Here is a 117,490-nt window from a genome sequence, read left to right as displayed (position 1 = left end):
GAATCCTTGATAGTGCCTCCCGAGTGAAGTTATCCTTCCGGTAAGGATCTGAGTCATGTCCTCGAAAATTTTATTATGCGTTGTCCCCAAAACCCTTTTCGATTTTTTGGTACAGGCCCATCACTGTTATGTTTTGAGGATTGGTTGCCCAATCCACTAACCCTTGCATACCCTTCCAGAAGCTGTCCCGTTGGGAAAACATAGCATTCTGGAGGGCCGCGATGGTCCTCTCCGTCAGATGTTTAGCTGATGACGAGTGGTCGCACCGACGCAACTTGTCATTTAGACCTAACTCTACGATCGTAGGGGCGGCCAAGAATTGTTTTTTGGGCGTTGTGCCACTCTTTGCCGGTCCCCCCTGCTGAAATAAGGTACGTGACGAGGATACCTCAAACATCAGCATCTTAATCGACGCTCGTACGTTGAACTTTTCCTCCTGTAGCAGTTCTGCTTTACCGTCTGGTGTCCATTGCTTTTAGAATATCCTCCTCACGGTCATTCAGATGTTGCACCATTATCACTGATCACTTAACGTTCACTTAACTATCACTTAATGTTCGTCCAAGATAATTTTTTTGATAGTTATAATGAACTGTCAGACGCAACATGTAAACAATAAGAAAGTCAAATCCAGAATGAAGACAAAGGGGTCCCAAACTCCCTACATAAAAAATAGACGCGCGGGTATGACCAGTAAATAAAAAGGCAGGAATGACCAACGACAAGAAAAAGGAAAATAAATTAGTAGAATATAACCTCACGCGAAGAAGAAAGAGCAAACCCTATCTCAAGGACTTAAGGACTTCAAAGTCAAATTCGAATAATATAAGATATTATCTTCCGTAGAGGGTAATATTCTTTGACGTATATACTTTTTAAGAAAGTCATTTCCTTAAATGTCCCATTACTATAGCATTCACCCTAGGTACTTGGAAAATTACATTATTTTAAAGGTTTTTATTTTTTTTAATGCCGTATCAAAACATAATAAAATTGGTGAGGAGGCTCAATTTTTTCAATATCTACCTATCAGTATCATAATGATTATTATCTATGATTATGATCTCATTATTTGAGTAATATCTATGCGTAATGCAACAGGATGAGCTAAGATAGTCCAGAATAATCTATGGTCAGGTGGAAACGTCAGACTGTCAGACTTCAGTGGATTCTCGCGCTAATTATTGTGTATTTATCTACGTATTCTGCAAAGGTATGTGTACTTATTAAATTCCTCTTGTAATTAGCTTTAACAAGTTCATATATCTATTCATGTTATACCGAGAATTAGAATATTCACAATACATTCAAACCACTCCCCTTTCATTGAACTATTTTCAGCGATGATAATGTTATCGTAATATTATCGTCGTGAAAGCGATAAATATGCCGCAATATTGATGTCCGACGAATTATATAGAGTATATTAATATTTTCCGATCATAATATTGCATTTTCGATTTTGCTTGATTACAAATATTAGGTAGAATCACTTGAACATTTCAATTCCTATTATATTTGATACTCATTTTTATGTAGGTGGTTATAATATATAAAATGCAAGGCACACCAAAAATTTATTAATTTGTCAATTTATATTATTTCAACAACCAGTTTCGCATTATTTGGAAATTGTATCATTAAAATAAATTGGAATCATATCTCAATACACGGTAACTATACGTTGATAACTCAAATGTGATGTTGTCGTAATTTATATAGTATTACAGTGCAAAATAAATGCATCTAGTTAATAATAACCTAACACATCCTACTTATTTTTGGGTTACAGTATGTTGTTATAGGTTTTGGTTTAGTTTTTGGTCGCAAACAGTGTTGCCATCTTTTTCTATGCTGATTATAGTATAAAGGCATAAAAAATATAGTATTTCTGATAAATGTATAGTACAGGAACATTTTTCGTCTTGAATCCTTTAAAATTATAGTATTTTGGTCAAGGCCTGAACAAAAACGATGCATAAGTGCGAGTGAGAAAGTATTCGGTACCCTTATAATCTCTGCGACACGCGCTAGAGTAAGATAAAAGGTTTACAGATCTGGGAGATGGTTTGCTACGGTGTAACCGGCAAATCTACGCTTATTGCATAACTAAGCGTCGATAACCGTTAAACATAAAGTCAGTGGTAAATATTTTTAGTTAATTAAGTAGAAAAGATGGTTCTGTGTGTTGTATTAAAATATGGTAGCCGTACTGATAAGCAAGAAGATGGTATTACGTTTCATAGGTAAGTTGATACATGCTCGTGATAATTTATTTGTATATTATTATATATTTTAATATCAGTGATGATACACCCCTGTTACAGGCGGGCTTCTCCCGGTGTAAAATAATCATTTAGTAGCTTAAGTCGAAACGTAACCCTGACCTCTAGAAACGGCTTCATAAAACATCTAATCTGATTCCTTGCTCAACCACGTAAGTATTTCTTTTAATTTAAAAAGTAAAAATGATGATGGATGAAAGAGATAATTTTAAGACTAAATATAAGGATTTAAATATAATAAATTTTGCCGCGCATTGTGCGTGAAATCCTCGCGCGCCGGCGCCAGGGTCAGGCTCGTGATTCGCCGAATCAAAGATCACGCGATAAAATTTGGCCAATCACGAGAGTCCTTTTTTTTGCTGGATGGCGTCGGTACGAGGAATTTGAAAGAAAGAAAAAAGGATAGGAGTAAGCGTCCCCTTTCCGATAGGTACGGACCTGACGACTACAACTGTAAAAATCCCAAATATAATTTGTAAAACTAAAAATTAAAAAAATGTAAAATATAAACAATATCACGTTACGAGCACGAAGGACTGTGTTTTATTTACACTCCAAACGTTTATATACTCTTTTTTTTTGTGAATCCGGGGTTCGATGGACACCTGAGCTAGCCGCTGGAACCCCGGGGATCTCAATGGCGCCCTTGGCAACGTGAAGCTCGAAGAATCGCATGGATTCTTCCGAAACCGCGAAATAAAATTTACGCCCGCGAACGCTAAATAAAAGTTTACGATCCAGGAGCCGGAACAACCAAGAAATGGTTAACTAAAAAGCGGACTCCGACGTAACCCTTATCGAAGAAGAAGTGCTGTCTCCAACATCAAACCGGGAGGGCCCTCTGGTGTTCGAAGACAGTCCACATACGGAGCTGACCGCGCCTAGCGTCGTGCTGGAGACCGTAGCACCAGCGCGTCTCCAGTACGACGAATGGCTGCACAAATCCCACCTATGGAGACCAGACACATCATCGACGGTATCCAGCGAGGAGGGTTCGTAGAGGCCACGGCCCACTCGCGACGAAAAACGGCGAGCAAAATGCCGATTTTCCTAGGGTATCACTAACATGTTGTGTACCCTATTCGACCACGGGATGTTCGGTGAGGAGAGAAAAAGGAAACGCGAGGCTAGGGAGCCTCACAAGAGGGCTGAGAAGGCGCGCAAGCTGAGATGAATCGAAGAAGCTGTACGGGCGCAGGCTCGACCACGAGGAGATGAAGCAGGACCAGTCGCCAACCCTCTAGTCAAGGGTGAACGCCGAGTTGCTGTTGGAAGTTTCAGTGTAAACAGTGTAGTTAAAAGTGAAGATAATAATCGTAAATATCCGGAAATTCTTCTAATTACGGATAAAAAGTTAATTAAGGACCCACTTTCTGAGCCCTATAATCTTAAGTTCGTTAGTACGAAAAATGTACATTCTAGTTTTAAAAATAACGCTTCGCAAAGTGACGCCAATTCTTTCCGTTCAAATAAAGTAAATATGAATGAATTCGAAAACATTAACATTGAAAATCGCAAACAATTTTATAAACGGGAAAGAGGATATTCTACAGTAGCGCGAAACCTGTTTCAAAGTTACGCCGTGTTAATAATTTGAATCCAAAGAGAAACGAGGAAAATAGTACACTACCGTCCCTATTATTTCTTTACAAATTACCAATCGTAAATTTAACACAGCGAAAACGGAACGGGAATAATAAGGCGTCACTCGACAAAGTGTTAGTTGTTATGTTAAATTTTAATAATAAGTTAAAATTAGGTATAAAAGGATGAAAGTAGAGATTGTATGCTTGTGATAAAAAAAAAAAAAAAATGAGTCAATAAGCCGTAAATTTCTCAACGGGGTTTCAATAATAAAAAAAAAAAATAATAATAATAAAACGTGAGAGGCACCGTAAATCGGCGCGGCGCGCCTTTGGAATAGGATGTCGGGCGCGTAAAACGAAACAACAATTTTTTTTAAAATAAAATGGGTTTCACTAAAAATAAAGTTAACTACACAGTTTTAAGTGTACTGATTCAGAAATAAATATAATGAGAGGGTGGAATATTTCAATTTTTAATATCAATGTGATTTATACAGTCAATACAATGTTGCAAAATAATTATGGGTATTAGGGTAAAATATTAAATGTGATAGTAAGTACCATAAGTACAATGGGAAGATTTTATATAAAATTAGTAGCTATTTAATGTATGGGGTAGGAGCAATTAATAAAGTAAACTCGAATAAATTTAAAGTACAGGAAGTCTAATGAACGAATAAATTACTAAAGAAAGAGAAAGAATAAATACAGATGAAGACAATTTGGAAGCACAAAGGGAGCCACCTCTCGAAGTAAGCGCATCCAAAGGCAGCGTAGCCGAAAATTCATGATACCAAAGCTTGATGGTGTGGAGAGTGCGCACTCTCCTTTCTCGCGCAGGTTCATGGAGAGACTAGGGACGTGACGCCTGAAAGATATCGTGAAACAACAAGAGGTACTTCCGAAGTGTAACCATCTATAAAAAAAAAAGAAAGGGAAAAGGATACTTATTGTAAACATCCATCCTATTACCTGTGGGAGAGCCGTGCCGCCGTCAACGAGCCTGGCCGTTGTACCGCTATACGATGCCTGGCCCGCAGTAATAGGAACAGATGGAGACACAGTACCTGTCCATCTATGAGGTGATACTCCAGAGACCAGCAGATCAGTGGAAAACTTTCCACAGGAAGATATCCGCTGCTCGGAACGAGCCTGGCTCAATAGTAACGCCACTACCACGCCCTGGTTGCAAAGGCAGACGACGCCAAACGAGGTACGCTCCTATTGCACCAGAAGAAGTAAAACGTAACACGAAATAATAATTCCGAACGAGGGCCAAACGTCTACAAATGTAGCCCCTAGGAATGCAAAAGAAAGATTGGAAAGCGCGAGAGTCAAAGACTGCAGCTTCGCGACCCCTCCGCTGACTAATAAAAACGAATAAAATAACAAGAAAACCTAATTAAAACAAAGTAACACAAAATAAATGTACTACACTGAAATTAAATCAAACTCTGACCTATTCAAAAGTATCGCGAAAGCATTGCTTTGAGCTGAAAATAATAATCCAAAATAAATTTAGAAAATAATAAAAATAGAGCTAAAGTATAGAGTTTTATGTTAGAATAGTTAGATTGTAGTTGAATTCTTTTATAAACTGTTTATCATGCCATGTACTTAACGGATGAACAAGGAATTGGATGGGTGGCCGATGAGATCAGGGCGTACCTTTCGACTTTAATCCAGATGGGGCGAATTGATACACCCCTGTTACAGGCGGGCTTCTCCCGGTGTAAAATAATCATTTAGTAGCTTAAGTCGAAACGTAACCCTGACCTCTAGAAACGGCTTCATAAAACATCTAATCTGATTCCTTGCTCAACCACGTAAGTATTTCTTTTAATTTAAAAAGTAAAAATGATGATGGATGAAAGAGATAATTTTAAGACTAAATATAAGGATTTAAATATAATAAATTTTGCCGCGCATTGTGCGTGAAATCCTCGCGCGCCGGCGCCAGGGTCAGGCTCGTGATTCGCCGAATCAAAGATCACGCGATAAAATTTGGCCAATCACGAGAGTCCTTTTTTTTGCTGGATGGCGTCGGTACGAGGAATTTGAAAGAAAGAAAAAAGGATAGGAGTAAGCGTCCCCTTTCCGATAGGTACGGACCTGACGACTACAACTGTAAAAATCCCAAATATAATTTGTAAAACTAAAAATTAAAAAAATGTAAAATATAAACAATATCACGTTACGAGCACGAAGGACTGTGTTTTATTTACACTCCAAACGTTTATATACTCTTTTTTTTTGTGAATCCGGGGTTCGATGGACACCTGAGCTAGCCGCTGGAACCCCGGGGATCTCAGTGACCTAGTGTTTCTTTAAAATAACTTAAATTATGGATATCTTTACCTAGTGGTTGCATTTTGACCGCTTAAAAATACTATATAACATAAAAAATAGAAAATTATATTTTAATTCTGAGCGTCTAGTGCGAGTACTTTGGGCGAGCTCTAGCTAAATGGCCTATGGTCTCGAACATTTGTAGACGGATGCGTTCGCTCGCCCACAAACCAAACGCACGGCACGCTGCTTCATTTAGCAATGCAACGGGTGGCGTCTAGATGTATCTATAGTCAATGATTTTGGTATATTTGGCGTATATTATAGTATTTTACATTTTTCGCGGAATTAAAATTATAGTATTGTACTATAATTATAGTATTGTACTATAATTATAGTACGGTTGGCATCACTAGTCTCAAAGAACCTCAATCACAAAATGATGTGAAGTACTGTATCTCTGCCAAAATTGAGATAGGTAACTGTGAATATAGATACATCCTAGAGGTGGCTAAGATCCTCATCAGATGGTCAATGATGATGCTTTTCAAAAATGAGCCTTTAAACGTGCTTACGTACCACTAATAAGCATATGTCGAATATGGTAAAATAAATTACCGCGTACTACTTGATGTTATTAAATACTGCAGGTATATTGACACATGTCAATGTCATAAGTGTGTATTGTAATAATTCTTTTATTGTGTTAACTGTCAATTGAAGAGTGACATTCCAACCCATTTTTTGATAAAAAGGTAAACATTGTAACTTTTACAGCATAATAATATATTATAATAATACTATAATGTTGGATCATTTTCAATAAAAAAAATAGTTTACTGATGTGCACATGAACTTATAAAACACAAATTCTCTAATATTTCGTCTGACATTTCTAATCTGACGTGTTACAATATTATATCGTCACCGTTCAGGCAAAAGTCACCAACCCTGAAAATGGCAGTTTTGAGTTGAGTATGTCACCCGAAGCGTAAAATTATGTTCTTTAAGATGCAAAACTCACCACGGTACATTAGTTAGTAAAATTTTGCTTAAATCCGAATTATTTGTTTTTCACTAAATGACTTTCGATAAAATCTTAACAAGCAAAAGTCATTATAGGTGAATAGACATTATTCACTATATAAAAAAAATAAATCCTTCGTTATAAATATACAAGCAAAAGTCACTATACTATGGATGGTGAGTTTTACTGATGCTTCTTTTGGTTAACATTGTTCAGATTATTAACAAGCAAAAGTCACTAAACCATAATTGAGCTACCTTGCCTCCTTTAAAACCTTGCAGATGTTTTAATTAGCATCAAAAAGTAAAATTACCTTAAAGAAATTATTAAGAAGACATGAGAAAATAATTTAATGTAGATAAAACCTTAAAAACATTAAAATCTGATTTTTCCTGCATTTTCAAACTTTCAAATTGCGATATCTCAAAACTATGTTTTTAGGGTTGGTGACTTTTGCCTGAACGGTGACGATATTATGACCGCTTGGAGCGTAAATGTAGCAAAAAACTATCAATCATCAATCAATCAATCTTTACCTTAGTGCTGTTTTGAAATAAAAAGCCACATTTCGACATCAAATTGAAGAGACTTAGGATTTTTTGTAAAATATAAGTTTAAGTGAGAATATAGATCTCAGCACACTTTATCGGATTCCATCAAAACATGAAAATTTGTAATTTTGGACTAAGGCCGGTTTGGAATGTCACTCTTCAATTCATGGTGGAACTGCATTGTATTGTTGATTAATTTAATAAAACGCAAATTTTTTTAGTACTTATTTCACTTGAAATTTTCATGCATTTTGATGCATCATTATCACACACTAAGATTATATTAGGTTGGGGTAGATTAGGATAGGTTGGGTTGGGTTTGGTTTGGTCTAAAAAAAAAGTTAAAAAAACTCATGCGGACTTCTGCGGCACATTTACCCAAACTTTATAATCATAGGTTCAAGATGGCAGATCAGGGATTCCCAGCTCAACACACCACCACCACATCGACGAGTGCTTCAATGGCGACCACTATACGCTTCGATCCGAGTTACATTAGAACTCGCCCTGGAATATTGAAAATAGTCGAGATTGTGAGTAAATTTTTGGTGTCATTGTTTCATTGTATGTATAATGACTTCTGAACATGCATTTTTCTTTGTTGATGGCGGCCGTGGACAATGGCAGACGTTATTTGAGGCACGTTTCTGTAGTATCACACATGAAAAAAAAGCTCGCAGATCTAAACTCGTCTCGACTGCAATGCGTCGAATATGTCAATGTGATTTTGTTGGTATTCACAAAACACATGTAACTAAGTCTCCAGCTGCATACCGCATGATTGCAACCTTTTAGTTTGAAAAAAAAAAGAGCTGGAGTCACATGCAGCTATTTTCATCCGACATGCAGCGCGCAGGTATAGTCCTGAAATGTCACACTTCGTCATTCATTTTGGTTTCCTGTGTCACATCACTGTCCTTGCACGGCCTTGCCTATACGCACATGAGAAAGTTGCATGTTGCACTCAGTTTTGATTTATGACTATATCCCAGTCGAGACGATTTCCGATGTGCGACTTGGGCTTATGATGGCTTTTTTTATATACATAAGTAAAAAAAGTACATATAATACGTTGAATTAGTTACATAATATACCAAAGTAAAGTCGAATGGTATTATTTTGAAAATTCTTAAGAGGAAATTTAATGTATCGCTTTGAACAGGTTTCACTATTTTTTTTTAGTAATTTCCACTATCTCATTTTGATGATTTTTTTGCCAATCCATAGGTCAGGACCTAATCTGGGCATACCTTGTTTTCGAAAAATGTCGTTCATCGAAAACAGGGCCATTTTGAAACATGAAAAATAGATACCTGTAAAACTTGCTGCCGACATAACAATTGGCGGTTGCGTTTTTTTCCTGTATGCCCCCCGCGCAGACGTACCCTGTCAATTGGCTTCTATATTTCCGACAGTGGAAGGGTCGACAAGTGTACAGCGGGGTACGACACAATGACCGGTGGTTTTTATCAGCGGACAGTTTAAATTATATAGTTTCTTATACCTACTATATAATAATACTATTGAATTATTTATGAAACAATTAGGTTTTTTGATTTACCTAGGAATTAATTAGTCGAAGCATTAATAATTAAGTTCAATTAGAATATTTCTTTTTTATGAATTTTGTCAGATACATATCTCAATTATACCGTATTCAGCTTAGCCTTAGACTCTGTGGTGAAATTTTTCACGCATCTATAAATAAAATAGTAAAATTACAAAAACATTACTTAACAAACTCTATTCACTTGAAAAAGAAAGCTTTTCAATGAATATTATTTTGTCCCAGCACGAAAATAACAATAAGAAACTGTTGGTTTGGATTTAGTACATGAAAAATAATTTAACACCATGACGTGATATTGTGCATTCATAGATTGGTGTTGCTGGGGAATTATGGTTCATTTTTCAATGATAATCTTTTTTATGTATTAGTTTCATTTGGTCTTTTGTAATAAAGTTGTAATATGAATCTTTGTTACTTTTTAGGTTTTGAACCTTTTGGGTTTTATCTGTATTGAAGTGTCCGGCTTAAGTTTCATGAGCCGCGGCCAATTCTTCAACACGGCCGCCATGACTGGATTTTGGTTCTCCGGCATCATGCTGGCGCTGTATTTGTTCCATGCCGTGGAGAAGTTTTACAAGATTCCTTGGCTCAAAATAGAATTCGTGTTCTATGTAATTTTGACTCTGTTCTACTTGATCGCTTCGTCATTGGCGGCATCCTACGGAGTTGAGGCCTATTCAGCAGCTGCTGTGAGTATTACTTGATAAACATACCCCATAACCATTTTTTGACACGAAACATGACACAATTGGTGAGGCACTGAATGAGAGAAAACTATGCAATAGGATTGATATAAGTACAATCGACTATAACCACTGTAACAATAATCACGTTAACCTTGCCCGATTCCTGTGCATAAGAAGCAATCTGTTGAATTTTTTGATAAATTTCTTTATCAGTTAATGTAATATATTAATTTTTGTCCAGTACCATAAATAATTCAAAATTGCGAAAAGCTTTGGTCCTAAGGCGTTGAAATGTTCCACTATAATAAAGTAAAATGTCAACTAAATAAATTATATAATCACTAATCCTGTGAACGCTGTCAATTCTTGGTGGAAAGATGCTGTTTATATTAATTAAATTCATCCACATAAACAACATAATAAATAAATTTGAAAAGCCTCATAAACTGCAATATAAGTTCTAGAAAATATTTTGGATCAAGCAGATTTCGAACAAAGTGCTCTTAAACTAGTTGAGCTACCAATCCTAGTGTCCTAATAACTATACGAAGAGGAGTTTCAAATTCCATTATAATATTGCTACCATTAGTTAATTAATATCCATGTACCTAATTAGTAATTTTAACAGGGGGTACATAATGCCATTTGACACCCACGGTAGCCGCACGGCTTAAGCGTCGGCCTATAGCGTTGTGGGTCCCAGGTTGTGTTAATACAAACCTCCACTCTGTGGAGGCCCATATGATCTGATTAGGATCGGACATGGTCAAAAAAAATGGCATTTGCTAACTTGAATTATGGAAGGCATCAGGAGTAATTCAAATTTTAAATTGATGTCTTTGCATTAGATCAGTGCTCCACAACCGGTGTGCCGTGAGACGATGCTAGGTGTGCTGCGGTGCATTGCTCCCAAAAAAAACACAAACAATTTTGTAAATTATACAATACTTACATAAAAGCCAAATTTGCGTACATGGCTGGTAATATATTTGAGCACCTGCATGAACTTAATAAAGCAATGCAAGTTCAGAATGAAAATATATTGACGTGCTCTGATAAATTAGAAGAAGTTAAGACAAGGATCTCTACAAATGTACCAAAGGACCTGCCAGACCACCATTGAAAGTAAACAATTAATTTTGAATCCGTCTGAAAAACATTTTACTTTGCTGCAAAAGAAATTTTATCATTACTTTTATACAATCAATTCCACTGGATTCGAAACCCTTTTGCAACCAATACCGAAAATTCTATAGAAGCGCTTTCCCTTTATAAATTCGATAGGAATTGGTTAAAACTGAACTTCGCAGATGTTCCATTAGCTATTTTCTGGATTTCGGTCAATAAAGAATATCTTCGGATTTCCGACAAGGCTGCAGTTGAGCTCCCATTTTCTACGACATATCATCTAGGACCTAGATGAGCAAAGTTTTTCAACTCAAGTTATCATTAAAAATAATAAGCAGTCTTGTTTGAAGGGTCTTCATCGAGAACTTCGGGTTGCTCTTTCAAATATCAAGTCAAAATATATAAAAGTTTTACGTTGATTGGAACAAGCTCAGTTATCACATTAATTAGTTATTATTGAATAAAAATCAAATAATTATCAAATAAAAAAACATAAATTATTATTGTAATTTTGGTTTATGGTCCCCACAATGAGGGAGCTGACAGGGCTGTAGCCTGAGGGCCCAGGCTCAAGGGGGGGGCGGCGTGTCAGGTCAACCAGATAAGTGAGATAAATACAAATTACAAATTTGTTCTAATAGTAAAAAAAATCGCCTGCGGCGCTATTTTACTACCCTGGTAATAATATTTTAAAACATGCTGTTGTAGGATACAATTTCTTATTATTATGTCAATACTTGACAAATAGTTATTCTTAACTCGACAACTAACCATAATTCAAGTGGATGAAATAACACAAAAAATCTCTAAACATACAATCAAAACCATTAATTTTACCTCGAACACCATTTGAAAAATGCTATTTTAGGATATCACACTGTCTGACCTTATCGATAGGTAGAGGGGCCTGCCAAAGATCCTGGCCTGGGGTCCCCCTTCAGGATGTGGGGTCCATGTTTTAGTGTATGGATTGTTTTACGTGTTGTGTGCCGCGGAATTCTGGGAAGACCTTTGGTGTGCCGTGGGTGAGAAAAGGTTGCGGAGCACTGCATTAGATAATAATTTTTCATTAAACTAGTCGTGAAAACTAATCAAATACAATATTCTGACAATTCTAAGTATAAGTTATTTTTATTGCCCCAACTATAAATAGATTTTATAAGTATTAATTATTGAATGGTTTGTTAATTTTTCAGTTCTTTGGATTTTGTGCCATGATCGCCTACGGCTTTGACGCGTTTTTGAAATTTGGTGGCATCCGAATGGGAAGACTGGAACAGGGAGTGAAGGTGGTCAGCCGAGAGACCACCAGCCCTGCAGACGTGCAGACCTATTAATTGTTTAAAATCTCTTTTAGAAACTTAGTAATTATTAACAATTATCACCGACATATGGTATTAATAATTATTATTAAAGCACTATCACTCTTCGAAGGAAGTTACATAAACAGTCATCGGTAACACTTGCCTTCTAAAACAATGATTTTAATGCGTGTCGTTTTTTAATAATGCTTACATTTTTTACAATGACCTTATTATATTATTATTATACAAAATATATTTAAATAATTGACTTTTAATTTAAGAAAATATATGAAAATCTTTTACACCGATGAATATATTTTTTACAGAACTACTTATCTCTATTGAAAATTTTATCATTATTATAAGATGTAAAAGTAGCATTTTAGCGATTGCTTCAAAAAGTATAAAATTCATTTTCATTATTTATTTTTTACAAGTATTAAAAAAAATATTATACTGCCTTCCGCCCTCTGAGATACTCAAAGAAGACACGGTTGGTTGGTAATTAAGTTCCAAACTGGATAGTAACTGATGTTTTGCACACGGCGATTCTCTAGATTGATTGAAATCACAAACTCGAGTATTCTGCCCGAATATTCGGATTTTATACAGGCAGAAAAATACCCCCCTAACTTATCCTAACAATTTCCTAAAAATTGTTCACATATTTTCAGTTATATTTCGAGTTTGAGTGGTTTCCAGTTTATAACTAGTAACCCTGGCAACTAGCATGTCTCTAGTGATGAATCACAGATGCGTTGCGAACTGTTAAGAAACTAGTCACGCCGTGACCGAACCCCCATTGAGATAATATAAGTCGTGCACGCAAGCTACTGATTGGTAATTTATTCACATCTTTGAGTATCTCCATCTATAATATTATATCTCAATTTCAGAAACTTTTCAGTAAGTCTATTCCAACATAACATATAACTCCAAAATCATGCAAAATTGCGAAATAAATGCTATCGAAAATAACACTTATAAAGGCGATTCAGCTGGATAAGTTAATTAGGGACCTCCTTGAGAGTTGATGTATTAAGTAGTGGTGTTAAACAGCACCACTAGTTCGAATGAAGGTTGAACCACGGGTACCAGCGCAAAGATACACCTTTTAAATAATCGCAGATAACCGTTTTGTAGAAAATACATCCGTAACATATTATGTTGAGTTATCATGGATGTCGGAAATATAACAAAACACTGCTATTGGGTGTTATAGAGTAATGTAGTTGGAATAGACCTACAGTAGATTGAAAAACATGTTATGTAGTGTTAATGCTCTTCTTGCAAAAATGGAATTTTCAGACAAGTTATGACATGTCTTTTAGTATACATAACACATTCTCTTCTGAAAAGTTGCTGTACGTACATGGTGTTTTACGTTAAGTGATTATGCCTTACTGTATATATGAAAAATGTTAGTCTAGCAATGATTCATTTTAATATTTCAGATGAATAATAATCGCATTTCTGTTTTATAATAATTAAACTGACCAAAGTATAAATGAAACCTGAAGTATAAACAAAGCCAGCATGGTTATTCTAACATATCACTCCAAAATCAATAAAAGAAAGTGATAAAAATGTCGTATTTAGGCAGTTAATTATCCCAGGAAGTAGACTGTCAGGCATGATATTTTTTAACACGACTACATTAACCGCACACTGTCAAATGTTGTTGGGTTCAGTTAACACGTCTTATTTGATTCCAAATGCATCCCATTAGAATCTCCAATTGAGGCATTTGGAATTAAGTAAGACGCAGTGACGTGTGTTAACAAATTATTGTAGATAATAGCCTTATTTATGAAATTGCTCTGAGTGATATCCGTGTTATTTTGGACCGATAAAAATAACAGAAACGTGTTACCTATTTAGAATACCCCTCCCCTGCTGATGAAATGGTAATAATCTAATATTGTTGTTGAAGCTGAATGGTGTTTGTAAATATTTTACCTTTATGTACAAGTTATCACGTATTGTACTTCTATACATAATGTACAAGTTATTTCTTACACAAGTTGCAGTATGTGTAGTCTGAAGAATCCATTCTAAATCATTATATTGTTATATCTTGCTGTTACAATTCATATCCTAAAATTATTCATAGTTTTGAAATACCATTTTTAAATTGATGACTGAAAAAATAAACTATAATATAACTAGTTGACATATTTCTAGTTGGAACATTTTTTTTTCACTAGTTTCCAATTTTAATTGCTTAGTCGAATCATTTTAGGAGATATTTGTGTGAGGTTACTGGAATATCACTCCCATTAAAAACATGAGCTTGCTTAATGAAAATTCTCACTTTATAATAAATCAAACAATTGTATTTGTTTGCATTTTTCAAGCTTATTTGTTATACTTACTATTACCATGTAATCCATAATATTATTTAATTACCTAAATTGTAAAGAGCCAGTACCTAATTATAACAATTTGAAATTACATATTTTCGATAATGTCAAAGTATACAACAGAATTATATTTGAGTCTCAATTTTATTTAATTTTCAGAAATCACTATTAAGTAACACTATCTTTTATACCTGCAATGATAAACGTTAAGTATTTTTATTGTAAGTTAAATATCAAATAATTGTTACATAATATTTTACTGATTTACATGTTAAGCCTTAAACAATTTTTGTCTTATTTTTAATTTAGGATTATTGCACTGTAAAAAAATACTCCGTACGCTTTATTATACAAATGTTATATTCATTCTAACTATTCCACAAAGTTTATCCACAGGCTTAGTAATTTTTATTAATTTTGACAAATTTGTCATTGATTTGATCACATCAATGCATTAACATCATTAACAAAATCGTAACAAGTGATATATTTGACTTTTCTTTCATTACAATATAATAATATGTAAAAATCGAAATATCAATCATTGTATAAATAAACTAATTAATTTTAAACTAGAATCTACCAAGCCCGAGATGCATAGACTAAAATAGAATGACAGCTTCGAAACTCTTAAACTAATGATGCAATATCGCTTTTTGCAATAATCATTGTTGCCAGTCTGATTATACCTTTCCCTATTAACTATTAGGTAAATCATTATTTTTTAATTGCTATAAAATGCAATGTAGAAACATTTCTCAATATAAATTCAATAATCATAAATTAATAATATTAATACTATTGACCGAAGGTACTTGATGGAATTTGAATTTAAATTCTAGATTCAATTCATTAGAACATAAATTAATAATTAACCCAATGCTTACGGGCCCTTTCAATTAATTTTTTAATTAACGTGTTAATTTGCATTTGAAAAGCAATTAGCAAAAACACAATTTTGTACGGCCCGTAAGCATTGGGTTAATATAAACTATAACAATTGAATTGTTGCTTAATCAATGGTTAACTGAATTAATTTACATCATCATTTATGGCACTAACAACCCTTGGTGGGTTTTGGTCTCCTTCAAAAACTTCCTCCATCCTGGATGATCCAGCGCCGAATCTCTCCAATTGCTTTGACCGAGCATTTTTAAGTCTCCCATGGCACAGTCCAGCCATCTCAATTTCGGCTGTCCAGGTGTTCTCTTGCCATCGAAGGTTGTGTACATATCCTGCCTCGCCGGTATATATCCTCCATGCACGTGGCCGATTTAATTTACCTATTGCGGGTATAGTAAACTTCATAAGACAGTAGTTTTTATTAACATGGCAATTTTAATAATATGGCGCCTGTTTACGTTAAGATGTTACAGGCTAGTCTTTCACAACATTCAATTTTTTTTATCTAATTTCTGGTTAAAAATTTTAGATTATCAGATTAAATGTTGGGCGCATACGTCATTAGTATCAATGCGCAGGTTTTTTTACGTATGTTACGTCGTAGCATCAGTCATAGTGAATGTTAATTAGCCGATAAATGGTAATATAGCATATAGCGATTTGTGACATACTATGCATCTCAGCCTAAGTAAATTCGTATATATCTTGATCAATTTTTGATTCTTAAAGATATGACTTGTGGACAATCAATAACACCATTTATATCTTATTATAATCATTACTGAATCTACCCTTACGCCTTGTTCTTGTGACAAATTGTGTTGTTGGAGAAAATATAATCATTTGCATAATACAGTTAATGCATTTTATATTATTGTATTATTTGCTTATTTTAATCATTTATTATTAAATTGTATAGAAATAATATTTTCTCACTTGATTATGAATTTTAAATTTTGATTTTTTATGGAATTTTGAATGAATTGATTATGTTTTCGACAAATTACTGTACAAAGTGTGCAGCAAATATATATTATATACTTAACAGTATTTAGAAGGTGCATGAGAATCTTTAAATGCTACCGTCCAATCAAGACTTAACTGTTTATTAATAAATGCATTTTTAGTAGATTGCATACTAATCTCACTGCAAGCACTGATTTCATTACACTTTTATGCGTTATATTATATTACTGTATGTATAGGGATCCCTTTCAGAATAAAATCTGTGACAGGGTTGGGGGTTTACTTTAGTATAACCTGAAGGACATATCAATTCAATTGTTATTTTAAAATTTGCCTGAATAAAACTTATTTTAAGATAGGTACTTATTATTATCATCATCTGTTAAAATACTTTCATAATATCAGACAAAAATTATTATTATGTTCTTAAAAAGTCCTAGACATTGGAATTAGGAAAGTCTATTAAAATATTCAAAGGAAGGAGAGGTACCTTCAATTAGATTCAAACTTTTACTGTCTATGGAACGGTTTCAATGTATCTTTAAATGTCACCTCATTTTTGTGGAATAAATGTATTGGACATCTGGGATCCCTATATATGTATCACTATTGTATTATGTTATCTTTAAAGATATTATCATCACTGATTTTTATATAGAGCTAGTGTTTACATGAATATAGACAGCTATGTTGGGTATACACAGACACATTTGAGTCAGTGTATCGCATTTTCATTATGAAAAAGAAAATTTATAGAAAATCAATTTAATTATGCAACTATGAAAATAAATTGAAATTTATTCAGTTTAAAAAAACGTATGGGTTTTTGTTAAAATTGTGTATAAATTTGGCAAGTAATATAAAGACAAGTATTAATACTGAATGGTATGTATGACTGGCCCAGATAGGGAGGTGTTCTATAAGTTGGTTTCTAACCTTTTATATAAGATGACACCAATAGCAAAAGTGGTATGTATAGATTGCCCATACAGCTAAACACAGTTTAGTATTAAAATTATCCATGTAATATATATTTATTCTGGTATTGAAAAAACATTTTAATCATAATTTATATTGCTTGTATTGTCACCAACCCAACATGAAACTTGGTAGCAGAAGGGTTCATGCAAAAGTGACAATAATATTTTTGTTGATGTGACACGATATTTTAATTGGCAACTAATTGTTATAAAAAACATTATTTTATTATATTAGTAAGTGTACAATAGGTATGCATGATTCTAAAATTCTTGTAACTGCTGTGTTGTGTTGAATTTGAATTATATTGGTTGCTTGTGTATTAGATTCATACATACCAATTATTATTTAATACTTGCCATTTCATGATTAACGTAACTATTGGTTTTGCCATTTAGTCACTATTTGAAAACAATATAAATAAATTATTGATAGAGGAAAGAGTAAATAACCAATGTACAAGATGATTCAATATTATGAATGTCGGTGTTGCCCAACATTATATTATTGATATTGTATTACGTCATATACTTAAGTATTTTTGTATAACACATTTACAATATTACATATTGTTTATTTTTTAAAAAACCACGATGAAAGTGTCGGCACAACCAAATTATGTAATTCTATTAATGGAAATCTTTTTAAAATGTTAAGTCTTTAAAATTAAAACATTATATTTAAATATCAAACACTATGGGGCATTAATATTAGCCCTATAAATCGAACATGCTCACCGTGTTTATCTGTTACCAAACGGAGATAATCTACTAATTTGTAGCTACGTCAATCACAATGTGGTTGAAAATCATTGATATTCTAAAAGCACATGTAAGAGAGATGAACTAGTTGAACTTCTGTACTGAAATACTCAATCAAACATAGATGTGTGGGTTGGTTTCATGTGGATGAATTGAGCTATTTTACGTTATAACTGCATCAATGAATGGAGGACCAATTTTTTCAATTAGATGTGTATTGTTTAGTCTTGTACGGCCCCACAAGGGGGGCTGACAAGGGCTATAGCCCGGGGCCTGTGCATAGAGGGGTCCCGGTGTGGCAAGTTGGCCAGTTAAGTGAGACACACTAGAAATTTTCTGATTAGTAAAACTATTATACTTAAAAAAATGTTGCAATTCAATGCGATATGATGATTGATATACTTAAATGATATTTCAAGTGTAGAAATTTAGGTACAAGTCTGTTATCCTGGACACAGCGGCAAACACATTTTGAAAATAGCTGATATACTGGATTATTTGTTACTGGCCTGGGTGCCCATTTCAGGATGTGGGGGCCATGAAACCCGGCCTTAATCATTATTAAATCATTTGGAATGGGTTTTATTTTAATTAATATTGACTGATGTTACATATTCAAAGTTAATGATAATATTCGGAAATTATGCCAAAGGCTCCCTCCGAGAAATTTTGGCGAAAATTAGTTAGAATTTAATTTTTAGCATCTTGAAGTCGGAAGAAGTTAGCAAATTATTCTGTGATAAAGTTATGACTATTTTTTTGGTAAAGCGTTGGTCAAAAATATTACCATGAAACCAATTAATAGGTATCTATTCATTATTTCAATTTGCTCTCATGTAAAGTTTCATATTGTTGATATGGGTTAGCATCCTTGATGTACTACAATTTCACGTTCAATAATAATTGGTGAATGACAATTTATTGATTTATTCCAACTCATAACCTAAGGAACTAGGCCAATATATAGTTTCACTAAAGATACATTTTATTAAACCCTCTTTTTTATGCTTTTAAGTATATTTTAATAACAAATAACTGAGTCATCTTCATGATATTATTTTACAATTATGTATTGTTGGGAAGATTGGAATTTTTATAATTCTTATGTATTATTTTTAATGGCTATTATTTGAATTGTGTATTATTATTTCTAATATTATTTTTCTGACCTTTTTTACTGTACTAACCTAGTCTTGTATCTCATATTTCTTATATTTAATTGCACTCTTGAGAATAAAAAATATTAAAAAGTCTTTTTCCCTGTCATTCTTGCCATTGTTTTATTAAATTCAACTTCTCCAGTTTATTTTTAGTCCATGGTATATTAGCATTATTTCTCTTTAAAATTCATATAGTTGCCGCATTAAATAGGTAGATTAAAAAAATAAAAATTATTGTATTTTTTGTAAGCAAGATGATCAGAGAATGAAAATATCTAAAAACTCTTCAACTATTATTATCTGTACGTAATTTAAATGTTATTTCTTCTGAATGGTTTATCACTTAAAAAGTTTTATGTATGTTTCAATTTTACTTCTGAATAATATATTAAGCTATAAACAAAACAGTTTTACTTTATTATATCTGTCACCCCAATAGTGTATTAATTAGCTCTTCTTCATTGTGCCGGGTCTTTGATTGCGGCAATGTGTTATATTCCAACCTACAGTGAGGTTGTGACCCATAATACAATTCATGATATATGACATCACCGAACAAGATCCTCACATATTATGGTTGCATGCCGCGAATAATTGCTCATTTTCAGCTGTCACAAAGTTGCCAAAACTTACTTTAAAATGACTGTCTCAACTCAACTTTAATTGTACATACATTATTGTAATTCGCCGATCACAGTTCACTGTCAGCCGTCATACCGGAAAGAGATGGCCATATAGTATTGCATACTCAATAACATTAATTTCGTGTTTGTAACTTGATCGTGTTGACTGTTGACGCTTGATTCGATCGGTTCATTATAAACGCTTTGTTGCTAGTGTTATGTAACAATAATTATAAACAAACCAAAAAATATCTATACAGTCTTCCCTCATGAGGAGTAGCTTGGTATCAGCCGGACAAATGCCACGTCCCACTAAATTTCATATAGATTTTTGAGGTTGAAGTTTGTATATAATATTAAAAACAAAACATGTTAGCGAAGATAGCGGATTGAGCTAGAATCTATTTAAAATATGGCTGCCGGCCTTATGGCAGTGTGCTACTGTCATTCTAAAATAGAGGGTTTGTCAGTTTTTTTCAAAAAAGTATTTTCCAATTATTAATTTTAATTGACTGAAATGGACTAGTAATGTTCGAAAGCGTGTAGCTAATCCCAGCGAGTAGAAAAGACATTAAAGTCTCCATAAACATAATTATTCATTTTTAAACATTCTATGTTTTCTTATTTGTTCATAAAAAGAATTTTTGAACTACCCTGAAATTTTAATAAATAAAAAACTTACATGCTTGTCCGTATCACAAACGGACGAACGCCATAATCTCTATCAAAAGCAGGTAAGTATTTTTGATATTTACAAAATTGATATCTTGTATATACATATTTAATTTGATTCTGTACCTCCAAACATTATTCACGTTTTTTCTCATATACTATATGAAATGCAGAACTACCTCTTCTATAAATTTTCGTAGATGGCTCATGTCCCACTTTGATACTCGTGTACTTATATAATGTTACTTTAATTAAAGGCCAATGGAAACTACTGGAGATGACATTTTTTAGACAAGTTGCTGATTGTATGTAATAGGGTATTATTTTTGTTTTGTATTATTATAATTAAGTCAGACAGCCTTCATCTTCATCATGTACTTATCAAATTTATGTTATCAAACGGAAAACAGGACACACCACGTGTAGTCATACGCGGATGCAAGGTTAATTTGAATATAATTTCATATACATATTGTCGCTATAGGATTTGTTTCCCGAATATCCATTTTTGTCGAAATCGACATTTTAATGCAGTTCAATTTCTTTTATCGAACTCTACCGAAATCATTTATAAAAACAATATATTTTTATCTACGAACAGATATTTTTTTAAAAAACCCGAATACGCCATGTTAAGTTACAATTACTCGGTGGTGTTCTCCCGAATGTCAAACTATTCGTACCTGAATATCCAAGTTAATTTCGGTCGAAATAAATCTCTGGCTCAGTTTTTATTTCCCGAATATGACTTTTAGCCAATCAAACCGCGCTGACGCCGTGCATCTCGCTCCCACATTCACGCTGTCTAGCTCTAAAACAATCACGCCCACTTTCATATTTTTCGGCCGTCCGGAGGCCTCTTTCAAATTTCGTCTTATTGATATTGTTTTTAAAGTTACTATTGTTTTAATAGTGAATTCATCAAATTTGAAGAGATCATTAATAGCTGATACATCACCAGTTCGCCCTGAACTTATAGTAAAGTTATGGAAGTGAGTATTTTAACCTAAATAACTGCATTTTGTTTTGATAAATGACACAGAATCCCAACGGTTATATGAATTCTACAGTATGACCCGGCAACTACTATGACGTTAAAAATAATTATTATTTCAAATTATTATTAATCAAACATTGTTTGTCTTTATTTTACTTTTAATCTAGGTATTTCTATGAAAATAAAGGCGATGCTATTATTTATTTTTGAATGCGCTGATAGTTAATTTAATTTTATATGTATGTTAGTAACTATTTATTTGGTGAATATTATATACTTAGGATATTGGTACCTACCTAATATTAGCAGCCAATGGTAATTAATTTATAGATGCTATTATTTTGTGTTGTCATTCCAATAGTAAATATATAATATTTATTTGGTGGTTTGTAATAAGTTTAATTGTTAATTATAGAAATATATAGATATAATATATACATAGATTTTTTTTTTGGAAAAAGTATTAATATAAAATTGTTAGCGAGTACGAGTAAGTACCATCATAAAATATTGGAGAAATCCGTGACGTCGGTTAGTAATTGAAGTAGTAAATACCTACTTTTATTTAATAAACAAAAAACGATCGCCGATAGTCGCTTGATTTTGAAGAATACTGATGGGCAGGTATTAAAAGGCCAATAGTTAAAGTTTGTCGTCATAAGTATGTCACCTCGTAGCATAGTGGATAATTCGTGGACTGGGTCGTAAACCCAGGAGATGCAGGGACGATTCCTGCTGGGTGTCTTACTTTTTTCCAAAAAGATTTTTTCTATTGGTTATAATATATTTTCTCAGAAGTGATTTTAAAAATGATGTATGTTCAATTATTAGAATGGTACATTCTTAAATCTTGTGAATTATTCGTTCAATAAAAAAATAGTTAATTACTTAAAAACTATTTTATTAGGTACTTAATCCGAAAAAGCGATTCTTCGGTGATTACGATCATTAAGTATTTAAATAGTAGAAGTAATTATTAACAATTATCGTGTAAATAAATATAACATTTGAGGCGCGTACTTTTTGACCACTCAGTAATCTGTAGGCCCTGCAGGAATACGCTACGGTCATAAATCCCGAACGTCCTTGTTTAGTCCCGAATATCCATTATTCTGAGAGAACGCTAAAAATTTCCCGAATATCCACAGTAAGTACTTGTAAATAAAACGTATTTTCTGTGCATTTAATGATTTATACCAGTATATTATTCTTGGAATCTATTCTTAGATAATGTTGCAATCATACAGTGTAGAAAGAATGATTGATACATCTACTGATATTTAAATATACGACAATGAAATTTGTTTTTCGTCTCCTGTAAAATTGACATTTGGTCTATTCGGGAAACAAATCCTATAGCGACGATATGTACCTCAACACGATTTTGGGTGAATCTTCTCAAAAATAGGAATTGTCGGTCGTGACTCCAGGAATGACTCAAAAGAAAAGTGACACGATCGAGGGGCAATTTTATTGTGGCAGACTGTCGGCCTGAGAATCTCCCAATGTAATTTGGGCTTTAGACCTTCTTACTATAATCACCAGTCACCATTGAAAAAGATGGCAAGACGGCTTCATGGATTCAGAAATCATCAACACATTGTCAGGAAGCGCATAAAAAAAACTAACTCTTAATCATAACACTGTTATTTATTAGTATTCAATATTGAAAAAATCATTTACACGTGATACGTCATTTATTTCAAATGAATAACAAACATTCTTATCTTTTATAATGAACAAGCACTCATATTTAACAAGATTCTTAAAATTATTTGTGTTTGGCCGCCGGTCCGTCCCCCCCGCCGCCCGCCTTTCGCTTTCTGTTGTAGTGTTGCTTGTGGTTGCCTTTGTGGTGGTGCTGCTGCTTCTGTCGTCTCTTCACCAATTCGCTGGCCATCTCGTCCAGGAACTGCTTCTCTTCATCGCCCTCCAACACCACGCAGGTCAGTTCTGACTCTTCAATTTTCACTTTTCCATCGGTGCACTTTTCAAAGACTCCTTTGGCAGTGTTCTCCTTCTGCAGTCGAATCCAAGCTTTTCCATCTTCCATTTTGACAAACGCCACTTCGCCTCCTGCAACCATAGTTATAATTATACCAACATCACATACAGATCATGCTAGTTGAAATAAGTGAGTTATATGAAACAACTTTGTTTCTTCCATTAACATTTCACGATGCATCCAAGACCTCTCACTCACTGTCGACTGGTCTCTGGTAACAGGAAAATGTGGCTAGTTATCACATGCTGATTTTCTTTCTTCTGTCTATCGGTTGCTGTCAATCTGGTTGTCAGAGACTGGTCGACAGTGTATTGGGAGGTCTTATTTAAAAACTGATTAGTCAGACATATGGTCAAAATCTAACAAAACTTACGTAGATATTCTATGTGCAGTTTTACTCAATTATACATTACATAATTTATTTAGGCAAATCGCTTTAAATAATCATTTTTTAACAATTTTTTGTAAGCTTTTGGGTCATTTTAGAAGTTATAGATTATTAAATGTGAAATTACACAAAAAATATGTAGGTATATATTTTTTGTTAGGTTTGCCGATATCGGGTTTTGTTATTAGATACATCATTCATAAATGTTATCATTTTAAAGGGATCCTTAGAAAGTGGCATGTACTTTACATTGAAAATGAGTACATAAAAATTACCGACTTCAAAGGATTCATTTTTAACCGTCAGCGGTCAATGAGTTAACAATCATCAATAGTAGATATATGAACAAGTGTTTCAAGTGTGACTGATAATAAGTCCTGCATACCTAAACCAGTGAACGTCTCCTTAATGTGATCGCGGGTCATACTTTCAGGTACTTCAGACAGAACTAGTACAGTTCCTGTGGGTAAAGTGAATGCAGGTTTCTTGTCCTAATGAAAAAAAAATAGAAAAAATCAGTACACATAAATCATTACACAGCAGCAAACGGTAGGCATCAATTTCTTTATAGTCTAATCAAGTAGTTACGTTAAATCAAAATTACATACACAAACGACAGCTATGAAAGTATCAAGAGGGAAACATAGCATCCGCAGTCAGAATTATTACCATCCTTTAACACAATCACTGCTGACCTTTTAATTACCACATTTAAATAACATGTTAATTATATCTAATGGGCAATTGCTCCAAACGCGCCAGTTGCGTTGTTAGCACTAAATGAGTCAAATTTAAATTTCCCAATAATTATTCAAATATTTTTTAATTATTGTAATAAATGGTAAAAGTCAAGAGTAAAAATGACTCATAAATTAATAAGTTTTTTAATTTTTTGTTAAAAATATCAGATGTCAGCTTGTCCTTATGTTACTAGTGTCCAGTTAAATAGCATAATATAGCGAGTTGTGAGATTTCATATATGAGGTGTCTAATTACAAAAAGCGACAAGTCCACAGTTCAATATTTTCGGGAAACAACGTTTTTATGTTTCAAGCTTCAATTATTTGTATTAACGTGAGATTATTTTTTCCCGTTGTATTCTATGTCGAAATTAGAACCAAATGGCAATTTGTTTCAGCCGATAAACTCTTAAATGTAATAAATATAGGCAAAATAAAATTGGACGTAGCGCTACTTGTACCTCACTTTTAAATTTATTCCGCATAAGGCACATATTTCCGTGGCACTGTCATGAGTTTACCAGATGCTATAGCATGGGAGACGCCCTTTTCAATATTGAACGTTCCCTTATTGGTTGACTTGAGCGCGAAATCAACGAAGCTTTTTAAATATTATGAAACACGGACTTGGCGCTTTTTGTAATAAATCGAGACTTGAAACTATTTTTTTTCGTAGGGTTATGTCGTGTTTTGGAATTTATAGATCAATACATATTGTGTAAAATTACACAAAGAATACATGCCTATTTTTTTCTCGATTTTGAACAAATGTGGACTTTTATCGAACTCAAAAGTTTATTCATTACAAATTTTATAATATATTATTTCATAATGTTTGTTTGTGATCAGTAAGCTAGGAGTAAAGTGAAAATTCGTATTATCATCACCGTGTGTTCTTGCACAACGTTTCCGAGTAACATTCAATGTCACCTAAGCCAAACATTATTTTGACATACTCTTCTTTGTTTAGGGTTCGCATTCATACGCCCAACAGTATATTCAAACATAATAATTATCTCTTGGAAAGCTTCTGCACCTGGTCCAAAATGTCGTAAGAGAAAGAACAAAACAGCGAAAACTCAAATACGGCCCTTTACTTAACACCTCACTTTGAAGAAGATATTCAACTTTTAACTGCATCATTTGTCATCGTAGTAGTAGTGCTAATATGCCATGTGTGGTTAGAAATATAATGTGTGTGTTAGTTTATAAAAAAACATTTACCTCTTGCTTTTGTTTCTGCTTTTTGGCATTTTTGCTCTGAGACTCTTCATATGATGCTTTCTTCTCCTCCAAATACTTTGACTGCCACTCCCTCCGCAGTTCGGTTTCGCCGAATTTAACTGATTCCTGATTCATAAAACTCTCTGCGTTCTCTTTCGTCTTGAACGTCACAAATACTGATCCTTTGAAAAGCCACTTTTTCTTAATTTTATCTTGATAACGCCGTAAAATAACATTTTCCGGATTGTTATAGTTTTTGAAAAAGTCCAAGCATGTGTCGACTGTGGTATTTTCGAGCGGAAAACCTTTGGCATATATGGTGCGTGACTGGAGTTCCTTCCGCCTTTCCTCGTTCAGCTCTGGAAGAGGAATTTCTGGTGACCTCCGAATTTTGTTTTTATCCTCACTGATCTGAAAACCAATCAAAAGCATTGGTGTAAGATAAAAGAATAAATAACATGATATGCATAAATTTCATGAAATATCATATGATTACAAATTTGAACAAAAATTGAGGTGAATGGAGATTGAAGACTCTACCCAAATTATTTTCCCATAGTTAAAGTTTACATTGGTTGAGCAAGTGACCAACATCCATTTCTCTTAAAAAACAGACCAAAAACCTCCACTCTGTGGATGATCATGGATTCTCTTGCGATTGAACATGCTCATATAATGTAATGTAATTCTACATTGGAATATACACACAAATTTGTATTTTAAAATTAATAAGTTTTAATTGAATGTATTAATTAATGCCTTACCTCGACCAATTGGTTTTCTGACTTAGCAAGGGCTGCAATGATGACGTCCACATCTGTGGAAAGATTCGAAAGCCTCTTGAATTTGAGCATAGTGGTGAATGGAACCCATCCTTCATCCAACAGAATCTGCTCATTCAAAAACTTATCTCTCGGAAGATTCATATCACCTGCAATAAAATATAATTTGTTCCGGTGATAAGGCAGTCAAAAGGTATTTATACCGGACAATAGCGCCAAACAATAATTAAAAATCCAACCTTTAAATCAAAATTAAAAAAAACAGTAACAAAGCAAAAATATTCCATACAATTTCAATAGAAGTCATAAAAACATCCTAATTCCTCTGCGGCAGTCAAATTCACTACCATCAAATATATGACAGTATGGTTTCTTCAATCTTAATTTTTGCGTAGTAAATTCAATGAGATTTTTTTCCATTATTTTCATGCTGGAAAAAGCACTCATTGCTATACTTTTTTTAGACATGACTCGTCACTGTTCTGGCAGAATAAAATAAGTCGAAAAAATGACATATCGAGTTAGTTATACCAAAATGCTCCTTATTTCAAACTTTACCGTCTGGAAACCTTAATAAATAAACAGTCTTTATTTTAAAGTCATCTTTTTTACGATTACTTAATAAACTCACATGATAGACCATTTCAAACATTTTAACAACTTCAAAGTCAAATTACTCATAACTAGTATTCTCCAGTTAGTGTGTTCTGCAATAACAGAGATGATGACATAATTTTATAATTATTACAATTGCCACTAAATGTGTGAAAAAATTGCTTTGCAAGAAGCCCTGATTAAAACTATGAATCATGGGAAATACAAAACACAAAATAGTATAATTCTCTCTAATTTACAGGAAATCATAATGTGTATTATAGATCTTTTCTACATATTATTCACTCAGCTCACGAAGATACATTCTTCATTATGGGTTTTCTGTCAAATTAAATAGGATTATGAGATAGTATGATGGAGGTAATAAAATAATCTGCAGTGGAAAGAATAACGGGACAGCATGAGGGATGTGACTACACAGCTTTTCCAATGCCAGAGGAGCTATCACCCGGGAATTTGCAGGACTTGAGCATGAGCATGAGCAAATCAATTATGGATCGGAGTAACTAGCACCAAAGATAGAGGAAGCGCGGTTACTATGTAATCGAACAACACACAATGGTCTATCCGCTTGCTGCGTCCAGTTATACCATTGATGAGTTGTTGAAAGCCAATGGCACGGTCATAACATTGGCCAACGGATGGACCGGAAAAGGTTTAGGCACATCTCCCGGACACAACAAAGTAAGAATAAGTAATGTTAACCTTACCAAAATAGTATTCAATCTGGCGAATGATGCTTTCTTCCAGGGATGACACATCTTTGGGCTCAACTTCCTTGCCGTTTTTTGACTCCTCAACTTTCGCTGGAGGCTCTTCAGTAGCAGTTTCCCCACTCATATTGAATGATATAAATTAGTCTGAAAGAAAAGTAAACAAAAAAATATGGATTTTGTCATGATTTTTTGAAAATACATAGTTTTTATTTTTGGTAAATGTGCCGCAGATGCCGTCATGAGATTTCATAACTTTCTTTTGAGACCAAACCAAACCTAACCTACCCCAACCTAATATAATCTTAGTTTGTCATAATGATGCATCAAAATGTATGAAAATTTTAAATTAACAATTAGGATTGGATTGAAAAGCCTATGCGCCGACAGAAAGAGGTAATTATTATAATTGTCTGCATGGAATAAACTGTTTTCGTAAAAAAATAATTATAAAAGCTTATGATGGCATCTGCACCACAATTGCCTTATTTTGGTAATTATGCCGGAGATGTTGTCATGAGTTTTATAATTTTTTTTTAAGAAAACATTTTATTCCATGTAAGTAGACAATTATAATAAATGCCCCTTTCTGTCAGCGCATAGGCTTTTCATTCCGATAATTGTTAATTTAAATTGGTAGAAGACGTGTGTGGGCGAATTGAACATTGTGTTCTGTATGTGACGGCCATGTAATGGGTATAATCGAAACAAGACGTAAAATGTTGTTAAACGATTTAGCTGTATGCTAATATGTCATCAGTGTTATCACTCTCGGAGAAGGCGGTTAATGCATTTAACCAAAAAGTCCATCAATGGTGTATAAAAAAAAACAGCGTGTGCATGATTGAAGTAGCAAACGCCGGTTGATTTTGGGTAATAAATAAGAACGGGGGGTCACGCCAAATTGCAAAATGCGCTTACAACATTGTAGAGACGCAATCAACTTAAAATATCAATAATCATAGGATATCCTTTCGGCAAAGTAAATTTATTAGGATTGCAAAATGACAGATCGACATGACACCGGCAGTATAGGATTTGGTAAAAGTATTTTACAGCATTAACTGACGATTTATTTGTACATACATTCTACAGGTCTATAATGGTATAATTTCTTATTAACCGTTAAAAATATTAAAATTACCTCGACAAAATTATTAAACACGTGTTTCGGGCGGCGAGAACGGTCGTGACAAATATATTGTTTATGTTAAACTAGTTTAATCTTAATCTATGGTTAAATTGTCTTTGATCAATGCATAGATATATCAATGTTTTGTTGAAGTACAAAAAATCTAGAGCGCATTTTTAAAAAAAAATATAAAACGAGGTGATTTGGAATAAAAGTGTGGTCAATAAACCTTCACCTAATATTGTGATAATACTGTAGGAATATTTTTATCATTGACTTATCACATTGTGAGATGAATCAATGAGCCAGTTTGTTTTTCCTATTTTTGAATACCTAATTTATTTGTCTTGTGCCATCTGTGTTCACGAGTGATGGCCGAGCGTTTTAATAAGCTACACTTTTTATTCGAAGCACGTATATTTTATAGAATGTTATTAAATTTGTGCGTACAAAAACCAATCGAATAAAAGTTCTTCTACCATGCTGAAAAAATATATTTGCTCCTTCCGTGCCTATGAATAGTCTATTACCAAATATGATTGTTTTTGGTAAACTTCACAACATTTTTTTTAAAGTATCTATGACCAAATTCACACACGCTGTCATCAATAATATAACCTCAATTCCAAATCATAATAAGCTGTCAAATTAAAATATTGTTTATGTGTCATAGTTTATTAGAACAATAAATAGATGCATACATATAATTTCCAAAAATTTGATTCAAGTTCAAAATGGGAGTTCTAGGGTTAACCACATTTATTAACAACAATAGCAAACGATTGCTTGATGATCATCTGTTGTGTGACAGTTCACTTGTCATTGATGGGAATAGTTTGGCTGTCCAACTTTATCAGTCCGTATCACAGTGTAATTCTGCATTCGGCGGCGACTATGATGAATATGCTAAAACAATCAAATCTTTTTTTAAATACATGTCGAAATGCAAAATAAATACATACGTTGTTATGGATGGTGGTTATGAAGACAGAAGAATGAAGACTGTTCTTAAACGTCTACGTTGCAGAATAGTTGATGCTTCTCGTCTGAACCCAAAGAATCAGTCGCAATATTTAGTCATGCCGCTTATGATGAAGGATGTGTTTATCGAAGTCCTCGTTTCCTTGGGTGTCAAGTATACTGTGTGCGAATATGAAGCCGATCATGAAATTGCCGCAGTTGCCAGGTACCTTAAATGTCCTGTTCTCAGTTACGATTCAGATTTTTTCATCTATAATGTTATATATATACCCTTTCCATCGTTAAGCTTAAAACCGGTGCCATTGGAAAATAGAGATAAAAAAGCATTTGGTCTAAAATGCAAAGTTTTCAGATTCGATAATTTTCTGAAAAGATTTGGCTTAAATGAAGATCTTGTGCCATTAATTGGAACTTTATTGGGCAATGATTATGTTCAACGCAGTGTTTTCTCGAAGTTCTATCATAACCTAAGATTACCAAAATTAAAGTCGAGAAACGAAGGTCAATGCAGAATCACTGGTGTCATCGAATGGTTAAAAAATGAAACATTTGAAACAGCAAATGAGAAAATTCTAAGCCGATTTAAAATAACTGAAAGGAATCGAATAAAGAAACTTTTATCCATATCGTGTACTAGCTACACAAGAACAAATTGTATGGCTTTGAATGATTTAGGATTAGCAAAAACTCCTATATCACCTTTGGATGATTTACATCAATTGTCTGAAGTACTCGATACGGAAGAAGATATCGAAGCTTCAGTTGATGATAGCATATCAGATTCAAGTATAAGATCGGAAGACAGTGAAAATCCTGAAAATGAAGTAGTAATAAATGAAAACAAGCCACCATGGCTTATGGAAATATTGAAGAGAGGAGAAATATCAGCCAGATATTTTGATTTATTACACATGTCACTTTATATTGGATCTTCACAAATTCAAGACATTTCTAAAGTTGATGCCGACGTATGTGCATGGCCTATAATAAGATTTTCGTTTGACATAATGTTTGGTTTCGATAAACGAAAAATGTTTTTTGAGGGCCGTAAAAACTCTTCTACTAAACGAAGTACAGTCAACTTTTCTGGCTATATTCCTGAAGGGTTTGATATCAATGAGTCATCTCCACGTCAGTCATTATTTTTTAGTTTTTTACAACAAACACTTGACAAAACCACAATAAGAGAAATTTCTAACGTTCCGAATAAATGTCAATTATTTGCGTTGACTGTTATATGGTTGAAAAAATCCACTGTCAACGAAACCAATCCATCTGATGCTCATATCTATTCACTTCTTATGTGTTTTATCATGATGTCTATAATCAGAGCGAAAATTGGTCTCAATGAAACCTATTTTCGTTTTAATTCCAAATATTCTGAAAAATTAAAAGAATGGAGCGAATTAAGTAAGGAATGTACTGTGATTGAAACCCAAGGGCTTCTCGAAAAGAAAGTTTTGTATCATGATTGTATGTTGGCAGCCAGTAAATTGCTGAAGTACTTTGATGTCGATAAAAAACTATTAAATAGTCCAAGGATGTTTAAACATCAATATTTACATTTCTTTGCACAATTTCAAAGTTGCCTTCAACAGTTTGGTTATTTGAATATTATAACATCCAAGCCGCTGACTCCTTGTAGTATAAGTAACGCCTATAATGGCACATTTATTTATAATTTTTATGTTAATTTAAGGTCACGTGATAATCCTGGAGCATATATTTATCAATTATTAAAGTGTTCACCAACTGTACTAAATTATTTTATAAGCTTGGCTAATTGTGTTGGTTGTGGAATTGTTTTACCTGAAAATCAAACTAACTAGATAGAAAATAGCAACTACCATATTATTGCATCAATTATAAGACATTACAAGGAGTAGATTTACTCGTCTGTCCCTTATTTATATTAAAAAGTCATAAGACGTTTTTGAAGTTAGTATGGTTTATTAAAGTTTACTATGACAATACAGTGAGTGTGAGTCAGGGTATGGACCTAATAGGTTGAGCAAGTGGCTGACATCCATTTCTCATAAAAACAAAAATCTGTTAATACAAACCTCTACTCTGTGGAGGCCCATATGATCCTATTAGGATCGGACATGGTCGTAAAAAAAAACAGCATATCCATTTTTATTGATCAAGCAAGGCTAATATAATGAACTAGGCAAGCTAGATACTAGATTGAGTTGAACTTAATGATAACTGAAAGTCAAATACTTCTTTATATAGGTGAACAGGCAAACCCTTCTTTGCCTCTCGCGTGATAATGATGCTGTGCCATATAATGGGGGCACGACAGCCGAGTGAGTGAATCCATTGTCATTTTATGGATTTTATCTTTGTTATGAAGTTTTTGATTTGTTTTGATGATTTATTTTAATTTTATTGTTGGTAGGTATTGAAAAATAAGATGTCTCATAATCGAAGCGATATGGTATTTAAAAAAAATGTAAATAGAAAAGCAGGTTACAGTATCCCATGAATGTAGAACATATTATATAATAACTACAAATGTAGAATAAATAAATGCAAAGATTTGATTATTATTTTTTATCTAACATAATAATGGTCTTCTGACATATTACGTAACTCAAAAAGGTAAATATTATATTTTTTTAGATATAGTTGTAATGTTAATTTTGTAACATAAATTGTTTATTATATTATCTATGTAACAAATATATTACTATAATATAAACCTTTACTGACAATTATTTGTAATAATTTATTTTTGCGTAAAGCCTGCAAACCCATGTGGTACAAAGAGAACTTGTAGACTGGTGATGGCTGATAATAACGGGAGTGTAATATTAATGAACATCATTGATTCTACAATCCGGTGCAGTTCTTGGCTACCTCTAGGATGTCCTTTTAGTATTCATGATAGGGGGGACAAATGAAGCAGAGAGAGTTATAGTTAATATTTATTTTGCTAATTGGAATTGTGTAGATACGGCTTAAATCAAGAACTGGTAATGAAAGGATCCTCATTGTGCTCTTAATCCAGTGACGTCCTGTGGGCGTAGGCGGGTAATTCATTGCATAGAGGGTGGCGAATGAAGGAACGAATGTAAATATCACAACTTTTGAAAGCAGCGGCTTTCAATGAAGAAGACAATGTTGATCGCTTCATTAAAAAGTAGATATCGACGTCTAAGTTTCAAAAATAATATAAGCATAAAAAAGCCTGACATGACTATTCTAATGGATTTAAAATCCAATGCAATGCTTGTTACAACACATATTGTAATAACAGTTTATTGCCCAGACAAAAGTTTCAAAATAGTGATTAAATTATCATTTTTTGAGAGTAGGTTTCGTGGAAATGCTCTAATTATGTATATGATGATATTTGATGATAAATTTGAAGATGTGTAGATAGCCAAAAATAAATAGTGAATTTTCAGACTACATACTTGAAACTAAAAATAAAAAGAGCCAGCATTTTAAGTTTGCCTAGGGACTTCACTGCTTTAATCGACTCGTCTCTACAATCTAGATAACTATTAACTCGTAAGTTTCATCTTATTATCTAGTGTAATTGTGTAAATTTAAATAAATTATGATTTCTTTTAACGTTTTATATAAAATATGAGTAGGTATGCAATTCATTAAAAAGTCGTTTTTGGCACAGTTTTTTTACATCCTGCTGACAGGTTGATTTGAATTTTAAATTTAGTTTATGGATGTTTCAGCAGTATTTTTCATATAATCATTTTTTAATTTGAAAATTCACAAGTGAATTATGGGAATGTGTCTGTGAAATGGGAAATTTTAGGCGTTGAGAAGGAAATTAGAAATTGTATTTGGCAACAGATACGTGAGGGGTAAATGTCTTAGGTATAACTATATATTTTTTTGATGAAATAACTTAATATTGGATCAGTGGTGCCACGCAGTCCAAGAAATTACAGTACATGTTGTCATCTGTTGAAAATGTTTAGGTTTTTGTTTCTCACAAAACAAATAACGTAGATTTTGAGAAATTCCAAGACCTTTCTTTATTCAGGTAGGTACCTCTTCTGCCTAAAAATGCTTTCCGGCAAATTCAATAAATTTCATTTAAATCAAAGCATAGATAAGAAATCAAAGTCATGGGCTTTTTTTAGGTACATCTTTCGAACAACTTTTTTTTATTGGCTTACCAAATTTTATTCTATTACAAAATCATAGTAGGTACTTAGCACCAATTTTTAGTAGGGAGATATTGATATTTTAATAAGTACTTTCAGCGTATTTTTAATGTCGAAATTAATTTTCTAAGATAAATAATACTATAATATATAATACTATAATATTTTTAACGATTTTCTAAATTACTTATAGTATTTTGGACGAACTGTACCTTTTTAATATCGTACATAGTACGGGGACCAAATTTGAAAAAGTAGTGATGATATCGTTGGACGGTAAGAATTTAATGTTAAAAAAAGAATAATCGAAAAATCTTGAAAACTGCCAAAATGGTGGCCATCTCAAAATTGACTATCTTTATTTTTTTACCCTTCAATCAGTTAAAAAGTTCACCAGCATTCTATTCAACTTGTCAGCATGATTTTTACGTAAAATTGCAGTAGGTACAGCTTGGACCCCAGCGTTTATTTTTCATATATCATGGTTGTACGTTGTAATACGGATTGGGATAACTATACCTACATTACAGTTAATCAGGTAAAAGATCAATAGTGATGTAAGTATTTTTTCCTATCCCGGAATCCTGCAATCAAGAAAAGATCTAATATAATATTATTATCTCTCCCTCCTTTCGTTCCTTCAGTAATAAAACGAAAAGGCCTTGCCGCCTCATTTAAAATATTGTCACTATGATGGCGAAATGGAATGAATTCGGTGCGGTTGAAGGAACGCGTTGGTCCGAGGCGCTGACAGGTTTGGAGCCCCACTTAGGAAAATCTTGCTTGTACGATAAACCGACATTAGTCATGTCGCCAAGGTTTATATTAATCTTTCATTGATATTTTACATTTTAATAACACGGTTGTGGAAAATGCGAATTTATAAGATGTTCATACTTTATGCGAAGCAACCAATCCGTCTGCTTTATGTGAAACTAGAAACACCTTAGAATAAAATCTATAATATTTAATAAATAAAAATATAATGTTGTTTACTAAATAACTTACCGACAAGTAAAAATTTTGAAAAATAAAGTAATTTTCCATAAATTTAATGTTGAGAAAATGAATGTTGAATAATAAGTGGGTAGTCAGATATCACCATACAGCAGGGTTGGTGAACCTTTTTACGTACGCGTGTCAACATTTCTCAAATATTATTTTTCAACTGTCTGACGTGCCGAACAGTTTTTCATTGAGAAAAATGAAAATAGTTTTAAGAATTCTATAAATAAGTTTAAAAATTACAATTTAGTTCTTGAGATTCTATCTTTCACCATGTTTCTAGCCGAATGCATATCTTTTTTTCTTTGAATAATTTTTCCTTGTTTTCAATATTTGATTTGAAGAGATCGTGGGAGCATTTTAACAAAGCTTCTTTCATTATATGAAATAAATTATAATATTCCCATTCACTGAACGGTTTTCCATTTTTAGCGATTATGTTAGAGGGAATAAAGCAGCTGTTATATTTGAATAACTGCGGATAAATTTCATTAGATTTATTGATTTTTGAACATTTTTATTAATAAAACCTAAAAAAATACGAATTGCTATGTCTCATTATTTTTTAATATGCATATTAAATTAGTATATTATCCATTTGTATTTTTTTAAAATTCTTATTTAAGTAATTTAAATGTTTTTGTCTTCAAATTAAAACATTCGCGTGCCATGCTAAATCATAGCCATAGGTTCGCCATCACTGCCATACAGTACTTATATAATATTATCTATAGGTACCTGCGTATTGAAATAGCAATTTAGTTGGATATATTTAAATATTTCACAAAATAGGCAATTTTGGAAGAAAATCATGCGAAAGTTAATCCTGTGATTTTACAATTTTCAACTAATCAAAAGGATTATGGGTTCGCGAACCGTAGATAAAAGTAATGTAATATGGCGAATGAGTGTCAATACTTTAATATTATTTTGATTGGTTGGATTCTGTATTGTCATAATGGTCCTAAAGTATTTTTTTAAATGTAGTAGGTACCTGTCTAATTTATGACAGACATTTGTATACAGTGGCGTCCCGCGGGGGTAGGTCACGTGTTGATTAGAGGCTACACATTATAAAGGACGTTGAATGAAGGAACAAATACAAATATTAGAATAGAATTAAAAATAAAAGTGCTACTAAACTAATGCTATTAATTTACTTCACTTCCACAGACTTCTGGCCATTGACCGTCAATAAATTTCGTAGATATTTATTTTGATATATATTTTAAGTCGTATAATTTTTTTGTAATGAGCGCACGTAAATGCGTTCGTGGACACGTTGTTGACATTCCCTGGTATACAACGTCGGCGTTTTCCAAACGTAATACGCCCCCCTTGATGATAATATCATAATTTAAAAAAAATATTGACCCCTGGTTTAAGCACTTAAAAGCAAACGACATGATATGTAATACATATTATTTAATTTATTGTGATGAGAGTGAATAAGGCACAGCCTGGAATAAATGCTGGTTTGCATTTACTATATGAGTAAAATGGTTATAGCCGGGATTTGAGATTATTGCCAATGGATATAATTTATTCATTTTTCACATTATCACGACATAAAACATAATATCAGTATTGGCCAATATCGATTAGGTTTACTTGTACTAATGAAATAGGTAGTCTAAAATGTAAAAAAAATATATCTATGTTTTGATCAGATAAGTAGGTACCTAATGTGGATTGCGAAAAAAAATTTTTTTTTAGATAGAGTTTTCATGAGATGTTGTTTTGGGACTGTATCGATTACCTGAAAGCATTAAATAAGCTACTTTGGCATAACTATTACTACATCTGGCACTGAATAAATAAATGTATTAAAAAAAATCCATTTTCATAATAAGACAGCTACATACAAACGTAATAAGCGCGTAATTGATTTTTAATGATTATAATCCACATTTTTTTATAAACCGAGAGCGCATTTTCGTCCGGTACCTAAGTTGTTTTTTATCAACTACAACTACATAGTGAAAGTAAAATTTTTATTCAATGAATGCGGTAAGCAATATAGCCGACAGCCGTACGTCTTATTTGGTCAATAGTTTGTGTTTTACTGCTGAGCAGACAGCACATTATTATCGTTATCACGAACAATTTCATCGCAGCGACTGTTTTAAATGAAAAAATAAAAACAAAACATTTACATTATTTTTTAAATAATTATTGTGAATACGTTCAATAGAATGTCTAAAAAAAGCCGATAGTACAATCGGTTAGTGGAAAAACAAACAAAATGTTTTGGTTTATCGTTGTGGTGTTAGCTGTGTTTGGAGTTTTGGGAATTTTGTGGAAATTGGGAGATTCAATTTGGTCGATTAGCCAATTGGCGGTCTCTTATCTGAGGCCGTTTTTCCAGCCGGGAGAAGAGCAATCCTTGCAGAATAAATTCGGCTCATGGGCAGGTAAAATATCGATTCAATTCTTACTAAGCCTACTATACATACAGAGTAGGGTACGAATGGGGCGAAGTATAAGGGGTGACATGAGTTATCAATGCAACTTTATTACCTATTATAGTCCCCTATTTATGGTTACAATACATGTTTTTAATATAACCATGTAATACTAATTATTTATATTATTTTGAGTAACTGCCAATTCGTTGTTTATTAGAGAATAATATAATTGTGAGCGTATTGGTACGTTTATCAAAAAAAAAACAACATAATCTTACTAATTCAAGATGGGTACAAAGTTTGAAAATGATTCTTTGAATAAATATTTACGATTCAATTATCGTGAGTTTGGTACTTTATTCACATGTAATAAATACATTTTTTTATTTTATAACGAAGGTATAACGTCATGTAAGATAACACTAGTTAAAAAATGTGTCAATGTCACAATAATAATATTATACCTACTAATCGGTCCTGGATTTAATTTTAATAATTATATAAGGTTATTTCCTTAATAACGCACGTTGCCAAAGTGTCGCCCCTAGGCAAACGTAAAAAGTCATCCCCTTTTATTTTTAATCTAAAATTGTATACGAAGTTGTACCTATCTACTTATTTTATACTTAATCTTAAATAGATAAATGCAACAGAAATCTTGGAAAATCACATAAGTACATACCAATTACTGGGGATTGGAACATTTCTAAGAAATCTACTCTCAAACAGCAGTAGTTTGAGGTAAATGGAGGTTTGCGACGCTTACACGTTTGGAGGCCCCCTTGTGATTTTCTTAAAAGCAAGATTCGGTACTTTCTAACAAAGTGTCCGTATCGTCTATCACTGCTTTCAAACGTTGTAATGATGCTTTCGTTCCTTATTTTGCCGCCCCTATGCAACGCATGGACTGCCTGCTCTCATATGACGTCAATGTGCAGCCCAGTGTTACCAAACGGCGGTCCTAAGAAATAACTCTAATATTACAACTAATTAAAAACACGAAACAAGGTTACTGTTCACATTCTCGAAAGTCTAAATCCTAAATGTCAATAATACAGTCTGACTCTGAGGTCAATAGTATTATTTTAAAAGCGTATATTATTATTTTCTTAATTATACACGTTTTAATATTTTTTGGGTATACCTACTCCGCCCCTGATAATGTCTACTCATTTTTACAACGCTACAATACTGCCCTTCCAAGGAAGAAGGCAGTAACTCACAAAATTTGTGAAATTGAGTTATGAATGCCATCCGTTAGGTAATTTTAAAAGCTATATATTCTGCTCACTTTAAAATCAGAATTGTCACTAAAATAACATTAAAATCCTTAGTGAAAAAATGGACATCTGCTAAAATAATACAAATTTCTTAGCTAAAAGCCAGTAATTGCACCTATTTATTGCAGTTACTGCTTGTTTATTATTACATTATTTGTATTTTAACATCCTACTTATAAAAATTATCACCGTTTTTTTATTAATTCACAGTACTAAAGTTAGAAAAAAACCACATTATGTCATTTATCTCGAAAGTGTGTGAGACTCAGTTATTGCCTTCTTCCTAAGAAGGGCAGAATATCCTGGATATTGTATGCACGTACGGAGAAAAGACCTAGTAGCTACATATTATTATAAACTGAAGGGGCGAATCGTATTACAGTTGCGACATAGTACTGTACATTTGTACTCGATTTTCTTTAACTCTCAATTTTCATAAAACGAGAAGCCGTTTATAATGAGGCATTCGTGAAATATAATATCCAGTTTATTCTTACAATCATTCATACACATCACTGGACATCAGTTTTAAAATTCTAAAACGTATTGTTTTAACAGTTGATTATTTTTAAACTTTTACAGCTAGACTCAAATCGCAATGTATTGATTAATAAATTTTACACACGCACCGGTTAAAATGATTCGTTACATTAAAAAACTAAAAGTTTGATGTTGGCATCAAAAGTTTTGAAAATAGAACACACATTTCGCGTGACGATAGAATTGTCTGTTGGCAAAGAACGTTCTCTAAAATTTCACTCGCAATTTAATTTACCTCTCAAAAATAATAGTTTTGTTTCAGAATTGAAAACTCGGAAGCATTGTGTGTTATTATTACTACGTTAGCATTTTTTTAAAATTAAACACAATGCCTGGTTTTGTTGATTACTCGTAGGCAATGTGAACTCATTAGTAATTATTATCCTGATTCGAAAGTGAAAGAGAACATGTCTAAAATCGCTGCTTTTCAGTAGAGCCAAAAGAAAATTGAGATTTAGACGGCTCACCTACAGTGTATAGATTGTCACAGTGTGTTCTTCCTTTACTCTCCCCGACATTTCGGGCTCTTTGCAGAGGCAATTATTATCAAGAAATAATTCGCATCACCTTACAGTGAATTTCAATCTTATAGCGCCTGTACAAGTGCGTGGATTTACTGGCAGCAATAGTGTGTATTTTAAACTATCATAACAATACTTAACTGTTTACAAGTAAAAGTGCTGACTGTCTCTCCAATATCATTCTTCAAGAGAAAGCAAGTCGTGATGTTGTCAATTTATGGTACTATTTATCAGGTCGTAAAAATCGGCCGCGGTATAGTTCGTTTTTTTTTCCGGCAGGTTCGCCACTATCGTTCTACTGCACAGGCGCAGGTCGAAAAAATCCCAACTGTCGCATGAACATTCAGAAGCTACCGAACTTTTTTTATTCATGCATGCAATCTTGCAACTGCAGGATAATACATGTTTACACGTATATTTTCTTGTTACGGCCGCGAGATAATACGTACTGTCACCAGTGAATCCATGCACGTGTAAACGGGGTATTATACCCGATTAATCCGGTTAAGCCGCGTTGACACGGTCCAAGTACACTTGGACCGAGTGCCATCCAACTGACAGCTTCATAAAAATTATTCCTATCCAAGCTACTCGGACCGCGTCCTACTCATCCTAGTTAGCTTGGATAGGAGTAATTTGTATGAAGCTGTCCCATGCGAGTGCGCTTGGATGGCACTCGGTCCAGGTGTACTTGGATCGTACTTGGACCGTGTCAACGCGGCTTTAACCGATTTTTACGACGTATCAAATAGTACCGTAAAATGACAACATCGCGTCTCGCTTACTCTTGAAGAATGAGATTGGAGAGACAGTCAGCACTTTTACGTGTAAACAGTTATTGTCACGATATTTTAAAATACACACTATTGCTGCTAGTAAATCCCATGCACGTGTACAGGCGCTATTAGACTATAGATACTTTCAATACATTATCACTTCCGAATGGCTTTGAAACGAACCAAACTGTCGAAGAAAGAAGAAGGTATGACACACAGTTACAACCCAAAAACCTACCACGATCACGTATTTTCTATAGGTAGGTACCTAAATATTTTATGAAATTTCTATTGAGATACTGAGGATTGGAAATTGAATTAATTTATGTAGGTGCACCAGTGACTATGCTGAGTAAATCGATTTCAAAAATAAAATATTCGATTATAAATTCTATATGGAATGTTAAAACATTCTATAAATTAGGTTTCGTTTTCAAATCATTCTTTATTCATCTTCTCCGAAAACATATTGATATTGTCTTAATGTTTAATAATGTTTTTAGTGTTTGAAGGTTGGCAAGTCAAGCTGAAACATTCCAATTATTTACGGTTGCTTTGAAAATAATATATTACCCCATGTACATGGGATAATATACTATCTAATTCAATGTTGAGAATAAAATTCGCATATCTTTTGATACAAAGCAGTTATACGTATAAATCCTGTTTCACGCATAAATAAGTATAGGTGCGTAATGAATTGAAATCTGCTCTTATTTTTTTTTCTTTTTGTATGTTTAATCCTCGGTACCTACCCTAATGTGAATAAACAAATCCAGATCGTTATAAAGAGATCAAACATGTAGACATGACCGGCGCCCTTTTCAAAAATATAGTTGTATAACAAACTGTAAAAGGGCATAAAAAGGATTTGTCGGCTAGGTAGTATCATATTATTGGTAAACGGAAAAACAGAACACGGCAAAACAGAAAATGACAAAACAGAACAGCCAGAGGAAAAATGAAACATTAATTTTTGCGAAATCTATTTAGGTTAGGTTAGGTCATTATTTCGTTGTAACTAGTCACCCAATCATTATATTATATTGATTAAGATGAGATAATATCCTAAGCTTGCCGGCAAAGTCCCGTTTATTTGAGGCTTTCTAGCGATTAGGTATGCAAAAATTAGGTAAGTATATACTTTGATTTATTATGGCGTATTGAAAATCTGTGCTGTTAAAAATCTATCAACATAATAGAGATAGGACAATTTCAATATTAAATTTATATTTTTCCTGAAAAGGCCACTGTTATATTTATCGTTGTTCTATTTTGTCACTATTCTGTTTTGTCATTTTCTGTTTTGTCATGTTCTGTTTTGTCATGGAACCCATATTATTTTAATTTATCATTATCGAAAAATCAATGTGGAATTATTTTGCCGGAAACATTCTCACTGAGAAAAAAATGTGTAAACAATTACATGACTGCAAGGAACAAGTTAAAAAGTATGTATATCTACATGTATATAGTTAAGACTAGAGACGATGCGTTATGTATTTTAGTATATTAATCTAGGGCTTCGAAACCTTTTTAGTATAGTGAAACGATTTTAAAAACGTCTCACTGACTAATACTTACGGAAGTACCTACCTACACAATTTTCAAAATATTTAAAAAAACAATTTATTTATATAATATGTACATATTTCTGATTCCATATTGACGGCAAATAACAAGCGATAAATCTGTGGTGGATGGGTAATAGTGCTTATAAACAGTTTATTTTAGACGTAAAGAAATAATTATTCAGGTCCATACCTTATTTACAAAGGAGATTTTTTTTATTGGACCACAATAAAAATAATTACATACCATGCTTAATTTAGATAATCAATTCATTCAATGATTTTACTTGCGCTCTTTTAAAATTTAAAAGAATCATGGCCCCCACATCCTGAAGCGGGCCCCAATGCTAGGATATTTGACTCCCCCTACCTATCGCTAAGGGTTAAAGGCAGTGTGACGCTCCACACTGGCATTTTTTAAATGATGTTCACGGTAAAATTAAGGGTATATAGTGTATGTTTAATACTTACATCCACTTGAATTATGGGTTTATCGAGTAATGACACATAAGTAAAAATTGCATCGCACAACCGCATATTTTAAAATATAACTATTATTGAAAGAAAATAGCGCCACAGGCGACTTTTTTTACTATTAGAGCAAATTTGTGATATATGTAGATCTCGTCGACTCGCCACGCTGGGCCCCCCACGTTAAAGATCTTCATGCTTGAAAGAGTTCGTTAGTCGAGGAATACATGTACCGGTACAAGTCGGTTATCCTGGATACAGCGGCTAACACATTTTGAAAATAGTCGATATACTGAATTATTTGTTAGGTAACCTAGCTTAACCTAATCGAAACTAACCTAAACTAACAAATAATCCAGCAGCGCTCGAAATGGAAAATTTTATGAACCGGAGCGCTCGATAATATTACGAAAATATTAACATAGTTAAGTATCTAATTTTATGTGTATTTTCAAAAAAAAAAGTGCTAGATTTTTTGTTTTAATATGGCATATCTATCTCAAACGGTCAAATTATTTTTTCCACGAGACGGAACGATAATTTGGGGTTATGAACCGGAACGGCGCTCCGGTGCGCTCTGGTTCATTTCGAGCCCTGTAATACAGTATATCGGCTATTTTCAAAATGTGTTTGCCGCTGTATGCATTATAAACGTATAGAACCCCTGTACCTACTCGTGCGTCGTGGGTAATAATATCTTGCCCCATTCCACTCTCAGCACACTGTGCCGAACCATTTGGGAAGCTCTGGACTGACTGAACAGTGATGTCCACAAAGTACCTACATAAACAATAATAATAATATTATGAAAGAAGCATTTATTTCTCAATACTCGTTTTCTCAACACTCATGTCTACATATAATATTACAAGTTTATAGTACTTACTAATTTTATTGGACAACGGATTGTTAAATATAAATGACTATTATTAAATGCATACCATATAATATTCAATACTATCAATACGGAAACAATTTAAAAGCAAATACGTATTATTAAGTCAAGGGAAAGCGTTCAATTTAATTTTACCTGTCAAAGAAAGCTCGAGATGAAAACAAGAATCAGAACTGCAGGGGGTAATGACGTCATACTTGCAGAAACCAACGGGATTCATTATATTATGTATATGTATGTACTAGCATTTGTCTCTGTGGTGGATACACTCGCGGCATCACACCTGTATAAATCACTTCAATCGCTAGGTTCAGCATCTCTTTTGGCTGAGTCTAATAAAGCAAAAAATACGACTGTCTGTCACCTAGGTTTCGAGATATTTGGACCGTGGGGTCCGTCTTCTTTGAAGACGGTGGCTGAGATCGGTTGTCGCTTGACTGATGTAACAGGTAGACTCAGTACATATTATTATAAGACGGTTTTGTGTAGCTTTTTGTGCTCAAAAATAATAGTTTAAACTAAAAGATTAAATACAATAAAATTTAATTAAAATAACTGATGATACTGACTATTTATATCGGCCAATGGGTAGCCATATACAGCAAATTCTATCGGATAACAAATATTATATAATGTTTGAGGCTTTCACGGTTGTTTTTTTATCGTAGTAGATTTTTGGGTTTCCACCGTGTGTCCTTCCTTCTTTACTCGACGTTTCAGGCTCGTTGCAGAGGCCATTCTCAAGAGATGATATGTTTTATGATGAAAATGTAGTGTTACATTTTCATCATAAAACATATCATCTCTTGATAATGGCCTCTGCAACGAGCCCGAAACGTCGAGTAAAGAAGGACACACGGTGGAAAACCCAAAAATCTACCGATTGACCGTCTTACAAATTAAATTCACCTCTAAGTGCCGTTCAACTGAGTATCTGAGACAGCTAATAAGCATAGGTAATGCAGTCGCTGTTGTATGTACTCTTGAGGTATGCAGGGGACTGGGGAGGTATTTTATATACTTACCTGGGAAATCTAGTATATCAACAGTTATATAATTTTTATTTTATTCAGGGCTCAAAATGGACGGAGCGCCGTTCCGGTTCATAAAATTTACAAAACTATCGCTCCGTCTCGTAGAACAAATTATTTGACCGTCTGAGCTAGATAGGTCATATAAAAAAAAATCCAACACATTTATTTTTATAAAATACATATAAAATTAAATAATTACCTATGTTAATATTTTCGCAAAATTATCAAACGCTCAGGTTCGTAAAATTTTCCATTTCGAAGGCTGATTTTTCTGGTTATATAATAATAGGAATATCCGTGGTATTTGTCACAAAAGTGTTATTTTGCAGGAGAATTATTTTTAACTTAAAAGTTGAATATCAAATCAGATATTTATAATTTTAATGGAATATTTGTTTTATCAGTATTATATAAAAATAACAAAGTAAATATTAAATAAATAAAGTATTACACAATAAAATAATACAGTAAAAATAAAGTGTATGAGTCCGAGTATGTACCTAATAGGTTGAGCAAGTGGCTAACAGCGATTTCTCATAAAAACAAAAATATGTTACATATTATGATCTTATTAAGATCGGATATGGTCAAAAATTATATAAGTAATTATTTTTGTTCTATCGTATTTGGATTATGGACCTTGTGTTATCCAATTCCCAAACCAGTTGTGTTCACTATAGGTACCTATGAGTATATTTGGGCACAATCTCAGTGTCCGGAATCTTTATAATCTATATTATAATATAATATAATTATTATTACCTGCCATCGAATGATCATGGAATTTTGTTAATAAGTTCACAAGAATCTGCTTATATAAGTATATACGTACATAGGAACAATTAATTTAATCACTCTTAATAATAGTGCGGTCAAATCATATGAAAATAAAAAAAATATTATTATCTACGTAGGTAATAGTAATAAATAACGAGTAATTCAAAGCTACAATAAAAATATTATTTCATGATAATGCGACCTGTTACTTATCTACATTTTTTTACACACGGCTTATTTACAAATAGTCATTAGTGTAATATACAGAAAAAAATGTAAATAATATTTAAAATTTAGTAATAAGTAGTAATTATCTTTATGCATTATTTATATTATAAGTTTATAAGTAACCTGTTTTCGTCATTATGATACTAATTCGTTATAACTTCTCGAAATTAAAAGTATTTGCGTTCGTGAGAATTTGATAGTTTTTTGGTTGATTTCTCAAGAATTCTTGAGATTCATTAATCATTATTACAACATTATATAGATTTCTCGAGAAATTGACATTATTACGAAATTACATATTCTTGCTGATTTGCTTTATAATTTTTCCGGCAAAAAATTCGAAAAATTAATTTCCCGAGATTTGAGATTGGCCTTTTCAGATCATTTCTGGAGAATTCTCGCAAATCACAACCTTTACTCTTCGGTAAGTATTTAGAGCTGCGAAAAGTTGTCATACACGGATGAAAGTATACCAACTAAATTAACCTGCTTATTTACAATACATAATTTGTATTCAGTGATTGTAAATTTGTTTTCATGAGAACTTATGTTATACCTAACTGATTTAAAATAATATGATTGAGAATACCTACAAAAATATTTATCATGAAAATTTTATCGATAAATATTGTTCATAAAAGAACTTCTGGAATTTTGAGAAAGAAATATTTACTTAAAAATATGCGAAATCTGCTGCTGCATTTTTGCTTAAATTGTTGGCAACCTTGGCTTCAGTGTTGTTTAGGAGAGACAAGTCCTGCATTGACATCCATTTGGTTTCTCTGTTTCGTTTTTTTATTGAAATGGCTAAAAAAGTCTTCTCACATTAATTGGCAAAAATGGTGACAATTATTGAATGACTTTGTAACTAGTAAATAATGCATATTCTTCTTCAATTGGTATCCAAGACTGCGACAATATTTCTTCTTTATGACAGGACACTGAGGCGTGGCAAGCTGGGGTGTTAAAGATGCGAAACACCCGGGTGGCAAAAGTCTCAAAAACCCGTCACATGAAAATGAACTGAGTCACAAAAATACAATATTTCAAGAAAAAATAATTTGTCTGATAATTTTGTTTCACTGATAGTAAAAAGTCGCATGCGGCACAATTTTCATTCAAATTTCAGTTAAAGATTATTTTATAAATTTAGGTTTCCGTGATCAATCGACACATATCGATCGTTTCAAGTCGCTTTGCATTATAATTCAGAATGCAGTATTAATTTAATACCTTAGATAAAATGTCATAATTTTTGTTATGAATATTTTGATGACAATAAAATATTTTTTCAATTTTTCTTTGACTCCCTTGGTGCAGTGGGTAAGGCGCTGGCCTTCCACCCGAGAGTTCTGGGTTCGACTCCCGGTCGTGACAAAAACATTAATGTGTTTTTCTCAAAGCCTGGGTGTTTGTGATTGTTCAAAATTACTAACAACCACCTTGTACGAAAAAGCAAGGACATGGTTATTAATAATTTAAAAAAAAACACTCCCTTGGTGCGTCCTCGATTAGGTTTAGGTTAGTAAGTGCATAATATGAATTGATGTCTTACTTAATCCTTAGATTGCATTTTTCGGGATAGGTAATAGTGATTAAATTTTTGAACTGACGCCTTTAAATGTTCACTCATTATATTTAAAATAACTTTCCGGTTAACGTTGGCGTCGATTAAAAATTCTTAAAACTATTTGCGGACCATCGGTTGGGAAACACTGCTCTATATTATCTCTAAACGTCTTAAATGTATAAGAGAAGCTACCGAACCATAAAATAATACGTTTTCGATGGTTTGCTTAAGTTATGCGCAGGCGCCGAGTTGATTTCGATTTTTTTTCAAATACTATTTATATTGTACATAATATTGAGATTTACAATCTAAATTCTGTCGTATTTAATTTACTTGCGTAACCAATTTGACGTACCTATGTCCAAACGTATTTGTTTCATGCATTATTATGACGAATAGATTCATTTTGTATGACAGATTTCGAGTTTTCTTTGAATAATTTAGCCTGTGCGATAGACTACTGAATGTCAAAAATATAGCAATAAATTTGTGTTAAGTATACGAAATATTTACATGTAAAGATGAAAAATATTCATCTACGCTGCGAGCGCCTCCTGCACTTTATTCATGTTAACGTTTCCAAATTAAATTTCCATCGATGCTGAGTCGATAAGTTTTAATTTCCAATTCATTGATATTAAACGTACATACTCATATAACAGGTGACTGAACAATAATAATTGACGGACAATTAGACAAATTAATAAACTACAATGTTATTACTACTATCAATTTTGAAGATATTATTAATTCAGGACAGACTATCAAATAATTCATATTATTATGCTTTATTTTGATAATTATTAATCTTCGTCAAATTAAAAGGTAAACTATCTACATCTACACTATTCTACACTACTCTAAGAAGGTATGTCGGTTATGTCATCACTTCAGGAAATACATATGGTTTTGCAATTACCTACCGGATAAGTGCCTACATACAGATTAATTATTATTGATTAAACTTGGGTGAAATACGATATCAGTAAACTACAGCCAAACCGTGAGGTAATTCTAAAACACGTATTGTATTTAAACTATTTTTTATAGTATGTAGTAACAAACCGCCACCAATACTGGGGTTGAGGGAAGAAATATTTTTACATGGAGCTGATTTTATTCGGATGAACACAGAACAATAATATAAATATTATAATAAATAATGGCATTAGTTTATGACAGCGCGTTGATAAAAATGTTTTATAAATGCTAACCACTGTGTTAACACACGTATTCTTATTGTGAAAGGTCCAGATGATGTCTTAACTCTTCAGCAGAAGGCTAATACCAATCAACATGGCATAAACATGCTTTGTTTATTCGTAGACATGAATTTTCCATAGATTTGCGTTATGCATCGTAAATTATACATTCCGGCTTCACTTAATATATTTGTGATATTCCCTTGACTAATGAGGAAGTTCTTAAGGTCCGACGCGAGAATGCCCAATGCTTTCATTTCCTTGTTACCACAGATAACACAATATTTCCAAAATCATTAGTTGGCAGTACTTATATATTGCTACTTTTATGTAAATGCCTTAGATACTTACATTTTTTTTCAAAAGCATTACGTCAATCCAATGTCACCGCACACCACTGGTAGCCACAGTACCAAAATATGTTCAGGTGCTTATTATTTATTTTATTATTATTAATTGTATTATTTAATTCTAAAATTTGGTTACCATTATGTTATTTATTTATTTTAATTTACGGTTGCAGCGTTATTCAGGAATGAATAAAAGGAAGAATCTTCTATTGCAGGGATGGGCATATATGAGGTTAACGAGAGCCATATTTTGGATTTTCATAATATAATTAGCCACACCATAGTCATGTTCTTATGTACCTAGTATCAAGTACACAAATTCAATTAATTTAATTACATTTCTACACACATCTTAATTAGCTACTTATTGCTATATAAAGTATAAAAAATACATACCTACTTATAATATAATAAAATAAAAAAATGAGAAAGAAAACACAAAATAATAAGTCCAAAATTTATAATAAAATATAATAAAAAAAATCGGTGTGTGTACTTATGTGCGCGCGTTAGAAGTTATACTTCTTTGGCGTAACAAAACAAAAACACAACTTGTGATAACCTAGATTCTTCGACTAGCTCTCGACACACTCAAGAAGAAGGACCGCTTATTGGAACGCCGTTGGTTTATTTCTACACACTTTAACTTTATATTACTAAATTATATAATTATTTATCGTTGTTTTTATTTTTAAAGTAAGAACTGCCACTATGACGTTTAATATATTGTTTACGTAAGGAATTGCAAATGACCGACAATAATAAATTCGCTGCCTAGGCAACGGAACAATTCTAAACTATAATATTATACTGAATAATCGTCACGATTGCAGTATCATAATGTGGCGTAAAGGCAGTGCGTTCGGCTGATAACCGAACAATCGGTGGTTCGAATCCAATCGAGTGCGTTTATTTTTGTGTGAAAAAATAAATTATATGTTACATGTCACACGCCAAAAATACACTCTGATCTGATTTTACAAACGCGCCTAAAGAAGTATAACTTCATAAATATTTATCATTTTTAGCTAAATCTCTAAAATTTGTTACAGCCAAGGCCTGAACAAAAACGATGCATGAGTGCGAGTGAGAAAGTATTCGGCACCCTTACAATTTCTGCGACACGCGCTAGAGTAAGATAAAAGGTCTACTAGCTACAAGCCAGTTTCCAAAAGTATCGCCATCAAATCGGGGCGAAACGCTTCACATGGCGTCGATAACTTACGAGCTCGTGTTGCTAAAATTGATATTTTCTGTGTTAAACATAAAGTCAGTGGTAAATATTTTTGGTTAATTAAGTAGAAAAGATGGTTCTGTATGTTGTCTTAAAATGTGGTAGCCGTACTGATAAGCCAGAATATGGTATTACGTTTCATAAGTAAGTTGATACATGTTCGTGATAATTTATTTGTATTTTATTATATATTTTAATATCAGTGACCTAGTGTTTCTTTAAAATAACTTAAATTATGGATATCTTTATCTAATGGTTGCATTTTGACCGCTTAAAAATACTATATAACGTAAAAAAATAGAAAATTATATTTTAATTCTGAGCGTCTAGTGCGAGCACTTTGGGCGAGCACTAGCGAAATGGTCTATGGTCTCGAACATTTGTAGACGAATGCGTTCGATCGCTCACAAACCAAACGCAAGGCACGCGGCTTCATTTAGCAATGCAACGGGTGGCGTCTATATGTATCTATAGTCTAAGGTTACAGCCATTCGAAGCAAATCTGTCAAATGCTCATTTGTTAGCTGTGAACGATGTTTTGATTTGACAAACTTCATAGAGGAGTAGGTATAACGATTCACAATTTTACTATAAGTTGTACCGAAAATGGAAAATAATCGGCAAGCAGGTTTCTTTAAATTACCCAACCTACACATTGAAAGCACATCACACACGCATACACGAATACGTGTGTCTTTGACAGTTGCATTCATATACGAGTACGCGTATCTTGTCACTTAAATCATTTAGAAAGTAAAACTCGCGAACATACGAGTATAATGGGGAAAGAAAATACCTACATTTTTATCAAGAGATATTGGGAGCCGCACTTAGCCTAACGAAGAGCCGCATTTGCCGACGTCTGCTCTATTCACTATTGTATGTAACTTATTTAATTGGTTGTAAGAAAAGGATATTTAAAATTCCAAAGAAGCTATGTGCTTCAATCCCACTATTTAATGTTATGGTTCTATAATGTCAGGGAAGTAATTAATTTTCTTCAGTATTGCAGTCAGTTAGTAATAATAAAATCTATTTGCGCGTGCAATTGTCCGCGCGGCCAATTATTCGGGAACGATGGTTTAATGTTTAATAGTGTCCATATTGTTAATTCAGTAATTTTCACTATCACGTGAGTAATTTTAAGTTCTAGTTCATTTTGTGTTACATAAAATACACCATGCTTAACTTGATTATGCATAGGTTCGTTGAGTAAAATTGTTCCAAGTTCGCCGTTTCGCTGGGTTACTGTTCATTCTTCATATTATACGTTATATTATATTCACTTAGTACGATGTGAACGATTGCAGATGGTTGCATAATTGCAAGGTACAGCACCGTGCCGGCGACCGACTCTGTTTTGCTTTCTCTTATTTTGACCCACTAAAGCAGTGATCTTACACTATTGGCCCTACAGCTCGCAAAAGAAGATAACCCTAGTTAATTTAGTTTGAAAGTGATTACTCATTATTACATACTAGCAAATATTACCAGGTGGCAGTATGTCTCTCTCTCTCCCATACGTTTACGTGTAGGTATGTTCTATCTATCTTACTGTCTTTGTTCTGGGGTTTCAGACTCAATTATTTGTATGTGAGCTGGTGCACCAGCTTGGCGGAGTCTTTGTAGAATGTAAGTAGAGTATCTTGAATTTGCCGAGCAAGCCATCGCTGGACTCGTTAATTTGTCAAACGGCGACGCAAACACCGCTCTTCCTCACCCATAATGTTTCTATATTTTTTTTATTGATTGTGTATGTTGCCTATGGTTACAATAGGTTACAGTATACTATCACTATTATAATAACCCTTACATCTCTTGGATTACATACCATTTTCTCAACACTCTTATGACTCGATACGCTATTACCGTACTGTTAAGCATCATTCTGTCAAGTTTTTATGAGAATATCATTTGTTTACTTCCACGACACATTTAAAATAAACGATTCCTTCGATTTAATTATAATCAGCGCTCGAAATGGAAAAGTTTATGAACCGGAGCGCTCGACAAATTTTCTGAAGATATTTACATAGTTATCAAATCGTATGTGTATTTTATAAAAATAAGTGTATCAGATTTTCTATTCTATGGCCTATCTGCCTCAGACGGTCAACATATTTTTTACACGAAGCGGAGCGATAATTTTACAAATTTCAAGAGCCAGAACGGCGCTCCGGTGCGTTCCGTTCCATTTTGTGCCCTGATTATAATGTGTGTTTATAAGTTTATGTTTAATACGTTTTCTCCCTGTCTCGCCCCTTTTACACCTTTTCATATGTTTTCTCTCATGCGTTACAGATAATTCTAGACACATATAATATTTTATAAGGTAATTGATTACTTATGGATTTATCACCCATCGCCATCTGAATAATATGCCGATAAATGCCGCTAATCTTACTGAACGACGTTTTGACTAATTTTATTGACTGATTAATATACTCGGTAGATCAAACAAAACGGTTATATTAGTATTATAATATAATATAATATATTGCCACAGTTAAAAAAAACAGTTTTCATTTCCCAATGAATACGAAAAAATATTCACCAGAATTGCCAGGGGGTTTTGCACCATAGACCCTGGCTGAATAAATCAGCAATACCCGATACAGGTAGACAAACCTCGTGAATTCTCGAATTTCGAGAAATGAAATGAAAATCACAAGCTCCACCGGTTCGAACCCGTAGCCCCCCAATGAAAAGTCAGTGTTCTGCGCATTGATCTACGATACAGAGTAGGTAATTATTATTATGATACAATTAACATTATATCTCCTTATGAGGAATCTCCTCTCCTATATCCTATTGTGATCGTTGGTCCGCAGGTTATATAAGCCACCATAAGACAATATGCAGGCGTGATTCAGTGTTGCTAGACGAAAGTGTTAAAATTCACTAAGAAGGTTCTTTTGTATTTTTACCTAAAAAATAAGTTCTTCCCAGACTGAAAAAAAATGTTGAAAATACTATATTAGGCACATGATGATAATATCATACATCGTGCGCCAGGTTCAATCCACTGCTAGATGAAGGCCTGCCCAAGCTCCCCTCTCTCTCTTCGCTCCTTGTGGTTAACATATTGTAGGTATTTTTGCCGATGTTAATGAGTTCGTCGTGGGTGCTTTAGATATGATTTGCGACTGGGCTCGGAATGCAGCTCCGGTTCGTAAAATCTTCGTTATGAGGAAAAAATATAAATCGTGTTCTAGTTCGTGAATTATAAAGAAAAATAATTAAATCCTTCTACTTTATAATAGGTATATTTTTTCTTAAAGTTTAACATAAAATGCGTGGTAGATTTATATTAAAACACTAACACATTTAAATACTTAGGAAAATTATCGAACGCTCCGGTTTGTAAAATTTTCCATTTCAAGCGCTGCTTTGTGGTCACTTGGGCACCATTTTATGACTGCATTATTTGTGCAGTATTATCCACTCGGTGACCGATATTCCGGCCCATTGCTGTTTAATTATGTATCACATCCCGTACATACACTTAAGTCTGTCTCGTCTACCCGCGTTATATCCAACAGCACATTTCTATACGAAGCAGCGCTCAAAGCATGTGTTTTATTATAATACTATCATACATGCTTGAATAAGACTATGTTAAACGTGACCTTTTAACCGATATGAATAGCCATATTTTCAGTTTAAATATCAGTATATTAATATACTAAACATTCAGTAAACATGGCAACACCGGGCGTAAAGAATAATTATTATTCGTGATTACATTTCAGTTGCAGCGAAATTGCATTCTGGTCGTCATCCGCACGTCCAATGTGGCAGCTTCGAATATTGCGCAAACTGGTACCGATTTGCAATAACTGAACCAAGAAAATGCATTATTGTCGACCTTACCCTCAAATAAATCTACGTTTTTGTAATAGATTAATAATTGCCAATAGCCGTTTTTTTTATTCACACCTGATTGCTACGCAGTGTTACCAACTGTCGTTGATAAATATTACAGTTACGGTAAAAAATATACGGCTATAAACATGCCACTTGAAGTTTGATAGTTTTTACAGAAAATTTTATGACGTAGTTGAAGCGAAGCCGAGCAAAAGAAAACGATGCAACAGGCTTCACGTAAGAAGTCGGGAATATTATCGGTATAGTATATAGATCCACCCAGGGCTCGAAATGGACCGGAGCGCCGTTCCGGTTCGTGAAATCGGTAAAGTTATCGTGCCGTCTCGTGGAAAAAATATTTTGACCGTCTGAGGCCATATAATAGAAAATCTAAAACATGTATTTATATAAAATACACATACAATTTAATAACTACTTATTTAAATATCTTCAGAAAATTGTCAAGCGCTCCGATTCGTAAACTTTTCCATTTCGTGCGCTGGATCCACCAGTGTGGTTGAGTAAAAACCTCCATGATTAGTACTAGTGTAAAGAAACGATGGTCTTGATGATAGCCGACGTCCGTTATGGGGTGGCACGATTAAAATAATGTAAAAAATCTTTTGGCACTAAGCTTGACTAGACAGTATGATCTTGTATCAGCGGAGTGAAGGCGCCACATGCTGAAATTTGACATATCATTCAATACTTTGTATACCGTGATGAGCTTAGTTATAAATTCGAACACCGGACGATTTATGGTGGTAGGAATTATAACTATAATTAAATTCACCTTATGTAGAACAAATCGCAATCTGCGCAAATTCGAGATTAAATTATTGTTCCCTATAGTTGGCAGAAAAATCGTGATTTTTTTTCAAAATAAATATAATGTAAGTAAGTATAGAAACCAGCATTTTAAAACAAATTTTCCTAATAATAAATACTGTTTTAAGTAAATTAAATTAAATAAATTAAAATTTAATGCACGTACGAAATTTGGTATTCATTTAAATAAATATCGTATGTTAAAGATATTGTATTGTAAGTACAAGAGGTCAGCATGTTGATTTTCAAGCATATTATCTGATGTAATATAAAAAAATGATAAATTTGAAGCTGTTAACGGTGTCAAAAAATATTAGATTTAATGTAATATACCTATTACGCCAGATTAAAAAATGCTGACAAAAAATAATGTGCTATGTTGGCAACGCTGATTCTACATCTTTGCTGCACCCACAGGGCAATATCATGTATGGCAAAACTCGTTGATTAACATACCAATCATTTTCTTAGTCAAAAGGGAATTATGGCACAATCTTGTATAAAAAATGTCATAAGCGATTTGGGAAAATATGACGAAGAATTGAAACATCGCTCGAATTTATTAATACAAGTCCGAATGTTACGAGAGAATATTAAATCTATTGCCAACTTGAAATAAATAACACAACTATTAATAATATGGTAATATTGAAACATACATTCTTAAGAGATTATATGTTTTTATGGTGAAACTGAGAGAAAATATTAATATAATACAATACCTACGTCTTTATATACTTCCAGCACAATAATTCAATGTCACATGTCGTAGTTATGTTCAGTATGCTGTATGACTTAGATTAAGAATGTGTTGATTAATAAGTAGGTAGCTTCCTTTTGTGAAAATTTGATCGTAAAGCGTACAGCTCTAAGAATTAACACTATTTTTTAAAAAAAATCAAATAAGATTCTATTGGACAGTATAAGAGAAATAATCGAAAATCTTCATTTATTTCGATCAGGTTACCGCATTTCATTCGAAGATAATCAATAACTGGCATTACCATGACAATTCGTAATTCAGTGCGACGCCCTGATTATAGTCGGCATTTCCTTTCACATACATTCTTCCAAAAATATAGTAAAACATTTTGTAAGTAGAATGTAAGTAGGTTGTGTTGTCATAGAATGCCATGCTGGCCCTGGGTTGGCGATTTTCCTGGTTTGTCAATTTGGAGCTGTAGCCATCGAACATGTAAAATTGTAAAATGTACCAGTGTAACAAGGCAGCGTAAAAATAAATGAAGATATCATTCGGTGAACAAAATGTACCCCCCTCCCCCCGCAAACTGTTCTTCTGTGTGCGCGCCTGTTTACGAATGTAGCGAAGTCGCTGCATCTGATCTGATCCCATGCTTACAGATCAGAAAAAATATCATCAGACACACAAATATAATATGTAACTTCTGGGAATCACTGATGATTATAATTATTAATGTCCACGGCCGCGAGCCGTAACATAATACTGGTACATATCAAACATGTTTGATATAAGTATAACGATTATCTAGATACCTCAGCGACTAAAAAATAATTCCATCCGTTTCAAAATATTACACCATTTTACAATTACAACACAATGCAGTGTCATATGAAGGTTCTTACTTATACGTAAGTACGAAAATAATATATTTTTATCCGTATGCAAGAAAGTAAATTGAATTTGTGAGTATGTATGTGTATCTACTGTATGCATGATATTGGTGTATTTTATAAGACAGCTGTTGCGGCCAGTGACGTCCCTACACTAAATGCCGTCACATTTTTTAATAAAGTATTTTTTATCATCCTTTCATGACTCCAATATCTGAGAAATGTGTTGTATGGAAAAATTACTAACAAGATAATATCTTATATATTATATACTACTAAATTTAATTTATATGCCATCGATATTTGACGACTCGCGAGTGACTGGCAAATACTTGACACAAAATTAAGTAAGTATGTATCTACCTATAAATTCAAATATGATTCGCAAATCTGCACGTGTCATTGCTGTTCACCAAGGACATGACGTCCAAGGACAACGGAAGTAAACTAGACATCGCGAACCCGACAAAAATTATAGTCTTATTAAAACTTTTATAGTAATTAATACATCTTGTTTCCAATCAGTGAGTTGAATTTTTTAATGGAAAGTTTCCGTTATTACTAAGTTTAGGTACCCATCCTCGTACCCCTCTAAGTGGTCCTCGATTTCCCACCCTTCGTGTAACTGCCGCCCCCAAGCGAGCTCAATCTACCTACCCCCACGGACGTCACTGGTTGCGGTACCCATTCATTGAATATAAATGAGTATATTATTGACCTTAACTCTTGTAATATGGAATAAATAAACGTCAATATTGACATGAAATCGATTTGAATTAAGTCACTTTGATATTGCAAAACATTATTATACTCACATAATACGCGTTACGATTCGTAAATCCACAAGATGTGTAGAAAAGTTTGGGATCGCTACTAAACCAAATGGCTGTCTGTAGGTATGTACATATGGATTCATGGGTCCCAGACTTCAGTGCTTGATGATGATGACTGATAAATGATAATATGTACTATCACTTCAAAAACATTATTGCTCATCTATTTAATTGTAGTTTATTTTAACGATCAACGAGTCCAAATAATATAAGCGCGAAAGGAGGCTTCCATAACGTTTAAATAAAGACAGGACGTGACGTGACGTCATATCGTAATAGTTTTTCATACTATAATAGTTACATACATATTTAATTAGATATTGCGAAATTAAGCAAGTTTTTTTGTGTTATGTTATGAGTAAAATATGTATCTAGTTAATTACGGTAAAAAAACAAAAAGAGGCGAAGCTGAGGACTCGAGGGGTACACGTGATATCTAAGTAAAAATATATAGGTATTTACTTTGCGCTACCGACCGTTCAGGTCTAGGGACCGAGTTCCTAACTGCATACGGAGGTTACTCCATATACCTTATGAAGAGCTCTATATCCATCGCATCTATAATTATTGTGACCGGGGTCCATCTGAAGTTTCGCTTAAATTGTTCACAGAGCTCGGCATTCGTGCAAATGTGACACCTTCAGTTTTTTAAGCCGTCTAAGTTTTCCTTGGAAAATTTAATTTTCGAATACTTTCTCATCTAATAGCATTCTCTTGTTTCTCAGTTAGGTTCCAGGTTTCACATCCTTAAGCCGCGTTGCCACGATCCAAGTACACTCGGACCGAGTGCCATCCAAGCGCACTCGTATGAGACAGTTTCATACAAATTACTCCCATCCAAGCTACTCGGACCGCGTCCTACTCATCCAAGCTAGCTTGGATAGGAGTAGGGAATCCAATCCCGAGCCAAAATTCTGATCCCGGGACTGGTCCCGGGATTGGCATTTTTGTCCATTATTATTATAAATTTTTTATATTTACAAATAACATTGATAAAATCGGTCAAAAATAAATCTATTATAATTTGTACTATTTGAGACATTTATTGTTAATATTGTATACGTTCAATCTTGGAAATACATAAGTTTAATGGAGAAAATAATATTTTAATATAAACAATAATGTGAGTTTAATATAAGATTGCTGTTTCTGATAGTAAAGACTTAATGAATGAGTTAGCGAGATTTAAAATAGTAAAGCAAATCATGGTGTTATTATGGCCTTTCCGCTTCATAAATCTAATTAGTCAGCCAAATATGAAACTGCGTAAAACGTATGAGATCATGGTGGAATTACTTTGTTTATAGTGCGAAGCATTGTTTCTTTCCAATCTTTATCATTTTTATTAATTTATGTGAAAAAATAAAATGAATCGGCAACATAACATGGGTATAAATCAAACTTCATTCAAACTCAGTTTATTTCTAATGTAGTTATTTGTTATTAAAAGTATTTTTTTTTCTGTTATATTTTCGTTTTTATTTTATTTTCCATAAAAATTGATAAAAAAAATCAATCCCGAAAGTTTCGGGATTATGTTTATCAATCCCGGGATTCATAGGTATCGAAAATAGCTCGGGATCCCGAGATTGGAATCCCTAGATAGGAGTAATTAGCATGAAGATGTCTCGTACGAGTGAGCTCGGTCCAAGTCAACTTGGATCGTGTCAACGCTGCTTTACAGAGCTATTAGTGTCATGGTAACGTTGTATACCAGGAATTTTGTATTTTTTGACTCTTCGAATTGACTCTTCAGTGCGAAGAACGCTGATACCGATACTCACTTTACCATTGACCCATCTGCTGGTCAGTTCGCGGCTAATATCGTTCTTTTGGGAGATGGTTCCTAAATATGAAAGTATATACCTATACGCAGTTTTTTTATCACCCTAAATAATTAATATGCGAGAAAAAAATGTGTCACTGATTTGAAGACTTGGAATAAGATAAAATAATAACAACTAAATAGATGATAGTATTTATTTAAATGTTCTCAATACACTCGAATTTTGTCATTTCGTACCAAACTAGAATGCTAGTATCTAGAATCCTAAAAATCTTATCAGAGGGAAAGACGCTATTTTTACCAACAAAGAACCACTAATAAACAAAAGAAATATCATTCATTTTTTGGATATACCTATTGTTTATTTTTATAACAGTATCTCATTTGAAAATGTAAAGAAATATTAAGTTTATATGGAGTTTACAGTCACGTGATTACTAAATTTGAAATTAGTTTACTCAATGTTGTCATTATCCACTTGGATTCGTTTTCCTCTCAGAACCCTAATTAAACTATTGTTTAATTAATTTCACAATGATAATCTATGATTTAATGGTTATACTACGAATTATACTGGTAAATTCAATAGTTATCACTTCGATAACATTTATATATTACACTTACGATATTACAGGAGGAATCGCCGGATAATAAATAACCATTTTTGCTGACATATTATGCAATCGTAACAAAATCATAAAAAAAATAATTAAACCAGTTAGACGCCACTAAAGTGCTGGCACGTGAACGGCGTCTAACCACCAGTGCCACGGACGTGCAAGCATGCACTTGTTTATACGCGGAATTTTATGAATGTATGTTTTAATTTTCCCATCGAATTTAATGCAGACACATCCACAAATGAATAGAAATTCTTAGAATCTCGGAATGTTTGTGAATTTTATTAATGTACTTATTGTATTTATTGTCAACACAATAATATGTATTTTTTTTTATTTTAATTGAATTTGTAGGTATTTATATTTTGTTATCTTTTCTTAAATAAATAAATAAAACTACTGTATAATTTCACATTATGTATATTACCTACAATATTATTAAATCCATCTATGTATTTCAAAGATTGAACGTACACAATATTAACAATAAATGTCTTAAAATAGTATAAATTACACTAGACATTTTTGACCGATTTTATCAATGCTATTTGTATATATACTTAAATAAATAATATTATGAAGTATGAAAAAAATGCAAATCCCGGGATCGTCAAATTGTAATGCCAAAATCCTGGGATCAAAATTTTGGCTCGGGATTGGATTCCTTAATCATAAAGTACTCACATTTATATATTATTAAATTTTATGTTAGTTGTCATCTAAGTAACGTAGGTAAGTGAACGTTTTTTTGACGCTGAGGGCTGTCAAGGTTGACGATGGTGGTACATACTATAATCAAAATTTAACGTCATCTATGATCGACTTGTTTTAAAAGTTTATTGATCGACCTTGTATTTGTAGGTGTTATTTCATTTATTTCAAAACGTGTACGATGTAATGTATTATTATAGTTCTTATATTATTTTATTATACTATGCAGGTACATGTCAGAGGCAATGCCAGAAAACAAAGCAATCGAATAAATAACAAAAAAATACTGGTCGCTGGTCATTATAAAATTTAATGTTATTGTCAGTACTAGAGGTAGCAAAATGCTAATGCTGCGTTCTTGCGTGCCGATGTTGAAAGTGAATTGATAAGTGGGAACAATATTTCCACAAAGTTGATCAACTTGTAAGTTGAATTGAATGAATTTGAGGTCCTTTCCACTTTTGACGATTCAACAGTGTACCATCATTCTAGTCAACTGGTAGCCAAGCAATTTGCCCAGGGCAGAGTTTCCTAACATTTTTATTCCTGCGGACCGGTGAAAATAGGAAAAACATGGATAATCGATTTTAGTGATATCCAAAACTAAAGCAATGTTTGTATTTTATGTCTGAACACCACAATGGCATTAGAATAATAATGATACCTGTTTATTATGTAACTTTTTAAATGACGATTTGTTTGGAATTTTTGGCATACTATGCATTTTAAAATGGGTGACAGTACTATTAGTAGGGACCGGCAGAAATTGTCCGCGGACCGGCGGTGGAAAACACTGGACTAAAGTAACAAATCGCATCGGCATGTCAAAATAATTGCTTGTTTCATTTGACGCCATCTTGATTACGACTATCAATTTAAATTAAATCGATGCGTGGGAATCCTTTCGATTTCTTGTTCAACATTCAACAAACAGTTGAACGAAGAAAATCGTCACGTGACAACACGACATTAGTGTGATTATGGGGGTTTCAAAACCATTTGAAAGTATTCCAGTGCTACGTATAAAAAATGTTGTCCGGAATCGGTTGTGTTCGCCTCATTTTTTATTGAAACAAAATGTGACTTATCATTTATTTAACAGATCGTTTTATATTGATCAAAATCTTTTTGAAGTAATTTTTCTCTAATTCTACAAATAGCTCGTTCTACAAATTAATATGTTTAAGGATGCTAATACCATGTCGTAACTCGTAACTATGTAAGCCAATAAATAGTATGTACAATTATTAGGTAGGCGTTTTGTGAAATGAAATAAGTGCATACCTACTTTTCTTCTTGTAAAAGGACGTAATTCAATTGTAGGCATGGCCCCCACAAGGGGAGGGGGGGGGCTTAAAGGGCCCTAGTCTGGGGGATGGATTCAGGTGGGCCCGGCGTGGCGGGTCGACTAATTAAGTGAAATAAACAAATATCACAAATTTGCTACCTATGTGGTTGTGCGGAGCAATTTGGTGTATTAACATAAGGATGATTGCTTGTAGAATTTTATTTTCAAATTATTTTTATTAAAATAGGGGGGCGGGTCGCATCCTTAACCTTAGAGATAAGTTGTGGGAGACATAATTAGATGTATTCTTTGGTTTCGTAGTTACCCCGATAGTATATATTAAACATGTTACTCAATTAAAACATTAATTGTCTAATAAATTCATGTAAGTAAACGTTAATTTAGATTTAGGATATAGGTACACAAATTTTTACCTACATACCTAATAGATATTTTTAATTTTTAGTTATTTAATCATTTACGCACACGTATAGGTAAATCATTCTACAGTGGCACCATGGGTACGGAAAAGCGACTTGCAGTTGTAGTGGTATTGATTGTTAGCATTAAACCAGGCATTGCAGCAAGCAATTCCGATACATACGCTCAATGCCTATGGTGTCACTGTAGAATGATTTACCTATACAATCGGGGTAATGATTTTTTTATATATTCCGAATTACCTTTTCCGGTGCTTATTATATCAATCGTATTAAGGGCGACGTGCCCAGCGTGGGTCAAAATGAAGCTTTTACTTTTAACTATAATTGAAGTAGGGAGTAAAATGATGCTAACGCGCGTGTTTGAACCTATACTGTTTAAAAAAAAGATTTTTTTTTTGGTTAGGTACATGTTCAAACACGCGCGTTAACATGTGCTTACTCCCTACTTCAGTTTTAGTTAGTCAATTTATGGCTACGGCCGTATGTTGTAGCTTAACCACTGGGGAATGCCAAAAGAAATGGTGTATTTCAAAAAAATACTACCTTATTCTTAGGTCAATAATTATTATAAAGCAATCATTATTCGTAGGATGTTTATTACACTTGAATGGTCAAAGACCAGCGCTCGAAATGGAAAAGTTTACGAACCGGAGCGCTCGACAAATTTTCTGAAGATATTTACATAGTCATCAAATCGTATGTGTATTTTATGAAAATAAGTGTGTCAGATTTTCTATTCTATACCCTATCTAGCTCAGACGGTCAACATATTTTTTCCACGAGACGGAGCGACAATTTTACAAATTTCACGAGCTGGAATGGCGCTCCGGTGTGTTCCGTTCCATTTCGAGCCCTGTCAAAGACATAGCTTATAATTAGTATCTTTAGAATTATCTTCAAATGTGTTAATCTTGCCCATTTTTTGAATAATAAAATGCCTAATTCTTGTCAAATTTGGGATCACAGAGATTATCAATATATTTTTTATCGTAAATATTTCACTATATTAATGTCGACATAAATTATACTGATGGTTTTATAAATGTGTTTAAAAATTAATAAATGTAAAAAATCTTAACACCACTGCACATGTATGTACTGAAATATGACTATATTCTAAAACATTAGCGCGAGAGGTTTAAAAGAATACTATTTTATGTAATAAAAATACTTTATGCAGTCATCAAATGTTTAAAATAAATATAAAGGATAACAAGGCTTCAAAATTATATAAATAGACTAGCTGACCCGGCAAACGTTGTTCTGCCATATATATTATTTCTAGTGAATATTTTGGTTGTTAAATAAAAAATTACGAATGTATCGTAAGTGTGTGGGGATGGGATCTATGACGTAAAGATGAATAGAGCGCTGTAGACGATGACCGCCGATAAAAACAAAAAAACATCAACCATTCATTTTCTCAATTCAAAATGAGTAATGATGTTCATAATGAATGAATTACCTGTGACAGGATCTCGTTGTTTAATGTTTATGCAATATCCGTCTTGTCCCTTCCAGAAAATTAGCGGATATTGGAGAGCGTCGTATGAACGGTGTGTGTCAGCGATGAACTCCAGATTATTGTTTCTTCCTCGAATCACGATTTCTCGCGTCGATGTGCGGTTGCCAACCATGATTCCAGCAATGTCGTCAACAACAGGCACATTGAATCGACGCACGTGCTCTCCAGCTGGTGTTTTATCAGTATTGATGACAATAGCGTGATTGTCACTTTGCAATTCGTGCATGTGTGCTTTGAAGAATTTCAATAATTCATTGTGCTCATTCAACAGGGCGTCCAGTTCGCCGACGATGCGCCTGGCATTAGGCGAATTGAGGCTATTGTAGCCGCAACGTGCATCCACATGATTGATGTCCTCACCGCCCATGAAGTAGATTTGTAAAAATTTATGTGGTTCGTTTGGCATTGGCAGCAATGAGCCTACTTTGTGGTATACTTGGCCTTTGATTTTGAACGTAGAATGGAATTGTTGACTATTTGCCGCAGTATTGTGAACTATTTCTGTTGCACCGAACGAAGTCATTTGGAAGCATGAATTGAATGTGCGAATGGACTTCAGGAACAGGTTTGAATCTGGAACCGTGCCGATGAGCAAGCCGTTCAATGGTTCTGGTGGTATCTCAATTTCTGGTAGTTGCACTTTTCCTGATGCGCAACACATCTCGGCTGACTCATGTTTGAATTTGAGAGCATGACAATGGGGACATTCTTTTTCCTTAGCACCAATCAGCACTTTCGGATGAGCGGATTATTCAATATCTGGCTCGTACTCGAATGCGAGACGAAGGAACGAAGCGGATGTAAATGTTCGATGTACTTGTTGGCGTTGTCGGTCATTTGCTCTGCGTGTGTTAACTACGAACCGGCGCGCTTGGCTCCATTCCAATTGTCGTTGTTGATTTCGTTCAGCTCGTACCTCTTGTGATTGAGATGCACGCAATTGCGACATGATTACACGCACATTTTTGTTATCTTGTTGGATTTGTTCGTCTGTTCTACTATTTCGCATGTTTGTTGCTTTATTCGTCCGACGGCCCAAATGGCCCCCCTTGCGTCTTGCTGGCATTGTGACTTTGATACACGTACATAAAAATAGATAAATTAAAATAAATCGTACAAAATTTTGCACGCACTGCGTTGTGATATGCCATGTCAAAATGACGTGACGCTTCTCTTGAATTCTTCTCGGACGTAGCGCCATCTGTCATTCAACAACATAAATAATTTCGTTCTGTTTGAAATACGAATGACGGTTAAATTTGTTCATACAAAAATAATAAAATCGCGATTAAAAATGGGAGGGTGGGGGTAGGAAAATGAAAATTTGGGGTTGTAGGTATTTTTTATGCCAAATAATAAAAAAATACAAAAAAAAATGTCAAAAAAATAAAAGAAAATTTTTCTGGATAGAGATACCCTAATCATCTAGCGGTATGAAATATACTTGTTGACCTATTCTCATACCTAACAAATATACATAAAATAATTCATAAAAATCGGTCGAGCCATTTCGGAGGAGTTCGACCACAAACATCGTGACACGAGATTTTTATATATATAGAGATTATCTACAACGTTTAAGGAATGTCCAGGATCATGTTTTGAAAATAGAATAAGAGCTCCATTTTGACCTACGCTGAGCATGTTCCCCCTTAATGGGAAATATTTCACAATACAGGTACATACTCATGTGTGAATGGCAACAAAGTACCGTTACCTTATTTTGTATTCAAATTCAATTCATTTATTTTACATATTATAGTGAACTGAACACAGTATAAAAAACAAATAAATAGATGCAGCATTAAAAAACAGTCAATACAAAAAATATAAAGTAGATACGAGTCCAAGGAAATACGCCGAATGAGCTATTCAGACCCTATTTTAAGAATTTAGAAAACAACGCCCAAGTGGAAAATGCCCTCCCAATGGGCATCACCAATGGCAAGTTAGTTCTGCACCTTGGGAGAACAAACAACTTACTGATGATCCCGATTTCTAAGATAGTTATTAGGGGCACATGGATCAATACTACCAAGAATGGCAGAGTTCTCATCCGCGTATAGGTCGGAAAAAATATGTGGCCAAATATACATAAATCCTAGTGTTTAAACTACAGTATGTAACCGTATGACCGTCAGAAAATACCCTGCTTCAAAATATTGGTCCACGGCGATGGCTTTTACATTAATTATATTTATTAATCTGTTCTGTGGTCGTCTCATATAACGAAGCAGACAATGCTAAGATCTCAAGGAAAATTTGTATCAAACTACATACAAAAAACTTTGGATTTTCCCATGCCTTTATTTGCATTTGTTAGTAGAAGATTTGATAGACTTGAATACAGCATAATATTATCAATGTGTATGTGAATTCTAAATTCAATACTTGACACAGATGGCTCTGATGATATTTTTTTTACGTTTTAGTTAATTAAAAATTATTTTATTGTGAAGACAACCTTTAAATAATTGCCTAGTATGGAGTCTTCATGACTGACCTACTTACGTAAATATTTACGTTTTGTATTGTACAACGTCATTGTTAAAATAAATAAATTCCAGTGTATTGGAAATCAAAATATCTTAGTAAAATAATTATTGATAAATAAAATATCTGTATCATGTATCGTCAATCACATAAGTAGTTTACCTTATCAGAATAAAGTACCTATGCCACATTGCATACATATTACGTTCTTATTCATTTTGCCCCTGACACTCGCTTTATCTCGGTCATTTTGATTTGTACAAGAGGTAAGTAAAAAATATTGCCGTTCCAAAATGAAGACATTTGTAATCAACTATGATCAATTTTAATTTATTCAATTCGTAACATGATGAATTACATTAATGCGTTTTGATGACAGCATTAATTAATCTAGAGAATTGGGCTTATTAATACAGGTTAACTGTGTATGTAGTAACATCGGTAGATTCTGTAATTAGTAAAGACGGCAATGATGGGCAGGACATCTGTCGAAAAAGCACTAACCATCACGTGGGTAACCCAGCGAAAGCAGTCCAGGGATCATGAATAGGTGAACTGACTGTATGGAAGACTAGAATAGGATTGAGAGGCCAAAGACTGGAGGATTTGTAGAAGAAAACAAATACTGCCATATTAATCTTTAAAAGTAGTTATGTATCGAAAATAGTAGATGGCATATTGGTTTTGTCCAGTTGATAAAATCAGAGCGTTGGAGCGGACCCTTTTTTGAGTTGCTCCGCTCCAGCTCCGCTCCGGGACGTAATACGTGCTCCGGCTCCGCTCCGGGTAAAAAGTTTAATAAGTATTACTTATATGTATACAAATGTTAAACAAATTAAAAAATAAGTAGTTTTAAAATAATCGTCATTTTCATTATTAATTCTATTAAACAAAATTACCGCCAGCAAATCGTCTCTTATTTATCACTCGGCGGTGTTGCCATATTTCAAATAATTCCAGTGTTGCAAAGTGTCAAAATATACTATTTTCATTGGATTTTAGGACGACAATTTAATAATAAAAATCATCCGGTGTAGTGGAGCACTACAAATTTTCGGTGCTCCAGCTCCGCTGCTGCTCAGGGTAAAATCGCATTGCTCCAGTGCTCCGTGCTCCTGCTCCGAGCTCCGCTCCAACGCTCTGGATAAAATGCATGTTTCAACGAATGAGATAGGCCGTAGGTAAGATAATTAAATTTAATACCAACCTATATAATTAAATGTAGATGAATATAATAAATTACATTCTATATTTTAAAATAAAGTACGTATTTATTATTTATTCATATTTTTATTAATAAAAAACAAAATTACATTATTAATTCTAATCAATTTCAGGATTTGGTGAAGTAAAAAAAATCTCATTTTTACTAAACATATTCTCAAAAGATTCAAATTCAGGGCTCGAAATGGACCGGAGCGCACCGGAGCGCCGTTCCTGTTCGTGAAATCGGTAAAATTATCGCTCCGTCTCGTGGAAAAAATAATTTGACCATCTGAGCTAGATAGGCCATATAATAGAAAATCTAACACACTTATTTTTATGAAATACACATAAAATTTGATAACTATGTCTTCTAACTATGATAACTATGTATTGTTCTTCAGAAAACTGTTCCATTTCGAGCGCTGTTCAAATTGCGTCTTGTATCTTTTAATGGATGTGTATTTGTAATATAATTATTATGTATTCGCAATGGAGAGTATTTAAAAAAGAAACTTGATTTAATTATTTTACGAAATAAATTTTTATGCAAAACAATGACAGACTAAATTACAAATAATTTAAAAAATATGTAATATTTGAAAACGGAAAAGTATACTTACGTAATAACATGGCATACTTTTTATCGCCACGTGCACTCAATACACGTAAAAAATAAAAGTAATTAGGTAGGTAGGTACATCAACATCACTGTGGTAATACAAAGAAAACACGAAATTAATCCAAAACCATCACGAGTTCAATTATCATTTTTTAAATGCTGAAATGTTGTTTAATAGTAATATTATAAGAATTTAACATTACATTAATTTGTCTATATTTTCAATTAATTTAGCGTGCGTAGGTATGTAGTTTAACAGTTTGCGTACCAGATTAATTGTTTCATTATTAATATCTAACAAAATCCTCATTGGATTGACTATACAGTGAAAATTGAATAAATTCACGTATGCAATGGAATAATAAAGTTGTCAGTTTTAAAAAGTGAATGTTGGATTTAGGTCGGTAGGTATTCAAACTATTAGGTTGATATACGTAATTTTATGGATGTGCGTATCGCAAAAAATATCTTCAACCCATTTTTAACTATATTAAGGGAACATGGTTGTATTATAACGTATTTTTTGTATAGTTTTTGTTTCTTCTTGGTAGGCATTATCATATTTTTGATCAATCTATTTGTCTTGGCTACCCGGAATTCTTTACTGCCGTAAGTATATAATATTTATATTTATACCAACATCGCATATAATAATATGTATTATTCTATTACTGAAGCATGACTGACAAAAAACCAATAAATAGCACTAACGTGAGATATTATCGACCATAATAATACAATGTCAGTGATCGATATTTCAACCTATTTTGGTTTATATCCTAGGTAGTAATGATTGTGCCGGAGATGACGATTTGTCGATAGTATCCAAAGGCATCGTAAGAAGTCATACAGCATCAGAAAACATCTCTTATCATCCGAAAAAGAAGAAAAACAAAAATATCTCTGGAATAAAAATATTCTATGGATATACAATCATAAATCGTCTGGTGTTCAAATTTAGAACTAAGCTCATCACAGTATAAAAACTATTGAATAGTATGTTAAATGTCAACATGCGGTGCCTTCACTCAGCTGCTAACTTATACTGGTGGATCTATACTTACCATTGTTTTATAATGTGAAACATATTATTATCTTTCTTTGGCATATCGTCACAGATGTTAAAACCTCGGATGTGACTAAATTATAATTTTACAGGAGATATAGACTTTATACAGTGACGTCCAGCGGGGTTAGTCAGGCCATTCGTTGCATAGGGGTGGCACATTATTAAGGGCGGCCAATGAAGGAACGAATACAAATATTACAACTTTTGAAAGTAGTTGCGGCTTTCCATGAAGTTAACGATTCTGTTGCTTCATTATAAAGTACAGAGGTATAGACATCTTAGTTTAAAAAATAATGGAAGCATAAAAAATCGTGACAACATAACTATTAATATTGGATTATAATACATATTGTACTGGCGGTTTGTCTCACAAACGTAATTTTCACAGAGGAGCCTCCAAAAATGTCAGTACCACAGGCCTCCACGTACCTATAACCACCACTGTTTGAGAGTAGGCTTCGTGGAAATTTTATAACGCTCAGTATATATAATAAAATATGTAAGTAGGTACCTAACAAATTTTCAGACAATTTATAACTAAAAATGAAAGGGGACGTCATTGGCGGCACTTTGCCTAGTGACGTCACTGACTTTATAGGCGCAACAATGAAGGAAGTATGAAATATTTGAATTATCTAAATAACATGGTCATATGGTGGGGTCGTTATCATAGAGTGTTTGTAATAGCTCCGATGCGATGAGGTATTATGATCTTATTAAAATGAGACCATATTACTATTACATCGTTCAATTTTGTGGAATTTATTTATTAATTAAATACTTATAAAACCCAAGTTTATAAACGAAATATATATAAATATTTGATATTTTAAAATTTTTCAATTTTAAGTGAAATCATCAACTGTTTATTAGGTAGATATATATACATTTTTTTTACAAAACCGTTATTTCGTTTTGTTATGTTGTTTTGTCGTGGAACCATTACATCGAAACTTTCTATAATAATTATTATTAATATTTTAGTTTTGGTAGTGTATGTATACTGTTTAAACATCAAAGGTTTTAACTATAACGAAACTACAAAGAAACGTTTCGGCATAATTGTCACATCGGAGGTGCTGAACGGCATTACGCGGAGATTTCGTTGATCAATGACAATATAACGTTCACAGTTAAGTTGTCGAAATATATGTCTTCATTATTTAAATATATATAAGTATACTATATGTATTTCTAAACGTATATTTATTTATAATATAACTCTAGCCTTGATAGAATCGTAAATCAAAACCATATTACATTTGTATGAGTTCAACACTGACCTTAATTTTTATTTTCTCGTGTAAATTGTATACTTACTATTTTTTTGTGCGCCGACCATAGAATGTAGTAAGTAGGTACGTACATTTTAATTTGATAGTGTATGAAAGAATAAAATTATATGCATTATAACATTAATCATCTGTGGCCAGTACCCCTCCTACATAATATCAAGGTTAAAAGCCATCCACCTTTAAATCACAATAAATGATTTGGATTTAGAATCGGGTTCATATTAGCATACAACATGGCCTCAGTGATTAGTATTATGATTTATCGAAACATGACTACACAAATCATCATCATCAGCCAGGGTCAATCCACTGCTGGATGAAAGCCTCCCCAAGCTTTCTCCAACTCTCTCAGTCCTGTGTCGTTCGCTGTCACGTATTTCCGCCGAACTTTACCAGTTCGTCAATGCGACCCTGTGGCCGTTTCGTACCCCTTGGGTACCATTGGATGACGGCATTTGTCCAGCGGCCGTCCTTTCAGCGAGCTATGTGCCCCGCCCATCTCCATTTCAGCTGTTTGGCAACGTCTATTACATCGCGTACTTTTGTCTGCTTCCTAACCCATTCGTTTCTCTTACGGTCCTTTCGCGACTACACTACACAAATAACATAATATATTATAATGGTACCTTACCGGACCTGTCAGAACCCTAAATTTATTTAAAAAATTGGTACCCGTGGAGAAAATCGAATAGAGTTCGGTAAACGTACTTCTAATATACCCATAAGTTCACACTTATATATATATATTATGGAAAATACGTGAGAATGTTAGATTACATTTGTATTTATTAACATTTTTCAAATATGTAACTGGCATCAAAAATAATAGAACAAGAATAATACAAAATTGAATTTTACCCAAATGGAACCTCCAGAACAGGGAACTCAGAAATGATGAGAGCTGAAATACCTAACAGGCAAGAAGAAGCAGGTAGGCGACCTTGAGTAAGGAAGAATACGGGATAAATTTAAACGTGTATCAAGAATACGTCATACTATTACGTCGAATACTGACAACTGCTCTCGGTTTATGCATTGACGCTCATTTAGTATTGGTGTATTACACACACTATTGCACGTCTATAATGTGTGATTCATTTTCGTAGGACACTCACACGTCATTCAGAACCCTGGTCAAAATCTACTGTGTTGGTATATAGCCTATCGGAATTATATTTATTATCTGTTTTTTGCTCTAGAATCAGAAAGATGTTACCATATATATTTATTATCATATAGATACTTACTTTAATTTGTAGGTATTCAACCACATTTCATTTTAAAGGTACTTATTTGTAGAAGGTTTAAACGGTTGTCTTTTGTTTTAATATTTTTTATTAAAAAGTACATCCTCTACCCGATTTGGTCAGTTTCCTTTCAACAGTCGATCGTGTAACAACCCCAAAAAAATTAGCAATGGTCCAGAACAAATAAAAGTTAACGAAAAATTTGCTCGACAGGCTGAATTATTTATTGTTGTCAAACAAAATCATGATCCATTCTTGGATCGAATTATAAAGGGTGATGAAAAGTAGATCGTTAACATTTACAATAATGTTACGCGTAAGCGACAATATTTTGCAATGACAGCTTCTCTATCTACCACTAAAGCCGAAATGCACCAAAAAAGTAATGTTGTATGTGCGGTAGGATATTCAGGGCATTGTGTGTTATGACCTTTTAAAAGCGAATGAGACGATAAATGCTGTGAAGTATTAAATAATTGGATAATTTATACCAGGCATTAATTATTAAAAAACGACTGTATTTGATAAACAGGAATGGCGTTATTTTCACATGTTTCATCCATCAATCACACAAAGAAAAATGATTGACCTGAAATGGGAAATTTTACAACATCCCTCATACTCCCGGACCTAGTGACTAGGTACGTTTTATTCCGATGTCTCCAAAATTTTCCAATTTAGTTTAAAGGGAATGGGACAACTGGACTCCGGACAATTGGACGCCGCACTGTCGTAGACACGTATACAGAACGTAGACGAGGTATTTTAATCAGTTTCTATCTACTATTTAGTAGTTTTAATTCAACATAATGAATTCTTTATTGCGGATTGAGAATTATCATGCCTAAGGCTTTATATAAAATAAAAAACTCTTTTTTCGTTGGAACTTAAACATATGCACGATTAAATCATTATTTACGTCTGCATATTTACATTCTCACCAACTATTAAATCATAATAATATAATCATTTAAATACAAATAATAATATTAAATATTTTAAAGTACCTATAAGTACCTAACGTCTATTTATTTTCGAATTCCGTGGCGTCCAGTTGTCCGGTGCCAAGTCGTCCTAGACTCTTTTGTCGGTTCCAAAGTAATAAATGGCTTCTTAAGGTTCAATTTCGGTTTCATTTCCAGCTCTGGTGGTGATTACGCTATAATAGATATATTTGTCTTGAATTAACTGTAACACATGACAGTGTACATATTGTAATAATACGTAATATAGAGCGAGATAGGTAGAAGACGTATTAAACATACGCAAATTCAAAATTTGAAAAATAGTTTATTTTAATCGGGTCGTGAAAGAAAATATATGAAACTCTCATAATAGTTTGACAGATGCTTACAGTGCGTTAATAGTATATTGTTTGATTATCGAAAAATTACTGGGTTTTCCAAGAGATTTAAGGGTAATTATAATAGGGACAGGGTGCCGTAACCGACTGTAACCTTGGGCAACATACACAACAAAAAATAGAAACATTATGGACGAGGAAGAACCTAAGCGTCGCTGCTTGACAAAATGAACGAGTTCAACGATGGTGGGCTTGGAAAATTCAGGAAACTCTATAAAGACTCCATCAAGCCGATGCTGCATTTCAGAGGCAAATAATTGAGTCTGAAACACTAGAACAACGACGGCATGACAGGGCATACACGTAAAGTAAACGTATAAGAGAGGGGTAGTCAGGGAGAAGACGCACGAGAATATTGATAGGTGGTTCAGTTACCTTTTAATATTTGCTAGTAGGATAGTTCATATTCTATGAATAGGTAGAGTACCTATAATATATTATCCTTCATAACTTTGCACTCCGGCTCTAGAATGAAAATGATGTAATATATTCTAAAATTTATTTTTTTACATATTATTTATCTATTTATTTATTACTACATATTATAATAATACAAATGAACATCATTTGATCTAATTTTATGCGAGGTTATAAGGCAAAGAGGAAAATCAGTGTAATGAAGAGTGCAAAAAGGTGCAAAGTTATAAAACTTATACTCTAGCTAAGGTTGCCAAATGTAATAAAAAAAACATATTGATAAAACTACGTTATTTACAGAACACATATATAACACTTGATATTGAAAAATGGTAAATAATTAATATAAACTAGTTTATCTCCAATGTAAAAATGTTGTTTTTGGCAAGTATACCTACGATAGTTGAATATTTTAAATTCATAGCTAGGCAGTTGGATATAATTATACCATTACAAAATTAATTATTCATATTTCATACTGAATGTTAGATACTAGTTTCAGTGGCGGCTCTAGTCTCTATCATAGGAGCTCAAGGTGATGGTGCCCATTAACTCATTCGCTGCTGACTAGATAATGATTTTTTTAATTACCACCTTTAAAATGCACGTTAATTACATCGATCGGCCGCTTGGTCATTACGCGCCAGGTGCGTCTTCAGCGTCCAAAGTATTAATAATTAACACGTTCCATTCTGGCCAGTTAATTACCACAACTCGGTCACTGCTAAGACACGCCTGGCGTGTAACAATTAACATGATGATAAATATATATAAACATGATGATAGATAAATGTGGTAATCAACTAGTCAGCAGTGAAAGTATTAGTATCTAATGGCCACGCACTTAGCGCGTCTTTAGCAGTGAAAGACTTTTAAAATAAAAAGACAAAAGATAACATGTGTTGGTACAAGTTGGTTCACAGGAAGCCAGGCGGGAACCACGCTAATTTTCATAGCAGATTTTGGCAAAATTCATGAAAACCTAACCTAACCCACCTTACCTAACAAATAATCCAGTGTATCGGCTATTTTCAAAATTTATTTGCCGCTGGCTTCCTGTAAACCGACAAGAACCGTGTTTTATTTAGACATGAATTTTATGTCAGTAATATACCACCCAAAGAGGTTGGACGGTTTTTAATATATGACCATAATATATTTCCGATACAATATTTTACGGTGAAGTGTGATACGGCGGACTGCATACGTACAAATTTCCGGACACGTAACATCTTAATAGCCACGGTGCTAAGAATACGAGTTCACAACTTGACAATAAGATAGAAACATTATTTTGAAACCTTTCACGCCCAGGGCTGGATTTAATATGGACTAATATTTTCGAAACCTTATCGACAGATTTTACTTCCTTTAATGCCAATGGAGTCGGAAATTTTGACAATGATAGGTTTTAATGATTTAATAAGTGATTTTGCTTAGGTAATTAAACAATCTTTTTGGGGCCCCCCAATATGAATTAGCCATATGCCCCTTCAAGTGTAAATACGGCCCTGTTACCGATAATGAATGAATGAACTATATACATAATGCTCGTTTGTTTAGAAATGTAATAATTGTCTACTTATATATTTATAGAATATATTAGACATTTTTATTGTTACTCAATCAGAATCTTACTACATTGTGGTAATCATCAATAATTCATAGCTGAATTAATTATGTTGCCAAATTATAAAGTTGCCGCTTACTAAAGCAAACCCAGTTTTATTAATAATATAATCAAAACTAGTTTTGTAGTATCTCCTATATATTATTATCCTAAGAGATTTTGGAAAATTCACTAACAGCTCATTTAAGCGACATTTTATTGTTATTTTTACATCTTCACTTCGAAATGTGCGCTACCGATTCATCTACCGTTTGAATTGACCACATTTCACAAATTTTCAATGATTTTACAGGTACTTGACGTTTATTTTTATAAATAACGCTAATTTCTTCATATAACACACCGCGCGCCATTCACGTTCAAATTGGGGATATATTATAATATACGCAGTGCCGTAATTATTTTTTAATATGCCCTGTACTAGGTTTTATTTATTTGTATTAGTATTTTAAAAAAATTGACAATACCTACTATTCTTGCGTAGATACCTACATAAAAGTTTTTTGACCATGTTCGATCCTAAGATCATAATATCGACTGTGATTAGGGAAAAGGGCGTAACCCTCGATTTTTCTAAAAGGGCTTTTATTAGATATTAACAATGTATACAACTAAATACACGTTCTGTAAAAAGGAAGTAAGCTACAAATGCCGATTTATTATCTAAATTCAGGTTTTAATTGAGTTTTAATTTAAGGAAAAAAGCATTTACCCTCAATTTTAATGATTTTTTTGTAATAACTTCTTTACTTATTAGTAGATCGAAAATATATTACACAAAATCATCAATCATCATGCACCCAATGTCTGTGCCTATTTTTTTTTATTAATATTGAACCAAAATCATTCGAAAAACGTTTTTTGCTTCTCCTGTAAAATTTGTTCTGTCTGGGTTACGCCCTTTTTCCTAAACACGGTCGATATGGGCCTCCAGAGCGTGGAGGTTTCTCAACCTATGAATCCAAACAAACATATAGCTCTTAGTTTTACAATTGTTGGATGATTTTATTTTTATTTTTTTATTACCTCAATAAAAAAAAAGACCACTGATATTTCCTGGCAACATCGATATTATATAACATCTTTGTAACCCCTAGAACCTATATCGGTTGTCAGAATGCGTTCCGCATAATAATATACGAGAAGTCTATCCGCGCCTGGTCTATAAAATATTATAATTTTGTTGCCTGGTTCATTTCAGGACCCCCCCCCATCTTCCTGGGGCCTATGCATGTTCACATGTTTCACATGACTAATTATAACCATGATTATAGGTAGTTATACGAATATTAAATTTGGAAAGATATAAAAAAATCTCATGTAAGTAGTTAATTTTGTCACGCTATTACGTGTTGAAATTATTACTATGTTGATGTAATAAATTATTACTTACCTGTTTTTTAAAATACATGAATGCAATTTATTTTACTGTTCTTAAAGCTAGTATTTTTTCTCGTGGTAACTGGAACACTTTTTATAAGCCGTAAGTAAGTGACATTGGTCGATTTGACATCAAGCAAGGCTGAGTTTTTCATTCTAATAAATCATTATGGTAAATTCATTGAGATTTTCAAGTGTATCTTAACAGTTTACTATTAATAATAATTATGCCAAACAAATTAATAAGTATAATATTATAACTAGTATTATATTCTATAGTATATTACAGTGGCGAGGGGTGGAGGTGGGCTTTTGAGATTCTACTTATATTTTAGACACTATTTTTCTCGGATCTTAATAGCCTCCACCCTTCGCCACTGGTATATTAGTCTATGATTATAACAGTACCTACTGTAAACATGTCCACATTGTAGCATGGACGCGAAAAAATGATAGGTATTCACTATGGGTATTAATTACTTACAACTTATAATATAAAACAATATACCTACGAGATACCTACCTATTAAAAGTTGCGGATTTTTTTTCAGTATTGAAATCTTCTTCCCCGTATCTACGGCATGAGGGGCGTCAGATCGCGTAGGACTGAAGGTAGAGAACCTTCACGCTGGTGCCCTCTGGAAACGATAAAAACCAAGGCCTGAACATTGAAGTTAAATTCACTCCACCAAACCCGCCCCGTACCACCTTCGGTCTTAATCGAGAGTATCACGGGACCCGCCAATTGGTGATGTGAAGCTACTTATTTATTAAATCAAAGAACGAAGCTAATCATACAGGCAGCAATATTTATGTGAAGAGATCTTCACGCCCATAGTAAGACGCCGCAAATTTTTTGAAAGCAAGATATAATTGGCCTTAGTAGCAACCAGGTCGGACGGGCCGATGGGTCCAACAGCTGGTTGGACCGACCTGAGCATTTCCTCCCGTTCAGAGCACATACTCAGACACTCCCATAGGATGTGGTTGACATCCTGTATTTCCCCTCCGCATGGACATGTCGGACGGCTTGCAAGTCCAAGCTCGAAGCGCTTGCCAGCGAATCCACCATGACCAGTCACAAATTGACTGGTGTAATGGTCTGGAGTCAATGAGTGGGCCTGAAGAAAAACGAACCACAAGTGCGAGTGAGAAAGCATTCGGCATGCTTATATTTCCGTAATATGCGTTAGTGTAAGATCTCATTTCTACGGCCGAATTAAATTGTTTTTGTACACGTCGCCGGTAAATATTGGTTAGAATGACTCCATTCATTCAAAAACTGTGTGCACGTATTGCTGAAATTTATTGTCTTTGTGTTAAATATAAAGTTAGTGGTAATTATTTTTAGTTAGTTTAGTAGAATTAATTATGGTTAACTACGTTGTGTTTAAATTTGGTAGCCGTATTGAGAAGCGAGGTTATAGTTAGTCATATTAAATTGGGTATAATGATTTTTTATATAAAAAAAAACATTTCCTAGCACTAGTAATTACAAACATTTTTGTTTTTTGGAGACCTTGAGAAATTTTGGGGGATTTTCTAGGGGAAGGCTGACACATAATAATGTGTCCATCCACACTTGCGAGTATCAGCCAAGCCGAGTGCACGCGGCATTAGTTTCGACTAAAAAACGAATGTCTAAATCGGTAAAGTTAATAAAAATAATAACCAACTCAAACTTTTCAATATCGTTATTCCTATGTACCAATTAGGTAGGTAAGGTACTGTTAACAAAAACACTGCGTAGGTATATATTTTGTGATGATTGCGTGGTATTTATTTTATCAAACATTGAAGCTAATGGCTCCACCAAACCACATCCGGTCTTAATCGGTCTATTACGAGACCTTACGTTTGATGTAAAGCATCATTTTTTTATTTTCAATTTCAATTTATTTATTTTTAACATATTGTGGACATTACAAATTATAAGTTTGAGACGTTCACAACATGACATTTAGAAACAAAGAAATATAAAACAGTATTACATAAAACAAGAGATAGATCAGTACAGATATAGATAGATAGTTATTAAGCAGTAGAAATGTGTAAATACAAAAAATATAAATTAGATAGGTACAAGGAAGTACACCGGATGAGTTAAGCAGACCCTATTTTAAGAATTTATAAAACAACGTCCACCTATACTCATCCTCACGTAGGTGGAATATATCAACACCCGAAGCAATTTCGTTGAACATAGTTATCGTCCTCCGAATTGGCATTACCAGCGGCAGATTGGTTCTGCACCTTGGGAGAATAAACAACGGATGGTCTCTATGTCTAAGATAGTTATCAGGGACACACAGGTCAACGATGATAATGAAAACACCACTGAACATTTATGTACTGAAATATGACTATATTCTAAAACATTAGAGCGAAAGGTTTAAAAGAATACTATTTTATGTAATAAAAATACTTTATGCAGTCATCAAATGTTTAAAATAAATATAAAGGATAATAAGGCTTCAAAATTATATAAATAGATTATCTACAATGTTTAAGGTATGTATAAGGATCATGCTTTGAAAATAGAACAAAAGCTCCATTTTTACCTACGCTGAGCATGTCCCCCCTTAAAAGTGCCCATGGGAGAAAGGAGCACATATAGAGGCAAACTTAAAAAAAATGTGGTAAATAACAAAAGCTAATACAAAACTGTCGAACAATCTAAATAAAGAGATCTTCACGTTGACAAAAATTAGTATTTTCATGGTGGAATTATTTGTTGTAACTTTTAATGTGTTTGAATAAATTTAGACGACGCTGTCGTATAATTATTGAGTCTTCACTTCATAATAACCCGTAACTTCAAAAATATTTCATACGTTTGCCTATAACTGTCTTGGCAAACTAAAGAGGTACTATCACCCCGCCATCATCAAGTACTACCGGGCCCCAAGTCCAAAATTATACAGTTTTTTGCTATATTAAATATAAATGACTTATAACATTTATCGTAATTTCTTTGTTGGCGCCTGCATTAATTATATATACTTATATATACTAAATAAGTTTAAATATATTTGTATGATTCCCTTTTCCTACTTGCCCTCAACTGACATATACATTTAAAAAAGTATAAAGTTTGTTCGTTCAAATTACCTTCACTGGCTATTCCAATTTTTAATTTTCATGACAGAAAATGTTTCCATATTTTGGATTCGATTTTAATTTCTTTTGTTTGACTTGGCCGTCAGAATTATTTTCATTTTCACATATTGTATGCTTGTCAGATGAAGCATGTCGTTATTAATTATGTTAATATAGGATAATGTATATCGGTCAATGAAGAGACCTCGTTCGAAGCCGAGTGATAGTGTATGATAAATAATATTGAAAGCATTTCAAAATTTCGGAAAATTTAATCTCGATATTCGAGATTGACCATTTCTGATAATATGTCGAGGCGAGATTTCTCAATCACAAGCTTTAGTTTTATGTGATGATCTGGTATATGGGTGAGCTTTTGCTATGCGGATGCCTTTTATATTATGCAAGATATCTGTCACATTTTCCCACTAATTTTAATTAATATTCTTTTTTATTTCAGTTGTTACCGGTTCAACTGATGGAATCGGCAAATATTATGCCAAAGAGCTTGCCAGGCAAGGACTCAATTTGGTATTGATAAGCCGAACAAAGGAGAAACTGCAACAGGTTGCTTCAGAAATTGGTATGTACGGATATATTACATTATTATAATTAATCAAACAAAATGTATTTACCGGTACAGCAGCTATTACATTTGCCCTGCTGTGAGACCTCCAAATAAAAAAAAATATTAAAAAAAACTTGCAATATTATAAAACCTTTCATTGAAAATATTGAATGCAGTGAATAACTGACTGCGGTTGAGAAATAATCATTTTTTATGGATTTCGGATGATTATCATCACCGTTAAATTATTTATATCGAAATAAAAACTAACTATTTCTTAGAATATTGAGAAAAATACACTGCCTTTAATAGAGTTTATAGATGCAGTTTTTGATATCATTTGCGCCAATTTGGAATAAATACATTTCATATTTTATGTTGGGAGGTCAGTTGACGCAGCGATAGTAGCAGTATGACTTAAAATTTCAATTTAAATATCAAATCAAATGACAATGCAAAAATTTTAAATATAATTCAGAACGAGAAATAAATTGGTAGATAACACAAACTTGACTATTTTAACTGATAACTAGCATAAAAGCGTTGACTCCGTGAAAAGGTTTGTTTGGGTACCTACTACTTTACTTTAGGTATCATAATATGTTACGTAAAAGTACTGGAGAATAATTTGAGAATGGTATTACAAAAGAGATTATTTAGTGAACTTGTATTTCTTACATGGTATAAGTAATTAAAATAAATATTAAAAATAGTGTAAGTACCTTGTAATCTTGTATCATATATAATATTGAAAACCTTAGTGTAATGGTAATGAGTTAAGAAACAGGCGATATTAATAATTTTATCACAATATAAAATTCATAGTCGTAATTATAATTAATACCTATTGGTCTTACGAGAACAAAAATTGAAGGAGAATTTAATATTTCGTAATTGATAAATAAGTTATACAAATAAAAATTGATGCAGATACGAAATTTTGTCATCACCTAAATCACTTATATTTATCTACGAATATTTGATTGGTAATATTATAATAATATATACGTTATAAATGTTAGTGTGTTCGGTTCATTGTTGATGCTTTAGCAAATTTGGTCTAATGTTCTAATTTTTATGAGAGAATTTAGAATAATAGAAATATATGCATTCAAAAAAAATAATAACTTTTATTGTAGTCAGATTAGTTTTTAAATTAATGCTAACCAGAAAACATAATATTGGAATCATGATAACAAAAAGGTTAAAAATAATCATTATGATAATGAATATACATATTCAGGCGCGCATACAGAATAATGGTTTGGGGGAAAGGGGGTGTACTTCTGAAAAAATTGCACAATAAATTATTATTGATTTTTAAAGCGGTTTGAGGAGACGGGACTAACAAAATCCTGTGAATATCACTTACTTCCATATTTACCCCGCTTACAATTTATAACTTCTCACTTTAATCACATAATATCACGCTTTTCCATGTACATTCCCCACACCCAGACACTCCTAACTTTGAGCCTGGCGATAAACACTTGACCTGCAGATATAACTGAGCATGTTCACCTACGAGATATACCTAGCTGTCGCGCGTAGTTTAACTGTCATAACTAACATAACAGTATCCGTTTGTGTCGTCCGCGCAGTCTTGTCTTTAAGACATTTTAGGCATACCGCATCGGGTTATTGAAGCAAACATTATATGCCCCAGATAGTTGAAGTTGCACCAATTTGACCAATGGGCTCAATCCGGCTATTCGACAGCGAAATCATTCGGGTCACGATCCTCAGTCATGAAATCCTCACGAAGAAGATGAAGAAGTAATATTCCATTCACCTAAATATTTTTTTTGTTCCTGGGGGTGGGGGCTCTGACTCGAAATCTCCCCTTTGTGTGCGCGCGTGGTAGGTTGACAACGCTGATTATAATAATAGGTCTGCATTTTTAATTCCGGATTAGATTGGAATCAAGATAGAAAAAAGGGCAACAATTTTCGTTGCGATATTGAAACCTAGTCGTATTGTATTGTTCTGTTATTTTAAAAAAATCCTAACATTGAAGTATAGTCTCGTAAGTATTGTAATTATAAAATAATCGAATTTTTATGATAATCCCAAATAAGCTCTTTGCAATCCACGGTGCTAGGTATTGTAATAACGTTATCCATATAATCATTTTGTGGTTGCGTAAAAAAACCTTGAACGTAACTTTTTGTCTATGGAACCTTACTAACCTACCTAGCATTTAGAATGCCAGCCAAATTTAAAAATATTAAATATAATATAAAATTTATCGTTGTAAAATTCTTACCTTGATTTTTTTAATCTGAAGCCATGAAACGTCTACGGACGTAAATACGGTTATAATGGTAATTGCATTAAGATTTAAGATAAATGAGTTTTTTATGGCGATTTGCTTCGACAATTCATTTAAGCACTTATTGCTCAAAAGATGAAGTTGTACTCATCGGTGGCACAATTTTCTACTGTAAGTATTCTAACAACCAAATAAATAATATATAATACTGTTGGAGATGCTGAATAAACTTTCTTCTGATCCACTCAACCGACCCATTTATTTTATTATTGAAAGAAATGTAAATATTAGTTAGCATTATTTTCATTCGTAAATATTTTAAAAACATTTATTCGGCTTCATTCATTTCTTTTAATAATAATAACATAGATTATAATATTTTTTTACCATGTCCGATCCTAATGAGATCATAACAATATGGCTATACCTACTTCAGCTGAGGCATGGTCTAAAACTAAAAAGATCGTGACTACGCGACGCGCAGATTGTGCAAACGACGCGTGCCGAACAAAACATAATTTGTCATAAAAATTCAACATGCTTCCATTTAATGTTATATTTATTGTTATATTAGTAATAATAATAATAATAATATATACATTTACATGTTTTCTTTTCCGAGTATATGAGTAATGTTTTTTAGTCATCTTTACACGATTTAAGAATTAATTCCTCCGACGCCATCACAAAACAAATTGATGTGTTCACGCCTCGACTACCGCTCTCCGATTGACAATGAGCGTGAAATTTCGTCCCACCTATTGTTGAAAATTATTTGCCGTTTCACTGATGTATGCTCTTAACAGGTTTTTGTTTTTTACCAGAAATGGATGTTAGCCACTTGATCAATCTATTAGGTCCATACTCTGACTCAAACACAAATTGAAAAACAATATGTGTAATTTCCAGACCCAGGATTCGCACCTGGGACCCGCGACGTTATTGGCCGACGTTTAAGCCGCTCGACCATCTTATTAAAACTTATTTTTATTACGAACGTTCCCTTTAATACCTATATAATATGTTTAAATATTAAAAAAAAATTGCCGGAGATTTGAAGGACACAACTCGTGCAAAGGAGACTTCAGCGGGAAAGCGAGATGTCACTCCCAAGGCCTCGACGTCTCAGAAATCTGATGGGACACCGGTATCAGCAAATGATGTGTCTCTTGGAAACTCCACTACCGGTGAAGAATGGTCAACGGTAGTGAAGAGGAAGAGGGCAGCCATTGCGATTCGTGGTAGCTTTGGTGGGGCGGTGAGGGGGGCGGAGGTGGTTAAAAATTACCACTTCTACCCCTTTCATCGCGACACCACAGTTGCGAACTTGAACGACTATATTAAAAAAATTACTAATTGTACTGCTGATTTCACAGTAGTTAAACTGAAGTCAAAAGGTGATTACGCTTCATTTAAGGTAGGGATCCCTACTAAGCTAAGTACGTTGGTTTTGAAGGCGGAAAATTGGCCCCGCCATTCATTTATTAAAGAATGGGTTGCCAGGATGGAAACACCACGGCTACCGAGTAGCTGACTTAATAATAACAATAAAAATAAGAATTGCCCTAAGCAATTATTATTCTACTACCAGAATGTTCGGGGCTTGAAAACAAAATCTGTCGATTTTTTGAGCAATGTTTTGGCTGATGACTATGACATCATAGGGTTAACTGAAACATGGCTCAATGATAGTGTTTTTAGTCGTGAATATTTTGGAAGTGAGTACTCAGTCTTTAGGAGGGATCGAGACTCCGGCGCAGGCCACAGGCAGGGTGGGGGTTGTCTTTTGGGGGTTAGAAGTATGGAAGGGTTACAGGCCGAACGTTTCCGTGCTTTGGAGACTCAAAATGAGGACCTTTGGGTGAAACTGACCTACGACGGAGACACTATTTACGTTTGCGTCATTTATTTTCCACCAGCAAGTGACTTGGAGGTGTATAAGTGTTTTATTGAGAGTATGCTATCTAATATCAACTTAATTGGAGATAGAAAGATTATTGTAATGGGAGATTTTAATCTAAACTCAGCACGTAGTGGTAAAAGAGTCAGCGATGACCTTGAATTTCTATCTTCTGTTTTTGGATTTTCTCAGCACAATGATGTCTCTAACTCTAGCAATGGACTTTTGGATAGGGTATTTAGCAATATCGACTTATCGCTTTCACGATGCATATCTCCTCTTGTACGCGAAGATGTGTATCATCCAACTTTAGTTTTTCTGCTCAGGTTTCGGTCGACTCGTCCGCTTCAGACTCCAATTCCCTCTTACAAAACCAACCAATTCGGCGGGTGGAGGTTTGAAGGCGGAAACTTCAAGCTACTTTACTCATTGATGAGTGAAGTGGACTGGAGTGAGTTGCTCGAAATTTGTGATGTGAATGAGGCGGTACAATGTTTTTACAATATTGTGTATAATATTTTTGATCAATGTTTTTCGAGGAAGTCGCCATGTCGTGGTGGAAGGCGATACCCGAGGTGGTTTTCTCGGGAGATTATTGGGGACATTAAGGTCAAGCATAAATATCATACAGTATGGAAGGCTGGGCATGATCAGACTGACTATATCATGTTTAGCATCTATCGTTCGAAAGTGAGACAAGCTGTTCGACGGGCCTATCGAACATATATGGAAACGGTAGGAGATTCCATTCGCGAAAATCCTAAATTGTTTTGGAATTACGTAAAATCGTTAAGAAGAGATGGTGGGTTTACTGATAGGATGAGTTGGAAAGGCGAAGAGGTGACCGGACATGGAGTGGCAGAAGCATTTGCTGGTCATTTCAAGTCTGTCTACGCAAGTAGTATTCCAAATCTGGATGTTGCCTCAACGTCAGGAAAACCGTCATGTGGTGCCCAATCCGTCGATATTTTTTCAATTAATGAGGGCTATGTACTTCAGTTTATTAAAAAACTGAAGAATACTCGCTCTTTGGGACCTGATTATGTTCCTACATTTTTTTTAAAGGGTTGTATTGACTTTGTTAAAGGCCCGCTTTCATATATATTTAATCTCGCAATGGAGACAGGTATCTTCCCGGAAACGTGGAAGATGTCGAAGGTTACTCCAATCCATAAGAGTGGTACAGAGTCATCAGTGGAGAATTACAGGCCGGTAGCTGTTCTCTCTGCACCAGCAAAAGTTCTTGAGATGATTATGCACAACATGATTTATCCAAAAATTGAGTCATTCATAATAAATGAACAGCATGGATTTAGAGCAGGCCGATCAACGGAAACTAACCTGATGGTATTTACCGATTATGTGTCATCGGCTCTGGATAGAGGCCACCAGGTTGACTGTTCTTACAATGACTTCTCGAAAGCATTTGACAAGGTCGATCATGACATCCTGATGGAAAAACTCCAACTTATTGGATTGTCGGATCGATTTTTGAAACTATTCGGGAGTTATTTTAGGAACCGTCAACAATACGTATCGTACGGCCTTTATCAGTCACAGACCTTTTACACATTTTCTGGTGTCCCCCAGGGCTCAAACTTAGGGCCGTTGCTGTTCACGATTTTTATAAATGACATAGCATTGGTAATAAAAAATGCTATGTTTTTGTTGTTCGCTGATGACTTGAAACTCTTTTTGGAAGTTGTCACCTTGGACGATTGTCGTCAGCTCCAACTTGATATAGATAATGTATTAAATTGGGGCAGGCGTAACAAACTAGAATTCAATATTGATAAATGCAATCTTTTATCGTTTACCAGAGCCTCAAAAGTGTTGTTTTTCCAATACTCGATGCATGGCAGAGTTCTGTCACGAATATCATCTGTAAGGGATCTTGGCATTACGTTTGAGAGTAAACTGACATTTATTAGCCATATAGTTACCATTTGTAACAAAGCGCTTAAAATGTTGGGCTTCGTCATGCGTACTTCCCGGGTCTTTTCAGATGTTACGGTATTAAAACTTTTATTTAATTCTTTAGTTCGAAGCAGACTTGAGAGTGGGTCTATTGTTTGGGCACCGCACCAGTTGAAGTATGGCCTTATGGTGGAGAGGGTACAGAAGAAATTCTTGAGACTCCTTTACTTGAGGTTGTATGGATACTATCCGTGGCTTTATCCAACTGACTTTCTCTTAGGCATGCTTACATACTGCAGTCTGCAATTTAGAAGAAATCTTTATTTAGCTACGTATTTTTTTCGACTTATACAAGGTATAAATGAGAACTCTGCCATTCTGGGCAGTGTTGACCTGTGTGTCCCTGATAACTATCTTAGAAATAGAGACCACCAGTTGTTTATTCTCCCAAGGTGCAGAACCAACCTGCCACTGGTAATGCCAATTGGGAGAGTGATAACTATGTTCAACGAAATTGCTTCGGGTGTTGATATATTCCACCTACGTGAGAATGAGTTTAGGTGGATGTTGTTTTATAAAATCTTAAAATAGGGTCTGCTTAGCTCATCCGGTGTACTTCCTTGTACCTATCTAATTCATCTACTGATATATCTCTTTTTTTATGTAATACTGTTATATTTATATATCTTTGTTTCTAAATGTCATGTTGTGAACGTCTTAAACTTATAATTTGTAATGTCCACAATATGTTAAAAAATAAATGAATTGAAAATGAATTGAATTGAATTGAATTAAACAATGACCAACGTTTCACTACAGCCATTCTTTTCTTGTTATTTAGATACTCACTCTCTTTCGCGATATAATACTTTGATGAGTTCATTTATCTACGCAAATAATGGTGAATATTATGCACATAGGTACATTTTGTTGTAGGTACGTAATTTACTACTGAGGCGAGTTTATGATCTGTACATACAATAGACAAATTAGTTGGGCTTAAAAAATGTAAATCGTCTCGTATCGCATATGTAGCAAGATCCACATTTAGAGGTAGAGTATATGCTTCATAACTTTGCATTCCGGCTCTAGGATAAAAATAATTACAAGATAAAAAGAACTTTTTATATACCTACCACGCTTTTAAATTTTCTGTTGAATCATATAAACTTGACAATTCTATGTATTAATAATTTAGAACAAATAAGGCAATTGTCAACAAATCATTTGTTTGCTATTTTGCAACAAATAAACATATGTAGAATACTGAAATGCCATTTTGATTTCCATAGTAACGCGCGTATATATTAATAATTTAGTTGCTAGGACCACCCCTTAGCAACCAATAATAGTGGATTGGATTACGGATTTCTTCCGAAATAACTTTTCATACAAAACAGAATTAATTGACAATGAATTAAATTCTACTCAAAGATGGCTAAAAGTATTAAAAGAATCTATTGGCATCGTGTTCTGATATATTCTAAAAGTTTCAAATGTCTACTTATTCGGGAAGTTAGTTAAAAATCGATTGCAAGATTTGTACTGGAGAAACAACCACCAGACAAACAAGTACGAGCTAAGAAAAACTTGGTAATGATATTGTAATATATTCTAAAAATATATTTTTTTACATTTATTATCTATTAATTTTCTTATTACTACATATATTAATAGAAGTGAATATCATTTGATCTAATTTTATGCGAGGTAATCAGGGAAAGAGGCATACTATAATTGTTGTAGTAAAATGTGCAAAAAAGTGCAAAGTTATACAACTTATACTCTAATCCAGCGATACTCAACCTGCGGCCCTTTAAGCTTATATGTGCGGCCCGAAACACATTTATTTTCAGGAATTTCGTATATCTTGAGATTCGTTTCGACTTTGACGCACAGATAGTGACACCCGAAGAGGATTGTCATTATGGTCCACATCAGGTCTGGTATAAGAGTGTTGCTATTGCACACGATTAATTAAAAAAACACGCATAATTTTTAAAATCTCAAAAATGTTTTGTAAAAAAAGGGGGGGGGGGGGTTCATGATTTTTTTCGTCACACCAGTAGTGATGCGGCCCTCGTTACTTTACAAATATATGTATTTGGCCCGAAGAAAAAAAAGGTTGAGTATCATTGCTCTAATCGATGTTCAGATAATGTCAGACGCTTAATAATTAGGTAAAAGATATTTCTATTAATACAAATCGTTTAGTATGTCAAACGGTACACACTCATATGCGAATGGAATTTAATAAATGTGATGTTTCACTGATGTTAGTATGCACTGACATTTAATTGCCAGGATCGCATTGAGATATATACTCGCCTTGTAATAGTGTTACAAGCCTTGTTTTTTTTTATATATTATATAAATCATCAATATACTGATACAGCACGACAAGCCATTAGGAATTCTGTAGTTGCGGGATAGAAGTTTTTAAGTCACAATTTGACGAAAATTAGATTTTAATGCCACTATGTCATATGTGTAAAGAATTATTGTACTCATTTTTATGTATCACGGATTGTGTTACATGTCAGCAAAGAAAAGATATTTTAACTCGTAAAATATAATTTAAGTTGAGAAAATCAGTTTTAAATCTCAGTAAAATTACTTACCTATTCAAAAGTTGGAATATTTCACAATATCAAGAATTTAATCATACATAACTAACGTAATATCAATAATTTAACTTCTAAGCTTCATTATGTTGAAAATTGCGATTATCTCACTGCAACCAAATTCTCTTAAGTACTTTTACCTCGAAACCACAGAATTATTGCGTATGGTATCGTTCAACACTTTTGTTAAACATGTTAAAAAGAATGGTTTGGATTTGGTTTCCGTCGAATTACTGGGATATTCCCCATATTATATCAGTCCAATTTGCCCCTGGATATACTCATGACTTTTTAAAGATTATGAAGTATATCCAAGTTATAACATCAAAAACAAAATACCACATCACAGGATTGGAGATCTACACAGATGGCAGTCTAATCGATGACAAAGTAGGGACAGCATTTGTAGCCTACGAAAATGGAACATTAATAACCGCCCGAAAATTTAAGCTCGAAAGCTTTCCAAGCAGAAATATTGACTATCAGAGAATCTCTCGAGTGGACACTGAAAAGATTAAAGTTCCACAGATACAACTATGTTAACATATTCTCAGATAGCCAATCCAGTCTGGTAGCTCTCCAAAACCCATCATCCACACACCCACTAGTAAGGGACATTTTAACACTATCAGCACAGCTTCGAATGATAGGAACAAACCCTAGATTATTCTGGATAAGAAGTCACACAGGGATAGCTGGAATCGAAGAAGCTGATAAATTCGCTAAACAAGCCACAACAGATAAAAGACCTTCAACCTACGCACACTTCCCTCTAAGTTACGCAAAACAAAAACTAAATGACGACACAATAGAGCTATGGAACCACATATACACAACATCCCCCACAGGATCAATAACGCAGAAATTGATTCCAAACATAAACTCTGCCATCACTCTTGCCAGGAACATAAAAATATCACACGAACTCACACAGACAGGCCACGGAGCGGTGCGAGCTTATCTAAATAGATTTAAATTAAGGGATGATGACGGTTGTCCATGTGACGGCAACATATCTCAAACTGTGTGGCATGTCATCAACGACTGCCCTATACTAGAAAGGGAGCGATGGACTCTCAGGACTCGATGTAGACAGCATAATCATGAAATTGACCTCCAAAAGCCTCACGAAGTACTAAGCAATAGAACAACACAAGAACACTACACAAAATATTTAATCCTGGCCATAAAGAAAATTAAAGATATAAATGGAGGAATCTAATTAGCCCCACATCAATGCAACTAACCCTTGTACGAAAAAGCAAGGGCATGGTTATTAATATATATAAAAAAAGTTATACCATCAATAAAGTTATGTTACAATAGACTTATTGGTATTCATATTATTATCATAGGCATTTTTCATTGTTGAAGATCTTGACTCCTTTCCACGATGGTTCTTGATGATTCAGCTGGAGATGAGGCCCTTACATTGTCATAATTCTTGTTATATAGCCAAATACTTCCAGTAGGATCTTCATTTTAATATGCCTACATATAGTGCTTTTACATATAGTGTAGTTAACAACTTTTGAAACACGATTCATTTATTCAACAAAACAGTAATAATTATTAAATCGTGAATATTGCGATTTATGATACCCAATAAACTACGCTATCTCTGCCTTGACATGAAATAATAAAATTTGATTACCTTATAATACTCGTATTTATTTTGATGTGACATATTTTATAGCTCTTAATTTGAAGTGAATAATACGATTCAGAATAATAATTTGTGCGGTTGAATCACTTGTAAATAAATAAATATGTATAGGTATCAATTATATAAATATATCAATGATACCTACATATATATTTCGCCAGAGGTTTTCAAATCGCACTCCGTGGCCCACTGGAGCGTCGCAGGTTATGGAAAATTTTTAGCGCAGGACATTTCAGGTGATCTCAATGCACGGTCACAATAATAGACTCATACATTTCATTGGTGTTTTCTTCAATTACTTAGACTTTCCTTAATTAAAGTTATTAGTTGAGACAACTCCTTTATTTTTTTAGTCCTGTTAATGATATGACAATTGAAATACCTATCGTCAAACAACTTATTTGTGGGATATAATTAATATTGTACTGTTTATTGATGAATAATAAACAGTACAATATACAAAAGGGATGCATGCCATACAAACTTCATATTCAAGCATATGACTTATTTACTTGCTTCACCCTGTTATACTCCACCATTGGAGAGCTACTTCCCTCGATTCATCACCATGATTGGCATGGAGATGCTTTATAAATGTAGGAATCTACCCATAAACTATAATCATACACGTACACGAGGGAGATCATCGGGCCCGGACTCCACCTCCATGAACAAAAAAAAACAAATTATTTATATGAATGGAAAATTAATTATGGCGGTGATATACATAAAGTGTTGCTTTAAATATTGGTATGCAGCGTGTATAGAAGACAGAGCGGTGCGGACGACACAAACGGACCCCAATGGTCCTGATAATTACCTAGCACACTTACGTCTTAGCGTCCCACTGGTGCTGAATCAAAGTGCTGAACGTATGGAAATGGGTAAGTGCGAGGGTCTACCGCAGGCTGTAGATAGACTTTCCAATCTTCATAGCGAGTCGTATCCGACCATGGCAATGTACGCAACTTCGGCGAATTTCAATTATTATCTTATAGCATATAGCAGTTATAAGTTATAACTTATATTTTTTTCTAAATGGACCCACATAACCGACCATAAACAAGCCTAGTTTTCAATCCAAGCCATCAGTGTTGTCAGGCTTTAAATATAGTATGTTAAGTTACTCACTACAATGATATTATTAATTTAATAACATCTTAAATTATTTCTAACACACATATTAATTTTCTCATATCTGTATTGCAACATAGTTATTGGGTAATAAATAGTCAATTATATTTGATGCCCTACTATTGACTGCTTGTGCAATATTTTTGAATAGTAGGTACGTTAAAGATTATTATTTAGTATGCCGTACGTAAAGAGCTCTTGGAGATTTCTTAACACTTCTTCAGATCATTAAGAGGTTGTTCAAAGCCAAGCGATGATGCCATGCGTATTTTATAATGCATTATAGGTATCTTGGCTTTATGCTGGCAATTATTTTATGATCGTATTTTACGAACATACAAACTTTGTGATATATCTTAAATATAAGTATAGACCTCGGGTAACATTGACACTCGAATGCTGGGATTCCCAACCATGTTCCCGCGTGCACCCATGGACTCATTTGCACATGTTTTTTTTTAAACCAAAATATGACCGTATTAATATTTAAAATCGATTAATAAAAAAATATGTCAATTGAATTTTTGGTTTAGTTGATTGGATATATTAAATTTATCGTTGATCTGATGTATGGTTGAACAAGCAATCCGGTGTATCTAAAAAAATATCTCTCCCTAAAATGTGGGGGATAGGTACAAGATACTTATATTGGTTCAACTTATTTATGCGAATCATTATTTTCATCAACGTACATTTACGTATCTAATAAAATCTAATAAAACCGCAACTCACTGATACAATTAAATCACTGTTTAAGAATATAATCCACATATATTCTTAAATATGAATAAACTATTGAATAAATCCAATGCCAAAGATCCCACTAATTAAATTGTCATAAATATATTTTTTTTATATTTAATAATGTTCTTAAATAATATTTTAAACTTCATTAATACAAGGTTATTGGACAAGAGGTTTGCTAAAACTATATAACTGATATTTATTTGTCAACTATGTATGAAGTATTCTCTATGTTATTTATTTATTTAAGAATACAAAACATTGTGGACGTAACAAATCTAAATTCAAGACGTACACAACATGAAATTTACATTATAAGTCAAACATTACCCTCACAAGAGAGAAGAAGAGAATAAAGAAAAAAATATATGATAACAATAATAATAATAATAAAATACTTAAGTACAATTTAATACAGAAAAATAAAAAAATTTGAAAACAAAAAACATACAATTTTATGCAGAAAAAAATTACAAGATGAAAAGAACTTTTTATATACAACGTTTTTAAATTTTCTGTTGAATCATATAAACTTGGCTTCACTAGCTTAAACGACCAAAAATATTTGTACTTGATAGAAATAATACTGAAATGTCATTTTGACATGTCATATTAATTTCCATAGTAACGCACGTATATATTAATAATTTAGTTGCTAGGACCCCAGATAATGGTGTCGAAATAACTTTTCATACAAAACAGAATTAAGGCGAATTCTTTGCCTCAATTTACGATCAAATGTGACTTCAACGCCATCTAAAGGCATCTACAGGCATCTACCATGAATTTCTAAAAATGTATTACTAAAAACTTTCGTCGATCGCAACCAGATGGCAATAAAATATAAAATAAAATATTGTGTGTCGCCACATATTAAAAATCATAAGTTTGATAAAAATGCATTTAAATTTATTATATATTTACTTACCTATGTAAAAATATTTACAATTAATATTTCCCCATAAAATATTTACAATTCTAACATGTCGATTTGATTTAAAGTGTTTATGATTTTTACATTTTGTTTACCGTAGTTATTTTTACAGTGGCAATACAAGGTATCCTGTCCAGCCAATGAACCAGATTTTTTTACGTTGTCAATACGAATTAATATAAATATTTTTCTACAGTAAAATTCATTTATAGTAGTAAATGAACATTTAAGTACAAATGTTTATAAGATTGAGTTTAATCTTGTACAATTGACAATTACATCGAATTTCTAGTATAGGTGGAATAAAAGAATGATATGAAATGAATAGCAAAACAAATGCCATTCGAATTATTAAAACAAAATAAGGAATATACAGTTGTACTTGGTTATTACTAGGAAGGTTGGACCGGCTGAATTTGCTCGTTATAAGCGGTACTCGTTATATCAGAGAATAGGTATTTTTATTGTCGGCGAAAACAACAATTAGACACTTAACTAGTGTCATAAACGTAATCTGTCCCCGGCGGCATCCTGTCCGATCGGATTTTATTGCTTAGGGTCGAAATGTCTTTAAACGATCAACACATTACCAGTATTTTAGCTCGGTATATCCGATAAGTATCTCGTTATAACAGTGAATAAAAATGTATGGAGAAAATCATATACAAAATGTCAACGACTGTTTCCTCATTACATCCGAGATCTCGCTATGTCCGAGATTGTAATAACCGAGTTCGACTGTAGTTATAATTATGACAATGTCGATATTATATAGACATCCCAATTCATTTCGTTTCAACCATGTCCGATCCTAATGTACTATATATGCTACAGGTCACACTGCAGATGAATATTACCTACTCTATAAACTTAGGGAAGGTAAAGAAAACAACTTGTCATAGGAATGGTCAATTTTAATAGAACATTACACAATAAAAACAATACAAAAACATTATAAATAGGATAATTAAATATATTTACACTTAAAATTAGTTAAAATTATGAAATAAAACCCTAAATATCTACTTTAAAATTGCTTTGAACTGCATCCTATACTGTGTGATACAGCTCAAAGCAAAATTTTGTGCACACGTATATATTGCATTTTATGCAAATATACCTGGTGCGGGACTTGCATCCAGGGTATCTGCACACGGATGCTGAATGGTGGCCAACGCTGTCCAAACGTACCTCAGCGATCGGTTGGGGGAAAACCGTTCTCCTGCGAGCTGGTGGCTCTGTGTCTACCTGCGATGTCGACATGTTTCTTGGCCGACCTCGTGCTGGCAGTGTTAAAATGTTGGCTACCCGATCTTCATACCGAATCATAGCTTTCGCTAATCTGATTCAGTACGACAACAGTCCCATAATATCCTTTCGGGGTACATTTTCTAGTTTACAATTCCGCATATACATTAGCCAACAGTTTACTACCGCCAAGTCCACAAAGTGGTTAAAAACCCTCACAGGCCATTTGCATGTCTTCATCGCAGTCCTGTAATAAGCAATTACCCGATCGCAAAGATCAATGCCACCCATCGACATATTGTAGTGCTTTACAATGGCCGGCTGAGTGGCACTGATCTTCCTCATTACTTCCTTCGATCATCGCATGCAGGTACCAACAGGAGTACTGCCGACAGCAGTGTAAAATAATAACACGGATTTATTATCTTTCCACTTGACTACACAGACTTTGTCATCCTACCGAACCTTCTCATCCCAATCTCCCCTCTGCATTGCCTTATCGTTTTTTTAATTTCTTAATCACATCGCCGATTCTATTACTTCTGACAGTTCCAGTTAAGAATATTTTGTCTTGAAGTAACGAATCGGCGAGCTTCAAACTAGTGAAAAACGATCAGTATAGACAATGCAGGAGGATTGGGGAGAGTCCGGCAGAGTAACTTGACCACACTTGCGCCCAGACCGAACTGCTTCATATCTCCATCTGATACCGTTCCCTTCCCTACATATATGTGAAAATCTATCACTAATCCATCTCTGGCCGCGAGAACAAAATTTTTAAGGCCTACAGGATTTGGCTTGTTAAGCACAAATTGCCTGTGTCTACAGCGGCCAGTGAACGGCATCATTTGCTCGTCGATGGAGTTATGAGCAGGTCTGGGCAAAGTATGGCATTTTTTTAGAACCTCACTTAAAAAGGGACTAATCTTCCAAAGTTTATCTGTGCAGCCCATGCGGTCAGCAGTGTTATCTGCAAAATGAAAGTGATTCCGCAGTTCGAAGTACCCGTCTCTGGGCATTGCTTGATTAATGATTGGAATGCTTAGATCATAAACACCAGTACATTCGAGTCTGCGGAAACCTTAATGTACCCATCATAATTTGGATGACGGTGAATACGAATTTCGAATTCGTATTCACCGACCACAAGTCCCTTTTTTGTGCTGAATATAAATTTGTCTGCTCAGCTATTTTTTCGAAGAGAGCGAGGTTGAAGTATTCGAAAAAGGAGCTGAGTACATTGTCAGCAACATGCCCTCTCGCCAACAAATCTTCCTCCAATTCCGGACCAGCATTCGGCATACTGAAACAATAGGAAAAAATATTATTACATAATCCATATTTCCTCATTAATTCAAGTATTTAGCAGTAAAAATACAAATAATGATGGGCAATAATATGTTTTGATTGAAGTTTACTATTCAAACCATCAACTCCTCATTCGAGACAATCGCTACATCATGTGTACAAGATGTAATGAATTCTTGTTTTTATGCCAAAGCATGAATGAATCTAATGTATGACTGGATGGTATATAAAACCAATAAATATATTATTAAGAAAATTGTAAACCTACCATTTTGTGAGCCAGGGAAGAACCCTGGATTGTGGATGTCGAAGGTTGTAAATGTCGAATGTAAATGTCGTCGCTGTTGTCGGACTCGTAACCGTCGCCGACTTCGCAGTCACTGTCGTCCAATATTTCGTCGAGTTCATCAGTATTTAAAGATTTATCTATATGTAAACAAAAAAACATATCCTCATTATATTCATATACTCGTGTTAAACTTATCACTGTAGATAACGTTTTCAATTTACGATTATGTTGTATTAAAAACACGGACACGTGTTTGAAAGCACATAAAATATTTGATTTTCTACAATCATATTATGCGAATGAAAGAAATTCACTATCTATTAGATAATTTACAAAACGTACAAGATAGGCTCGATGACATTTGTCATAAACATAACCTCAAACTGACGTAAAGTATTTATAATTTTACGAAAACGATGAGTATACGCCTAAAATAATATATATTGATGATAAATGCATGATGGTGATTGAAAATACAGTATATGTAACTCTTTTAAATAATTTTTGAATGTTTGTTTGACAATCAAAACTGCGTGACATAGTTTGTCATTTTGATGTACGATAATAATATTATTTATTATTCACTGAAAAGTTTACTTACTTGACAAAAATGTTACTGATGAGAAGTATCTTATCTATGCTGATGAGTCGATTCCTTCCTGTTTTCAAACAATATAATAATGGCAAAAAAATAAAGAAGAATTGTTATAAACCCGATATTCGATGTCTGTGTATTCGATCGAGAGCACGAATGCTACCATATGTTAAAATGCGAGATTTGTTTATTTTGTTGATTATTTTTATCATAAATAATGATAAAAAACAGTTTTAATTTAAGCAAATACTAATTGCAAATAATTCGCAGTTTCAAATTTTGAATATAGGCAGGTTCCTACGTATATTAAGTAAATATTGTAATTTTAATTATTAAGTTATTTTTATTCATATGGCAATTTCGCGTCGAAGTTTTACCACAAACTGATCCTAGCGAAAATGAAGCAGAAAAATGTTATTTTGTCTTGTCTATGTGTGAGTTTCATTTTCAATGTCATGTTGTTGCATGTGTGTGTATTTTGTATATGTGTATTGTTTCGAAATAGTTCCACGGTGGCAGCACCGGACAGCTAAACATCGGTTGAATTTGGGCAATTATTATTGTTTCGATTTCTATCGATTCGTTAATATACAAAAATACAAGATTAAATTCAAATTACTGCCGTAAAAATTAATAAATAATATTTTTAATAGAAACGCTAAGCGTTTTTCGCGATAAATTGCGTCTAAGCCGAGGTTTTTCGATTTTAATTGCGTGCTTTCTAACCTCTAAATCGATGTTTTTTAAATTTGAAAAACAAGATATAAGGATATAATAAATTCCAATTTTCGTTTAGCGTTTCCCTGGGTAATAGATTTACGTACATTTTTATCGTAATTTTGATAATAAATCTTATGTCATTCATTCTTACCACCCGATAGAAATGTACCGAATTTGACACGTATTTTTGGTATATAGAACTCCATGATACTTCTTAATTTTTTATTTTATTTTTCTCATTACTTTTGAATATATATTTACCGATTAATAAACTTTTCTAGCTATTTTTCGATAACAACTTTACCTAGAGACATCACCTTCTGAAAATGAATTCAATTCTACTTAAAGGTGGCTAAAAGTAGGTATTAAAAAATGCATTGGCATCGTGTTCTGATATATTCTAAAAGTTTCAAATGTCTAGCTAGTCGGAGAGTTAGTTAAAAATCGATTGCAAACCGGACAAAGAACCACCGGACAAATAAGAATACGAGCTAAGAAAAACGTTGTAAAATACAGTTTTCGTTGAAGAAAATATGCCCGTCATTCCATTTTTGGCTGTAAATGTGCTCTGTAAATGTATTGAGTTATGTAATAGGACTACGCGTACTAACTGAGTTAGTACAACGATATCCTACCCTTTTCTCGGCGTAATATTTATTTTATCGAATTAATTTGCCAAGATGTCTACCTACGATTATAGTATTACACAATCTACTGCACAGGTTTCCCGCGTTTTAAATGTTTTACAATTAAAAATGTAATTAAAAATAAATACCAAACTCTTTCGTGTAGGTTTGTCTTTTCTTACGGCGCCTGGAGCAACATAGGACTCGAGCTCTCGAGAGCGCGTGGTCCATCGGCCAATGCCGGATCGGACCGGGCCTGTGCAAGGTCTTGGGTACTGGTCATAGCTAGGTCATAATATGTTCAAATTAAATATTGTGTCTAAATATTTGAAGCTGACGTGGATGAATGTATTGTTTATATCCTTGAATTATAAAATATGGTTATCTTGTTTACCTCTAGAACATATTGAATATTTTCGCATTGTCGATTATATATTTTTAGATATTTTTAAATATTCTGCCTATAATTAGTACTCAACTGATATGTTTATTATCAAGATAATACGAGGGTGGGTCAATAAGTCCTTAGAAAAGCCGACAAGTGGCGCGACTAGTACTGTAAGCGGTTTGTTTTCATGCAGCGGCACTACCGATTCAGTATGCTGCGAAGTTTCAATCAGATTGGTCGGGTTGTTGTGTGTTTCTCGTACATTTAAAAAAAAAATTTGCTTGTGGAAAATGGAAAAATGGAAAATGGAGAAAATTGAGTTTAGAGCTGTTATTAAACATTTTAATATAAAAGGGTTAACAGCAAAGGAAATAAAAAATGAGTTGGATTTAGTTCACGCCATATCTGCTCCTTCACTTGCAACTATTTATAACTGGTTAAATGAATTTAAACGTGGTCGTACATCAACAAAGGATGAACCACGCTCAGGACGTCCTGTAGAGGTGACTACACCAGAAATGATCAATAAAATCCACGATATGGTGTTAAGTGACCGAAGATTAAAGTTGAGTGAGATAATTGAGGTTACAGGGATCTCAAAAGGTAGCGTCATTTCTATTTTACATGACAAATTGGGCATGAAAAATATTTCTGCAAGATGGGTGCCGCGTTTGCTCACAGTCGACAATAAACGCAATAGGGTGGTGGCCTCTAAAGCCCTGTTGTCGCTCATGCAACGCAATCCGGATGAATTTTTTCGTCGCTTTGTGACTGTAGATGAAACATGGATACACCACTATACTCCCGAGACGAAAGAACAGTCAAAGCAGTGGATTGCGAAGACAAACCATGTCCAAAGAAGGCGAAAACCGTAAAATCAGCTGGTAAGGTTATGGCTACTGTATTTTGGGATGCACGTGAAATTATTTTCGTTGACTATTTGGAAAAAGGAAAAACAATAACAGGGGATTATTATGCATCTTTATTGGACCAGCTAAAAAACGAAATTGAAGAAAAATGGCCTCATTTAAACAGGAAAAAAATCCTCTTTCATCAGGACAATGCCCGTGTTCACACATGTTTACGATCAATGGCTAAAATTGAAGAATTGAAGTTCGAATTGGCCGACCACCCACCGTATTCGCCAGATTTAGCCCCCAGTGACTTTTTCCTTTTCCCAAACTTAAAAAAATGGCTAAGTGGACAACGTTTTTTTTCAAATGAAGAAGTCATCGATCGGACAAATGCTTATTTTGAGGACCTTCCGAAAACTTATTTTTCTGACGGTTTAAAAAAAATTGAGAAACGTCTAACCAAGTGTATTGAGCTCCAAGGAGATTATGTTGAGAAATAAAAAAAAAATACAAAAATAAAAACTGTTTTAATGCTTTTTTCTAAGGAATTATTGACCCACCCTCGTATTATATATAGATTGTAATGATTCAATATCGACATGATATTACAGAAGAAATCAACAAGAGAATCATGTCTGCGAATAAATGTTACTTTGGCCTGTTAAGACATTTTAAGTGCCGCACACTATCTCGCCGAACTAAAAGCACTCTTAAGGGGGGACATGCTCGTCGAAGGTCAAAATAGAGTTTTTATTGTATTTTCAAACCATGATCCTGGACACTCCTTAAACGTTGTAGATAATCTATTTATATAATTTTGAAGCCTTACTATCCTTTATAGTTATTTTAAACATTTTATGACTGCATGAAGTATTTTTGTTACATAAAATAGTATTCTTTTAAACCTCTCGCTCTAATGTTTTAGAATATAGTCATATTTCGGTACAGAACTGTGCAGTGGTGTTAAGATTTTTTACATTTATTAATTTTTAAACGCATTTATAAAACCATTAGTATAATTTATTACGAGATAATTTTTGTAAAATATTCACGATAAAAAATTATTTTGATAATCTCTGTGATCCCAAATTTGACAAGAATTAGGCATTTTATTATTCAAAAAATCGGCAAGATTAACACATTTGAAGATGATTCTAAAGATATTTATTATAAGCTATGTCTTTGACCATTCAAGTGTGATAAAAATCTTATGAATAATGATTGCTTTATAATAATTATTGACCTAAGAATAAGGTAGTGTTTTTTAGAAATACGCCATTTCTTTTGTCATTCCCTAGTAGTTAAGCTACAACATACGGCCGTAGCCATAAAATGACAAACTATAATTAAAGTAGGGAGTAAAATTATGTTAACTCGCGTGTTTGAACATGTACCTAACTGAATTTTTTTTTATTTTTTTTTAAACGATACATGTTCAAACACGCGCGTCAATATCATTTTACTCTTTACTTCAATTATAGTTTGTCAATTTATGGCTACGGCCGTATGTTGTAGCTTAACCACTGGGGAATGACAAAAGAAATGGCGTATTTCAAAAAAACACTACCTTATTCTTAGGTCAATAATTATTATAAAGCAATCATTATTCATAAGATGTTTATCACACTTGAATGGTCAAAGACATAGCTTATAATAAATATCTTTAGAATCATCTTGAAATGTGTTAATCTTGCCGATTTTTTGAATAATAAAATGCCTAATTCTTGTCAAATTTGGGATCACAGAGATTATCAATATATTTTTTTATCGTGAATATTTTACAAAAATTATCTCGTAATAAATTATGCTAATGGTTTTATAAATGCGTTTAAAAATTAATAAATGTAAAAAATCTTAACACCACTGCACAGTTATGTACCGAAATATGACTATATTCTAAAACATTAGAGCGAGAGGTTTAAAAGAATACTATTTTATGTAACAAAAATACTTCATGCAGTCATCAAATGTTTAAAATAACTATAAAGGATAATAAGGCTTCAAAAGTATATACATAGATCATCTACAACGTTTAAGGAGTGTCCAGGATCATGGTTTGAATATACAATAAAAACTCAATTTTGACCTTCGACGAGCATGTCCCCCCTTAACTAGACACTTGTAAAGCCAGTGCTCACCTGCGTATCGGAAACCTGGACATTAACTCTGCGAAATGAACGAGCCCTGAACATTTTTGAAAGAAAACTTCTTCGCCGTATAGGTATATAGACCCATCAGGGACGGCACCAATTGGAGGAGAAGATATAATGCTGAGCTCTACGGGCTGTACGAAGATTGCAGCGCAGTTCAATCAATTACGATTGGGAGACTGCGATGGCTAGGTCATGTGCAGCGTATGAATGATAATGAACCGGCAAAGAGAGTGATGTTCAGCAATCCAATAGGGCGTAGAAGAAGAGGCAGGCCAAAGATTCGCTGGTTGGATGGAGCTGTCAGTGATTGCCGTATTCTGGGGGTACCGAATTGGAATGCGGCTACACTGGATAGGGACAGGTGGAGGGAGCTGTTGGAGGAGGCCAAGACCCACACCGGGTTGTGCCCGCCCCTGATGATGACGATAAATGATTCAATAAAATACTACTCTACTCGGACGAGAGGCACACACCTGTTTTGCCAGCAACCTACAACCTATCTCTGCCACCATCCACAAATATTTTATGATTGTTTTGCGTCTGCGGTTAATAATAATTGATGTCATGAACAAAATGATGTGTAGATAATTGAGGATATTAATATGATGTTTCTAAAACTGTTTTTTTTTTCTTTCAGAAAAGGAGCATTCTGTGAAGACTCAAATCATTCAAGCTGATTTTTCTGAAGGGGAATCGGTTTATAAAAAAATTGAAGAACAACTGCGGGATATGCAGATTGGAATATTAGGTAAAAACAACAGTTATTAGTCGAACTTGGATATTACGATCACGGACATAGCGAGATCTCGAATTTAATGAGGAAATGTTCGTTGAAATTTTAGTTTATGATTATCTCCATACATTTATTCACTTTTATAACGAGCTACTTCTCGGGTATACCGAGCAAAACTGTTAATGTGTCGATCGTTTAAAAGCAATATTTCCGACCCTAAGCAATAAAATCCGACCGGGCAGTTAACTATACCGATGCCGCCGGGATCGGATTACGTTTATGACACTAGTTAAGTGTCTAAGTAGGTACCTAATTGGTGTTTTCGCCGACGACATTGAAAAAGTATCCACGCACATGGTTGAAATTGCATGTAAAAAATCCAAGCTTTGTGAAGTCAGTAGGCACCTACCAGCGCCGGCGGCTCAGCACTTCATCACAATAAACAACTTCTTTTTGTAGTTTCGTTTTTTCTTGTTTCGGGGATTTTACGATGGTTTTCATATTTTTTTATGTTCTATGCTTAAATCGAAGGTGGTGCGAAAAATGTTATACAACGACATAACTAGGACGTAATGCTTATAACGAGCAAATTCAGCCGGTCCCATCTTCCTCGTAATAACCAAGTTCGACTGTAGGTATATTTGATTAAATTAATTTGTGAAAACATTCGCCTGTGACGTATAAAAGTAGACATAGTATTATACAAAATGGTGAAATAGATTGATTGCTTAAAAATATAAATGAGACATATCACAGTTGGAGTTAAACGCGCGTCCCTCTGCTAACCATCCCATGTCTACGAATATTCAGTCAGTGATTTTAGACACGTACGACAGTATCACATCAAATAAATCCGCACGATCGACATCAGTTGGATGTAGACGTACATACCCCTTGACTCGTACCTAATCTCACAATATTTTACTGATGCAATCTGACCAGTTCACCTATTCGTGATGAATTATTGCAAGTGCGTTTTGTCGGGAAGATTTATCTTGTATCTTCGCAACCTTTTCGGATAACGAAATAAAACTTTATCTACTAAATTTGGTAGATAAGTACCAATAATGTAATCTATAACTTGTGAAAGTTTCAATTATTTTAATCCAGTAGTTTTTGTGTTATAATATAACGAAACAAATTCATCGTATTGTCATATGACGTCCCAAGTTTCTGAGTATGTTATACCTACCAAACTTTGCAAGTTAATAAGGGTTAATAAACAGTAGCCATGTAATATGATGCAATACCTACAGAATTATTCTAACTTGATAAACACCACACAAGTATGAGCCAGCAGACGGCCGTAGTACCGTGGACCCTCGCCCGGATATCACAGACAACACGTCAATAACTAAATAATATGATATCACCAAAATCTATAAAAAGGACACACACATCGCGCATTTGTCTATTATTCTTAATTTTTTTGTAACGCGTATGTTTTTCCCGCATTTTTTCCCGCATTTTTTCCGTTGAATAAACTTTAATGTTGTAACTTTCGCGAAAGCTTTATTGTTTCTCAATCATCTTCTCGCCATCGAGTCCAAACTCATCCTCAAAGGTAAATCACACTGACAAAACTTCAAGACGACGGTCTTTAAACGTAACAGCCGTGAATACTACTCTGGAGTTACACAGAAGTCCAGTCTTTGGTAAAGAGACAAAGAAAGGAGAACACCATCATACCAACCCAGGTTCCTTTCAACACAAGTCACCTAATTCCTTTGCCTTTTCCCCGGAGAGACATAACAGTATCATGGAAATAGTCGAAACGCTGATCAAATGGCAAATATTTTGAAATCTCAGAAAGACATTTCAATTATATTATTAGAATATTTAATAATAATCCAAAATTACCTTAGCGATGCTATAACTGTCACAATAATAATAATATAATTGTAGGTATATGCATGCGAATGCCTTACAATGTTGCCAACCGTACTATAATTATAGTATTTGTACTATAATTTTGGTCCGCGTACTATGTACGATATAAAATAGGTATAGTACGCCCAAAATACTATAATTTTGAAAATCGTACTATAATTTTACATAAAAGTACTATAATTTTGCACTTGCCATTTCGCAATCGAGTGGTCTTCGGAAATTTGTAAATTTGCGGCCCGCGGTGAAATATTTTTCCTAAAAAAAACAAGCCGACCATGAAAAATTGGGAACCTGCGGCCCGCGACGAAATATTTTTCCTAAAAAAAACAAGCCGACTATGAAAAATTGGGAACCTGCGGCCCGCGACGAAATATTTCACCTAATAAAAACGAGTCGACTGTAAAAAATTGGGAAAATTTTCATTTTCAACAGATGACAACGCGTACTATATTTTATCCCCAAATACTATAATTTTGGAGGCTTTGTACTATAATTCCACTTTCAAAATATGGCAACACTGATGCCTTATAGTTTATGTGGTTATTGTTTGTTCCACTTTCTTTAAAAAGTTATTTTATTTATTTTGAAATGGTAGTCTGAACAGCTGGCTGCCTTCAGTATTTGATATTGCTGTTAAAAAAAATAACGCAACCTTAAACTTTAAATATAAAATTTTTCAATTTTTCATTTTCTTAATTATAGCCTCGGATTTACCTAGAAGTGGCATAGTAGTTATGACATAGTTTCCGCGTTTTCGTCATAAAAAATATTTTAAATTGATCGATTGTTCATAATTTTTAGTTTTTTGTCTTGTTTATATACATATATTAAAAATAATAATGTTAAGTTTACAAAAATTCAATGTCTACACCAATTTCAGTGATACAAACAAAAGATAGCACGTATTACGAGATCGGCAACCTTTTTGTCAGAAAAGACTCAATACAAATTTTTAAAATCGTGAAGAACATAATTATAGAAACGTATATTCTTTACCGATTGAAAACTTTAAAAAGTAATATAATTTTACATGTGTTACGCCTCAGTCGACTTTTTTACAATAGATATAACAAATTTATACTTATATGAAAGTATAAGATTTTTTTAATTACAATATCATTAGGTACATTGATGGCATTTTTTAAAGGAACTCTACCATTTTTCGTGTCAAATAGCTCATTCTTTTGCCTCGTCTGACATATGTTTATCGTTAAGAACTAGCAACTACATTGGTGGGGATGCATCAAATATACTACGCGAGTGTCTATTAATAGCGTGGTACAAGGAACACAGAAATAAGGGAAGAAGGTTGCCATCTCGGCCCACCTGAAACTTATAATTATAATTACTAATAAGGTACAAATTCTCGAGTGTGGAGAATTATGTGATGAACATAAGCATTTTTAATAATTTCGTCTGTATCATAAATAATATGCATTAGATTTTGACACATAAACGGAACGCGCATTCAATATTGGTAATATTTGAAAATATTCATGCGGATTTGCATTTATTGCGTTTTATTGCCTGATCGTCATTAAGTCATTACTCAAATCTGGCTTCAAAGCCTTGGTTATGTTAATCTGTTCTGTGGTAGGTATGGTAAAATATAAAAATATAAAAGAATCCATGCATAATAATATAGGAAACTACATTTATTTTAATATAACGTAAAATTTATATTATTAGAATTGGAGGGAAGAGGATAATTTATTATATTATATTACTGTAATATATTATAATATGACAAGCGAACTGCATTTTCAAGGATTTTGAACTCATTATTGTGTCTTCGTCAATATTGACTTGTTATATTTTGATCCATGATGTTGCAGATCTCCTTGGGTAACTTTTTTCAAAAGGCTAATATCAGGATAATACTTATATGTTAAAAAATGATTTATTACCATAATATACGAGACGCACACTGTATTAATCTATCTAATGGTAACCTATCAATATTTTACACGATCTCATGGCTATTTCGATTTTATAACAAAGTATAGAAATACGCATATTTTACTCAATTAATAGCTATTGACAAAATATGTCAGTTCTTTACAATCTCTTCACAATAAAGCCTCGTAGTATCAAGAATTTAAAATAATATCATCTGTATATAACTGAATTTAAATTATTACGAAATTATGTGTTTAGTTAATTTAAAATTAGAACGAAAACTGTCAATAGATTAAAAATATTAAATCATATACATACGATTATTAAATTAGTAGATACTATAGAATTTTAAAATGTCATATCAGCCTTTTTTTTTGATTCTCACCAAAATTTACATTTGTGTTCAGTATTGTTTATTTGTTTGTCAAATCATCATGCAAAGATACACAGCTATTAATACAGCGTATATAAATTGTTAAAATTTATTAAAACAATATTGAATCTGTTTCAGGTATTACGTGAATTTATGGTTAAAATAAAAAGACCTTACTATTCATATTTGAATTAGAAAATTCCAGTCAAATGGAAATGTTTGTTAATATGTTAAGAATCCAACCCGGCAAAAACGTAAACGTACTGCGGAAAATATCGATATTGTGAATCAAAATGTGGATAAAAATTCAGAACAATCAAATACACGTCGTTCTCGAGAACATGAACATTCGTATGGCACTACACGGAAAGATTTGGATTGGAAAGCGTATAAAATACAGTAAACATAACACAATGACTATTTGGTGCGTCGAAATTTTGTTGATTGGGCTTTAGAGCAACTTGGAATAGACCCATTCTTTCATGAAAAAATCATCTTTGAAATATTGAAAGTTGTTTATTTTCTTAATAGATTTTTGGGTTATCACTAAGCGTTCTTCCTCTTTTTTTCCTCGACGAAAGAAGAATAACACTCGGTGAAAACTCGTTTATTACAATATTAAATAAGTATTGGTTATTAAGATGACGATCTACATTTAAGAAATATTTAATTATGAAATGTAATTTCTTGTGTCCTTTACCACTTTTAGGTAGTTACATTTTGTTATACAAGTATACATATATAAATTTGTAGTTTTTCTTCTGTTGGCAGGGGGGGGGGACAATCAGTACTTAGTAGTAACCTACCTAAATAGGGCCCCTGACTAGTTAAATTCGGATCTGTATAAAATCTGTCTAAGCGCGATGTATCTAATTTGTAATGTTTTGCCTGACTAACACCTGAAAACACAAATAAACATAAAAAATATTATATTATATATTTTTTTATAATATTAATAATGGAACTGGAGAACAATACCTCATTTACAGAATGTTGATTAGGGATTACTGATTGATTACATTTGTACAATAGTTATATCGAATTTATAATATATGTACATTATTACCTTTTAACCTCGGTTCCTTAGTCTGTTGACTAACCCATACAAACGAAGCATCACCAGGAATTGTCAAGGGACAAAGGTTTTTTGACATAATATTCAAACTTAGTTTTCTCCGATAATTATCAATAAATATTTGAAAATTAAGCGTAGACAATTATTTATTATTCAATTCGAAGACAAAAATAGATTGTTTGATTTTAAAAAAAATATCAAAACTAATTGAAACTTGCTTCATTATTTTTTTAACGTAGGTACCTACAACTTTTCATATAAAAAAGCACTAGACAATTTATTTTCCTTATTATTTATTATTGTCGTTGAGTACATAACATTTTCTGTATAATACACCTATATTATTTAGTTAGCTACGAGTATAATATCAAATATTTTTTTGTTTATTCACAGTATTTTTTGTGTATGAATGAATGGTAGACGTGCTCTGGAGAACGTTGCTACAAATAGCATATTGTGTGAAACAGAATAGACTTACTGATATTGTACAATGTACATCTATTCTACATAATGTAATTGTTGGTAGTTATTTTGAGCTGCTCATCTTTGTAGCACTGGATCGTATTAATAGCTACATTGTTTACGCTGCATTTATGCATTTCATGCCTCTGCTCCCCAACCCGTGGGTCGCGAGGAATTTCCGAGGGCCCCCGAGGAAATTCGATAATGATTGAAAAAAATATCGTAATTTAAAAAAAATGTCAACAATTTTGATCACGAAAGGCGACGTTGCTATGTTTATATAATATCAATGTTGTGTTTGTTGCTTTGCAGTCAATAATGTTGGAAAACAATACACATACCCAATGTACTTGAACGAAGTGCCAGACAAAGAGCTGTGGGACATAATTAACATAAATGTCGGAGCGGTCACCATGATGACTAGGATGATAGTTCCCCAAATGAAGGCCAGGGGAAAGGGCGCTATTGTCAATGTCTCCTCTGGATCGGAGCTTCAGCCATTGCCACTTATGACCGTTTATGGCGCTACCAAGGTATGCATAGTTTGTAGCGCAATAATAATTATTCATTTTATCTATTACAGTCGACGTTTTACAGAATATAATATTTATTATTGTGAATGTGTAGTAGGTAATACTCATTTCAAGCAGAGCTTTTTTTTAAGGTTCCAGAACCGAACGGAAGATATCGAAAGCCGGTGTTTAATTAACTAATGGAACTACCAAATTAAAACCTGGTTATAGATATATTATGGACAATTTATATTAATATCAACACAATAAAAATGTGTTCATATTCATTTTGCGTATTGCATGATTCCAATCCTGTTATCGGCCGCTGTTTCATAATACTTTGTAGGTTCCTTTAGTGTCCCAATGTTCAGGTTCCATTTTCAGCTGTAATAGTATATTGCTGATTTTCTTCCGTGAATTGTGGTTAAGAGGTTTTTCGTTCGCTTCTTTCTCAATGTTCTTATCTGGGTCAAATTTACATGATACAGTATTTAATCATTATTTGGATCCACAGTATGCCTCCAATGATTAACAACTATTCCTCGTAAAAAGTCTGTCAACCTGGAAGTAAAATACGTGTTTTTACCAATACCTGGGTAGTTCTTTAAAATCTTCATTGGTATCAGCAATCCACTCATTAGTCATGATCCTACAATATAGAGCAATAACTTAGAAGAAATAGTTCTAACTACTATGACAAATTGATATTTAATTTTATTTCTCTTTAAAGTATCTTAATGACAACCAAAAGGATTGGAATTCAATTATAGAAGAAAGTTTCGTTAATTTTCCTTGTTATAACTTATGAAAAAAATTAGTACTTATAGTTAAATTGGTGGCTACAGAAAACGGTGTGGAAACATCTAACTGCAATGAATATTTTTGTTTACCTGAAATTGAATAGACCTACGTGAAGACTTTTACGGCAGCCATTCGTAACGAATACGGACGGTTCGGTGTGACTGTCCAGCACCTCGCGCCGTTGTTTGTCATCACGAAGATGAATGCCTTCTCTGACCGCCTCATGTCCGCCAACCTCTTCGTTCCTGATGCTGAAACGTATGCTCGGCATGCTGTCAGCACACTAGGCAGAACCGATTGCACCACCGGATACTGGGCACATGGGATCCAGGTCAGTACTATTCATTAACTGTTTTAAGATTCCTGGTATGTAAAACATAATAATTATAATATAATAGTTTTCGATGGAATTCTATTTTATTTACCACTCTTATAAAGTATCATTATCCATAAAGCTCGAATCTGTACTTGTCTGAATCTGTCTTTCCGGTACAGGAAATAATTTAAATATTATAATATATTGCAATGATCTTTTTTTATTAGTAGGTAGAGCCAATAATTTATGCATTATCTAATATTGTTTCCGCGTCACGCAGAGTACAGATGCGACGGACGCGGATATATATGTGGTATTAAATCACTTTTCAAAGCTTAAAGTTCCTCATAAAAATTGGAATATTACATGGGATTTGATTGAAAATTAATCTTATATTTTAACAATAAAATAAATGTGATATACAATATTAATGCAGTGACAAAATTTCATACCCATATTAATCTTTTTTGTTAGTTGTAATTAATTGCTATTCTTGTGAAAAGAAATAATGTGAACATTTACGGTGCATTTTGTAAGATACGGGTTTATAGATAATTATTATGGAATTTTGACTCTTTCCGATATTTTTGTGATATTATACACTGTATGTAGAGTTGGGTATTTCCCGAGAAAATCTCAATCTCGAAATTCGGGATTTTCAGAAAAGAATTCTCGAGAATTCTCGTGATGTCGGGAAATTTAAAAAAACCTGTAAAAATCTTAAAATCAATGTAAAAACAGACAAATTCCGAAAAAAATATGCTTTTTTTATATATGTAAGAAGCCAAACAAAACAGAAGTACGAAAACAAAAACAATTCAAAACATTAAAAATAATCACAGATTGTCAATCGCTGCGTATGACAATCGCGTACGCTTTTGAGACGCAAAATTCCCCGATGTTGCAAAAATTGCGCTCATTTTGAGTCGACTTTAGATTAATTGTGTTACAAGCCCCGATCAGTCTTTGAACGTTTTGTGTTTTCTGTCCACTTTTTTCATATAGAAAATCGTTTTTTCAATTAATATTTGATAATAAACAAATCCCGAATCCAGAGAAAAGATTCTCGAGATCCGGGATTTCCCGAAATGTTAAAAATTTCAATTCTCGAGAATTCCCGAAACCCAACTCTAACTGTATGTAGGACACGCAAATAACCAGGGAAAAATTCTACCAGGTTAGCGGAGTTTTTACGAATAACTAACCGTCTAACCGGTTTAAATTGTCAGAATTTTCAAAAATACTCTGGATTTCTGTGGGGTTTTAGGAAATTCCATTTGTATTCCAAAAATATATATTTGTAGCCACTGCGCTAGACTATCTATCTGTAATTAAGATTATCAGTTAACCGTTGGGTAGTACCTAACCAAATTTAGTAGGTAACATTTAATTTTTTGTCATGCCGAACTTGATGTCTTTTCACGTACTTAATTATATTTTTTTTTCGTACAAATACCTAATTACTGAGTATTTAGTCGGTTAACCGTCCGGTTTTTAAAAACGCGCGGTTATCCAGTTAACCGGTTATAGTTTAAACCGGTTTGTATGCTCTAACTGTGTATACAATAATTGTCTGTAGTGCAGTCATTTTATCGTCAAGCAATTTCGTTCAAATACGGTTTTTAGATACATTTTATAATTTTTATTACAAGACCTCAGTAGCGAATTAAAACAATCCTTTGGTGAACTTTCAAGAATGTTTTATGGCCGCAATCTGTTTTGTTATTTTAAGTGTACTTAAACGTTTTTTCTGTAATAATTATAATTATTAAGATATTGGGACATTAACTTACTCGTAATTTGCTGCAATACTTGCTATAAATTTTCAGTGCCTATCTAGGTTAAAATAATTAGTATTTAATTCAAAATCGTGAAATTCAAACATTGCAAAAACTTTGTGATTTTCATTTCAGTCGTTTGTGCACAGGTATTTTACGTCCACTTTTTACCGAAATTGAATTATTATTATACACAATATTCACATACATACCTTTCTTTATGCTGTTAAATATTGTCTGGTCAAAAATTATGGTATTTGAGAAAATATTGATTCATTCAAATACGTATTAATATGTTCATTTCGTTTTCGATTTTCAATCGATTCGAATCTTTTAAATTCAGTTTTTTTTAAATATTTCAGACTGGAAACACATCTGTGCACTAACATATCGATTTAACCTGCGTAGCTTTTGTCATAATATACGCCAGTGGGCCTATTCTATACACAAGGGTCAAGGCGGCTATCGACGGCTATCGAGGGTAGCTTATCATATTTATGTATTGAGGTATTATAATTGTTACAATAAGTTAGCTGTCTAAACTGTCAACCTCGCTCTAAAAGTTAACACAGCCAAGACAGGGGCTTATTGTTATCTTATTGTAACAATTAACCGCAATTCATAAATATGATACACTGCCGTCGATAGCTGCCGATCGATAACCGCCTTGTGTATCGAATAGACACACAGACGGTGGAGATTTCAAACATAAAGTGGAATGGGACGATTTGGCGCCGACTAGAACTGTCAGAACAACTAGAATATTGCCACCTTGACGCCGTTAATGATGATAGAATTATTTCTAGAAGGAATAATTCACGTACCTATGTTGCGACTTGGCCAATCAAATTAATAGGCAATTAAATCTAATATTATTACCTACCTACCTATATTAGAAAATATAAAGATAAATGTTGTCAAGTTGCCGTAGTTTTTAGTACTTTAGAACACATGGCAGTCAATTATAAATTTGGTTACATTATAAAATATTATTATCAACCCTTAAAGACAATACAATGATATCTGTAAAATTCAGTCTCATGACGATGGCGTATAGTTGGCAGCAGCTATATGGCGAAGTTCTGTTCACAAACAGACTAGTGTCGCAAATTGCGCGTGCCAATAGGAACATCAACGAACTTTTGATTGTGACACTAATTATTATTCCAAAAAGCTGACTTACAAAAACGATGAACGCTGTTGTGAAATATCACATGGTGTGGGTACAATTTAATCTAATCAGACAAACCTCTTGAGTGTCTTGAGGCACTTGTTCATATAAAAAAAAAACAAAGGGCAATTGCTTCACTGGAATTTCAAGATATTGCGCAATTAATAATCATTATTGTGGTTTTTTATGTATATTTTGTTTAATTATCTGATAATAATCGTCGAAGAATCGATATTTGTTCTTCAAAACTTACAAATAGAGTTCTACTATGTAATCGTCTGTCCAATTAATAAATCATTATCACCCTAGTTTGGATAACAAAAATGTATTGAATAAGTTTAAATGGAAATAATTTTCATTTGATTTTTTTAAATTTCATAACAATAAAATTAAACATGTGAACAGCACTATAAATTATGACATAATACATACATAATAAAAATGGTCTTATTATAGTTTTAATTTGTGGCCTGCGTGTATTTTATTTATCTTTTCCGGTGTCAAGATGTCAATTTTCCTGACGTGCAGATGGTAGCGCCAAACATCCTAGACCTTACGAAATAGTTCAATTTTTCGGGGTTGAATATACCTAATTTTAATATCTGTCGATTTTTTTGCAGAGCTTCTTCATATGTTTGCCCCCAGTGTGGATAAGGACGCTTATCGGAGGATCCATGAATAAAAGCTTTCGCGAAGAATATTTCAAAAAAGTCAAAAGTAAATAAGACATCATATTATTGCATCAATCAATCATAATTGAAGTGTATAATAAATCGAATCATTGGAAAGTATTGTACCTAATTTTAACTCTCATCACTGAGCATACAATGTAACATATTTATATTGAGTGCTTATTCATTACTAAATAAATATTAACATGTCTTTGGTGTTTTTTTGTTTCTTACCCTCAGTCAACACACTATTTTGGTGATTATTCTTGGATTGAAAATTATATTAATTAAAATAAAACACACTGTATAGTAATTCCATATTATTCAATAATCATCCGGAAAAGCTTCTTCCGCCTCAATGGGAAATTGTTAACTAATACAAACTGATATACAATCTTATAGCGATGCAGTGGCGAGGGGTGAAGATAAGTTGTCAAGATTGGACATTATAGTGCACACTAAACTTTTTCAGTCATACTTATTTGTTTTCTTTGAACTAAGAATACATAATTACATTTGGTGTGGTTAGTTTTTTCAAATTCCATAAGCCCTGAATAAACCAAACTAATAATCGATAAAAAATATTCTTTTATCTAAAAAGTTATGTATAGTTTAATCGCATAATTTTAGATTAGATAAATGAATATTTTTTTTAATATTATCTACTACGGCTTGGATTAGACAGTGTTTAATGGAACTTTAAAAACTAACAAAGACTGTCTACAGCTACACATCGTAGTCTTAGTTCATTGATACGTTTGACTGACAAAGTTTAGTGTGCAATATGTATGTCAGATATTAACAGCATACTCCACCCTTCGCCACTGCAGCTATGCATAATATTATGTAGATACCAACAAAAGTAAAAAAAAAACAAGGTTCTGTATGAACAATAATTAAATTCAACATTTTAAGAATGCCGGTGTTCAACAATAAGTCAGTTATGTTTACCTAGTTTTTCAGAATACACTACCTGCAGTAATAAATTTATTGTGGATAATATATATAAAATAAATATTGATACTTAAATATATTGTAGGTTATAATAGAAAGAATAAGTACTATAATATAGTGTTTTATTTTAATTAATACAATATCGTTCCACCAATAATTGACAGTTAACAAAAGTTTTAAAAAAAATCTAGAAAATGTTAATAATAATTAATCAAAATTTTATGTGTACTTCCTCTTACGGGACGAAGATATTTCTCAGCTTCATGTATTCTGCTTCTCGGTGTGATTCGCTCTCTACTATCAACTCAACTCTTACTCCCAATTGGAAAAAAAACTGTTCTGATGGTTGTCCAAATCATTATCTGAGATTTTCCTCATCGTTCTTCTGCTCTCTGTAACTATATTATTGGCATTTGTTATTTTCTTGATTTATGATGATGAGATGAAAGACTGCTATGCATTTATGTCAAAATAATATAAATATTTTATAAAGCTTTCCAAATTTAAAATTTCAGCAATTAACAGTTGACTCTCAATTTCTAAAATGGAAACATCTACATATTTCCTGGATTTTTTTGATTCGCGGTTATTTCAAATCAAAACCACCCACTTCTCATTATATCTTATATCTTACCCAATTATGTACCTACTGAAGGTTTACAGATAGGTATTACAATAATTGCTCCGACCTAAAATTAGTAATTTCTCAAAATATAATATGAATAGTGGATCCCTTAGCACTCATTATTAGGGCTAACACTTAAATGTCATAAATAAAATTGACAATTGTATTTTTCCTACCTACATACTGCGAATTTTATCGTTCAGAGCGAATGCGTTATGGTAAAAGTTCATACTCATTCTTTTCTTCACGGCTAATTGACCGCCCAATACGACCATAGTAAATTAAGAGTCAAACTGTACCTAAAATGCTTTAAAATGTTTGCCTGTCTAATAATTTATTTACGAGCAATATATATTTTCGTCTGTATTGGTGAGCAACCAAAGGTTGCCATTATTCAGTCAATAGATGTATATTGACGGAATTGCGAAATATGCACAATATTCAAGAATAATAATAAATTACACTCTCACATAATATTATCTCAGTACTAGATTTTTACAGCGCTCGAAATGGACCGGAACTCACCGGAGCGCATTGGTTCATGAAATCTCCGAGGTTATCGATCCGTCTCGTGGAGACAATAATGTGACTAACTGAGTCATGTGTAGGCTATATACACATGAAATTAAATAAATATGTTAAAATTTTAGGGAAATTATCGAGCGCTCCGGTTCGCAAAATTGTCCATTTCAAGCGCTGAGTCTAGATATTAGAGTATGATCTAATTAACCTTTCTATTACTGTGCTGATGGATTTCATTCTGTGATATACCTACATTCAAATTAGACTATCTATCGTACGGGTATTACATAAACATAAAATCTAAATACAGGCTTTGGCAACAAACACATACATATTATGAAGTTTAAATTACTTGGAATATGGAGAATTTAAAGAAACTATTTGACGTGACTTGACATCACAAAATGGGCAAGTTTATGAGTATTTTTTAATCTTCGAAGTGCATTAAATGCATTGTTTTTTTTAAATTTAATTGGCCTAGAGTCCCAGCCTGAGTTTGTCGTAGCATTTTTCCGAATTGTTTTTTTAGAATGTATATTAATTGAAATAGTTTTGTATTTTGTGGTACCTTTGTTGTATTTAATATGTGATTGTGTTTATCTAGGGATCCAGCTATCTGTATGAGTCGCCTTCGCCAAGTTGGACATTTTCAAGAATAGTAAGAATTCAACTAGTGTGATGATTTTTCATATCATTATTGTTGCACTGTGCCTGAGAAAGAACATTTTGGATTGTATGTATTTTTAAAGGTTAATTTAAAATAATAATGTATTGCGTAAGGTTTAGTATAATGTTAATAAATAAATAAGTTTTATATCTTACATAGGTATATCTATATATTATTACGTCCGCTTACAAAATAAATTTGTAAAATTTTGCGGTTCATGTCTGTTTAGTAAACAAATTTTGAAAATAGCCGATATATTGGATTATTTGTTAGGTTGGGTTATCATTGTTCAATTTATGAATTTAGCCGAAATCGGCTATGAAAATTGCAGCTGTTCCCGCCTGGCTTCCAATAAACAGATTTATATCAATTTTGTCACTGCACAAATGAACGTGCACAATATTGTTTGAAACTCAATATACGTCCATAATGCTATTAAATTAAATGTAATTTGGGCAGTCCACATCGCACATATTTGTACGCTTTGATAAAAACAACATTCTACAGGAACACACTTCAATGAATTTTTCTGATGGATACTAAAATAAACTCCCAAATATCCACACGCGTAGTTATTTATCGCTATATGTATAAAAAAAAACATTTCAAATGTCGGTATTTATACAAATGTTTGTAAATAGTTTTTATACACTGTATGTTTTTTAGATTTATTGTGAACCATGACCATGCTTTCTCGTTTAATTTACCAACATACTTATGTAAGTATATTGATATAAATTAGGTTTTAGGGAACTTTATGTGTTACAGTTGCTAACGATAGTAGTGCTTTGATTGAACTTAATATTCGCGAGGATATGACAGGTGTATGTTCAGCTCACTCATAGCTGCTATTGTAATAATAAACCTATCAGTCAGATATCACTAAATAGCAGTAAATTTGTTCAACGCGCGCATGCTACCATTACTCCTAAATGGCTTTTTGAGACACCTTACCAACGGCAAAGGGTCTCGACTTTAGGGGATTTGACCACGTTATGCTATAAGTGTGTCAGTGTGACGGATGTGATAATAAAGAGGCTCTTCACGTAGTTGGGGCATGTGCATCGGAAAATGCTGGACGGATTCGTCGTCTTTGTTGACACTTCATTAACCTGCAGGCCGCATTAACGCCGCAAAAGTGATCTACGCTCTATTGGTCTCGTGTGGCAGAAACGGTGCGATCTTGTGCTTCTTACCATATATTCCGATGTTGATGTAAGACAGGGTGAAGTAAGTAACAGAATCTATCCTTTCCTCCCCCTACAAATATGTGACATAAAATGGAAAATCAATATAATATAATTAGTAGGCAGCTATATATTACATTCCACCACCTAGTGTCATATACATAATTTTAAC

At 33.4% G+C, this 117,490-nt stretch overlaps 4 protein-coding genes and 1 long non-coding RNA gene across 5 annotated transcripts; 3 read left to right on the top strand and 2 right to left on the bottom strand.

Moving 5' to 3' along the window:
* The first annotated feature begins 1,104 nt into the window (after positions 1–1,104).
* Positions 1,105–12,673, top strand: LOC147066030 (CKLF-like MARVEL transmembrane domain-containing protein 4). The gene is made up of 4 exons (XM_085955587.1): positions 1,105–1,213; positions 8,136–8,271; positions 9,731–9,997; positions 12,319–12,673. The coding sequence occupies exons 2-4, from the start codon at positions 8,143–8,145 to the stop codon at positions 12,457–12,459; spliced, it is 537 nt and encodes a 178-aa protein (XP_085811713.1). The 5' UTR covers positions 1,105–1,213; positions 8,136–8,142; the 3' UTR covers positions 12,460–12,673.
* Positions 12,674–23,480: 10,807 nt separating this feature from the next.
* On the bottom strand, positions 23,481–29,510 carry La (La autoantigen-like). The gene is made up of 6 exons (XM_085955586.1): positions 29,461–29,510; positions 28,314–28,463; positions 26,971–27,137; positions 26,207–26,617; positions 24,628–24,733; positions 23,481–23,925 (listed from the first exon to the last, which is right to left on the bottom strand). Exons 2-6 carry the CDS (start codon positions 28,441–28,443, stop codon positions 23,621–23,623), a joined length of 1,119 nt encoding a protein of 372 aa, XP_085811712.1. The 5' UTR covers positions 28,444–28,463; positions 29,461–29,510; the 3' UTR covers positions 23,481–23,620.
* Positions 29,511–29,846: 336 nt separating this feature from the next.
* Positions 29,847–33,138, top strand: ast (single-strand DNA endonuclease protein asteroid). Its single transcript, XM_085955266.1, has one exon. The coding sequence runs from the start codon at positions 30,183–30,185 to the stop codon at positions 32,256–32,258; it is 2,076 nt and encodes a 691-aa protein (XP_085811392.1). The 5' UTR covers positions 29,847–30,182; the 3' UTR covers positions 32,259–33,138.
* A 4,411-nt stretch (positions 33,139–37,549) lies between these two features.
* Positions 37,550–113,574, top strand: LOC147066026 (inactive hydroxysteroid dehydrogenase-like protein 1). Its single transcript, XM_085955585.1, has 6 exons — positions 37,550–37,987; positions 80,203–80,325; positions 102,320–102,430; positions 108,427–108,647; positions 109,531–109,758; positions 113,313–113,574. Exons 1-6 carry the CDS (start codon positions 37,819–37,821, stop codon positions 113,415–113,417), a joined length of 957 nt encoding a protein of 318 aa, XP_085811711.1. The 5' UTR covers positions 37,550–37,818; the 3' UTR covers positions 113,418–113,574.
* On the bottom strand, positions 94,399–97,105 carry LOC147066027 (uncharacterized). The gene is made up of 3 exons (XR_015071616.1): positions 96,948–97,105; positions 96,326–96,483; positions 94,399–96,052 (listed from the first exon to the last, which is right to left on the bottom strand). It is a non-coding gene; the product is annotated as an uncharacterized LOC147066027 (long non-coding RNA).
* Positions 113,575–117,490: the final 3,916 nt, after the last annotated feature.

Source organism: Rhyacophila brunnea, unplaced genomic scaffold (assembly GCF_057557595.1).
Source record: "Rhyacophila brunnea isolate RB1 unplaced genomic scaffold, BYU_Rbru_1.0 scaffold_5, whole genome shotgun sequence".
In the NCBI taxonomy this organism is placed as follows: Eukaryota; Metazoa; Arthropoda; class Insecta; order Trichoptera; family Rhyacophilidae; genus Rhyacophila; species Rhyacophila brunnea.
This window is presented reverse-complemented; position numbering and strand designations above follow the sequence as displayed.

What these genes read in the sequence shown, in the direction of transcription:
- La (XM_085955586.1), bottom strand. Translation starts at nt 28,443, where the DNA reads ATGAGTGGGGAAACTGCTACTGAAGAGCCTCCAGCGAAAGTTGAGGAG. An exon ending in AGCAGAAACAAAAGCAAGAG is followed by an intron (nt 24,734 to 26,206) that starts GTAAATGTTTTT and finishes TTTTTTCATTAG; the next exon opens with GACAAGAAACCTGCATTCAC. An exon ending in GGAGACGTTCACTGGTTTAG is followed by an intron (nt 23,926 to 24,627) that starts GTATGCAGGACT and finishes CTATGGTTGCAG; the next exon opens with GAGGCGAAGTGGCGTTTGTC.
- LOC147066030 (XM_085955587.1), top strand. Translation starts at nt 8,143, where the DNA reads ATGGCAGATCAGGGATTCCCAGCTCAACACACCACCACCACATCGACG. An exon ending in TATTGAAAATAGTCGAGATT is followed by an intron (nt 8,272 to 9,730) that starts GTGAGTAAATTT and finishes GTTACTTTTTAG; the next exon opens with GTTTTGAACCTTTTGGGTTT. An exon ending in AGGCCTATTCAGCAGCTGCT is followed by an intron (nt 9,998 to 12,318) that starts GTGAGTATTACT and finishes TTAATTTTTCAG; the next exon opens with TTCTTTGGATTTTGTGCCAT.
- LOC147066026 (XM_085955585.1), top strand. Translation starts at nt 37,819, where the DNA reads ATGTTTTGGTTTATCGTTGTGGTGTTAGCTGTGTTTGGAGTTTTGGGA. An exon ending in ACAGGTTGCTTCAGAAATTG is followed by an intron (nt 80,326 to 102,319) that starts GTATGTACGGAT and finishes TTTTTCTTTCAG; the next exon opens with AAAAGGAGCATTCTGTGAAG. An exon ending in CCGTTTATGGCGCTACCAAG is followed by an intron (nt 108,648 to 109,530) that starts GTATGCATAGTT and finishes GAAATTGAATAG; the next exon opens with ACCTACGTGAAGACTTTTAC.
- ast (XM_085955266.1), top strand. Translation starts at nt 30,183, where the DNA reads ATGGGAGTTCTAGGGTTAACCACATTTATTAACAACAATAGCAAACGA.